General features: G+C 42.4%; 1 protein-coding gene and 1 non-coding gene across 2 annotated transcripts; both read right to left on the reverse strand.

The window, feature by feature from the left end:
* Nucleotides 1-11488: 11488 nt before the first annotated feature.
* Nucleotides 11489-121498, reverse strand: TMEM150C (transmembrane protein 150C). The gene is made up of 8 exons (XM_068975613.1): nt 121468-121498; nt 30606-30702; nt 29490-29543; nt 29329-29361; nt 28794-28861; nt 18271-18398; nt 15342-15519; nt 11489-11809 (listed from the first exon to the last, which is right to left on the reverse strand). The coding sequence occupies exons 2-8, from the start codon at nt 30683-30685 to the stop codon at nt 11601-11603; spliced, it is 750 nt and encodes a 249-aa protein (XP_068831714.1). The 5' UTR covers nt 30686-30702; nt 121468-121498; the 3' UTR covers nt 11489-11600.
* LOC138082477 (U4 spliceosomal RNA) lies at nt 36298-36438 on the reverse strand. The gene has a single exon (XR_011145106.1). It is a non-coding gene; the product is annotated as a U4 spliceosomal RNA (small nuclear RNA).
* Nucleotides 121499-129413: the final 7915 nt, after the last annotated feature.

Consider the following 129413-nt stretch of genomic DNA (forward strand, 5'->3'; position numbering starts at 1 on the left):
CTATGGTTTTTCCAGTAGTCACGTATGGATTTGAGAGTTGGACTCTAAAGAAAGCTGATTGCCAAAGGATTGATGCTTTTGAACTGGGGTGTTGGAGAAGACTCTTGAGAGTCCCTTGGACTGCAAGAAGATCCAACCAGTCCATCCTAAAGGAAATCAGTCCTGAATATTCATTGAAAGAACTGATGCTGAAGCTGAAACTCCAGTACTTCGGCCACCCAATGTGAAGAACTGACTCATTTGAAACACCCTGATGCTGGAAAAGATTGGGGGCAGGAGGAGAAGGGGACGACAGAGGGATGCGATGGCTGGATGGCATCACCGACTCAACGGACATGAGTTTGAGTAAACTCTGGGAGTTGGCATTGGACAGGGAGGCCTGGCGTGCTGCAGTTCATGGGGTTGCGAAGAGTCGGACGCAACTGAGCGACTGAACTGAACTGAAACCGAAGGTTAGATCAAGTCATCAGGGTGGGGCCCTGGGCTTCCCTAGCGGCTCATTCAGTAAAGAATCTGCCTGCAATACAGGAGACATTGGTTCGATCCCTGGGTCAGGAAAATCCTCTAGAGAAGGGAATGGCTATACACTCCAATATTCTTGCCTGGAGAAACCCGTAGACAGAGTAGTCTGGTGGGTTACAGTCCATGGAGTTGAAAAGAGTCAGACACAAATGGGCGACTAAGACACACACACACACAGGGGGGCCCTAATCCAATGGGATTTATGTCCTTACAAGAGGAGGAAGAGACCCCAGAGAGCCCTCACCGAAAACTGAATTGGCCAGAACCTTGATCTTGGACTTGCCAGCCTCCAGACTGTGAAAAAATAAACTTCAACAAGCAGCCTATGCTTTTTTTTTTTTTAACTGCTGCTTGAACTAACACATAGCTCAAAGCGAACAGCCACAACTCTCAACAAATGGGGTCCATTTTTCTGCTCTTACCTGTACCAGAAATACAGGCTGTTACTGTCAAGGCCACCCTTGAGCCTGGGAGCAGGGCTGGGACCAAAGAGAGTTAAAACACCACCATCCTCTCTGTTTTTACTGAGATTCAGCTGTTTTTGCCATACACCTTTCCCTCTGGGCTGCTGCAAGGTTTTACTTACTTTCCAGGATTTTGAAAAAGTTGATTCTGACAGGTTTTGCCAGTTTATTTGCGCTTCCTTGGAGGGAAGGACTTGTTTTGTAATTAATTAATGTGTTTCTTTGGCTGCACTGGGTGTTAGTTGCAGCATGTGAATTCTTAGTTGAGGCACGTGAATTCTTAGTTGCAGCATGAGGGATCTAGATCTCTGAGGAGGGATCGAACCTGGGACCCCTGCACTGCATGCTTGGAATCTTAGCCACTGGACCACCAGGGAAATCCCTTGGAGGGAAAGACTTTTGAGGTTCCTTGTGTGTTCATTGCTCAGTCATGTCTGACTCTTTGTGACCCCATGGACTGTAGTCCACTAGGCTCCTCTGTCCATGGGATTCTCCAGGCAAGAATACTGGAGTGGGTTGCCATGCCCTTCTCTGGGGTATCTTCCTGACCCAGGGATCGAACCTGGGTCTTCCCACATTGCAGGCAGATTCTTTACCATCTGAACCATCATGGAAGCCCCATACTGTCATACCAAAAATAACACTTTGACCCCAACATGATGTAAACATACAACCTTCTGGTCTGGAGTCAGACACACTATTTTGTTGCTCCAGGAAGCCTTCCCTTACCCTTTCATTCTCACTGCTGTTGCTCCACCGTGCTCTTCAACAATATGACGTCGACACTCCTCCCACCAAGAAGGTGGCGACCTTTGTTCCCTCCTTGAGTCTGGGTGGGCGCTTATGACAGCTCCAACCGAAAGAGGCCCACAGAGGTGACACTCGGACTTTCCAGGCTAGACTGTGAGAAGGATACAGCCTCTATAGACTTTTTTCAGGAGCTAGGGGTTGGAGACTTGCCTTGGGGAACCAGCTACCATGCTGTGAGAGCCCAAATTAGCCCAGGTGGAGAGGCCCCTGGGGAGAGGAAAGGAGGCCCCAAGCTGGGACTGCCCTGGTGGCCCAGTGGCTAAGACTCCAAGCTCTCACTACAGGGGGTCTGGGTTCAATCCCTGGTCAGGGAACTAGATCCCATATGCTGCAACTAAGAATTCACATACCACAGCTAAAGATCCTTCATGTCAAATAAAGTGAAAGTGTTAGTCACTCTTTGTGATCCCATGAACTATAGCCCACCAGACTCCTCTGTCCATGGGATTCTCCAGGCAAGAATACTGGAGTGGGTTGCCATTCCCTTCTCCAGGGGATGTTCCCGACCCAGGGATCAAAGCTGGGTCTCCCGAATTGTAAGCAGATTCTTTACCTTCTGAGCCAACAGGGAAGCCCAAATAAATAAATAAATAATAATAAATAAACTAAGACCCAGTTCAGCCAAGTAAATATTTTCAAAAAAAGGTCCCAAGCGGACAGCCAGCCTCAATCTGCAGACATATGAATAAACCAGCCTTCAGAGGCTTTGAGCCTTCAGCCCTCAAGGCTTCCAGCTGAGACCTCAGACCTCATGGAGCAGAAATGAGCTGTCCCTGCTGTGCGCTGTCTGAATTCCTGACCCGCAGAATCGGTGAGCATAATACACAGTTGTTTTTATGCCACTACATTTTGCGGTAATTTGCTAGGCAGCCACAGGAACTGGAAAGTCGCCAAGTGAGTCATACGGTGTCAAGCAGTGGACAGACGACTTGTCCCTTTCAGTGCAATGGATTTAAAGGGCCCGTGTTCAAAAGTGTAGGGGGTTGGGGAGGTTGGGGGGAGGGGATGACCAGCAGGATTGTATCACAGGCTCCCTTTTCCTCCCTCCAAACAGCGGCCTCTTGTCTTCCTCCGTTTTCGCAGTGTCCCCACCTCCCCAATCATCCAGGCTTGAAACCTCAGAATGTCTTTGTTTTTTCCTTTCCCTTCACCCTCCTGGGGCTTTCCTGGTGCCTCAGATGGTAAATAATCTGCCTGCGTGAGACCCGGGTTTAATCCCTGGGTCAGGAAGATCCCCTGGAGAAGAGAATGGCAACCCACTCCAGTATTCTTGCCTGGAGACTCCCATGGACAGAAAAGCCTGGTGGGGCCACAAAGAGTCAGACACAACTGAGCGACTAACACTTCACCCTTCTGGAGTAACAAATCACACCCACTGTCTTTTTCACAGCACCTAACAAATTTGTTCTTTCCATTCCTAACAGCCTGTGCTTGAAATTCCAGGAGTTCATTGTTACCTACAGAATACAATGCAATGAGATGGAAATAGACACCCAGTAATAATAGGCATCGTGCTCTCAGGTTTCATACTAGAAAAGGGTAGGGTTTAAAGCTTTCCAGGGGCAAGTGATGATAATACTAATAGACAGTATGTGGAAGTTTGCTGTATTTTGAGAAAGCGCCTCCAGGGCTATTTGAGAAGCAAATCAGTGGGTAGTCTCGGGAGTACTTCTTTTTTTTTTTTTTTGATTTAAGTTAAAGACAAAAATTTATTTATTTTTTGTTGTTGTTGCACCCTGTGACTTGTGGGATTTTAGCTCCTTGGCCAGGGATGGAAACTGGACCCCATGCAGTAGAAGCTTGGAGCCGTAACTAGACTCCTGGGGAAATCTCTGGAGCGCTTCTAATCCCTGGATCCACTTGGTTCCTAGGTTTAATCCAGGCGCTTTTCCGCCAGCCTCTCTGAATGATCCTTGGCCACACATCTAAACTTGGTTTACAGACACCTAGAGGTGTTAGGTGTTGACTGTTAAATAAATCTCTTAGTTCTAACTTATACCCTTTTCTTTATCTTGACCCAAACAGTATCTGTAAGGAGAGTTTTTGACAAGCTAAATTTAAAAAATCTGAGTATGGGACTTCCCTGGCAGTCCAGTGGTTAAGACTCCATGCTTCCAATGAAGGGGTTTCGGGTTCAATCCCTGTCAAGGGAATTAAAATCCCACATTCCATACGGTGTGTGTGGTGGGGGGGAATAAAATTTTTTTTTTTAATCTGAGTATGATTTGCAGGCTCATCTCAGCTTCCTGTCTTAAAGCCATGAAATAGAAGCAATTTTCTTCAGGTAAATACCCAGTTATCCAAAAATAATGATTTTATTTTTGAAGCTCCAAAAGAGAAAATCAGGTTCTGACACAGAGCTTGCATGAAGATTACTTCAGGTCCTAATTAGAACCTGGGTATTTAATGTGTCCTACTTGCTGCAGACATCATAAGAAATAACCCTTTTTATAATCTAGAATTTCCTCCTTAAGACACAGGAAAGCTGTTTGCTAAGAGAAGTGGAGGAACAATTGCATCCTCTGAAATCTGACCCTGTTACCATTGTTTCCTAAGTGTCTTGAGCACTGAGTAGCTCGTATTTACAAGACTAATTATTAAAAAAAAAAAAAAGAAAAAGAAGAATGAAAATAAAACTAAAAGAGGGGGCAGGGTTGTCGCTAACAGCCACTTACTTAAAAAATACTTGCTAAGCACTTAACTGTGTGCCAGGCACTGTTCTAGGAACCAGGTATGTGGCAGGCAAAAATCCCTGCTCTCATGGGGCTTGCCTTTTAGGGGTAGAGAGGATGCGATAATAAAATAAGTAAAATGTGTTAGTGTTATGCATGTTAAACATTTTCATAATTATAGGACCATGTTTTTTATAAAATGCTGTGGAGCAAAATAAAGCTGAAAAGAGGGACAGTGGACTTGAAGGGGGTGGATTCTAGAGGCCAGAGAGGCCCCGGTGAGAAAGTAACACTTGAGGAGGCGAAGAAGGTGAGAGTTTTAAACATCTGGGGGAAGACTGTCAAGCCAGAGGTTTTAACAAATGCAAAGGTCCTGAGGTCAGAGCATGCCTGGCTCTTAGGGGAACATATGGAGTCAGAGGGACTAGATCAGAGAGAATGAAAAGTAGAGAGGCAAGGACTTCCCTGGTGGTCTAGCAGTTAAGACTTCACGCTCCCAATGCAGGGGGCCTGGGTTCCATCCCTGGTCAGGGAATTGGATCCCACATGCCATAACTAATCCCTCATGTGGCAATAAAGATCCCAGGTGCTGCAACTAAGACCTGGCTTGCAGTCACATAATTTTTTTTTTTTTTAAGGTGATGAGGCAGGTCCTATTGGCCTTTGTAGGACATTTCAGTGAATTGGGCTTTTAGTCTAAGTAAAAGAGAAGCCGTTGGAGGAGTAAGTGGAGTGTGATGATCTAAGATCATTTTGAATGCTGTGTTGAGGACGGTCTGAAGGGAGCAAATGAAAAGGCAGAGAAACTAGTTTTTATAGGCTATTATAAAAATCCAGGAGAGATGGAAGTGGTTTGGACCAGATGGTATCTACTATAATTTGAAGATAAAGCAGAATGAATTTGCTGACAGATGTGGGTGTGAGAGAAGGAAGAGATAGGAATGACTTCAAGGTTTCAGTCTGGCAACACAAAGATGAGTTGTCTTTAACTTATACGGGAACATGTCTGAAGGATGACTTTAAAGGGATCAGATCAGGACTGTTAAACTTGAGGTGCCCTTGAGGGGAGATGCCACAAAGGTAGTTGAATATATAGGCCTGGCATTTAGGATAAAGGTCTGGGCTGGAGAAGCTGCGAGAGGTGAGTAGATGGCAACAGTCCAAACTGGAAGACTGGACGAAGTCACCAAGAGCAGGAGCATAGACGAGAAGGAACAGTTCCAAGGCCCGAGCCACGGAACCTGTGTTAGGATGCTCATCCGATGTTAGGATGTCTGGGAGAAGGTGGCCCAGGAAAGGGGTCTGAGGAGTGGACAGGAGCAGGAAGGAGACTAAGAGTGTGATGTTCTGGAAGCCACATGAAGAAAGTGTGGGTGATCCAGTTGTGAAGCTGTGTAAACTATTGAAAGAACGAACTGTGTCTACAACATGACAAGGAGAACTTGAGGGAAGCAGGCCCAGTGAAGTGGTACAAGCAACAGCGTGATTGGCGTGGGTTCAGTAAAGAACTGGTCCCACTGTGTAGCACAGGGAACTATATTCAGTATCCTGTGATAAACTGTAATGGAAAAGAATATGAAAAAAATATATATATGGATAACTGAGGTCACTTTGCTGTACAGCAGAAATTAACACAACACTGTAAATCAACTGTATTTCAATAAAAAAAAAGTGGGAGAGGGGCTGGGAACAGCAAATATGGACCTTTTGTTGTTTCTTTGTTTGCTTTAAAATTTATTTATTTATGACTGAGCGGGGTCTTCATTGCTGTCTGGGGGCTTTCTCTAGTTGCAGCAGTCCGGGGCTCCTCTTGTTTCGGTGCACCGGCTTCTCACTGTGGCTTCTCTTGTTGCAGAGCGTGGCTCTAGGGCACATAGGCTCAGTAGTTGTGGTTATGGGCTCAGTTGCTCTGCAGCATGTGGGATTTTCCCAGACCAGGGATTGAACTCATATTCCCTGCATTGGCAGGTGGATTCTTAACCACTGGACCACCAGGGAAGTCCCTGTTTACTTTTTAAGATAGGAGAAATAAAACAATATTTATGCTCATGAGAAGATCTTTGCTTTTCCAGCGACGGACCTAACCTTCTCACTCACCTTCCCTTCCTTGCGCTTCAGATATGGATGTTTAGTGTTTCTTGGAACCCTCACTTTGAGGAATGTTAATAGGGAATCTGAACAGATAGAGAACTAGTTATCGTTGCCATGATAACTAGCAAATTGCAAATTTCAGGATATGCAAGTTTTGCTTTTCTATACCATGTGAAAATCAACTTGTTTCATATGTGGAATTCTCTTTCTCCAAACTTCCCACTACTTTGGAGGACATGACACATTTTAAATGTGGCTGAGAGTCCTTAGACTTGGTGGAATTGCACTTCTGTCATTTAGCTGCTGTTTGGATGGTTCTTCACACTTGTAATAGGTGTTTAACTAACCCCACAGTTGGCCTCCTTCCTCCATTTCTGTATCATGATGAGTCTCATTTTTTTGGCTGCACTGGGTCTTAGTTGCAGCATGCAAGATCTTCCATCTTGGTGGTGGCATGTGGGATCTTTAGTTGTGGCATGCAAACTCTTAGTTGCAGCGTGTGGCATCTCATTCCCTGACCAGGGATCAAACCTGGGCCCCCTGCACCGGGAGCGCGGAGTCTTAGCCACTAGAAACCTAGGGAAGTCTCTGTGATGAGTTCTTTAACAATTCTTCTCCCATTTCAAAGGAAGGACAGTAACTCAAAAAGTCTTTAAAACTTAATGTGAATCAATTAGATTTCAATAAAAGTAAATCAATAACATCCCACCTCCAACCCCCCTGCTGCTGCTGCTGCTAAGTCGCTTCAGTCGTGTCCAGCTCTGTGCTACCCCATAGATGACAGCCCACCAGGCTCCCCCGTCCCTGGGATTCTCCAGGCAAGAACACCGGAGTGGGTTGCCATTTCCTTCTCCAGTGCATTAAAGTGAAAAGTGAAAGTGAAGTCACTCAGTTGTGTCCGGCTCTTAGTGATCCCATGGACTGCAGCCCACCAGGCTCCTCCATCCATGGGATTTTCCAGGCAAGAGTACTGGAGTGGGGTGCCACTGCCTTCTCCCCAACCCCCCTAAAAACCCTAAATATGAATCTTGTGGCAGTAAGTACAAGGTTGTTCACAGAGGCTTCTCCTACTCTGGGCACATGGCCAGAGGGCCACTCTTGGCTATGGGGATTTGCTCTCACCAGTGAAATGTAAGCTACGTGATGTTTGTCCCTTCATAGTGGTTTTAAGACCAGTGAGCAGTCTCCCACATCTTCTTGGCTGTCAGCAGCTATGGAGGCAATGTCAAGTTGAAGACTTAGAAGTTCCCTGGCAGTCCCATGGTTAAGCCGCCACGATTCCACAGCAGGAGGGCTTGAGTTCGATCCCTGGTCAAGAAACTAAGATCCCACATGGTCCGTAGTTGTGGCTAGGGGAAAAGAAAGAGGAAGCCTGTATCAGCCAGTATTTGAGTCATAATGATGAGCAGAGCCTCCCTGCTCATCCAGGATAGACACCTAGTACGAGAAATAAACTTTAGTTTAGTTAGTTTTATTTTGGGAAGGCAAAAACCTAATTCATCCTGACACAGTGCCTAAGGACAAAAATAAGCAGTGATGTACCAGTCTCCACGATAACTAGCAAATTGCAAATTTCAGGATATGCAAGTTTTGCTTTTCCGTACCATGTGCAAGGAAAATCCAATAAATAACACGAGTAACACAACTTGACCTCACTGTCAGTTCTCCACTGAATCAAAAACTATTGAACCTTGAATGTTGTTTTTTAAAATATTTCTCTCCTAACCAAGAAGGGTACTTTTCAAGAGACTTAGCTGGATTACCAGAAACACAGAGTAGTGTATTTCCTATTGTGTTCTCTGGGTCATCTGCATTAGCTCCTCTAAGAATGCTCACTCCAAATGCAGGCTCCCTGCTCTTGTCCTAGATGAATACTGTGGCCTTAACTCCTAGGAGGTTCTGTCATCTGGGTCTTTAAGGGTCTGTGTGCTCTGATACAAAATTTTATCTTGGGATTTTGCAAGTGATAGGGGGAGCTTTTGTTTTTCATAATGAGCCCCTTTGGCCACACTTGAGTTGATGCTCCTGAGATCACTATGGGTGGGGGCCTCTAGATGGCCTCAGGGTGAAGCTGGTCACCAGGAAGACCAAGTGGCCAGATCTCCTGCTGGACCTCCAGGCAGAGGTTGGGGAGGGGGCTGAAGGGGAAGGTCCATACCCACTTCAGCAGTTGAGATTCAGAGAGTTTCTGTGTTGGTGAGCACATTGAACCCTGGGAGGATGGCGTGCCCCTGAGTCCCTCGCTTTCCTTGTCCTTTGCATCTCTTCCACTTGGCTGTTCTGAAGCTATAGCTTTTTTTTAAAAAAAATTGGTTTCTTTATCTTTGGTAGCACTGGGTCTTTGTTGCTGCACCTGGGAGACTGGGATCCACTCTGCAGTTGTGATGCATGGGCTTCTCATTGCAGTGGCTTCTCGCGTCGCAGAGCACAGACTCTAGGCACACAGGCTTCAGTCCTTGCAGCACGCAGGCTCAGTAGTTGTGGCGTACAGGCTTAGTTGCTCTGAGGCATGTGGAATCTTCCTGGATGAGGGATCGAACTTGTGTCCCCTACATTCATAGGCGGATTCCTATCCACAGTGCCACCAGGAAAACCCAAGTGATATCTATTGTGATAAACCAGCAAATTGAAGTAAACTGTCTTCCCAAGTTCTGTGAGCTGTTCTCAGGAAACCACTGAAGGGAGGGGTAGGGAGTTGTGGGAGCCCTCCAATTTTATGACCAGGTTGAACCTAAGGTAATCTGGGGACCTGACGCTTGTGACCAGCATAGGAAGTGAGGGCAATTTTATGGGGCTGAGCCTTTAAGCTGGTGGAGTCTGACAATAACTTTGGGTAGTGTCAGAACTGAACTGAATTGTAAGACACCCAGTTGGTGTCTGGAGAATTAGAGACTTGGTTGTTAGTGTTGCCAAACACCCTAGAAATATGCTATCGGTGTAACACTGAAGTTCATTTTCAACATAATGTCTCATTGGGTTTACCTATGCTTCAGTATTAGAGAAGAAATGTTCTTTGAAGAGGCCAAAAAAAAAAAAAAATCACAATTCTGCATAAAAGAATTTTATTTAGCGATCAGATCTCAATGAATAATGCCAGTCATTGCTTGATTCTGTTAAAATGTGCTATTAGATATACTCTTAAAAAGTGTACAGTGCATCACCAAAAGCTATTTAACTTGGATTGTGTAGAGTAAAAGAAAACTTCATACATCTTTGTTCTTTGATAAAATTTTTAAAATATAAAAATGAAAAAAAACCTTCCAAAGCAGTATTCAAAAATAACAAATGTCACCTTGGACTATTTACAGTCAGACGCCTTTCTAATAGGAGAACACTCTTTTTCTCACATTTTACTTGGCTGTTAGAGGCATTCTCCCTGCACCGCCTCATGATTTCTTCCATTCCTATCTTGCAGGAAACGGTTATCTTCTCTCTCATTCATCTTTGAGTCTTTCTCTGATACACCCTTTTCCTACTCTAAATTACCAGGAATTCTAGTCAACAGACGTTGGTTGAGCACCTAATGTGTGCCAGGCACTGTGCTAAGAAGTGGGGATAAATACAGAAGTGAAAAGTCATTGAACCCCCTCCTCAAGAAGCTCAGAGTTTGTGTTTAATTAAAAAACATTGTTCACATTATAGTCCTTGAAATCTCAAGTCCCTGCGAAGTGAATTTGGGGATTTCTTGAAACAAAGTGCACTCACAGCGTCTGTCAGCTTGGCCCACTCCAAGACATTTTGAATTTAGAATTCTGCTCATTTTTATGAAACACAGCCTCTATAAAGCCCAGGCCTACAGTTTGAGTTCTAAACTCTTTGCAGGTGGAAACTGCATGCTGGGTTGTAGGGGACCAGCTGAACCAATTTGTTTGTTTGGGGGAGGGTACCCTTCTAATTGGCTCCTACAAATTCTGAGTATGAAAAGCCCTTAACCTCCCCCACCCCAATACAAAATTTAAGCGATAGGTACATTTGAGAAACTCCCCTCTTATGTGAACCTCCAACAAGATGCTCTAAAACTCCTATCTTTGACAAATGTCCAGAAGGAGTTCTTTTTCTTACCTTTGTGCTTTTCTGTGAATATTCTTAGCTTCAAACATAAAATTGAGCCTACATGTGACCTTTCCCCCCCGCTTTATCATGGTTGAACCCCAAACAAGTTTATTTCTGGCATTTGGTCTAAACCTTCTTTATCCATGAGACCTCGAAAGACCCATGGTAGTTACTTACGGAAAAAAAAAAAAAAGGCAAATCATGAAGTAGAAAATAAAAACCAAACATAGCGTACTATGGAAGCAAAAACGAAACCACAGCCTGGCTGCCCCCATCTCTCCATGCCTGGCAGACCTTGGTCCTGCAGATATTCACACTGGGAAATATTTCTCAGTCACAGGAAGTCCAACTCATGTGGTGGGCTTCCCTCTCACAGCTTATAGCGTCAAATCTGGTCAGCCAACCGCTGAACGGTGATGAAGGGAGTTTCTTTGGGAAAGTTCCATCCTTGATCCCACATCGTCTGCAGGTTACGAGGGTCACATCTCTATACAGTGCCTGTCCAAGTAAATGATACTCGGTCCATTCAAGAGCCAGATTCACAATTTCTTCATGAGCTGGTTCCAAGCCCTTTGGGTCTGAAGGCAACGTTGGGAGTTGGCGTTGTTCCCACGTCACGTTTGGCCTGCCCTACCCAAGGTAGGGTGATCACGGTGGCTGGAGTACGTGAAGAGGACAATAAGAACGCGGGTGTTGGGAGAGAGGGGAAAAGACGTGATCATGCACAAGCTTCTTGCTCTGTCGTGCGTTATATTTTCAGTGTAACAGCATGTGTTTCGACACACAGGGCTTGTGCTTTTTCGTTAAATAACTCGCCCTGAAAAGCTCATTTGGCAAATGTGGCCACGAATGTGTGTTTCTGCGGGTGTGTGTGTGTGTGTGTGTGTGTGTGTGGTGTGTCACGAGGTTATGTGTCAAGTCCTATGGGTGTGTCCTGGCCCTTCCCTCGCTGCCACACCCACCTCCCCAGCAAGGAAAAGCTGAAGGGTTACACTTGGTCGGTTTGATATTCGGAAGCTTCAGACAGGCTTTCTGAGAAGCTTAGGAAGTTCTCCTGGTATTCGGAGCAGACGATCTCGTAGCGATAATGCCGGAACTCCACAGCAAAGGTGCCAAAGTAAGACAGGAAGCACATGACCAGGCCCCACTGGACCCTGGCGGCGTACATGTGGATGCCTTGCGCCATGAGGATGAAGTCTGGGGAGAAGTGGTCAAGGAAAGTACCTCTGTCGGCCACGTTAAGGCTGGGCTCTTCTCTGGGCAGAGACAGGTAACAGAAAAGAGCCAAAGAACTTGACAGGACCAGCTGAGCTCTATCTACATAAATAATACATCATGCTGCCCTTCCTTTGTGCCAGACATGCTTCTAGGTGCTTTCATGGAGCACCTAGCTTGATCCTCACAACATCCTATTATCTTCAGTTTGTTTAAAGTAGGGAGCACAGACTGATGAACCTATTTTCAGGGCAGCAGAGGAGACGCAGACATAGGGAACAGACGTGGCGGACACAGCGGGGGAAGCGGAAGGAGAGGGTGGGACGAATGGAGAGGATAGCATGGAAACATCTATACCACCATGTGTAAAAGAAACAGCCAGTGGGAATTTGCTGTATGGCTCAAGTTAACTCAAACCGGGGCTCTGTGACAATCTCAAGGGGGTGGGAGGGAGGTTCAAGAGGGAGGAGACATATGTATACCTATGGCTGATTCATGTTGATGTATGGCAGAAACCAACATACTGTTGAAAGCAATTATAATTAATTATTTAATTGTCAATTAAAAATAAGTAGATTAAAAAAAATTAGGGAGTACAGGGGCACGTGTGCATGCTCAGTTGTATCCAACTCTTTGAGACCCCATGGACTGTAGCCTTCTATCGCTCAGTCATGTCTGACTCTTTGCAACTCCATGGACTGTAGCTTGCCAGGCTCCTCCATCCATGGAATTTTCCAGGCAAGAATACTGGAGTGTGTTGCCATTTCCTACCCAAGTCTCCTGCATTGCAGGCAGATTCTTTACCTATTGAGCCATCAAGGAAGCCCTTAATATAAGGAAATGGAGGCCAAATGGGTAACACACATATTAACTGGTGGAACTGGGGTTCAAACACAAGAACTCTGACTCCTTGCCCATGCATTTGACCAGTATTCTCCATGGCGACCTAATAAACTGTGAGACTAGCTAAAGACTTACAATTCCAAAGTAATTATTTGGCCCGAAAAATAATGTTATATTTTTAAAAGACACTGCAAATGACTATGGAACAATGTGTACTTACCAAAGAGTGAACTACATCCATATAAGCTGTGTTTGTCTTTGCAATGCTACTAACAATGTTTCAGTGGCATTCCTTCCTCTCTCTAATTTTTATTATTGTTTTTCAGACAATATTATGTAGGCTGGTTTCATTCCTGGTATTGTATTTAAACTTGTGCCCAAATAAAAATAGGCAACTAAGAAACCAAAGGAACAGATGATATGTCTATGCCTGAATATATATGAAGTATATGCAGACAGACACACACACACACACTTCAGGATACATAAAGGTAGGCGCTTGGAAGAAGAAAGGTTCACAATATTTTTGATTGTAGGAGTTTGCAACCCCAGGTCATGGACTGCTGCTGGTCCATAGCCTGTTAGGAACGGGGCTGCACAACAGAAGGTGAGTGGCAGGCAAGGGAGCGAAGCTTCATCTTTGTTTACAGCTGCTCCCCATTGCTCTCATGACACCTGAGCGCCACCTCCTATCAGATCAGCGGAGGCATTAGATTCTCATGAGAGCGTGAACCCTATTGTGAACTGCCTGTCCAAAGCATCTAGGTTTGGCACTCCTGATGAGAAGCATCCTGAAACCATCAGCCTCCCCTCCACCACTCTAGTCCATGGAAAAACTGTCTTCTATGAAATGTCCCTGGTGCCAAAAAGGTTGGGGACCCATGCTCTAGTGAAAGGCTAAGAGGTCAAGGACTAAATAAAGTTATTTAGAAAGTCAGAAATGTTCCCTTAGAATTAGTTCTACCTTCAGAACTTAGACTTAAAATCTTGGTTAATTTTCAGAGAGTAAAAAAGTATGTAAGAACTACTTCAGCTAAACTTTGCTCTCCTGACTAGACGTGAATCCATTCATCAGGGAATCAAGAAATCGTTCCAAGTCTTCAGAAATAACATGGATCAGAATTGTTTAGTATAAGCTCAAAATTAAAAATAATTCAAAACCCTCACATACTCTTCTGACTGAGGGTTCAAAATATTGCCAAAACAATACTATTATTACTTAATAGGGAAGGGATACATCTTCAGATCTCACACTGGCAGAATTCTGACCTGTTTACTCAAAATAATTTTGACTTGTTCACTCAAATTACTAGTAGTAAACAACTTTTTTGGCTTGAATTTCAAGTCATTTGATGTTCTTTATCTAATGTGACCATAGAACTTCAGAAAACCCCTAAAATGACTGAATGGCAGTTTGGAAAGGAAGAAGAAATAAACACTTCTAAATAATCCACTAACTAAAGTACATCTTTGAACACTAAATGTTTTCATATTTTAAAGCCACTCTAAGTAAAAGAACTGAGCCTGAGTTTAAAACAAACTGACACATTCCATGTGTGATCTTGGGTAACTAACCTCTGTTACTATTCTTGTTAAGTGAGGATTAAAAGCGTAGACATATTTAAAGTTGCTTAGAATAATGTCTAGCACATTATAAGTGCCCAGTAAATACTGGCTATTCATGAAGACTGTAACAGTGTTAGTTTACAGTTTGCCATCTAGGAACCTTATTCCCTTCTCCATGGTTTCCAGAGGACCTATTGGAGTGAACACTTAGGAATGATTGACTGATCTGATTGGTGGGCTTGGAACTGGCCTGCTTCCACTGGGCTCTGCTATAGTAGGTGGGGTCACTGTGCTCCACCCTAGACTAGTCTCTCTGCAATCTATTTGGGGTTCAATTGAATGAAGTGCTGTTCTCTGTCTTTCCCTGATTTCTCTACTTGTTACTGGGTGGATAAGTTGAATTCTAACGTGTGAGATAGGAGACCTGCACAATTCTTTCCAAATTTACTAGGAATAAAGGCTGATTTCTTCACACCTATTTGGCACCCATTTGGCTCCTTGTGACTGTTCTCCATTGGTTCAAACTCCAAGGGAGGAAGGGAAATAGCACATCAAAATCTCAAAATTTTTTGGGATAACAGTGCATGCCGTGCTAATCTAAATCTTGAATTTCTTTTCCAGAAAAGCTTATTTGTTTTTCTGAAAGATAGAAATGTATTTTTGTCTCTCAAAATTCATTTTTACAGTTTAATAAATTAAATGAAATAACAGAGCCATGATAAAGTCACAAATGAAAAAAATATTGTCAAGATGGAAGAAATAAAGCACAATTCTCTCTTGGATTATGCATTCTATCTATTTCACAAAAGGAAGCCTTACGCCATTTGTGATAAGGAGGATGCATGACACCATTCCTACAGACTGAAACAGTTTTGAGCAGGCAGCGCTTGTTCTATTTTTAGTTATCCATCTCCTCTTTGGCATGAAAAGTAGGTCTGAGAGTTTTCAGTTTTTACTTTTACTTTTTGTTTTTGTCTAATATTCTGAGATGATCTGACAGTATATCCTAAGCAACTAAGAATGGCAATGTTCTCATCTTCTACACGGACAAGTCATCTGTGTTTTAATCTCACTGGCAGAGACCCTTTTCACACTCAAAGGATACAGAGGACCACGCAGAGAGTGATAGACGCGGAGAGAATAACTCGTGGAATTCCAACCTTCCGTCCTTCATTCTTGATGTTGACTTTGAGCGTCAATGCCGCCTGAATCCAGCAGGTCAACGTGCCAAAGCCAAAAGTCAAGGAAGTTCCGACATTATGGATTTCTTCATCATTTGTGAGCTAAGGGATGAACAGACAATGACCTGTGGAGGCCCATTCAGAAAACACATACAGGCCAATGGAACACATGAAGGAGAACGAAACAGGTAGAGAGATGTTCTAAGAGTGGGCTAACAGGTTGTAGAGAGAGCCAAATCCTTTCTCTCCACTAGCTCTCTATGTCTATTCTCCATTGGTTTGAACTCTGAGGGAAAGAAGGGAAATGACTGGTACCCTCAAACCTCAAAACATTTGCTTAGATGAGCCAATGAATGAACAGGCAGCGGTAATTTAATTTTTGAATTTCTTTCCCAGAAAAGCTTTGGAGAAAAGTAAAAGGAAAAAAACAGGAAAGTTACCCATAAAAAGAGAAATGTCAAGTTTCTACAGACATAAACCCCAAACTCTGTTCTCTAGATTAAGAAATGAGAACAGAATCTGGCTGTATATTTACTGATTGAGCATGGTCAATTCTAAGCAGGTCAAGATTTCATTGGCCTGGACAACTAACAATGCTGGTTGTTATCTATTCTTATAGAATTGTCCATTTTCTGTAATATAGCCAATTATTGTTAATGGGGTTGAACCCATGCCCCCTGCAGGGGAAGCATGGAGTTCTAACTACTGGACTGCCAGGAAATTCCCTTTTCTCCCCCATTATAATAAGAAAAATGCACTTATGAGCTTTCGCCATATCTGGAGACCCATTAAAAGGCAACAGTGTTTGAAGATTCCTGGTCAAGACCTTCATACAGTTAATAGGTTAAAGGAGACCCATTTGGGTTGTTTCAGTTGGAAGTCAGAGATGTAAACTGCTCAAATCATTGTCCACTGATTAAAAAAATATACAGTCTTGCAGTAGGATTTTTTTCTTCTTTGAAAAAAACCACCAGCCCACAGGTCAAAACACATATTTTTAAAACATTTTAAATAATGATTCCCTAAGTCAAATTTTACTTCTAGAAAACTGGCTTTCCATGCTGTACACAATCTGTTTATTTATTTTAAAAATCTAATTTTAAAAATAGATGGTATATTTAATTACATGGGTCAAATTTTAAAAAATTACGAAAAGAGTACAGGCAGCTACATTATTTGTTTCCCATGTAATCTCTGTAGATACTCCAGAAAATGTTCTATGAAGAACATGTAGTGTCATCATTGATGGTTTTGAATATTTGTGGTTCAATCAAACAACGCCATCAATGGAATTCTTTAGGGAACTTAAGTGAAAGATAAAATGGCTACTCAGTAACTTCCATCCAAGACCCAGTTGAAAGAAATGATAGTTATTGAGCATTTTACAACATGCCAGCCCTTGTAGCACAGAAGCATAAGTGGAAGGAAGATTCCCACCAAAATCTCAATAACAAATGCTCTGTGTCCTAACATTTTGGAGCTCAACAGATAAACTCTCAAATATTCTCCTGATAATTCACTGTCCAAGGCAATAGGTTCTAAGAATGCAGCTTTCTCATTATTGAGGTTGATGAGACCTTGGATAATTAGAGGAACTGGTGAGATTGCATGCCTGTCAGATGACCCATTAAGTAAAAAAAAATACTGTACTAGGGCATGTCCAGGGGAATGAGATACTAATTTAATGGATTATCAGCACTGAGGACTCAGGGCAAGAGTCAGTCTTAGAAAACCCACTACCCTATTTTCAGTGAGAACATTACTAAATGCTCACTGGAGTGCTGAGTGTCTGGAATGCCTTCACCATTTGGATTTCACTCAGTAGGCAAGGGAGAAGTTTAGGATCAGCGTTTAATTGCAAGAAGGAGGTTTCTAGTAGCAGTATTTAGCGGGGGCTGGAGAATGCTGGGGAGGAAATGGAGGCAGGGAAAACAGACAACCACTGTAACAATGCAGTGGTCTCCATGACTTAAAAATGAAGTCAAGAGTTGGGTGATGGTGTTGACAAGGGAAATTATGCTTAAATGACCTTCGGTGTGTGTGTTAGTCACTCAGTCATGTACACCTCTTTGCGATCCCGTGGACTGTAGCCAGCCAGGTGCCTCTGCCCATGGGATTTTCCAGGGAAGAATACTGGAGTGGGTTGCCATTTCCTCCTCCAGGAATCCCTCCTCTAGGGATCAAACTTGAGTCTTCAGCATTGCAGGCAGATTATTTACCACCTGAGCCACCAGGAAAGTCCCTAAATGACCTGGCATTTTTATACTTCTGGGAAGAAGAGTTAGGGTTAGTACATCTTTATACACGTCATATTCTAAAGAAATTCTAAAGAAATTCTGGATTTTCAAACTAACTCCCACGTGAGCCTGCTAATCTGAAATGCAAGCTTTCATCCAATAAGGATGTTCAATGTTTAATTATAGAAAGGCAATGGTCCTATTAGTTTTCTAGAAAGATAGATTAGGTTACAATTTATTATGAAAAAAGTATACAGTACTTTGAAAGCCCTTGTAGAAAATACACAGCTATTTTAGTAGCTGCATTTCCCAGCAGCTGTGCTATATGTCTGAGGTACAGTGAGGACTTTCCCATGTATGGACAAGGGAAGCCTGGCATGCTGCAGTCCATGGGCTTGCAAAGAGTAGGACATGATTGAGCGACTGAACTGACTGAGGTGAGGCTCAATGATCAGACAGGCTGACTGCTGGAGAACCTGTGCATGTCAGGAACCACTGTAGAATGTTTAAAAGTTCATGGAGAATTTTACGGGCCACATAGTGACTATACCTCACTGGCTGTGATAATCATATAGGTGAAGCATGAGATGGAGATGAAAAAGGCCAAATGAAGTACCTGAAAATTACCAAGTAAGGTCATTCCAAAGGAAGCCAGACAGAGAGCCACCAAGCCACTAATATTCAGCCACGGATTTAAAACCTTTGGTTTCAGTTGTATGAAGCGCAGAACAGCTACCACAAGAGCTGGGAATAAAACAAAATGTTATAATTGAAAAACTGAAATCACACAGCCAGACTAGGAAATGGCATTCTAAAGCCACAATGTGCAAAAGTAAACTTCTTGCCATTGTACATTTTTAAATCTCTGAAACGACCATTTTTAAAAGAAAACTTGCAGGCAATGTTTCTGATTATTGAGATGTTTTATTCTAGCTACTCTGGGGAAAGCAGAGAGGAACTGAAGCAGCAGTGTTACATGTTACTTGGGTGAGGCAAGATGATAGACTGGTAATAGTGTTTTTCCCAGAGTTTTCAAAAACAAGGTCAGCACAAGACAGACTGGCGTAGGAGAGCATTGCAGAGGCTTGGCACATGACAAATCAGATGCAGAGAGCCGGCCCATGGCACAAGAATTCACTGATTCAATCACCCTTTAATTGAGAAGAGTGTTAGGACAGACGGGGCAAGAAAAAATGGGGAAGAAGACATGGTTATCAGTCTAGACAAACCTGCTGGTGCCTGTGCCAGAAATCATTCCTGGGTATGGGAAGGAAGATAAAGCAAGTATACAAATCCCTGCGTTACTAGTTTACTCCCCCTCTCCTCTGATTCTACCTGTGGGTGTTCATTGTCAAAGGACAAAGATAGTTCATCCAAATTAGGGCACTGGCAGTAAGAAAATCATGGGATCTGTATTTTAACAGAGCAGATCTGGGGGTTTGGTATGTATTAAAAATCATACTGTGATTATATTAAGAAAGCTCATTCTTCCAAATGATGTTAATTACTCATTTTAAAAGCCCACTCTTTTCAACCAAATTGTCATCAGAGAATCTGAAGAGAGATGAAGGAAGTTACTTAGATTTCAAATCTGGCTTCTAATAGTGACCTTGAAGCTAGTCCATACTCAAGCCATTAATCTAAGAATCCCCTTTTATTAATTGCTTACTGCAGGGATATTTTCATATTTATACAAAAAGTTGGGAGAGCCTAGTTTACAAATGATTTTTAAAAAGCACTTACAATTAATATGTTATAGCTAATATAAGGAAAGGCAGTTACTACTTCCTAAGGCAATTTATTTTGACATTAAGGTCTGGAGAAGGAAATGGCAATCCACTCCAATACTATTGCCTGGAAAATCCCATGGACAGAGGAGCCTGGTAGGCTACAGTCTAGGGGGTCGCAAAGAGTCAGACACGACTGAGCAACTTCACTTCCTAAGGCAATTTATTTTGACATTAAGGTTTAGCAGGGAAGATGACTAGGAATTCGGGAATTATCCTATTTATACAGCAATTCAGTAGGTAGTTATTTGCTAAAAGTCTACCTTGATTACTGGCCAATATTCAGTTCAGTTCAGGTCAGTTCATTTGCTCAATCGTGTCCGACTCTTTGCGACCCCATGAATTGCAGCCAGGCACGCCAGGCCTCCCTGTCCATCACCAACTCCCGGAGTTCACTCAGACTCAAGTAGCCATTAATAAGAAACCATCCACAAATTTGCATTTCTCAAGTCTGCCGAATTTAACAGTTTCAAGCTACGAAGTTAGTTCATCGAATTGACTTTCAGTTCCAAGTACCTTTGGTGAAAGAGTGGTATACAGCTTGGATAATATTTGGATTTTAGAAGCAAAATAGAAATAAACCATAATTTATGAAATCGTTAATTGTTTGGCTCTGATTTAGCTTTTAGTATATTTATATTTAGCCCACGATTCATCATCAGATTAATAGATTATACTTGAGTTGATAATAGTTTTCCAACCTAATGGTTTGAGAGATCCAGTTGGGAGCTACAGTGCAATATTTTCAGAAGTCTATTAACAGTGACAACAGTTACCCTTGTTTAGTCGCAAAGTCGTGTTCGACTCTTTTGTGATCTCATGGACTGTAGCCCACCAGGCTCCTCTGTCCACATTAGGAGATGAAAATTTTTCTATTACTTTGGGGATGGAAATAGGAGGAAGAAGTGGGGAGAGGAGAAATTCACTATAAGCGCCTCAACACAAAGTGATCTTCAGAAAAGGAAGCCATTAGATTTAGACCAGAAATCTCGACACAGGCCATCCAGGAGACACTTGCTGGTTACCTGTGTGTGGATATTAGTCAGGGCATAATGACAAAATCAATCCTAAAGGAAATCAGTCCTGAATATTCATTGGAAGGACTGATGCTGAAGCTGAAACTCCAATACTCTGGCCACCTGATGCGAAGAACTGACTCATCGGAAAAGACCCTGATGCTGGGAAAGATTGAAGGCAGGAGGAGAAGGGGATGACAGAGGATGAGATGGTCGCAAAGAGTCGGACACGACTGAGCGACTGAACTGAACTGAATGACAAAATACCAAGGCAAATATGACAAAATGTATTTGAAATACATTTCAAATGTGCTTTTAAAAATGACTAGTGGGGGGTATGACTCTGGGAACTCTCTGGCTGTCATTCAGTTTGGAGGGCTAGGATGGTGCTGGAACTCTGGCCGAAGCCCTGACTCACTGCTGAGGCAGACACCAAAATGGCTCTTCATGTTGGCCAGCCAGGTAGTTGGTGCCACTGTACCCCCAGGGACACAGTCCCTGCCACTCTTTATGTTACTCATTTCTCGCCAGTGAACTCCGGACGTGTACCATTCCCCTGGCTCCAGTTATTCTAGCCTTCTCTTTTGTAATCTGGATGGTAAATCATTTCATCAAGAATAGATAATGAAATTAAGCAGGAAGCAGAAATCTTTCTGAAGACAGGAATCAACCCAAAACTTCCAGAATTGCATTCCAAACACCACACTTTGCCCTTTTCACCTATTAACTCCATTATAAATCAGCTGAGGGCTTCCCTGGTGGTCCAATGGTTAAGAATACTCCTTGCATGCAAGGAATACCAGTTTGATCCCTGGTCTGGGAAGATCCCACATGCCATGGGGCAACTGAGCCTCTGTTTCATAACTACTGCGCCTACGTACTGCAACTCCTGAAGACCGTGGACCTAGAATTTGTGCTCTGTAACAAAAGAAGCCACTGCGATGAGAATCCCACGCACATGAGAGAGTAGCCCCTGCTCATTGCAACTAGAGAAAAAGCCAGAGCAACAACAAAGACCCAGCACAGCCAACAAATAAATAAATCTTTAAAAAAAAAATCAACTGAGACATGGCATACTTTCCTTTTAAAATAAGATCTAGTTGAAATTTTATGGTTGTGGAAATAATAAAGTTTCTGGTCTGTTAACAATTTTATTAAGAGGTTTAAATGGAGGCAGATTCAGACTCTGTTATGAAGTCCACTTACAACCAAGTAGTGATTTAATTATAGCTTCTTGAAAGGGTCTTCTGGGCAGTAGGGCAATTTCAAAGCTATCTTTATATATGCAAACCAATTTTTACCACATTAACATTCTGCTCAACAGATCTTTTTAAAGTTTCCTTAAACTTTTAAAATTTTACTTACAGTTTTAGAAAAGATTTAAAAAACCCACCCATCTGTGGTTTTTAATACTTAAAACAGTTCTTTGCTATAGAGATGCTCTTTTTAATTTATCTCTCTGTTAAAAAATACAAATATTAGAGAGTAATTGCTTATTTTCTTTGTTAAATTTTTTATTTTGAATCTGATAGGGTTCTTCAAGTTCAAACTCAAAATAGCAGCACTTCACTGCAGTGGTAGACTGGTGCTTGGCCAAATTCTTCTTCATTTTGTTTAGTTTTACTGTTTATGCATCAATAATACCTATTTATTGATAGAATCTGTGCTCTAGGAATGGCAAACCACTTCAGTATTCTTGCCTTGAGAACCCCATGAACAGTATGAAAAGGCAAAATGATAGGATACTGAAAGAGGAACTCCCCATGTCAGTAGGTGCCCAATATGCTACTGGAGATCAGTGGAGAAATAACTCCAGGAAGAATGAAGGGATGGAGCCACAGCAAAAACAATACCCAGCTGTGGATGTGACTGGTGATAAAAGCAAGGTCCAATGCTGTAAAGAGCAATGTTACATAGGAACCTGGAATGTCAGGTCCATGAATCAAGGCAAATTGGAAGTGGTCAAACAGGAGATGGCAAGAATGAACGTCGACATTCTAGGAATCAGCGAACTAAAATGGACTGGAATGGGTGAATTTAACTCAGATGACCATTATATCTACTACTGCGGTCAGGGATCCCTTAGAAGAAATGAAGTAGCCATCATGGTCAACAAAAGAGTCCAAAATGTAGTACTTGGATGCAATCTCAAAAATAACAGGATGATCTCTGTTCATTTCCAAGGCAAACCATTCAATATCACAGTAATCCAAGTCTATGCCCCAACCAGTAATGCTGAAGAAGCTGAACGGTTCTATGAAGACCTACAAGACCTTTTAGAACTAACACCCAAAACAGATGTCTTTTTCATTATAGGGCACTGGAATGCAAAAGTAGGAAGTCAAGAAACACCTGGAGTAACAGGCAAATTTGGCCTTGGAATGTGGAATGAAGCAGGGCAAAGGCTAATAGAATTTTGCCAAGAGAATGCACTGGTCATAGCAAACACCCTCTTCCAACAACACAAGAGAAGACTCTACACATGGACATCACCAGATGGTCAACACCAAAATCAGATTGATTATATTCTTTGCAGCCAAAGATGGAGAAGCTCTATACAGTGAACAAAAACAAGACCAGGAGCTGACTGTGGCTCAGATCATGAACTTATTGCCAAATTCAGACTGAAATTGAAGAAAGTAGGGAAAACGGCTAGACCATTCAGGTATGACCTAAAACAAATCCCTTATGATTATACAGTGGAAGTGAGAAATAGATTTAAGGACCTAGATCTGATAGATAGAGTGCCTGATGAACTATGGACTGAGGTTTGTGACACTGTACAGGAGACAGGGATCAAGACCATCCCCATGGAAAAGAAATGCAAAAAAGCAAAATGGCTGTCTGGGGAGGCCTTACAAATAGTTGTGAAAAGAAGAGAAGTGAAAAGCAAAGGAGAGAAGGAAAGATATAAGCATCTGAATGCAGAGTTCCAAAGAATAGCAAGAAGAGATAAGAAAGCCTTCCTCACTGGTCAATGCAAAGAAATAGAGGCAAACAACAGAATAGGAAAGACTAGAGATCTCTTCAAGAAAATTAGAGATACCAAGGGAACATTTCATGCAAAGATGGGCTCAATAAAGGACAGAAATGGTATGGACCTAACAGAAGCAGAAGATATTAAGAAGAGGTGGCAAGAATACACAGAAAAACTGTACAAAAAAGATCTTCATGACCAAGATAATCACGATGGTGTGATCACTCATCTAGAGCCAGACATCTTGGAATGTGAAGTCAAGTGGGCCTTAGAAAGCGTCACTATGAACAAAGCTAGTGGAGGTGATGGATTTCCAGTGAAGCTATTTCAAATCCTGAAAGATGATGCTGTGAAAGTGCTGCACTCAATATGCCAGCAAAATTGGAAAACTCAGCAATGGCCACAGGACTGGAAAAAGTCAGTTTTCATTCCAATCCCAAAGAAAGGCAATGCTCAAACTGCTGTACAATTGGATTCAGCTTACACGCTAGTAAAGTAATGCTCAAAATTCTCCAAGCCAGGCTTCAGCAATATGTGAACTGTGAACTCCCAGATGTTCAAGCTGGTTTTAGAAAAGGCAGAGGAACCAGAGATCAAATTGCCAACATCCGCTGAATCATGGAAAAAGCAAAAGAGTTCCAGAAAAACATCTATTTCTGCTTTATTGACTATGCCAAAGCCTTTGACTGTGTGGATCACAATAAACTGTGGAAAATTCTGAAGGAGATGGGAATACTAGACCACCTGACCTGCCTCTTGAGAAACCTGTATGCAGGTCAGGAAACAACAGTTAGAACTGGACATGGAACATCAGACTGGTTCCAAATAGGAAAAGGAGTATGTCAAGGCTGTATATTGTCACCCTGCTTATTTAACTTCTATGCAGAGTACATCATGAGAAACGCTGGACTGGAAGAAGCACAAGCTGGAATCAAGATTGCTGGGAGAAATATCAATAACCTCAGATATGCAGATGACACCACCCTTATGGCAGAAAGTGAAGAGGAACTAAAAAGCCTCTTGATGAAAGTGAAAGAGGAGAGTGAAGAAGTTGGCTTAAAGCTCAACATTCAGAAAATGAAGATCATGGCACCTGGTCCCATCACTTCATAGTAAACAGATGGGGAAACAGTGGAAACAGTGTCAGACTTTAATTTTGGGGGCTCCAAAATCACTGCAGATGGTGACTGCAGCCATGAAATTAAAAGACGCTTACTCCTTGGAAGAAAACTTATGACCAACCTAGATAGCATATTCAAAAGCAGACACATTACTTTGCCAACAAAGCTCCGTCTAGTCAAGGCTATGGTTTTTCCTGTGGTCATGTATGGATGCGAGAGTTGGACTGTGAAGAAAGCTGAGCGCCGAAGAATTGATGCTTTTGAACTGTGGTGTTGGAGAAGACTCTTGAGAGTCTCTTGGACTGCAAGGAGATCCAACCAGTCCATTCTGAAGGAGATCAGCCCTGGGATTTCTTTGGAAGGAATGACGCTGAAGCTGAAACTCCAATACTTTGGCCACCTCATGTGAAGAGTTGACTCATTGGAAAAGACTCTGATGCTGGGAGGGATTGGGGGCAGGAGGAGAAGGGGACGACAGACGATGAGATGGCTGGATGGCATCACTGACTCGATGGACGTGAGTGTGAGTGAACTCTGGGAGCTGGTGATGGACAGGGAGGCCTGGCATGCTGCGATTCATGGGGTCGCAAAGAGTCGGACACGACTGAGCAACTGAACTGAACTGAACTGAATTGAATACCTATTTATCACAGCAGTAAAAGATAACAATCAGTATGTTTTGGCTGAAGGAGGGAGAGAGGCTGTTGTTAGGTGACCGAAATCATTCAGCTATTAACTTCATCCTCACAACCTCTCCAGGGAAGAAATATTTCTATTAAGAAGTGTGTCTTACAGCAAAAGAGATGCAGATGTAAAGAACTCTGTGGGAGAAGACGAGGGTGGGATGATTTGAGAGAGTAGCATCGAAACATGTATATTATCATATGTGAAATATATCACCAGGCTAGGTTCGATGCATGAGACAGGGTGCTCAGGGCTGGTGCACTGGGATGACCCTGAGGGATGGGATGGGGAGGCAGGTGGGAGAGGGGTTCAGGATGGGGAACACATGTACACCCATGGCTGATTCATGTCAATGTATGGCAAAAACCAACACAATATTGTAAAGTAATTAAACTGCAATTAAAATAAGTAATTGAAAGAAATGTGTCTTAGATAATAAAAGTACAGATTTAGGACAAAGAATATAAATAATTCTGTAAAGAAAATCACTGAGCATTTATTGGATCTTTGCTTAGTCCATCAAAAAAAACACAAGATTTTTGCTAACTGATTTTAATAAATACCACCCCAACTCATTTGTAGGTTGTAAATTATAATCTATATGGGTGCCAACAAGCAGTGACTTATATGAGGTCTTTGTTGTTTCTTAGGGCTTCTTCCATGCCTCAGTAGTAAAGAATCTGCCTACCCTGCAGGAGACACGGGAGTCACAGGCTGGATCCCTGGGTTAGGAAGACCTGCTGGAGAAAGAAATGGCCACCCACTCCAGTATTCATGCCTAGAAAATCCCATGGACAGAAGAGTCTGGCAGGCTACAGTCCATGGGGTCACAAAAAGTCAGACACAACTGAGTGAGCACACAGGATGCGGGCTGTTTCTTATAGTCAGTTACGTCATCTGAAACGATACTCTGAGATCTAAAAGGGACAGGCCTGGGGAGACAAAACCAGCCACAGTGCAAGGCAAGAATTATTAGGAAAAGGATTCTTTTTCCCTCCCAGATAAGTAAATAATAGATGGTTCACTCTCACTGAACACTAATCTTACTCAGTTTTGTGTCTACCATATGGCACTAAAAGTGATGAAATATAATAAACACCGGACGCTGCAATACCTTAGAGCAAAAGCCAGTAAAAACTTAATTGCTTCTTGATGGAGCAGGGGAGGACTGGAGAATCAGATGCTGACAGATGTCATCTGCAAGAGGGGAACTTGTTTTCATGACTATGTTTTTGGAACTGCTTTTATAACAAGTTTACCATCAGCTTTGTAAAGGGATAAATTTGTGAGCTGGGAAAACCGGCATATTTTAGATGTTGCACTAAGGACTATTGGGACATATCAATTTGTCTTAAGAATACAAAGGGTAATCTGTGGCTTCTAACATGTTCACTGGTTTCTTTAAAGCCCCATGGAGGACAGACATCCTGTGACATTTCCTCGTAAGGGAAGTCTCCAGTGTATTACGATTAAAAGAGGTAATGTTTGCAAAGCACTTAGCATTGTGCCTGGAATATTAAGGGACTGTCATTAATTACTGTTATTGCTGTGCTCCGTGGGGATGATGGTATGAGTTGGTACCAACCTGCCTATGTGGTGTGATTGCTGACGAACTGGGAAAGGTCTCTGACCCTGTGAGCCCAGAGTCACTCTTGGGACTTCGTGTTTTATTAGATGCAAATATCTCCTTAGAGGTCATTTACACCTTAGCATGAGTACATTTATTACATCTTTTCAGAAGGATGGTATGAAGAATAGGAAAAAAGAGTGAGTACTGAGTTCCTGTGCAGGAGATGCGGGTTCGATCCTTGGGTCGCAAAGATCCCTTGGAGAAGGGAATGGCAACCCACTCTAGTATTCTTGCCTGGAAAAAACCATGGACAGAGGAGCCTGGCTGGTTACAGTCCATGGGGTCTCAAAGAACTGGACACAACTGAATGACTAACATGGAGACTGAAGGCAGTGAGGACAAAACCAAGCTGGCTAGCGTTTCCCCTGGGGGCTCAAGGAAACATTCCCCATGTTTCTCTGCCTTCTGAACCAAATGAGATTCTGTTTGTGGTGCAGGTTGGACCAACCATCTCCCTTGATTTTCCAGGGAATTTTATAGGTCTTCCCTTTTCCTATAGCAAAAATTTTAAAGAAACATGTAAGAGCCAGTAGAAAATTTTGGGGTTAGGAAAGTTATAAATCAATGAAATAACAGGCCACCTCTTTGGGGGACAGGTGCTACAAAGGTCAAACACAATATCATCATTAGCTCTCACTTGGAGTGGAAGTTTCAGTATCCAAAAGGACCATGTCCAGAAAACTGCTGTTGAAGGATTTAGCTATCACTGACTGGACCCAACAAAATGCCAATGGTGATAATTGGTTGACCTTTTTTTCTTTTTTTTGGGTGCACTGCACGGCATGTGGGATCTTAACTTTCAGACCCAGGATCAAACCCGTGCCCTCTGCATAGAAAGCATGGAGTCTTTAACCATTGGACCACCAGGGAAGTCCCAGCCTGCTGAAAGACACAGAGGAGTCCTTGGCCTGGAGGAGATGAGCTCCGCAATTTGAACTGTGGTGCTGAAGAAGACTCCTGAGAGTCCCTTGGACTGCAAGGAGATTAAACCAGTCAATCCTAAAGGAAATCAACACTGAATATTCATTGGAAGGACTAATGCAGAAGCTGAAGCTCCAATACTTTGGCTACCTGAGGCAAAGAGCCAACTCCTTGGAAAAGACCCTGATGTAGTCGGTGATGGCATCACCGACTCGATGGACATGAGTTTGAACAAACTCTGGGAGATGGTGAAGGACAGGGAAGCCTGGTGTGCTGCAGTCCATGGGGTCGCAAAGAGTCGGACACAGCTGAGCGACTGAACAAGGCTGATTTGGAGGAAGACAGAGAGTATGGCTGGTTCCCACAGCCCCCGGAGAGAAGCACTCACAGAACAAAGAGGACAGGATATTAAATGAGAGCTTTAGTCTCTGAAGGAAAAGGGAATTAGGGCCGGACATGAGTACAAAAGGTTTCTGTCTGTTTTTTATAAACCTGTGTTCCCATTTGCCAGCTTGATATGTGTATAGGAACAGGGGAGGGCATGATCCTAATGATAATGCCAACCTTTAGACTGAAAGATGATGTCTATACACATCAATATTTATCTCAGACCCTATGCATTTTTCATGCTTGCCAGTGAAAGACTACATAAAGCATTCTTTTTAAAGAAAACATATTGCACAATATTATAGTCTCATGCAGGATTTTATGGCACATGAAATATATTATTTCATGCAGCAAGAGAAATAAAGTCAAGAATTTGCTGTAATGATTGAAGATGGTAAAGGGAAAAGAAAATGGAAGGTAAGCAGGTGAATGTAAAGGGATTTATGAAAAAAAAAATGACCCTCAAAACAAAAAAAAGCCCACTTTAGCATACTGACATGATATGACACTAACTTATCAACTAAGCCCACCATACTTTTGATATGAGTTTTTGGAGACTTTAAAATAAAAAAGAAATATCCCAAAGCACGTAAAGCATTCTTCATGCTCTTCTTACCTAGGAATGCTGCCATGTTGATAACTTGACTAAACACGCAGCTTGCAGGAGGTTCATCACCTGCAATGCTTGAAAAATATGAAATGTTTTATTATTTCTATAGTATAATCTATGACTGTTTGGAAGGGACTGAATGTCTATGTCCCCTCAAAATTCATATGTTGAAATCCTAACCTCCTACGTGATGGTATTAGGAGGTGGGGCCTTTGGGAGGTGATTAAGTGATGAAAGTAGAGCCCCAGTGAATGGGATTAGCGCCCTTATAAAAGGGCCCCAGAGAGCTTTCTAGTCCTCTTTCTGCCATGTGTGGACACAATGAGAAGACAGAGTCTGAAACCTGGCAGAGGGTTCTCATCAGACCCTTGACCATGCTGGCACCCTGATCTTAGACTTCCAGCCTGCAGAGATGTGAGAAATAAGTTTCTGATGTTTATAAGCCACCCAGTCTAGGCTACTTTATCCTAATAGTCAGAACTAATATACTCTGCCAATATTGCCTAAGATACAGCAGATCAGAAGAGAATTATCAAGTTACCTTATATATGGTGCATGCTTCACACCAGGTTTCCTGGATGACAGAAAAAAACCAGAAGCTCAGGTTAACACACAGTTACTTTTGCATAGTTTAACTTTACTAGTGGCAAAGGTTTGCTAAATCTACTGATGAACAAAGAGTTACCCAGAGATAAACCTTACCTTTCAGCTGAATTTAATGGGAAAATTTTGTCATCTTCCACAGCTATGAAGTATCTAGGAAGAAAAAACAATAAACTTTATAAAACAAAGAAATTTAAAAAAAGAATTATCTGATTCCCAATATTACTGGACTAACCACATTAAATCATATTTGCTTGTTCCTTATACTCAATGACTGTTAAACAAGCAAATGTTTGAGTATACGTATGTGTGTGTGCTCAGCTGAGTCCGACTCTTTGTGACTCCATGGACTGTAGTCCGCCACGCTCCTCTGTCCATGAAATTTTCCAGGCAAGAATACTGGAGAGGGTTGCCATTTCCTTCTCCAGGGAATCTCCTCGACCTGGGACTGAACCCTCATTTCTTGAGTCTTCTGCATGGGCAGGCAGATTTTTTACCACTGCATCAGCTGGGAAGCCCGAATCTGTAGCAGGTTAGTGTCAAATTAGAAAATCTTGCAGATAATGAGTCCATACCACCAGTGTTCAATATATGCTCTGCATAATTTATTACTCATACTTATTATTTACTTTGGGTGATAGAATAAAGAAAGGGAAACAGGGACTTCAGGAAGGCTGAGTTAGCAAACATTATTTTACAGTGTTTACAGATACATTTATGAGAAGATGACATAGACAGTTGTCCATCTGTATTTGCAGGGGACTGGTTCCAGGATGAGCAGTGGATACCAGAATCTGTGGATTTTCACACAGTCAGCTCCACATCCTCAAACTCAACCAACCATGGACCACATAGCACTGTAGTATTTATTGAAAAAAAAAATCCACGTATAAGTGGACCCTCACAGTTCAAACTACTGTTGGTCAAGGGTCACCCGTACTCTCTGCACATCCTCTTGTATACTTTCATTTCTAAGTTATTGATGACACTTAATACAATAGTTGTAAAGATAAAGTAAAATGCCATATAAGTAGTTGCCAGTGAGCAGCAAATTCAAGTTTTGCTTTTTGGAACTTTCTGGAATTTTTTTTTTCCTGAATATTTTTTATGAGGAGTTGGTTGACTCTGCAGACACAAAAAACGGGGGCTGTACTATCAAGACTTTACTTTTTTTATCTACATTACACCTGAGTCCTTAAATAAGAGAATACTCACACTATCCACAATCCAGCAGACGTAAACAAGGTAAAAACAAGAGGTAAAAACATCCATACACTGCATTTCTTCCCATCCATGCCTGATGCCTGTACCCCTGAAATAAAACAAACAAGTGTTAATAACTAAGGTAAAACTTGATCTCACTCTTTCAAGATAGAAAGGAAGCTTACTTTAATGAAGAAAACAAAAGCATATTTTATGAAACAAAGATTCACATGAGTATCATTACTGTCAACTACACAGGAGGAAATCCCTTGAGCAAGTAACATGTTTTCTATCATTACCTTAAATATTCCAGAATTTTAGTTGAGAATTGATGGAAAATTTCTCCTAAAGATGTGCATCCTTATACAAGCATCAGTGTATTCAAGAAAGGACCAGAGTCTGGGTTAGGACTTCCAGGAGAAAATCTAGATACCAAAGGCATACAACCTACTTTTAGTGCTGTTAATATTACTTAATATAGTTTTCACTTAAAAAATGTTTATGGATTTATTTGTCTGTGCTAGATCTTAGTTGTGGCATGTATGATCTTTGATCTTCCTTGCAGCATGTGGAATCTTTAGTTGAGTTATGCAAACACTTAGCTGCGGAAGGTGGGGTTGAGTTCCCTGAGCAGGGATTGAACCCTGACCCTCTGCACGGAGAGCGTGGGGTCTTAGCCACTGGATGACCAGGGAAGTCCCTAACATAGTTTTCTAGTAATATGACATTTTGAAACTATCTACATTCATCATCTTTTTATTTATTTATTGGCTGCGTGGCATGTGGGATATTAGTTCCCCAACCAAGGATCAAACCCATGCCCTCTGCATCGGAAGTGCAGAGTCTCAACCACCGGACCACCAGTAAGTCCTAGCACTATTATTAACATTTATGGATTTATAGAGCTATGGACCTGGCATGCACATGTCTACAACTTGGCAGACAAGAGTGTGAGAAATGGTTACTAAACAAATCAGCAGCACAGAAAGAAATGACAAATGCTTTGCAAATCTGGACTTTCCTCATGACATGTTATTGAGCAACCATCTTAGAAAACTCTGAAGATGAATGCTCTAGAAAACAATGTGTTGTGGATAACTTTAAATTTGGTTCAACCAACACAACAAAAAAAATACAGATGTCAGGCATTTTGGATATTGTATTTTAAAGGAAAAATATGTGAACAAAACATTCTCCACAAAAATGAAGTGAAAACCAGAAGCTTCAGATATATCTGTGAGAAGTTATTGATATAGAACAGAAGGAAGTAACTAATTATCAGTTTCCTTCTTTGCCCAAATCTATCAGACAAAATTGATTTGAGACACTGGATGCCAACAATCCTTAAGGCAAAAAAGAAAGCTTGTTCCAAGAAACTAAAATGTCCTAAGTGACCTCCACAGGTGACCTGACAAACAGGATAATGTGATTAAATGCACCTCTAACAGTGGCTATTATTTTTGTTTGGCAAAGAGGGATGTTCACAGGGAGCTAAAAGCTCTGAATGCAGGTCTCTTGTTTGAACTGGTAGAAGGTAATGGAAATTTCCACCACCATCATCTTGCCTGCTTTAGCAACACTGTATAGAAGACATGATGACAACTAAAAGTCTCATGGCCCAGTAGTAAGAGTGGATGGCTCAGACAGTAAGGAATCTGCCTGCAATGTGGGAGACCCAGGTTCAATCCCTGGGCTGGGAAGATCCCCTGGAGAAGGTAATGGCTACCCACTCTAGTATTCTTGCCTGGGAATTCCCAAGGACAGAGGAGACTGGCTGGCTATAGTCCACGGGGTTGCAAACGGTCGGACACAACTGAGCAACTAACACTTTCACAAGGAAATATCGCTGCTCATTATTAATATTTCGGGTTTTATAATTAACCACAAAAAGTTACTTACTGGGTTTGAACCAGTGCTGCCACATTTCTGATACCTTCATGATACCTGCTTTCATCTGCTGAGATTCCCTGGCTCTTCCAAGAGAGGGAAGACAGACATCCCTTCCAGGCTGCTAACCTGCGAGGACTCAGGAAGATCCTAGTTCTCAGAACTGACCTACCTGATTAGGTACGTCTTTCACACTAAGGCACAGACGACTGGCCTAACACTGTGTCAGTGAACAATCATGCTGTTGTCTAAACATCTGTCTGAGTAGGGGTGTTAAATAAATTACAGAATCTAGAAGTTGAAACACATTAGAGCCACTTTCAATCAATTTAATTCAATCGAATCCAATCCAAACCCGTTCATAACTGTTGACAACCTACTTGTGACAGGTACTATAACAGGTGGTGGAAATATGCTAATGAATACAGCTATTTATAGGTAGTAGTCTGTGTAATATATAAAAGCTGTTCTATGAGCCAGTGGTGTATAGCTATCCAGTTAATATAATATGAAAAATGATGAACGTTTTAAGCATTCACAATACAGTTTTCAGTATCCACTCATTAATTTATGTACAGAATATTGTGGGCTCATTATAAAGCTACAAATAATGCTAACAAAAATAACTCCACCAGTACTCAAAATGCAGAGGGAGTACAGAAAATAAGGACGTTAACTGAGCATGTAAACCAATTTTTCTGGATCTACCCCTGAAATAGGGTGCTCCGTCAGGATAAGTATAGCTGAAATGGTTATACCAGAGTAATGGGTAGGAGACCTATTTCTCAACCTTAGCTTTGCCAATAACTGATGCTGTAAGCCTGGGACAGTTACTTAAATCAGTAATACCATATCTCCATCTTGAAGACTGAATTCTGACGCCCCACAGGGTGGTGGAATACCTTGGAAGTTAACCCAAGTTCAGTATCTTATATTTTTACAGTAACAGAATTCTCCAGTATACCCAGAATTATCAGCCATAGAAGAATGCACGCCTATTAACCACTGTTAAAATGGACTGGTGACAAAATCACAATGTCAACCGATTCATGTACAGTGAGAAACTCAACTGCCAAAAGGACAAACACTCGCACTGGATCCCCTTTTAAGAACATCTATATGAGAAAGCAAAACTTGCAAGCGAGAAGAGCGAGGAGAGTTAACTAGACGATTCCAGGGCCATGGCATCAAGCATGGCAGCTTTGCACACTCACTCCAGTGTGGTGGGCAGGAGATGGCATGGCAGGCAGGGGAGCGAAGCCCAGGCCTGGCATCTTGTAGCTGCGTGATCTCTAGCAAGTTTTGACGACTCTCTCTTTTTTTATTTTTTTTTATTTTTTTATTATTTACTTATTTTTTACTTATTTTGTTTTACAGTACTATATTGGTTTTGCCATACATTGACATGAATCAGGCATGGGTGTACATGAGTTCCCAATCCTGAACTCCCCTCCCACCTCCCACCCCATATCATCTCTCTGGATCATCCCCGTGCACCAGCCCCAAGCATCCTGTATCCTGTATCGAACATAGACTGGCGATTCGTTTCTTACATGATAGCATACATGACTCTCTCTTTTTAAAATTTTGGTTATACTCCGAGGCACGCAGGACCTTGGTTTTTCCCAACCAGGGATCAAACTCGTGCCCACTGCATTGGAAAGTGACGTTTTAACCACTGGACCACCAGGGAAGTCCTAAGTTATCTCACCTCTTAAGCCTTAGTTTCATTATGGAGATAACTATTTTGTAGGGTTGTTCAGAGGATTAATGACAAGGCAGGTAAAGTACCTCATACATAATGCATGTTCTGTAAGTGGCATCTCTGTCAACTCTACCTGCCAAGCAGGCCAATACTCCTATAAGGACAAAGTACTCTCCCTCCAGGGCTGGGTTGAGGATGGGTTAATGCTTTCTGCTCTGGGCTCATGTTTTTCTAGAACAATACAGACACCCTTCCTGGTAGTAATAGTTTCTTTCTTCAGAGGACTCTTCAAAAGTTAGTTAACACCTTTTCCTTGCATATATATTGAAGGCCCCCCTTTCTAAGTGTTTACTCTTTGGCTATCTTTAAGTATGTGTTGCTTTTCTTATTTTGTTTTGGAAGCAGTTAAGGTGGCTAATGGCTACTCTCCTGAACTTTACTAGCTTAATTCTCATAGGAAAACCTTATGTTCAAATTAGGAAAAAACCAGACTGTATCCTTTGTCTAACAAGAAATGAAAATTTCCCTTTTTTAACCAAAGAGATGCCTTGGGAGGTGATAAGAATAAGTTTATGGATAATTGTTTTATTTGCTTCTAATGGATCTACTTTGTGCTTCTTCATAATGTTTACTTTGGTTATTTTTTTGTCTGTTTTAGAAAATTCCAAGTTCATGGGCAGTTGTAAGAAAGAATAGAGTGATCCTGTATATCCTTCACTCTTTATCCCCGTCCTGTATAACCACAGTACAATATCAACACCAAGATACTGACACTGATACAATGCTTCACTTTATTCAGATTCCATGAGCTTTACATGCTCTCCTTTCTGTGTGTGTGTATTTTGTTGCTGTTCAGTCACTCAGTTGTGTCTGAATCTTTGTGACCCCATAGACTGCAGCACGCCAGGCTTCCCTGTCCTTCACCATCTCCCAGAGTTTGCCCAAACTCATGTCCATTGAGTCGGTGATGCCATCCAATCATTTCATCTTTTGTCATCCCATTCTCCCCCTGCCTTCATTCCTTCCCAGCATCAGGGTCTTTTCCAGTGAGTTGGCTCTTCACATCAGGTAGCCAAAGTATTGGAGCTTCAGCTACAGCATCAGTCCTTCCAATGAATATTCAGGGTAGATTTCCTTTAAGATTGACTAGTTTGATCTCTTTTCTGTCCAAGGGATGCTCAAGTCTTCTCCAGGACCACAGTTCGAAAGCATCAGTTCTTCGGCACTCAGCCTTCTTTATGGTCCAACTCTCACATCCATACATAACTACTGGAAAAACTATAGCTTTGACTAGATGGACCTTTGTTAGTAAAGTGATGTCTTTGTTTTTAACATACTGCCAAGCTTTGGCATAGCTTTTCTTCCAAGGAGCAAGCGTCTTTTAATTTCATGGCTGCAGTCACCATCTGCAGTGATTTTGGAACCCCCAAAAATAAAGTCTGTCACCGTTTCCACTTTTTCCCAATCTATTTGCCATGAAGTGATAGGACCAGATGCCATGATCTTAATTTTTTGAATGTTGAGTTTCAAGCCAGCTTTTTCACTCTGTGTCTTTAGTCTATGCAGTTTCACATGCGTAGATTCATATGACTACCACTATAGTCAAGGCATGGGGCAGACAGTTTCATCACCTCAAAGACCCGTAGTGCCCCCTTTTATAGCCACACCCACTTCTCTCCTCCACATCCTTCTTAGTGATCTCTGGCACTCAATAATCTGTTCTCCAATTCTATAATTTTATCATTTCAAGAAAATTATACAAATGGGATCATGTGGAATGGAGCCTTTAGGACTGAGTTTGGTTTTTTTTTTTTAAACTCAGCATAATTCCCTGGAGACCATCTAAGGTTTGTGTTGATCAATAGTTTGGTACCTTTTATTATTGGGTAGTATTCCATGGTATGGATGGACTGTGTTTATTCACCCCTACAAGATACCTGGTTTATTTCAAGTTTTTGGCCATTGCAAATCAAGAAGCTATGAACATTAGTTTACAGCTGTTTGTGCGAACATAAGTTTTTATTTGTCTGGAATAAACACCCAAGATTGCAATTGCTGGGTAATTTGATAATACATGTCTAGCCTTTTTTTTTTTTTTCTTTTTAAATTCGGTCTCCATAGAGAGTGTCAGAAATTGCCATTGCAGACTATATTTCAAGTCATCACAGTGGGGTGTTGGGAAAAGCTTTCAATTAGCAATAATCACACCTTGGATAAACCTCATTGCCTACAAAACTGCCACTGTGCAAAGCTAATAAGCATTTAGTTCTTTCTTAAAAATAATATATTTATCTTAATTTTATTTTTGGTTGTGCTGGGTTTTTGTTGCTATGCTCAGACTTTTCTCTAGTTTTAGCAAATGAGGGCTACTCTCTAGTTGTGGTGTGGTGGCTTCTCTTGTTTCAGAGCACAGGATCTAGGCACACGGGCTTCAGTAGTTGCAGAACAGAGGCTCCAGAGCACAAGCTCAGTAGCTGTGGTGCACGGGCTTAGTTGCTCTGCAGCAAATGGGATCTTCCCGGACCAGGGATCGAACCTATGTCCCCTGCATTGGCAGCTGGATTCTTATTCACTGTATTACCAGGGAAGTCCTACATGTTTAGTTTTTAAGGACCTGGTCAAACTGTTTCCAGAGCAGCTGTACCATGTTATATTCTTACCAACAATGTATGATTGATCCAAGGTCTTCACATCATTATCAGTACTGGTGATATCACTATCTGGTGTTATCATTAAATAATTGGTGTTCGCCAGTGCTGTCACTATTTGTTATGTTAGCCATTCTGATAGTTATATATTTGATATTTCATGTAGTTTTAATTTGCATTTCCCTGGTGCTAGTGATGTTGAATATCTTTTCCTGTGCTTGTTTGCCATCTGTATGCCCTCTTCAGTGAAATGTCTATTCTTTTTACCCATTTTCAGTTTGGATTTCTTTTTTTTTAACAGTTGAGGAAAAAAAAACAGTTTGAGAGATCTTCATATATTCTAGATACTAATCTTTTTTGGGAGGATACAGGGTTTGGAAATCTTCAAGCCTGTAGCATCTCTGTTCTCTTAAACAAAGTCTCTTATTAAAGAATTATTTTAAGCTTTTTTATGTATGTATGGTAAAATATACATGACACTAATTTTTTTTTTTACTATTTTAATCATTGTAAGTGTATGATTCAATGGCATCAAGTACCTTCATATCATTATGTAACCATCACCACTATTCATCTCCAGAACTTTTTAAGTACCTTCATATTGTTATGTAACCATCACCACTACTCATCTCCACAATTTTTTCGTCTTCCCACACTGGAACTATATACCTATTAAACAATAACCCTCTCTCCTCCTGCCCCAGCCCCTGTTGCCCACCACTGTACTTTCTATTTCTATGATTTTTACTAGTCTAGCTACCTCATGTGAGTGAAATCATACAATATTCATCCTTTTGTGTCTGGCTTACTTCGTTTAGTATAAAGTCCTTAATGTTCATCCCTGATGTGGTGTCTATCAGAGCTTCATTTCTCTTTAAGGCTGAATAACACACCATTGGATGTTTATACACACACCTATTTTGCTTGCCCATTCATCTATCAATGGACACGTGGGTTGCTTCCACTTTTTGGCTGCTGTGAATGATGCTGCTATATATTACATATAAACAAACTCATGTCCCTGTTTTCAGTTCTTTGGGGTATATACCTAGGAATGAAATTGGTCACATGGTAATTCTATGTTTAATTTTTTGAGGACCCCTCATGACAGCCGCACCATTTTACACCCACACCAGTGATACACAAGAGTTCCAATTTCTCCACATCCTCACCAACTCTGGCTATTTTCTGGTTTCTTGATAGTAGCCAACCGAATGGGTGTGAAGTGAAGTGAATGTTGCTCAGTCATGTCCGACTCTTTGCGACCCCATGGACTAAACAGTTTATGGAATTCTCCAGGCCAGAATACTGGAGTGGGTTGCCATTTCCTTCTCCAAATGGGTGTGAAGTGGTATCTAACTGTGGGTTTGATTTGCATCTCCCTAATGATCAGTTTTCATTCCAATCCCAAAAAAAGGCAATGCCAAAGAATGCTCAAACTATCGCAAATTGCACTCATCTCACGCTAGTAAAGTAATGCGCAAAATTCTCCAAGCCAGGCTTCAGTAATATGTGAACCGTGAACTTCCTGATGTTCAAGCTGGTTTTAGAAAAGGCAGAGGAACCAGAGATCAAATTGCCAATATCCGCTGGATCACTGAAAAAGCAAGAGAGTTCCAGAAAAACATCTATTTCTGCTTTATTGACTATGCCAAAGCCTTTGACTCTGTGGATCACAAGAAACTGTGGGAAATTCTGAAAGAGATGGGAATACCAGACCACCTGACCTGCCTCTTGAGAAACCTATACGCAGGTCAGGAAGCAACAGTTAGAACAGGACATGGAACAAAAGACTGGTTCCAAATAGGAAAAGGAGTATGTCAAGGCTGTATATTGTCACCCTGCTTATTTAACTTATATGCAGAGTAGATCATGAGAAACGCTGGGCTGGAAAAAGCACAAGCTGGAATCAAGACTGCCGGGAGAAATATCAATAACCTCATATATGCAGATGACACCACCCTTATGGCAGAAAGTGAAGAGGAACTAAAAAGCCTCTTGATGAAAGTGAAAGAGGAGAGTGAAAAAGTTGGCTTAAAGCTCAACATTCAGAAAACAAAGATCATGGCATCTGGTTCCATCACTTCATGGCAAATAGATGGGGAAACAGTGGAAACAGTGTCAGACTTTAATTTTTGGGGCTCCAAAATCACTGCAGATGGTGACTGCAGCCATGAAATTAAAAGACGCTTACTCCTTGGAAAGAAAATTATGACCAACCTAGATAGCATATTCAAAAGCAGAGATATTACTTTGCCAACAAAGGTCCGTTTAGTCAAGGCTATGGTTTTTCCAGTAGTCATGTATGGATGTGAGAGTTGGACTGTGAAGAAAGCTGAGTGCCGAAGAAGTGATGCTTTTGAACTGTGGTGTTGGAGAAGACTCTTGAGAGTCCCTTGGACTGCAAGGAGATCCAACCAGTCCATCCTAAAGGAGACGAGTCCTGGGTATTCATTGGAAGGACTGATGCTAAGGCAGAAACTCCAATACTTTGGCCACCTCATGCGAAGAGTTGACTCATTGAAAAAGACCCTGATGCTGGGAGGGATTGGGAGCAGGAGGAGAAAGGAACGACAGAGGATGAGATGGCTGGATGGCATCACGGACTCGATGGACGTGAGTCTGAGTGAACTCCAAGAGTTGGTGATGGACAGGGAGGCCTGGCTTGCTGCGATTCATGGGGTTGCAAAGAGTCAGACACTGAGCAACTGAACTGAACTGAACTGAATGATTAGTGATGTTGAGCATCTTTTCATTTGCTTACCGGTCATTTATATTTCTTCTTTGGGGAAAAGTCTATTCATGTCTTCTGCACATTTAAATTTTTTTTTAAAATTGTTGAGTTGTAGGAGTTCTTTATATATATAAATATTAATCCCTTATCAGATATATGACTTACAAAATTTTCTCCCATTATGTGAGTTGCCTTTTTACTTTATTGATAGTGACCTTTGATGCACAGAAGTTTTAAATTTTCATGAAGTCCAGTTTATCTATTTTGTTATTGTTGTTGCCTGTGGTTTTGGTGTTCCATCCAAGAAACCACTGTCAAATCCAGTGTCATGAGACCTTCTCCTTTGCTTTATTCTAAAAGTTTTATGGTTTTATCTCTGCCTATTCAAATCTTTGCTATATCTTGATTTAATTTCTGTATGTGGTACAAGATAACTTCATCTTTTTTTGCATATAAATATCCAGGACCATGTATTTAAAAGAAAGTCTTTTTCAATTTTGATAAATTCTAACTTACCAAGTTTTCCTTGTGTGGATAATCATTCCAATGTCAAGCCTAAGAACCCTCTGTTTAGTGCTTAATATAGAAGATCTCCTTCTGTAGTTTTTTCTGAAAGATGTATAGTTTTAGATTGAAATCTGTGATCTGGTTATGTCTTTAAAACTATGGATCTTTACTGTTTTATTCAATTGGATTAGACTCCCAAAATCACTTTGACAGGAGTCAGGAAATAGGTGATGAGCTAAATCAGTCTTCTGACCTAGTAATACGTCGTAAAGAAGATTCTTACAATGAAGAACATCTACTCATCCATGATATATCCTAACGTCACTAGGTTCTTTGGCAATTGATGAGTATAGCTTAAGGACAACGATGAGGTGTATGTGTGTAAATAGCGGAAGCTCCCTTACTTCCTTCACCTCCCTACCCACTTTTGAGTTAACATGGAGGCCAGAAGATCAAAGTAAAAAGCTCTTTTAGGACCAGCTTCAGTTTTGTGCTGACTCAGATGGTAAAGAATCTGCCTGCAATGCTGGAGATTTGGGTTCAATTGCTGGGTGGGGAAGATCCCCTGGAGAAGGAAATGGCTACCCACTCTGGTATTCTTGCCTGGAGAATTCCATGGACAGAGGAACCTGGCTACTACAGTTCATGCGATTGCAAAGAGTAGGATGCAACTGAGCAACTAACACTTTCTGGTTTTGTTAATCTACCAATGCCCCATCTCACATATCTTGATCCTTTTCCTTCTTTCTCTTTCCCTGGTTAGAGAACAACTGTGGTAACTGAACCTGGTAACTGAACAACTATGCTGTTGTTCAGTCACTAAGTCCTGTATGATTCTTTGTGACCCCATGGACTGTAGCACACCAGGCTCCTCTGTCCTCCACCATCTCCTGGAGTTTGCTCAAACTCATGCCCATTGAGTTGGTGATTCTATCTAACCATCTCACCCTCTGCTGGCCCCTTCAATCTTTCCCAGCATCAGGATCTTTTCCAATGAGTTGGCTCTTTGCATCAGGTGGCCAAAGTACTGGAGTTTCAGCCTCAGCATCAGTCCTTCCAATAAATATTCAGGATTGTTTTCTTTTAGGATTGATAGGTTTGATCTCCTTGCAGTCCAAGGAACCCTCAAGAATCTTCTCCAGCACCACAATTTGAAAGCATCAATCCTTCCTTGGTGCTCAGTATTTCCTTATGGTCCAGTCCTCACATCCTTGACTACATGGACCTTTGTCAGCAAAGTGACGCCTCTGCTTTTTAATTCACTGTCTTGGTTTGTCACAGCTTTCCTTACAAGGAGCAAGCGTCTTTAAATTTCATGGCTGCAGTCACTGTCTGCAGTGATTTTGGAGCCCAAAAAAAAGAAAATTTGTCACTTTTTCCACTTCTATTTGCCATGAAATGATGGGACCAGATGCCATGGTCTTAGATTTTTTAATGTTGAGTTTCAAGCCAGCCTTTTCTCATGCCTCTTTCACTCTGATCAAGAGGTTCTTTAGTTCCTCTTCACTTTCTGCCGTTAGAGTGGTACTACCTGCATATCTGAGATTGTTGATATTTCTCCCAATAATCTTGATTCCAGTTTGTAACTCATCCAGCCCAGGATTTCACATGATGTATTTTGCACAGAAGTTAAATAAGCAGGGTGACAATATACAGCCTTGTCATACTCCTTTCCCAATTTTGAACCAGTCAGTTGCTCCATGTCCAGTTCTAACTGTTGCTTGATAGTCCATGGGGTGCAAAGAGTCAGACACGACTGAGTGACTAAGCACAAGATACCCACATACAGGTTTCTCAGGAAGCAGGTAAGGTGGTCTGGTATTCCCATCTCTTTTAAGAATTTCCCACAGTTTGTTGTAATCCACACAGTCAAAGGCTTTAGCATAGTCAGTGAAGAAGAAGTAGCCATTTTTCTAGAATGCCCTTGCTTTCTCCATGAGCCAATGAATGTTGGCAATTTGATCTCTGGCTCCTCTGCCTCTTTGAAACCAGCTTGCACATCTGGAAGTTCTGAGTTCACATACTGTGAAGCCTAGCTTAAAGGACTTTGAGCATTTCCTTACTAACATGTGAAATTAGCACAACTGGTAGTTTGAACATTCTTTGGCATTGCCCTTTTTGGGGATTGGAATGAAAACTGACTTTTTCCAGTCTCAGCTGTGGCCACTGCTGAGTTTTCCAAATTTGCTGACATATTGAGTGCAGCACTTTAACAGCATCATCTTTTAGGATTTGAAACAGCTCAGTTGGAATTCCATCACCTCCACTAGCTTTGTTTATAGTAATGCTTCCTAAGGCCCACTTGGCCTCACACTCTAGGATGTCTGGTTCTAGGTGAGTGACCACACCATTGTGGTTATCCAGGTCATTAAGACCTTTCTTGTTTAGTTCTTCTGTGTATTCTTGCCACTTCTTAATCTCTTCTGCTTCTGTTAGGTCCTTACTTTTTCTGTCTTTTATCATGCCCATTCTTGCAAGAAATGTTCCCTTGATAACTCCAGTTTTCTTGAAGAGATATCTGGTCTTTCCTATTCTATATTTTTCTTTTATTTCTGTTCATTGTTCATTTAAGAAGGCCTTCTTATCTTTCCTTGCTATTCTTTGGGAACTCTGCATTCAGATGGATATATCTTTCCTTTTCTCCTTTGCCTTTCTCTTCTCTTCTTTCCTCAGCTATTTGTAAAGCCTCCTCAGACAACTATTTTGCCTTCTTGTGTTTCTTTTTCTTTGGGACGGTTTTGGTCACTGCCTCCTGTACAGTGTTACAAACCTCCTGTCGTATCAGGAGGTAATTACCTATAGTGCCTGTCAGGAGTTCTTCAGGCACTCTGTCTATGAGATCTAACCCCTTGAATCTATTTGTCACCTCCACTCTATAATCACAAGGGCCTGTGTTATACACACCCAAAGAACGGGACTCTGCTGTAAGCCCCATTTTGTCCAAAATAACCTGTCTTTCCTTAGCCCATACCTAGCTGATAATGTGACCAAAAGAACCTGCAATAGAAAAAACACTGATGTACTCTATTCTTTCTGTGCTGGAAGAGGATTCCTGGAGGTGCCAAGAGATGAAAGTTTGATTTCTTTAAAAAAATATTTCTTTATTTGGCTGCACCGGGTCTTAGTTGCGGCACATGGGATCTTTAGCTGTGGCACGTGGGATCTAGTTCCCTGACCAGGGATGGAACCCGGGCCCCTTGCACTGGGAGCCCAGAGTCTTCGCCATTGGACAACCAGGATAGTTCCGGGTTTGGTTTTATAAGCTATTCTGACTTGGTAAGTTCAGATATTGACTGCAAATACCTTTCAAAGAAAAAAAATGAATAGGTCTATTCAATCAACTCTCTTCACCGCCTCAGTGTTACCTGAGAGGTGGTTCCCTTTTTCTCATCTTTCCTGACACCATTAAAATAAACTGGCCCAGTACGTGCAGTCACAGAAGCATCACAGAAAGTTTACTTACATTTCCTAGTAAGGACAAGTTCCACTCTTTCCCTGAGTTGTATCAATATGGTACCTACCAGCTAGGAGGCCACTTTTTTTTTTTTTTTTTTTGCCTTTTTAAAGATAAGAGGGGAAGAAGGAAGGACTACGCCATACTTCTAAGATAGCTTTATCTTTGCATTCTGAATTATGCTTCTATTTAATGTAATATTTACTCCATTGGTATTAACCTTCCAATAATATCTCACAGGAAAAAAACAGGATAATTGCTCCCATGTCCCAAATAGTAAACTATATCTGGAACAATGTCACCCAATACATTTCTGACAAAAGGAAGAAAAGAACCAGAATTGCGTAAACCTTCTCAAAAGGGTTCTGGCATTTAGACTTGGTTTGGAAGATTCTCCTCCAAATGGTGTCATTTATCCAAATGATTTGCAAAGCTGTTATCCAGCCGGTCAAATCCTCCTCGCGTGCCAGTACTGTTAATCCTCTGTACATTTCTACTGGGTGTTTGTTTCTTTCAGTAAATAGCAATTCCTCAACCTAACTTTAACTTTGGAGAAAGAAATGGCAACCCACTCCAGTATTCTTGCCTGGAGAATCCCATGGATGGAGGAGCCTGGTAGGCTACAGTCCACGGGGTTGCAAAGAGTTGGACACGACTGAGTGACTTAACTTTAACTTTGGAAGATTGTCCTCCAAATGGTGTCAATGATTTGCAAAACTGTTATCCAGACGGTCAAATCCTCCTCGCATGCCAGTATTGCTAACCCTCTGTACATTTCTACTGAGTGTTTGTTTCTTTCAGTAAATAGCAATTCCTCAAGTCTGAGGCTTCCCTAGTGGCTCAGACAGCAAAGAATCTGCCTGCAGTGTGGGAGACCTGGGTTTGATCCCTGGGTTGGGAAGATCCCAGGAGAAGGGGATGGCTACCCACTCCAATATTCTTGCCTGGAGAATCCCATGGACAGAGGAGCCTGGTGGGCTGCAGTCAGAGGGGCTGCAAAGCTTCAGACAGAACTGAGCGACTAGCACACGAGTCTGAGCAGTCTCCACTGTCTTTCGTGGCGTCTGTGGTAGGAGGGACTGCACAGCAGGGACTGTCGAACACTTGGAGTCAGAGGCTGAACACTTCAATCTGCTCCCTGATCCCCTGAAGCTCTCCCTCTTCCTCAGAGAGAAAAATGAACTGTCAAAGGCCTGCAGTGGCTCTGCCATTGCCACTTTTATTCCTCCGTAAATCTGATAGCTTTTTTTAAAATCTTCTGGCTGTGCCATGGCATGCAGGATACAGGATCTTAGTTCCCTGTGTGTGTGCTCAGTCATGTCCAACTCTGCACCCCAGTGGACTGCAGCCCGCCAGGCTCCTCTGTCAGTGGGATTTTTCCAGGCAAGAATACTGGAGTGGGTTGCCATTTCCTTCTCCAGAGGATCTTCCCCACCCATGGATCGAATCCACGTCTCCTGAGTTTCCTGAATTGGCAGGCAGATTCTTTACCACAGAGCCACCTGGGAGGCCCTCTTAATTCCCTGACCAGGAATCAAACCCTTTCCCCCTGCATTGGCAGCGCAGAGTCTTAATCACTGGACCTCCGTGGAAGTCCTAAGTCTTCTAGCTTTAATGCTCAAGGAACATCTGGTCACTTGAACATGTACAGTCTCATGGAAGCAAATAAAACGTTACCTTAAGCCCAAATTAGCTTGGCACCCAAGCCTCCAACTATGTAAACGTGATCTGAAGAGGAGGTCTTGATAATGGTCGTATATTCATATTTTTTATCATCAAATTCCAAACAGATGGCTCATACAGTATTATCTACTGAAGCTACTCAAGTCAAAGACTATAATGTACTGTTACCATGATAACCTTTGAAGACAAGCTTTCTGCTCTTTCAAGTGGTGGTAAAATTCCTCCAAGCCACGAATGGGAAAAAGTAAAGCCTACAAGATCATCTTCATTTATGGATTTTATAATTTTACTTAATGAGAAACTACTTATGACAGTGAAATGTCTCAAAAGTTAAGATAATATCTTCTGGAGCTGGAAACAATTTTCTTGTTATGAATTAGAAGGATTTTATAAAACGGAGGTTAGTGGAGAGATGCAGCTATAATTCACGGACTTGGGAGCCAGGTTACCAGAGCTTGGAATCCCAGCTCTGCCACATATTACAGTGGTTGTGTGAATTCAGTTGTTCAGTCCCCTGTGTCTCAGTTTCTTCATCAGTAAAGTGGGTACAGTAATGGTACCCACTTCATTGGGTTTTTATGAGGATTGAAAATACATCTAAAGCTCTGATAGCAGTGCCTAGCATCTGATGTCTTTTCAATGTCTTAACTACATACTACTGCAAGTGATATTCGGGGTCTTCAGTTATCTTTTTTTTTTTTAATTTTGTAATTTATCAGGAAGTAAGCTCTCTGCCAAAGCAATTTTTTCATTCTGCTCTTAGGGCCAGCTGGCATGGAGCAAGAAAGATTAACAAGTCACTACTAATGACCAGGATTGTCACAGTGTCTATGAACCCAGCACATCTTCAATTTTTTTTTAACCTTCAGGGAATCTTGAGTTATTTTTCACATGTGTCATAGACAAATGTGGAGGGTTTGTGTTATTTTGTAATTCATTTACAATTATAAATTGTAATGACAAGGACTATTTGTTTTGTTTTGTCTTTAAAATGTTTACAGAGTCTCAGATATAAGCCAGCATAAACAGACATCTGCAAAACAACAAACTCAATATGCTGGTGGTTAAAATTCTGCTTTCAATATTCTAAATCTGGGAAAGAATGATAGCTTGAGTGACCTGGTGTCACCCTAAGAATACATGACTTCCTCTAATCATAGAGATATAAACAATACTATTCAGGCTATGCAGTCAATTTCCAAAATAATTTCTCTGAGCACTGGAAAGAAACAATATATTAGTTAAAAAGGGAAATCTGTGAAATATTACCATCTCCAAAAGAATAGGATAATTTCAATATAGAACCAATGGTGATTGGTTTTTTCCCCAATGTACTCTTGATTTCAAAAATCAATCACTTTGGGACTACCCAAGTGGTCCAGTGGGTAAGATTCCAAGATCCCAATGCAGGGGGCCCGGGTTTGACAGCTAGGTGGGAGACTAGATCTTGCAAGCTGCGACTAAGACTCTGCATGCCACAGTGAAGATCCCGTAAGCTGCAATGAAGAGCCAGTGCAGCCTAAATAAATATCAATAAAGAAATATTTAAAAAGATAGTCAATCACTTTCATTCAATTGACAGATGACTTATAAGGATCCTTTTATGTCTGTGGCCCAAATGATTCTTTTTCTCAGAAGTAGATGGAACATACTGACCTCACGTCATTCACGGAGTAATCCCAGAAGGAAGTCTCTTCTTCCAGTATTTCAATTCAACAATATCCTCTTAGAGTTTCTATGCCAAGAACCTCCTCAGAGGCCATTTATATCTTCAATAATATTAAAAATATTCCCCATGTGTGGCAGATATAATTGCCAACCCAATAGTCATTTCTCAGCTTTGTCTTAGCTAACAGAATCTAGTTCTACTCAGGACACCAATGTGTTCAACCCAAGGGTCTAAGTCATGACCAGTCTAAGCCCATCATAGGTATCTCATTTTCCTATATTTCCAGACTTCCTTGCACCTAGCCAATGAGATGCAAATGGGAAGGATTTGCATCCCTGATAACAGAAAGTTTATTTTCTGCCCACTCTCCTCATTTCCCATTTGCGATGCTGTTGTGAAAGTATGATACCCAGTGCTATGGCATCCATCATGTAACCATGAGACCACAAATACAATGAGCCAAAGCCAACATACTGAGGATGGCAGAGCAGCAGATGGAAAGAACTGACCCCTTGATAGTATCATTGAGTGTCGAGGTCCAGCCTCAGCAGAGTCCAGGGAAATCCTCAGGATGGACGAGGTCGGTGAATGAAGAAAGACAGAGAAAGCGATAAGGAAAGAATGACACGGGGTGACCAAGCTTCAGTGAGCAAGGCCCATTACTTTATTTTCAGAGAGGGCTTTTATACCCTGAGTTGTACATACAGCAAGGTAAAAAATGTAGAGTCAACTCAACATTCCATCAGTATTAACTTTTATCGATACCAGGTTCCTTCCTGCAAGAGTCTTATTTTTTGTACATTATCTTCTGGCCCAGAGGCCTGTTGATATTTTATGACCTCTTTTTGATAAAGGTTGGTCAGCCAGAGCAATAATTTTCCCTTAAAGTGTTTTTTCTTAAATTCTTAGCCTGCATCACCCTTAAAGTACAGAGTTACATTTTTATGGAGCAAAGATTTAGTGGGTTATAGCAAAGAAAGAACTTATTAACTCAAAGTCTAATGTTGCTAATGCTAAAGCTACTGCTTGTTATTTCTACATCCTGACCATATGCACTCCCAGGAACACAATGGATAAGGGATGTGAGAACTTGGCAGCAAGCACTGGCTCAACAATGTTGCAAGAGTCTGGATAAACCTGCCAAGTAAGCTAGAATACTAACAGAGGGTTTGAATTGAAACACTCTTTTCATGCCCAGGAGATTTATTAGCTAGAGCCCTAAGTTGCTTTTTTTCAGAGAAAGGTGGTCAGGGATAGCCCCCTGTTAATGTCAGAGGAGTTGGTGAAAGTCATGAAAAAACAGACAGATTTTGGTGTTGGGGTAGATGTTTGAGAAGGGGGGCCCCTCGAGGCCTGATCTCGCCTTTGCCCATCAGGCCTCTTCCTCATGACCTTTGTCATGGGCGGGATTCTCCACACTGGCTCCTGGCAATTGAGACACTGCACTAAATTCTAGCTATCACCAGCTTCCAAATTTTTTGTAATGTGAATCAATGAAGTCTTTATTGTTTTATTACTATAGATTGGTATAGCATCAAAATCTATCCTCCCTTCTTTCATTATAGCTAGGCAAATGTCCATTGACAGACAAATGGATAAAGATGTGGTCCATAGATATAATGGAATATTACTCAGCCATAAAAATGCCATTTGTAGGCATACAGATGTACCCAGCAATTACCATACTAAGTGAAGTAAGCCAGACAAAGACAAATATCATATGATATAACATATATGTGGAATCTAAAAAAAGAGATACAAGTGAACTTATTTACAAAACATAAAGAGACTCATAGACATAGAAAACAAACTTATGGTCATCAAAGGAGGATGAGAGAGGGATCAATTAGGAGACTGGGGTTAAAATGTACATGCTACTGTATGTAAAACAGATAAATTACAAGGTCCTACTGTATCACATGAGAAACTATATTCAATATTTTGTAATAAGTGAATCATTTTCAGGTGCTGTACACCTGAAATTAACATGGCATTGTAAATCAACTATATTTCAATAGAAATAAAATAAGATAATTAGATAAAACTGTTAAGGAAACAAGAACAGACACAAGAAAATTGTCTTCCAAAATTTGGTCTGTGCCAAGAAAGTCCCTTGATTCTTTAAAAGAGAAAAAGAAAACAAAAATCATCTGATATGTCTGATGGTGATTGCAGCCATAAAATTAAAAGACCCTTGCTCCTTGGAAGGAAAGTTATGACTAACCTAGACAGCATATTAAAAAGCAGAGACATTACTTTGCCAACAAAGGTCCGTCTAGTCAAGGCTATGGTTTTTCCAGTGGTCATGTATGGATGTGAGAGTTGGACCATAAAGAAAGCTGAGCGCTGAAGAATTGATGCTTTCAAACTGTGGTGTTAGAGGAGACTCTTGAGAGTCCTGTGGACTGGAAGGAGATCCAACCAGTCCATCCTAAAGGAGATCAGTTCTGGGTGTTCATTGGAAGGACTGATGTTGAAATGGAAACTCCCATACTTTGGCTACCTGTTGCGAAGAGCTGGCTCACTGGAAAAGACCCTGATGCTGGGAAAGATTGAGGAGGAGAAGGGGACAACAGAGGATGAGATGGCTGGATGGCATCACCGACTCAGTGGACTTGAGTTTGAGTAGGCTCTGGGAGTTGGTGATGAACAGGGAGGCCTGGTGTGCCTCAGTCCATGGGGTCACAAAGAATCAGACACGACTGAGCAACTGAACTGAACTGAACTGACAGGTGGGAAATGCCAATGGCTTCTCTATCTCAGACATCAGGAGATTAGAGATGAGAAAATGCATGTTGCCTTTCTCCTGAAGTCTACTGTTCCAGAGGCCTGCATAGAACTGCCACTGATTTCAGTGTGGGAGTCAAGGAAGTAGAGAAATAAGGCTCAAGACCCAGGGCTTGGAAAGGATTTGCGAAGAGACTTCTGGTCTGTGAACTGCCAAGAAAGTTAATACATCACAAGCCAGCTGAGTCTCAGAGGGATTTGTATTTGCAAAGGTACTACAGCCAAGCCAATAAAACTTTGACTGCTGTGCTGAGACCTCCAGCTGTCAGTGTGTAGAGAAAATAGCAGAGCCACTAACAAGGGCATGTCTCTAACGCCTGCTTCAGATGTGGCTAAAGGGGAAAGTGAATAGGAAGAGCCTCCCCTCCCTCAAAGACGAGGCCAAAGGACACACAAAGCCACGGACAAGAGGGTCCTCCTGAAGAAGAGAGCCAGGGCCTAATCAGGGAACCCCCTCCTCTGCCAGGGCAGGGGTCTTGCCCACCACCTGCTCCACGGTACCAGCATTGCTATGGGCCAGGGGCTGCTATGTGCATTTCTTTCTCTTCTGTTTCAAATGGGAGTTCCAACTGAGGTTTTCTAACCCCTGTTCCATCATTGTATATCAAGTGTGAGTATGAGTGTACTTGAGTTCACAGGTTGCCAGGCCATTAGAACCATATCCAAACCTGATGGAAGCGACTGTGCATTCCCCAGAGACCATGGAGTTTGAGCGGGTATGTCTACTGTGTGGGCTCTTGTCTGTCTCCCTTGGGATGAAGCAGCTGGGTTCTATGTGTTGGAAAGAGGGTATTCATGATACTTGGTGGCCAGAGGGACTGACTGTGGCAAGGCTTTAGCCATCAACCTAGGTGTCCATCAACAGAGGGATGTATAAAGGAAATGTGGTATATATACACAATGGAATATTATCTCATCCATGAAAGAGAATGAAATGCCATTTGCAGCGATACAGATGGACTCAGAGATGATCCTACTACGTGAAGTAAGTCAGACAGAGAAAGACAAATAGACGATATCACTTATAAGTGGAATTTAAATAAATGATACAAATGAATTTATTTACAAAACAGAGACAGACTCACAGACTTAGAGAATGAACTTATGGCTACCAGGGGGAAGGATGGGAGAGAGGGATAGATTGGGAGTTTGGGATGGATATGTACACACTGCTATATTTAAAATGGATAACCAACCAGGACCTACGCTATAGCACAGGGAATTCTGCTCAATATTATCAACCTAAATGGGAAAAAAATTTGAAAAAGAATAGATACAGGTACATGTATAATTGAATCACTCTGCTGTACACCCGGCACTAATACAACATTGTTAATCAACTATAATATAAAGTTAAAAGTTAAACATTTAAAAAAAAGATACAAATGAAATTATTTACAAAACAGAAAGAGACTCACAGACATAGAAAACAAACTTATGGTTACCAAAGGGGAAATGTTGGCGGAGGCGGGAATAAATTAGGAGTTTGGGAATAACAAATACACAGTACTGTATAGAAAATATTAATAGATAACCAACAAAGACCTATTGTATAACATATAAGTAAGTGTTAGTTGCTCAGTCATGTCCGACTCTTTGCAGCCCCATGGACTGCGGCCCACCAGGCTCCTCTGTCCATGGAATTCTCCAGGCAAGAATACTGGAGTGGGTTGCCATTCCCTTCTCCAGGGGATCTTCCCCACCCAGGTAACGAACCCGGGTCTCCTGCATTGCAGGCAGACTATCGTCTGAGCCATCAGGGCCATAGCTGTAAGGCATAAGGAGCTATATTTAATATCTTGAAATAACCTACAATGGGAAAGAGTCTAACAAAGAACACACACACACACACACACACTATATATATATATATATATATATATATATATATCTATATCTGTATCACTCTGCTGTACAAAGGTAACTAACACAACATTGTAAATCAACTATATTTCAATAAAAATTTTAAAAAGACTAGCTGTCTATGAAAATCCATTCTCCCTTTCTTCCATCGAGTTAGAAGAACTAGGCGTTTGGCTGCCCAGCCTCCTCTGCACTGGGAATTATCCACCGGATGAAACTCCTGCTAACGGAATGTGAATAGAGGAGTGTGTGCCACTTCCTGGCCCAGTGCACACCTTTCAAACACTCATTTCCCATGGGCTGAGCCGGCGATGATCAGAAGTAAGAAGTTATGTTGAGCATGGCTTGTCATGAAAGCCTCCTCTCCCACTGATGTGGGACACCCACCAGGGACTGATACATGAGGAAACAGACCTTCATTTTTAAGGCACATTATTGCTGGGTTTCTTTTCACAGCAGCTGAATCTTTTACTATAGCTAATACATTCAGATACTCTGTTAACCCCAGCCCAAATGTCTTATCTGATACCTGCCATTATTTCCCATAAAAATAATGAAGTGACTGTTCAGAGCTCCTGGAGAAGCACATGGATTCTGAGGTGATGATAATTTAACAGAACTTGCCCTGATGAATCAGATCATACCCAAGAGCTCCAAGTGACCAGGTGTTTTCTCTAAGTACAGGAAATAATTAAGGCCAAGGAACGGCTTCCTCACTTAGCAGTGATTGATGTTATATATAATTTTTTTAAAAGACCTTACACATACTCAAAACATATGTTTTTCCTAAAGAGTTAGTTGTACTTTATAGATCTGAAATCAAATGAATCCTCAGGACATCCTGGGAGGTATAATAAAGTTTGGGTAACATTATTAATTTTATAGATGACAATGAAGTGATTACTTTTAACATTTGTGATTCACCAGTTCTAAAGAATCTTCTCTAGACTTTTCGCCACATGCAATTATTTTATGAGTCTTTTGGTCCCTAAGGCAAAAAACAAACACATAAAGAAAAAAAAAACTATAAAGCAGTCTGATCACAGGCTAACTGAAAATGAAATCCTTGTGGTGGGAAGTCCCTGATTCAGAGCTTTGAAATAGCATCGTAACAAGCCTTTCTAAGCCAAAGTCGCAGCTCCAAGAACCCAAAACAAACGACTCTTCACGATGCTGGCACTCTCTTGCCAGGCTCTGACACTAACGCCTCAGGCCTGGAACAGACGTGAAACAAACCAGAGCATAAAAGAAATCCAGGAAGATAGGTAAGTTCAGGAAGTTCAAGATCTGAGAAGGAAATGCAGGGAGAATCTTATGTGGCTTGCGGTAGGATCCTATGGCTAAGAAATGCTAGGTTACTACTGCACATAATCGTCAAGTCCTAAGCACGGAGCTTGGATCTCTGCATCCAACAAACAAGCTGCTCACAGAATAAGGCCAAAAGTGATGGTCAAAATGGTCCTTCTTCCACTGTCCATTACAGTGGGGACACAGAACTGAGCTGGATTCCTGAGAATGTGTCCCTGATCCAGAGACTCTGGTTTTAAATCTAGGCTCTGCCACTGAGTTGCTGGGTGAGTGAGGGATAGTTGCTCAGTCATGTCCGACTCATTGCAACCCCATGGACTGTAGCCCACCAGGCTCCTCTCTCCGTGGAATTCTCCAAGCAAGAATTCTGGAGTGGGTAGCCTCTTCCTTCTCCAGGGAGTTGTTGGGTGATGCTGTGCAAATCCCTTAACCTATCTAAGCCTTGATTTTCTCATCTATAGAATGGGATCATAATAGTACCTCCTTCCTAGTGCTGCCATGATAATTAAGGAAGTTAATCCACATCAGGCTCTTTGATAAATATATGGCAAGAGCTCAATAACTGGAAGCCCATTTTTATAAATTGCTGTCTTACTGTCGCTAGAGCCCACCCATTTGTGGTTGAGAAAAAGAAAGTAGAAATGCAGATTTATTCCAGCTTAACAGTGACTGCTTAGGAATTCAGTGAGGAGCCTGAAAGAGAAAGGAAGATAGGCTTTTAATGTTCTCTCAGTGGAGCAGGGTATGACCTTGTACAAAAATCCTTCAAACAGTCTCTTAGAAATTATGCTGATGATTTCTTTGGAAGGACAAAAAAAAACAACATAAAATATCTGAGACCAGAGGTTGCTTTGCAGAGTTCAGACAGGCACCAGTAAAGGTCATATATCATCCTGCATCTTTCTCAAGGCCAGAGGAACTAATCAACAACTCAGAACCTGAACTCCCTCGAACACTCAGAACCGCTACATCACCAGAATAAAAATCAGTGAAACCAAGGACTTATAAAATGTCGTTAACTTGCCTGATGCCTAGTCTTCCACAGCCAGCTGGTGTTACACACACACTGTGTGAACGGTGACCTAAGGCAGTTTCTCATTTCATACAGTTCCCTTGCACAAAAAACAACCTGGAATAGACCTCAAAAATCATCAACTTTGGGGCTTCTCGGTGGCTCAGTGGTAAAGAATCCGTCTGCCAATGCAAGAGGTACGGGTTCGATCCCTGGTCCAGGAAGATTCCACATGCCTCTGAGATATTAAGCCTCTTTGCCACAACTATTGAGCCTGAGCTCTAAAGCATGGGAGCCGTGACTAGTGAGCCCACATGCTGCAACTACTGAAACCCGTGAGCCCCAGAGCCTGTCCTCCACGACAAGAGAAGCCACCACAATAAGCCTGCTCGCTACAACGAAGTGTAGCCCCTGCTTGCCCCAGTTAGAGGAAAGCCCGTGCAGCAATGAAGACCCCGTGCAGCCAAAAATAAATAAATAAAATTATCAGTTCAGTTCAGTTCAGTCACTCCATCGTGTCCGACTCTTTGCGACCCCATGGACTGCAGCACGCCAGGCCTCCCTGTCCATCACCAACTCCCGGAGTTTACTCAGACTCATATCCATTGAGTCGGTGATGCCATCCAACCATCTCATCCTCTGTTAATTTTAAGCACTTAGAAGGCTACCCTGGTGGCTCAGACGGTAAAGAATCTGCCTGCAGTGCAAGAGAACTGGGTTCGATCCCCAAGTTGGGAAGATCCCCTGGAGAAAGGAAGGGCAACCCACTTCAGTATTCTTGCCTGGAAAATTCCACAGACAGAGGAGCCTGGCGGCCTACAGTCCACGGGGTCGCAAAGAGTCAGACTCAGCTGAGTGGCTAACACTTTCACATTCAGAAGGCTACAGGGTATACTTAAGGGGCATGATCGCAGAATTCAGAGCAAAACTAGGAAAATCACCAACAAAGGTGGCTCCATAGTGAACAATGACTTTAGCATTTAGAGGAGTAACACATCTGTCCAACCGTACAATCTGTACACAATCCATACAACCTAGAAGCTAAGCGAAGCGAAGTCGCTCAGTCATGTCTGACTCTTTGCAACCCCGTGGACTGTAGCCCACCAGGCTCCTCAATCCATGGAATTTTCTAGGCAAGAATATTGGAGTGGATCCTTCTCCCTGGATCAAACCTGGGTCTCCCGCATTTCAGGCAGATGCTTTACCGCCTGAGCCACCTGAGCCCTCCCTAGAAGGCTGGAAGCATCTGCTAGCCTAGAAGCTAGAAGCATCTGCTAAGAGACTGGTCTGCTTCCCAACTCTCAGAAAGTAATGACTGGCGTGAAACTGGAACTCTAAACTGCTCAAGAGGGACTTCCCTGGTAGTCCAGTGAACTGCACTTCTAGTGCAGGGGACGCAGGCTTGATCCCTGGTCAGGGAACTAGGATTCCACATGCTGGGCAGCCAAAACAAACAAACAAACAAACAAAATTCAAATTACCTAACTTGCACAGTATGCTGGGCCCAACGGCTGGTCGTGCCCCTTGGTGGCTCTCCAAAGGCGCCAATGTCCTTCACCACACCAAGGATGCTTTGGCTTGGGTCCTGGGTTACTTTTCCAGGTCAGTGCTCTCCCAGCTGCCCACTTCCCAGCTCAGATGCCAGCTCCCTTCTGGGGTCCATCTCTACTTCTCTGTGAAGATGGGTCAGATGTATCCTGCATGCTATCCATTTCCTGAGAGTGAGAGGGAGGGGCACGGTGGAGGAGGGGAATCACCCCCTATGACACTCACACCATCCCTCCCAAGTGCTTCCTTTTGCTTTTGTTAAAATCAAACACAAATGGGACCAGACTTGAAAATGCCCTGAGCAAAATCAGTTTAGTTACACAAGCAGAACTTAATTTGGTGTGTTTTGCAGGACAAGCAAGGCTAACGTGACCTGAGTCACTTCACGCTTCTGCCTGTGGGAAACTCAAAAGTGAAACTTCAATCGTTCTCTGAAACTGATAACGAGGTCATCACTAACCAGTTCCCTTTCATTTAAGAAAATTCTAATACTGTAAACAACCACTGTGAAGAATAAACAGCCAATACTATATAAGTTGGGCTTCCCAGGTGGCATGGTGGTAAAGAATCCAACTGCCAATGCAGAAGGTGCAGAGGACACAGGTTCAATCCCTGGGTCGGGAAGATTCCCTGGAGGAGGAAATGCAACCCACCCCAGTATTTTCGCCTGGGAAATCCCACGGACAGGGGAGCCTGGCGGGCTACAATCCATGGGGTCCCAAAGAGTCAGACACCACCGAGCACACACATCACACTGTGTAAGTTGCTTTATAACAATATGCCTCTGAACCTTGTTCCATGTTTTGGTTTGAGGGCTCCTGTCTTGCAAACTCTTTATTTTTGGTATGTGCACAATAAACTTAAACTAATACAACTACTTCAGTGATTCACTGGTTTTACTTCTGCTTTTTTACTAAACTTTTGACAGTTCACAGCATCCAAAGTAGAATCCAGAGAAGATCCCCAATGACTTCGAGGTCGATGAGCAACAGGTGCCGGGACCCAGGGAGCCCACTGTGTCTGCTCCTTTCTCATGGACCCTGCAGTCTCAGGGGTAGGTCTCTCGGATCTGAGCTCTTCTCTCTGCATTCTGAGTTCTCCAACTTGACTGTGCACTATTGCTTTCTGTTTCTGTATGTGTAAGCTTCTTTAGAAGTCTGACTCCGAGGGCAGAAACCTGTGATTCCCCCGGGGTTTAGGCAGCAGTAGGATGCCTGGGCTCCGCATAAATTATTTGTTTCAGGAAACCTAAAGGTAGAAATAAGTTCCACCTGACTGAATCTCCTTCTCCCTTTAAAGACTTCCTCTTTTATATGTACGCCCACTATGGATCAGGATCTTGTGCCTTTCCGGAAAAATGAGTGAACTTTTAGATAATTTAGAATGATAGTGGCCACTATAGGGAAATTTCAATTTAGACAAGTCCACCTTAAGAGACACTCTTGCAAAGAGAAAATTCCAAACTTCTCAGGAACAATGGAATGCATTCTTTGACTGGCATGAAGAAGCGTCTAAAAGACAAGATGACTCCAAAAGTATCTTCTCTAAAAGAATCCTTACAGGATGCCCCAGAAACCTTTTGCAAAAGAAGACTTTGTCCATCTAAGCAGGTTATCTTTGGAGAAGGCAATGGCACCCCACTCCAGTGTTCTTGCAGGGAGAATCCCAGGGACGGGGGAGCCTGGTGGGCTGCCATCTATGGGGTCGCACAGAGTCGGACACGACTGAAGTGACTTAGCAGCAGGTTATCTTAACTTAGTCCACCTCCCAGAAACACATTTTGGATCCAGTTTTTCTTTTGAGTTTTGTATCTGAGATATGGCTAAAAATTTTAAATGAAGGCTAAAAGATCTGTATTCATGTCTGTCTATGTTTATGTGTGTGTCCGTGTGTATTATTTTTGTGTGATATTTTAAAAAGAGTTATATTTAGTTGAGTTAAAGAAAAGTAATGTTTACATAAATTAAATTTTCCTAAACTTCTCAGAATATAGAATCTAACCCAAATGTTTTTCAGGCTAACATGATATGGAATAATCTTTGATAAATGGAAGCTAATTTAACTCCTAGAAGAAAACATAGGCAGAGCACTTTTTGACATAAATCACAGCAATATTTTCTTTTTGGATCCATCTCCTAAAGTAAAGGAAATAAAAGAAAAAAAAAAGAGACCTAATAAAACTTAAAAACTTTTGCATAGTAATGTGAGCTATTGACAAAAGAAAAGGTAACCTACTGAAAGGGAAAAATATTTGCAAGTGATATGACTGAAAGGGGATTAATATTCAACATGTATAAACAGTTCATACAACTCTACATAAAAAAGCAAACAATCTGATTACAAAATGGGCATAGAACTGAGTAGACATTTTTCCAGAGAAGAAATGCAGATGACCAACAGACACATGAAAGGATGCTCAACATCACTAATTAACAGGGAAATTCAAAATCATAATGAGATATCACCTCACACCTGTCAAAATGACTATCGTCAAAAAGAACACAAGTAACAAATGTCGGTGACGATGTAGAGAAAAGGGAACCCAGTGGACTCATTGATGGGAATGTACATTATTGCATCCACTGTGGAAAACAGTATGGCGATTTCTCAAAAAACTAGAAATAGAGCTACCGTATAACACAGCAATTCCACCCCTGGGCTATATATCAGAAAAAACCAAACACACTAGTTCAAAGATACATGCACCCCAATGTTCACAGCAACAGGATTTACAATAGCTGAGATATAGAAGCAAGCAGAGTGTCTGTCCCTCAACAGATGAACGGGTAAAGAAGATGTGGTGTACATATACAATGGAATACTACTCATCTATAAAAAATGAAATATTACCAACTGTAGCAACGTGGATGGACTTAGGGGACATTATGCTAAGTGAAATAAGTCAGAGAAAGACAAATGCTATATTATATCACTTATAAGTGGAATCTAAAAAATACATCAAAAACAGTTGTACTGAACTGTTACAGTGAATATAACCAAAAAAAGGAGTCTCGGAGATAGAACAAATTAGCAGTTACCCGTGCACGGGGGAGGGGCAACATCAGGGTGAAGAAGTGGGAAGTCCAAACAATTAGGTATAAGAGAGGCTATAAGAACGTATGGTACAACTTGGGGAATGCAGTCAACATTTTGTAATAACTGTAAATGGAAAGTAAGTTTTAAAAATTGTATAAAACTAAAAAAAAAATTTAATAAAAGAATAGTTTGGAAAAAATGTAGTTTAAGTTTATTGGTTCAATCAAAACAGACGTGTCTTCAGAGTTGTTGACATTAAATGTAATAAAAACATACAATTTTTCCTACCTGGGTTTGCTCTGTCACATAAGCTCATGCTATCTCTATGTTATAAAATTTGTCAATAAGAAAAATAACTTAAGAGGACGTTTAGTTGTTTGATGTCTAACAACTAAGAATGATTGTTAAAAACAAGTAATTTAAATAAACAAGATAAAAGTTTATACTAAGTTAAACTAAATAATAGCTATTCATTGAATATCTAGATTATTTCCAAATAAGATAATATACTGAGACATTGTTCATTAAACATGTTCATCTACTTTTGGCTTTTAATTTTTACAGACAGACTAAAGATAATTGGGTCTATTAATAAATGTCTTTTACCACAGTAAAAGTTATACTATAAAAAACATATCTTTAAAAAGTACAAGTTTGCATAATTATACATTTATAAATTGGCTAAACTCCTGGTGGTGGTGCTCAGACGCTCAGTCACGTCTGACTCTTCGTGACCCCAAGGACTGTAGCCTGCCAGGGTCTTGTGTTCCTGGGATTACTGGAGCAGGTTGCCATTTCCGCCCCCAGGGGATCTTCCCAAATCATTCCCAAATCAGGGATCGAATTGGTGTCTTTTACTGTTCCCTTCATTCTAAAGGATATCGGTCCTGGGTGTTCTTTGGAAGGAATGATGCTAAAGCTGAAGCTCCAGTTCTTTGGCCACCTCATGCCAAGAGTTGACTCATTGGAAACGACTCTGATGCCGGGAGGGATTAGGGGCAGGAGGAGAAGGGTACAACAGAGGATGAGATGGCTGGATGGGATCACTGACTCGATGGAAGTGAGTCTGAGTGAACTCCTGGAGTTGGTGATGGACAGGGAGGCCTGGTGTGCTGCGATTCATGGGGTCGCAAAGAGCTGGACACGACTGAGCGACTGAACTGACTGACTGACTGTCTCCTGCATTGTCAGGCATGTTCTTTACCACTGAGCCACCTGGGAAGCTAATCCCCCACAGGATGCTAACATGTGATAGACAACTGATTACCTCTTTCCTAGCCTTCACTGGAAGGCAAAAACTACTAAAGGTTAAATTTTATAATTAATATGTAGGACAAAAGTATAAGAAACAATGGATGAAGGGAAACAACTTTCCATAGAAAATATGGGATGAAATTGGGATGTATTTTTAAATTCAGAGTATGCAAGGAATATAAAATGTGTTTTTGTTAAGGAAAAAGAGGGTAAAGGTGTCTAAAATAAAGTAACTACTTGTTCCAGAGTAAGAAAGGAAACGAATAAGACAAAACCTAAAGGAAGATAGAAAGTCACAGGTTTGTAGAAAGGAATTTTATGTTGTGAAGTGAAAGCTGGGTGAAATTGAATGGACTTATTATAAAGGTTTTAAAAATAATCTTTAATAAGTAATGTCCTTATGTAAAACTAAAACTTAATATCCTTTCATCTGCTAAAAGGACAAAATTGTATTAGACCATTGGTCTGCTCCTAATAAGCTTCTGCAAGGTCTTTCTTATCCTTAAAGTAACCTGCCTAGAAAACAAGGATTCTGTGTTTTATCAAAATAATTTCTGGGGCTTCACATTGTCTTCATCACATTTTTGACTAAGAAAACTGAGTTCTCTCTATTAAAAGAGCTAAGGTTTTTTACAACTATATAACTTCCTCGATTATTCTTTGAAATCCTTTGTCACTGTGGTTGAATAGATAACTAGGTATTGTTTACAATGACCTGTAATCCTATTTGTTCAACTGTTTTAAACCTTTTGACATTTTGGACAAACTTCCCCAAATCAAATTCTGAGTTGTCTTTTTGACCTTAAACTAACTTTGGGATTTTCCAGAGGGCCCATGGAAGATCCCAAGAGATACTCTCTCTCTCCTTATAAAAGAAAAATGTTAATTTATTTAGGCTTATTTGATATGTTAAGTTGCATGGGAAACATGGTAAAATAAAAAGTAATGTTGTTTTAGATTACATCTTAGATTACACTTACATGGCTATATAAGTGCTCCAGAAATTACACAAAATTCCTAAAAATCTGATATGTCCTGGTACAATGCTCTCAGTCATAATTCTAGTTATTATTTTATAATACTGTATATCATAAAAATAACAATTTGTTTCTCAATTGTATCATTCAGGTGAACTTTCTCTCACAAGATCCTGAATGATGGTTATTTTTAAGCCTTTTTATGCTCCATTCTTCTCTGAAAACATTTACAATCGCCTACAGCAAAATGAATCTGCAAACAGATTCATGGAAAAGATGCTGGCAAGAACTTTAGAATACAGGTTTCTGATAACTTTAAGATCATACTACTAAACTGAGCAAGAATTTCTGAAGTTTAATGGAAAACTGATAGAATCATAAAGCTTCAAACCCAAGATGAAGCAAAACAAAAATTAATTACAGGAGACTGAATGAACTGATGAAGATGATTATAATTTTTATGACTTCATTTAAAATACTGTTGGTTCTTTAATGTTTTATTTTCCAGATTTAAAGGACCCTTTTTCTCTTTTCTTAAAAAAGCTATTTATACTCATATCTGTTTGATAAAGCATACTTCTGTAAACAAAAGTTAAAACATTTTTTTCTATCTAATCCCTCCAGAATTCAGAAACCTTTATTAAATTTTTTTTTTTATTTTTCATGACAATATATGTGTTTATATAAGTCCAATAAGAATCTTTTCTTCTTGTTGTAGGACATAATTAGACAAGTTCTTAGCTTGGTTTCTTATCCTAAAGAAACTTTAAAAATTTAATCTGAGATTCCTTATTATCAAATAGTGTTAAAGAACTAAGGTTGACTTTAATCAATGAAACTTAGGCTAAAATGTTATATTTGAGAATATGCATAGAATTACTATTGTTACTACATTGATATGAATACTAAGACTAGACCTTTTGTTTTAACAAACAAATTAGTTTCACTGTAAATATCTTTGGCAAAAATGGGTAACTATAAAAATTGTATCTCAGTAGAAAACTCTAGCATACCCATTCTCAGATTCTGGTCCAGTTTGCTGTCTTGGGGGCTGTGTTACTGACTTTAAACTTCAGAGACATCAGCACAGTAAATTTCACATGGACAACCTTCAGGCCTGTTGCTGTGTGGGCCACTCAAGAAAGTTCAACAGAACAGCTGACGACTTCATCAAAGATAGTCAAACTGCTTGATGTATGACACAGGGAACCCAAAGTTAGTACTCTGTAACAACCTGGAGGGATGAGGTGGGGAGGGAAGTAGGAGGGGGGTTCAGGAGGGAGGGGACAAATGTATGTCTATGGGCCGATTCATGTTGATGTATGGCAGAGGCCATCACAATATTGTAATTATCCATCAATTAACATATATATATATAGTCAAACTGCAAACCAGGAAATCCATCCAACTGAGACTGCCACCCTCATTCCATCTGCTAAAGATGCTTTGAACTCAAACCTAGAAATATTCTCAACTAGCTGTTCTCCAAATTTTAAAACTGAATATATAATTTGCTGAAACTATTACCCTTGGTTTTCTTTCTGTTTCCATAGAAACACTTCTTATTAAATTACCTGACAGTTCACATTACACAGACACCCAATTTAGGTGAAGACTCACCTGTAACACTCCCTCCTGAAATAAAACACCCTCACATTCATCCTGTTCTACGTAGTCAAGAGAATATGTGATTGCTCATACATTATGTTGGGCTATGTGAATCACTCAAAAAAGGTAGATTGACTTAGAAAGGTAAAGTCTGAATCTGATTATAACCCATTTGAGTTGTTTCATTGGTGACATCTTGGCCTCTGAAAATCTCTGCTCTGGGGAATTTTTCAGTCCTTGGCTACTAACCTCCTTATAGACATTATATTAACCTTTCTTGTGTGTTGTATACTCTTAAGGGTTTTAAATACCTTTCGGCAGCCACACACATCAGTGATATCCATCAGGATTAGACAACTTGAGGAACACAACGATCTGACATCCCAGGTCTATGATGTTGATGCAACTGTTGGTAACAGCAATTACAGGACCCTCAATCCTGATGACTATTGCATTCAGTGAATATGTGAATCAAAGATTCAGTGAATCTTCAGCCTGGCTACACCAAGAGTGGTAATCAAAAGTTACCAATTTGCTCATACTCTGTGCTATACAAGTTGCTCACATTCTGTGGCATACAAGTTGCTAGACAGGTTGCTCAGACTCTGAGCTTGCTGAGAGAAAGAACAAAGCAGGTAATTGTTAAAATCAAACGCAAACGGAAACTAGACTTGAAAATTCCTTGAGCGGACAAAACCTGTTTAGCTATAAAAGCGAAGATTAATTTACCTCATTTTGCAAGATGAATGACGCTAACTTGATCTGGGTCACTTCTTGCTTATGCCTCTGGAAACCGTAAGTAAAACTAAAACTGTTTCCCTAAATTGATATGAGATCATCATGAACCAATTTCTTTCATTTAAGGAAATGTTAATATTGTCATGAAACACTGTGAAGAATAAACAATCACTGCCTCCACACTGTATAAGCTACTTTATATTAATAACAATATACTTCGGAGCCTCATTCCAAGTCTTGGTTTGTGTGCTCTTGTCTTGCAAACTATATTTTTGTGGTGTGTGCACAATAAACATACTAGTGACTGCTTCAGTGATTCATTGGTTTTACTTCTGTTTTTGCCCCGCCTGAACTTTGGACAGTTCCCTTTACCATACGTAGACCAAGTCTCTTCCCAACTGTGGTTGGCTGCTCAGTTTCTGGGTAAGTACTGTTCTGTCTTTCAGGATGTGAGTAACACTTGCCTGTGTTACTTTTCCTTTTGCTATGGTATCTGCAAAATTCTTTAAAGGTTCTGCAGCGCTTGGGCCCCTTAGAAAAAACAGGTGGAAAAAAATAGTTTTCTTTTAGAAAGAGCTCATCAGCAAATAGACAATCTATTCTCTCTTTATATAACTAATTTCTAGCATATTATTCACATTTTCAAATCAGTTATATGTCCCTTAATATCTTGAATTGTTCCTTGCCTGGTGTAAATTAAGGACAGATTCTTTAACTGAGCAATGTGAACCATTAGAATTCTCTGTATGTCTCAGTATGTCAAAGTTTCTTTGATTCTAAAAGTGATTAGTTTTCCGGGGAGAAACAGCTTGACAGCAAAAAAAAGCAATTTGCCAAAGTAGTCTTTTTTGATAGAAATATCCTCACTTCCATTGTTCTAAATCTATATTTACCAAGTCACATTTTGGCTTAGAATATGGTATTCTGAATGGAGTTACAAGAAAGAATTTTCCTAAGCAAACAATTAATGCCACTTTCACCCCATTGTGCATACATTTCTATTCTGATTTAGAAATGTCTTATGAATTTGTTGATGTGAGTTGCCTTCCAGAGTTTGAGCACTTTCTGGTGAATGATGAAGGAAACCTGCAAAGTTGAGAGCTTAGACCTTGGTCTGATGGCCCTACCTTATCCATCTTTGCTGTTCGCCTTCTCACATGCACTGAGGGAGGGGCCACGTCATGCATTTTATGCTCCTCATATCACTGGATTTGTGGATTATATGCACATGAAAAATAGAAGGTGAAGTCCCCAATAATGCCATGCCCTAAACAGTTAATTGGTGGCACTTAAACATATGTTTTCCCAGGCTCCCCACCCCCATACGTCTAAGTGTGAAATTTTTTTACTTAATATATTGTGGGCAGCTTTATACATCAGTAGACACAGATGTCCTCCTGACCTTGTTCCCCCAAACCTGTGGTCTCCACTCCTCATTATCGGTGGCTCCACCCTTTCTGATTCTCAGGCAAAATCCTCAGGGTCTCCTTCAACGGCGCAATTTCTCACACCCTACACTCTGTGAAGAAAGCTGAGCGCTGAAGAATTGATGCTTTTGAACTGTGGTGTTGGAGAAGGCTCTTGAGAGTCCCTTGGACTGCAAGGAGATCCAACCAGTCCATCCTAAAGGAGATGAAGGACTATTTTATCAGTCCTGGGGGTTCTTTGGAAGGAATGATGCTAAAGCTGAAACTCCAGTACTTTGGCCACCTCATGCAAAGAGTTGACTCACTGGAAAAGACTCTGATGCTGGGAGGGATTGGGGGCAGGAGAAGGGGACGACAGAGGATGAGATGGCTGGATGGCGTCACTGACTCGATGGACATGAGTTTGAGTGAACTCTGGGAGTTGGTGATGGACAGGGAGGCCTGGTGTGCTGCGATTCATGGGGTCACAAAGAATCAGACATGACTGAGCGACTGAACTGAACTGAACTACACTCAGTGTGCCAGGAAATCCTGATCCGAAACCTAGCCACTTCTTTCCACAGTGGTCTGGTCATTTTAAAACATAGATCAGATCACTGTTTAGCTCAACTCCTGCTCAGGGTAAACACCAGCCCCTACCCTGAATGCTCACTCTGCTCTGACTTTGTCCATGTCTTTCTCCTGGCTCCAGACACGCCAGCCTCCAGGTGAACCTTGGATACCTTCAGCATTTCCTGCGCTACTCCCCAGAAATGGACATGATCGCCCTCTTACCCCCATAAATCTTCACCCAAATGGGACCTCCTTGGGGAGAAAGTGAAAGTGAAAAAGTGCAAGTGTTAGTCACTCAGTCCTGTCTGATTGTTTGTGAGAGTAGCCTGGATTGTAGCCCGCCAGGCTCCTCTGTCCATGGGATTCTCCAGGGAAGAATACTGGAGTGGGCTGCTGTTTTGTCCTCCAGGGGATCTTCCTGACCCAGAAATTGAACCTTGGTCTCCGGTATTGCTGGCGGATTTTTTACTGCCTCCCTGAAAACCCATTTTAAATTACCCTCATGCCTCACCTCCAGAATTCCCTGAATCACCTTGCTCTATTTTTCTCAACAGAACCCAGAGTGATAATCTATCTATTTTATTAACAGACTTTCTTCTTTGGCTAAATATAAGCTCCATGAGGGTAGGTATTTTTTTTTTTTTTTTGGCCTGAATTGTTTTTTTTTAAAATAGTAGCATAGTTGATTTACAACGTTGTATTAATTTCTGCAGTACAGCAAAGTGACTCAGATATATGTATGTTCTATGTACATATATGCTCTAATATATTATATATATATATATCCTTTTAAAATATTATTTTCCATTATGGTTTATCCCAGGACATTGAATATAGTTTCCTGTGTGGTACAATAAGACCTTTTACCCATTCATTCCATATGTCATCGTTTGTATCTACTAACCCCAAACATGAGGGTAGGAATTTTTATATTTTATTTCTGGCTTCATCCCCAGTGTCAAGAACAAGGCCTGGCCCATGGTAGGGTGAATACTTGGTAAAGAGTGAATGAAAGGCACTCTGCTAGGAAACGGGAAATACAAAAATTTTTTAAGGCAAACAAAAGCAGAAGCCTTGGCCCAAGAAATTTAAGTGTGAAAACAAATAACTACACTCTAAGGAATAACCTGATCACTGCTACACACAAGTTGAAAACAAAGATCTATACCCATACTACAGAAAAAGTGCTTCATGCTGACGATAGCGATCAAGACCATGGTGGAGAGGGAGGCATTTGAGCTGGGTCTTGATGGGGCATAGGACTGCAATATGCTGGAAGGAAAAAAAGGTTATCAAGCAAGGTAAATTGTCTAAAAAGGACAGAAAATATTTGTGGAGAAGAACATGTGAGGCAGTGGGGCTGAGGAACAGAGAGGTGGAAAGTGTGGTCCCGGAGGGTCTGCAGCCATGCTGTGTGGGCTGGAAGGCACACTTGGGAGGGGACTACATTCTTGGGTAATGGGGAGGCACTGGTGGGTCCTCTATTAGCAATAATACGGTAAGTGAAAGCATTAGTCTTTGAGACCCCAGGACCCTTGCCCACCAGGCTCCTCTGTCCATAGGATTCTCCAGGCAAGAATACTGGGTAGCCATTCTCTTCTCTAAGGGATCTTTCCGACAGTGGTTTAGGAGGATGACGTGTGCTATTTGTCTGCAGTATTCTCCAGAAACTTATGCTTGATAACCTTCCTTTTCTTTCCAACATCTTGTAGTTCTATGCCCCATCAAGACCCAGCTCAAATGCCTCCCTCTCCACCATGGTCTTGATCGCTATAGTCAGCATGAAGCACTTTTACTGTAGTATAGCTATAGATCTTTGTTTTCAACTTGTGTGTAGCAGTGATCAGGTTATTCCTTAGAGTGTAGTTATTTGTTTTCACACTTACATGGGAAAAAGGCTAGAAGGCTGTAGGAAGGGCTGCTATTCCCATTTCTAATCACACTTCTCTGCCTTGGGAGTTGTCTGGTTAAGAATGGTGAGCTAGGGATTTCCCTGGTGGTCCAGTGGTTAAGACTTCGCCTTCCAATGTAGGGGGTGCAGATTGGGTCCCTGGTTGGGGAGCTAAGATCCCATATGCCTTGGGGTCAAAAACTCCAAACATAAAACAGAATATTGTAACTTTTCCAGTAGTCATGTATGGATGTGAGAGTTGGACTGTAAAGAAAGCTGAGCGCCGAAGAATTGATGCTTTTGAACTGTGGTGTTGGAGAAGACTCTTGAGAGTCCCTTGGACTGCAAGGAGATCCAACCAGTCTATCCTAAAGGAGATCAGTCCTGAGCATTCATTGGAAGGACTGATGTTGAAGCTGAAACTCCAATATTTTGGCCACCTCATGCGAAGGGCTGACTCATTTGAAAAGATCCTGATGCTGGGAAAGATTGAGGGCAGGAGGAGAAGGGGCCAACAGAGGATGAAATAGTTGGATGGCATCACTGACTCAATGGACAGGAGTTTGGGTAGGCTCCGGGAGTTGGTGATGGACAGGGAGGCCTGACATGCTGCAGTTCCTGGAGTCACAAAGAGTCGGACAGAACTGAGCAACTGAACTGAACTGAACTGAATATTGTAACAAATTCAATAAAGATTAAAAAAAAATAAGAATTGTGAGGCATACCCTGTCCTTGTTACCAAAGTCCGTAACTGACCAAATGAAACAGTATGGAGAAATCAAACCATCGAATATTCTAGAAATGGTTCTGACATAATGGAAGTAAGCACCAACAAAACACCCCATAATATATTCTGAAAGTTAGTGGGGGTCACAGCACATAAACTTTTACTTCCTGTTGCATTAAATGATGGATTTACAAGGATAAAGAGGTACCTCTGGGTTTATTTGGGGTGCAAAGAAAATCTGACATCTTAGTGCATGAAATCAAAGCGTGTACTGTCCTGAGAGGCATCAGATAGCCAACTGTAGGGTCCTGAGCATTCTATATGATGATGACAGCGTGGCAGGAAGGACTTCCCTGGTGGTCCACGTAAGAAATAAAAAAACTTAAAGTGGTTCATTTTCAAGAACAGCTAGCTTTGAGTGACAGAGTGCTGATGTAATAGCCGATAGCCATACGGCTTACAAAACTGGAAAGTCCGGGCAAAGAAAGGGAAGGAGGGATGCGTAAGATTTTGGTGTGGGTTCATTCTATTGGTGAATTCAAAACATAAGAAGGAGAATAGGTGAGCAGGAAAGGGGACACAGGATGTCAGGCTGGGGGCAGCCCATAAAGAGGGAGGGAACAAACTTATGCAACGTCTGGCAAGGTTTGTTCACCCCATAGAACTCAGCCATTGAGGAACTGGGGGAGGGACCTGTATGCTAGGGATAAGATGCTCTGTGGAACTGCTGTGGGTGTGCCTGCCCATCAGACACCTGACCTTGCAACACCATCATTAAAGCCTCGTTTCTCGCTGCACCTCATGTCTCCAAGTCCATTCTTTGAGTTTGGGCTGGTGAGCGTGTTTCTCACATCCAGAAGCTAAGACTTCAAGCTCCCAATGCAGGGGCCTGGGTTCAATCCCTGGTCAGTGAACTAGATCCCACAGGCAGCAACTAAAGACCCTGCATGCCGTAATGAAAATCGAAGATCCTGCATACAACAGCTCAGACCAGTGCAGCCAAACAAATAAATTTTTTTTTTTTTAAAGAGAGCAAAGAGTGGGTAGGGTCAAAATAACCTACTTTATTGAAACACAACACCTAAAAACATGACCATAATTCAAAATCGGGTCACAGAAACTAAGATTATCTCAGATGTACTATTTTACTCTTTGATCTTTTTTGAACAAAAACAAAATCTGATTTTTTCTTTCTACAAAGACATTCATTGTACATTGAGCCAGGTATTACCCATTTCTAAAAAGAGTGAAGTATATCTTGGGAGCTCTGCTTTTTATCCTCTGACTGTGAAAGAATAACCCATTTCTTTTAAATTGCAAACAAGTTACTTGCAGCTTTCTCTAGTTTCTTCAGAAAAATATATAAGCAATTGTCTCCTTTATTCTTTCTTGTTTATATACCAACCTAAAAAAAAAAGGAGTTTTTTTTTTTTTTAAAGGAGATTTTGTTTTCATTTGCTCAACAAGTATTTACCAAGTGCCTTCCCTGGGTATATTTATGAAGAAGGCAAGGATTCTGTTATCAAGGTGTCTAGAGGAGGAGTGGGACAGCGTCAGATAATTAGACATGCAAATGTCATAGCTTTCATAATACAAACAAGCTCTAGAAGCCCAAAGTCAGGCATGCCTAATCCCCCTGAGGAAGCTAGGGAGAGATGAATAGAGAAGGTGACATTTAAGATGGCCTGGAAGGAATTCACCAGGCAGACAAAGCTGAAAGGGAATCCTGGGCAGAGGAACAAAGCCATGGAAACTCGATTAGAAAATGAACTTGTTTTACCACCAAAGAGGATTTCGGTATGGCTGTGGTACTGGGGGAGCCGAAAGCTCTTGCACTTGTCTCTCCAAGAGAGACACAGATCAGTTCAGTTCAATCGGTCAGTCGTGTCCGATTCTTTGGAACCCCACAGACTGCAGCACGGAAGTCTTCCCTGTCCATCACCAACTCCTAGAGCTTGTTCTGGAGACACAGAGATCTTGAACCAAAGCAGTAGCAGTTGGGGCATCATGAAATGCATGAATTCAAGATACTTTTTAATAAAAATTTTGGCTGTGTTGGGTCTTCATTGTTGTGCGCAGGTTTTCTCTAGTTGCAGTGTGAGGGCTTCTCATTGTGGAGCATGGGATCCAGAGTGTAGGCTGAGTAGCCTCACAGCATATGAGATCTTCCCAGACCAGGGATCGAACCTATGTCCCCTGCACTGGCAGGCAAATTCTTAACCACTGGACCACCAGGGAAGTTCGAGAAATATTCTGAAGGTGGAAGGTGAAAGCAGAAAGAATGCTTGAGGCATTTCATTCTTGGAAACAGCTGAGATAGGGTCTGCAAAATACACCTTTCAATGACTTGGAAACCTTTATTCTACTGAGGGAATTTTTGTAATTGGAATCAAATCAATTTGGGCTTAGAAAAGACATGATTTTTTTTAAGAAGAAAAAAATGATTTCTTTGAAAGGATCCATAGATTTTGTTTTAAAGGAGAAGTATATAAATGAAAATACATTCTGGGGATCCAATCAATACTGAGTTAGCTTAAAACTCAACATTCAGAAAACTAAAATCATGTCATCCGGTCCCATCACTTCATGGCAAAAAGATGGGGAAAGAGTGGAAACAGTGACAGACTTTATTTTCTTGGGCTCCAAAATCACTGCAGATGGTGACTACAGCCATGAAATTAAAAGAAACATCCTCCTTGGAAGAAAGGCTGTGACCAACCTAGACAGCATATTAAAAAGCAAAGACATTACTTTGCCAACAAAGGTCCATCTAGTCAAAGCTATGATTTTCCCAGTGGTCATGTATGGACATGAGAGTTGGACTATAAAGAAAGCTGAACGCTGAAGAATTGATGCTTTTGAACTGTGGTGTTGGAGAAGACTCTTGAGAGTCCCTTGGACTGCAAGGAGATCCAACCAGTCCATTCTAAAGGAGATCAGTCCTGGGTGTTCACTGGAAGGACTGACGCTAAAGCCGAAAACTCCAATACTTTGGCCACCTGATGCAAAGAACTGATTTACTGGAAAAGACTCTGATGCTGGGAAAGATTGAAGGCAGGAGGAGAAGGGGATGACAGAGGATGAGATGGTTGGATGGCATCACTGACTCTGTGGACATGAGTTTGAGCAAGCTCTGGAAGTTGGTGATGGACAGGGAAGCCTGGTGTGCTGCGGTCCATGGGGTCACAGAGAGTTGGACACTACTGAGCGACTGGATTGAATTGAACTGAACTTATACTGAAACTAAGTAATAAAACCAGAAGGGACTGTATTTCAAATTCCACTGCAGTGAGTTTTCTCCAGTTAAAATGGTCACAAACCAGGAAATCTAATTAAAGATGGTGCGGGGTGGTGGGAGGGGGGTGGGTGGATGGTGGAGGGAGCAGATGAGACTGAAGATTTGCAGGAGATAAAGATTTATGAAAACTCAACGATAATCAAGTAAAGAAAGAGGTTAGGATAGCTCTTTAATTAAAGGATAATATTTTGTTTGTTGTTTTTTATTGTTTAACAAAGATAAAGAAATATGCAGGTCTTTCTCTCAGGCAGAAAAAGGCTTAACAGTTTCTAATTATGGTTGTAAATTGAAACCCACGGCTGTGGGCGGACATTAGTCTATTTCTCCACGGCTCCACAGAACAAATCTCTACACTCTGCTTCAGGGAAGACCTACGACTGCTTTATTTTTGTTTAATTTTTAGTTTTTTTTTTATTTCTTAATTGGTGTATAGTTGCTTTACAATGTTATGTTAGTTTCTGCTGTACAGCAAAGTGAGTCAGCCACACATATACGTAAATACCCTCTTCCCTGGATTTCCTTCCCATTTAGGTTGCCACAGAGCATTGCCCTTCAATAGCTTTAACCTCATCTCATTCCTTTCTGCTAGCACCTGAGGGTGGGTCAAGTGACCAACTACGGGGGGTGTGCACATGGACACCTCAGTCGTGAACAGGCCAGGAGGCTGGGGCTCAAGCCATATTAACTGCTGCACTTTGGGCTCTCAAACCATCCTTGCCCAAGGCTTTGTAGAGCAGGTTGTAGAGAAAGGTTGCAAAGCCCATGACTTAGGCAAAGGAAAGAGAAGGTTTACAGGAAAGCAGAGGGATGAATTTTGGGGTTGAGCTGAAGAGACAAAGGCAACAACATTTAAATCCAAAGGAAAGATAAAAATAACAAGAGCAAATTTCTTCTGACAATAATGATCTTGTCTGCTGAGATCAAACGTTTATCACTGAATCTTTGAAATCAGTCTGCCTGGAAAGTATTTCTTAAAGAAACAATAGCAGTATCGGTAATAACAGCACCAACAATGACAATGAGATATTGGCAGCAGTTAACATACTACATGCCTAATATTCTGCCAACCAAGTACTTGACATGCATTCTCTTATTAAGTCCTCACAACAGCTCTGTGAGGTAACTGGCACCATTATTAGTGCCAATTTACAAATGAGAACACAAAGGCTTACAAAAGTATAATATCTTGCTTCAAGTCACAGGGCTATTAAGTGAGGAGTCCAAGCTCTCACCCACTATATTCTACTAAACTCTATTATCCTTTATTACACTCACTAGTATTCGGAGAAGGCAATGGCACCCCACTCCAGTACTCTTGCCTGGAAAATCCCATGGACGGAGGAGCCTGGTAGGTTGCAGTCCAACATGACTGAGTGACTTCACTTTCACTTTTCACTTTCATGCATTGGAGAAGGAAGTGGCAACCCACTCCAGTGTTCTTGCCTGGAGAATCCCAGGGACAGGGGAGCCTGGTGGGCTGCTGTCTATGCGGTCGCACAGAGTCGGACATGACTGAAGCGACTTAGCAGCAGCAGCAGTAATAAAAAACCTCACTAAACTATAACGCATAAAGGATATTCTAATGAATTAAATTTAGATGGCTTTGTTTTAACTTTTACTGATAATCTTTCTAAAATCTGGCCTTCCTCAATAAAGATAATGTCCTCAGCATAATTACGCCTTTCACTGGTGACTGAGGATCTTGTGTTAAGAATCATGATTTGTCTCCCCTGGGACGTCCTCATCTTCCCCTATGTAATTCTTATCCATCTTTCTGGGACCAGTTCCACTGCCAGCCAATCTAAGCAGGGTTTTCCTTCACAATCCAGCTCACAGTGTGGTTTTTCTTGCAAAATATTGCCAATATGGCAGAGTTTTCAGTTCGGAGAGTAAATCTCAGGTATTTCAGAATCACGCAGAGTACATCATGTGAAAGGCTGGGCAGGATGAAGCACAAGCTGGAATCAAGCATGCTGGGAGGAATATCAATAACCTCAGATTTGTAGATGACACCACATGTATGGCAGAAAGCGAAGAGGAACGAAAGAGCCTCTTGATGAATGTGAAAGAGGAGAGTGAAAACGCTGGCTTAAAACTCAACATTCAGAAAACTAAGATCATGGCATCTGGTCCCATCACTTCAAGGCAAATAGACAGGGAAATAATGGAAACAGCAACAGACTTTATTTTTCCTGGGCTCCAAAATCACTGTAGACACTGACTGCAGCCATGAAATTAAAAGACGCTTGCTCTTTGGAAGAAAAGCTATGACCAACCTAGACAGCATATTAAAAAGCAGAGACATCACCTTGCTAACAAAGGTCTGTATAGTCAAAGCTATGGTTTTTCCAGTAGTCATGTATGGATGTGAGAGTTGGACCATAAAGAAGGCTGAGCACTGAAGAATTGATGCTTTCAAACTGTGGTGTTGGAGAAGACTCTTGAGAGTCCCTTGGACAGTAAGGATATCAAACCAGTGAATCCTAAAGGAAATTGGTCCTGAATATTCACTGGAAGGACTGATGCTGAAGCTGAAGCTCCAGTACTTCGGCCACCTGATATGAAGAGCTGACTTACTGGAAAAGACTCTGATGCTGGGAAAAATAGAGGGCAGGAAGAGAAGGAGGTGACAGAGGATGAGATGGTTGGATGGCATCACCGACTCGATGGACATGAGTTTGAGCAAGCTCCGGGAGATGGTGAAAGACAGGGAAGCCTGTCGTGCTGCAGTCCATGGGGTCGGCAAAGAGTCAGACACAATTTATCAACTGAACAATAACAACAGTTTCAGAATCAGACTCATGGATACTGTGGTGACTTTATAAAGTGTCAGCTTGCTAGCTTAAACTAAGTTTTCCCGAATTTCCTTCCTGGTCTGTTCTTGGTGAGAATGGGGCACAAGGCATATTTTCACATGAGATTTGGAGGCAAAAGTGAAAGAGCAGCCATTTTAAAAAAGTTTATCTTGAAGTACTTTTAGAAGCACAGAGGCATTTTATTTTCACTCTCAGAAGGTCAGGGCAGGTGTTTTTTGTTTTTTGTTTTTTGTTTTTTCATTTTTGGCCCCGCTGTGTGGCATATAGGATCTTAGTTCCATGCTAGGAGGTGAACCCATGTCCCTTGTACTATGGGTGGGAAATCTTAACCACTGGACCACCAGGGCAGTCCCTGAGGCAGGTGCTCTTACAGCTCCCACCTGAGGTTGTTTATCTGCTGGCCTTCTCTTCAGTGAGGGGCATCCACTGGCCAAAGCTGCCCCCCTTTCCCGGATTCTCCTTTAGCGCCTCCGACTGCTGGGTTGGGAGTGTGTTCAGCTCCATGGCGGCGGCACTTGCAACACACATGGGACATCCATATCATCAAGGTCTGAGGCGGAACTGTCCTGTTCCAGTCTGTCCTTAGGTTCAAGTTCATGCTCATGAGTTCCACCGTGCACTTGTGGGGTCTGGTTTTCCTTCACTTTCCCCACACACTCCCTTTATAGCTCTCTCTCCCTTCCCAAATGTTGGCCCAAATGGGCTCAAGTTCCAGCATGCAAGTGAAGACAGTAGCTTTGCACAGTTAGTTTAATTAGCTTATACTCGTATGAGCTCAAATCCCTGTAACAATTATCCAAACACACATACACACTCACACACACGCACACCTATATATCTATCTGTGTTTCTGCTCTCTTTGGACTCCACCTGATAGATATGAACGGGTTAAACCCTTGAATCCAATGAGAACATTGCTTTTAAACAGTAAGATCTCACTGTAATGATTTATTCATACCCAGAAGCCAGGTTCAAGGCAAGGAGGGAAGAAAAAGAATGGGTAAGAGGGGAGTGACAGGATGTCATGGAGGGCAGAATGAATGAAAGTAATTTGTGATCAAGTAACATGTCTGCTTCATACCAGGCACCATGCCTCGTGCTTGAAATATGAAAATCAATAGTAACCCTGGACCTTATAATCTGTTGAAGAGGAAGGATTCTTAAAAAGCTAACTAAAATAGAATAAGTGCTATATAATTGGCATGGATAAAGTACTATGGGAAAACAGAGGAGGAAGTAATTAATTTTGTCTAAGAGGATTGGGGAGGGCTCTGCAGATGAGGTAACACTGATGCTGGGCTATGAAGGATGAATAGGGAATTCACTAGGTCAGGGATTTTCAAACCTTAGCAGGCCTCAGAATCTCCTGGAGAGCTTATTTTTTAAAAATATATTTACTTATTTACTTACTTACTGGCTGCACTGGGTCTTAGTTGCAGCATGCAGGATCTTTAGTTGCGGCATGTGAGATCTAGTTCCCTGACCAGGAATTGAACCCAGGCCCCCTGCACTGGGAACACAGAGTCTTAGCCACTGGAACACCAGGGAAGTCCCTGGGGATCTTATTCAAACACAAAACATAGATTTTTGGACCTGACCTCTGAGTGTCTGATTCAGTAGGCCTGGTGTGGGGCCTGAGAATCTGTATTTCTAACAAGCTCCCAGGTGATGCTGGCTGGGAGCCTAGACACTGAAAGCACGGCTCTAGTGTGGAAAAGTGGGTGGGGTGGTGAGCATCCCCAACACAGCAGGGGCAAAGCAGGAGAGGCATAAAAATTCATTGACAATTTTTTCCTTCCCAAGACCCTCCTTCTTTCGTTCTCCCATTTCTCTTACTATTTCTACTTTCTTTGCCCTCTCGGCCCATTCTCTTGGACACGTCAAGTTTTTGGAGTCTCTGAGGGATGAAAGCAGAGTTTTAAGAAGGCAGGAGATGATACAGGCCTGGCGTTCAGGAAAGCAGGCAATCTGGACATACTGATTTGGGAGTTAAGCCTCCTGGTGACGGGGGAGCCATGAAAATACAGGGGAGACGTCACTTAAGGAGAGTGTGGATGAGGGCAGGGGATGAGCGAGCGGGGAGGGAGCGGGAAGAGGGCAGAGCAGAGGGTGAGCTCAGCAGGGCCAAAGACAGAGGACCGGGGCACATCAGGAGGCGAGGACAAAGTGTGAGTCATCAGCCGGACAGGAGGACAATGGAGAGTGTGTTGCAGAAGCCAGGAAAAGGGTTTTTGTTGTTGTTGTTGTATTGGAGTGTAATTGCTTTACAATGTTGTGTTAGTTTCCGGTGTACAGCAAAGTGAATCAGACAAGAGTAGCTGAAGGAAAATCAAAATGCCCAAGGAAACGAACAAGTATAATATGGAAAAGCTGCATCTTAAGAGGCCTTTGGGACATTCAGAAAAGAAATACACAGCTCAGAACAGAGGGTGAAGTTAAAGACAAGAGGTTTGGGAGTCAGGTCCACACAGGTTCAAGTCAAGATTCAAAGTTCAAGCCAAGCCAGCCACTGCAGTAATTCAGACAGTGTAGGATGAGAAGAGTTGACAGAAAATTATCTGGTCTATCGAAAAGAAATGAAAATTTTAATTTGAGGGTTAAAATCCGGGAACAGCATCTCAGAACGTTCCCAGAACTGTTCCACCCCTTACAAGTCAAAACACGGTTATGGAAGTTTTCTGAGACAGAAGGCTGAACATTAGATGACATATTGACAGTTTGCACAATCCAGATCTAAGCATCATTGTGGTCTCTTAAAAGCTCAAGAAGGAATGTTATGTTTTAAGGAGTTGTCTTGTTGATGCTGGGAAAAGGTTGCTGTTTATGGTTGAACTGGTATTCCTGCCAATGGGGGAGGTTTGGTTCTTGTATAATGCAGATATACAAGGTATGGTAGGGGAAAGAGAGGAGGCCAAAAGGCAGACAAAATGTTTCATGTTTAAATTTTTCTTGTCTTGCTATAAAATATGAATTTTATTTTATGGAAAAAAGGTTGCAGAACACTCATGTTTAGAGGCAAGGGAGGAAGGGAAGGTTGCTCAGTGGGTAAAGAATCTGCCTTCAATGCAGGAGACGCATGAGACATGAGTTCGATCCATGGGTGGGGAAAATCCCCTGGAGGAGGGCATGGAAACCCACCCCAGTATTCTTGCCTGGAGAATTCCATGGACAGAGGAGCTTGGCGGGCTACAGTCCACAGTTGAAAAGAGTCAGACATGACTGAAGCAACTGAGCACGCACACACGGAGAAAGAGAGGCTGAGAAAACAGTCACGGAGGTTGAGCATAAGGAAGAAAGAATATATTGTTAGAAAAGATGGCCAACAACATCAAATGTTTTGAGAGCTCAGCCAAGACCAGAAACAAGATGAGATCATTGGATCTGACAGTTCAGAAATCATTGATGACACTGGCATGAATGGCATTCAGAGCATGGCTCAGAAGCTAGAGTGCAATTGGGTTGAGAAAAGAGTGGGGTGGGGAGTACTGTTTCAAGAGGTTTGGCTTTAAGTAGACAGATGGAGCAATAGTTCCAAGAAAAGCCAGAATCAAAGATCTTTTGGGATGGGAACTATGGCAAGATCAGCACAGTGGATTATATAAGCTAAGAATAAGAAGCCAGTGGAGAACATAAAAGAGCAGTATAATTAAGACAATGAGATAACATGCTTGCTTCTTAAGTCAGAAACATTTTAATAAAAATGACAAGAATTAGTGCTGGTGATAATGCATACTGGCATAATCTTTATGAATTTGTCAAATATTGTATGTAGGAAGGTGCAGGTCAGGTTACACTCAGGAATAAATGGGTGACCTTAAATATTTTCATTATAATAACAAACCGTAGAAAGAATAAAAGAAGCAGTCTCTTCATGAATTTAGGGGGAAAAAGACAAATATAAGGAAACTAAGAGGGAGAATTATAATAAAGCTAAAAGCAACAATCAATGCATTATAAAAAAAAAGAGCAAATTAGCACAAAGAAAAATCCAAGAGCTGGTTCTTAAACCACCACTACCTCCCCCGCAGAAAATTAAATAAATCAAATATCTTAAGAATAAAAATATGCAAAACTACTGCTGGAAAATGTCTACAATATGTATTTACATTGACTGATGTTACAAACTAAAGAGTATCACTTCCCACCAGGCTCTGAAACCTATAGCTCTATTAAGTAGTTCAGGCTCTGTCCTCCAACACATCCTGAAAGGAATTCAGGGCAGAGATCAGGTCATTCTGTGTTCTGGGGAAAACTGGCAGAACAGGCCTTTGGAGGGTTTGATATTTTCAGAAGAAAATTTTATGAACCCAAATTCTTTCACCTTCTCACACGTAGAAAAGCACTAAAATCATTAATGGTGACATCTGCTCCTTGCGACTAGCAGGAAGTCTCCGCCAAAATGTGTGCTTGACTGCACATACCCCCTTTGCCAAAGTCATATATATACTGACCTCACACCACCCCCACCTCTGCAGAGTAGGTCCTTGGACCTATTAAAGAGGCTGTCAGTTTACCCGCAATAAAACTGAACTCATAGCTCTCGGTTGTGTGTCTTTTTTCCTACTGTACACTGGGTATATATATGTGTGTATAGTTTTATATACACACACCATATATAAAACAAATAGTAGTTGTTGGGAGGAGTGGGAATTAGGCAGATAGAGGACACAGATGAGAGGGCTTCCCAGGTGGCACTAGTGGTAAAGAACCTGCCTGCCAATGCAGGAGACATAGGAGATTCGGGTTCGATCCCTGGGTCAGAAGGATCCCCAGGAGAAGGAAATGGCAACCCACTCCGGTATTCTTGTCTGGAGAATTTTATGGACAGAGGACCCTGGCAGGTTACAGTCCACAGAGTCACACAGAGTAGGATATGACTGAAGCCACTTAGCACGCATGCATGAACATATAGGAAAGATATACATCACTATATAACTTCATAATTTTTGATACTTGAATCATAGGACTTCAAAAATAATTTAAAAGAAAATTCTAGAAGATAGAGAAGAAAATACCGTAAGCAATTGAAAACTAATACATTTGAAAATCTCAATGAAATGGACTATATTCTGGAAATACACAAATTTCTAAAACTGAATCTAAATGTAGGCAATCCAAATGGGTCAAATTTAGAAAGAACTAGTACAGCCACTATGGAGAACAGTGTGGAGATTCCTTAAAAAACTGGAAATAGAACTGCCTTATGACCCAGCAATCTCACTGCTGGGCATACACACCGAGGAAACCAAAATTGAAAGAGACACGTGTACCCCAGTGTTCATCGCAGCACTGTTTATAATAGCCAGGACATGGAAGCAATGTAGATGTCCATCAGCAGATGAATGGATAAGAAAGCTGTGGTACATATTCACAATGGAGTATTACTCAGCCATTAAAAAGAATACATTTGAATCAGTTCTAATGAGGTGGATGAAACTGGAGTCGATTATACAGAGTGAAGTAAGCCAGAAAGAAAAACACCAATATAGTATACTAACACATATATATGGAATTTAGAAAGATGGTAATGATAACCCTGTATGCGAGACAGCAAAAGAGACACAGATGTATAGAACAGTCTTTTGGACTCTGTGGGAGAGGACGAGGGTGGGATGATTTGGGAGAATGGCATTGAAACATGTATAATATCATATATGAAATGAATCGCCAGTCCAGGTTCGATACATGATACAGGATGCTTGGGGGTGGTGCACTGGGATGACCCCAAGGGATGGTACAGGGAGGGAGGTAGGAGGGGGGTTCAGGATGGGGAACACGTGTACACTTGTGGCAGATTCATGTTGATGTATGGCAAAACCAATAAAATATTGTAAAGTAGTTAGCCTCCAATTAAAATAAATAAATTTATAATAACAAAAAGAAAGAAATTGACACTGGATAGAAATTTAAACTTTTGTTGAATAAACGTATTTCTTTAGCTTTACTAATGTGTCACTTCTGTAGGAAAAAAGTTGTGCTCAGTGGAAAACTGTATCATCTAGAGGATGGCCTTCCGGGTTATCTGATTCTATGAAAGCTATTTTATAATCATAAATTATAGGTAATTAAGAGTAACACAAAATAATTCTTATCAACAGACATGCATATTCTGTTGTGTCTGGTAGAAGCTCAACTGATTCCCCTCTTATCTGTGAAAAAACACTTTGTGTTTTCATTTGTACATTTACACATTCATTTCAATATTGAATATTCATTCAATATTCAGTACATTCATTTCAATATTCAGTATTGATCTGTAAATGTGTCCATTTGAAAAAGTTCACTTTGAACTGGTTATAACATCTGCCTGGCTCCCTCAGTGACTACTGAGTATGAGTGAGTGAGTGACTGAAGTCGCTCAGTCGTGTCCGACTCTTTGCGACCCCATGGACTGTAGCCCACCAAGCTCCTCTGTCCATGGAATTTTCCAGGCAAGAATACTGGAGTGAGTTGCCATTTCCTTCTCCAGCGGATCTTCCTGACCCAGGGATCAAACCCAGGTCTCCTGCATTGCAGGTAGATGCTTTACCGCCTGTGCCATCATGGAAGCCCCCTTTATAACAAGGCAGGGATATAATAAAGTCCATAACACATGTTCATTTTTCTATCTGCGTGAGTCAAATTTTTCCTTTTTTCTGAATATTATCCCTTTAACGGTTGCAAAATTTTAAGAAAAATCCAATTTTAAAGCTGAATATATTATATCAGAACATGAAAACTATGAGAAGCTACTCAAAGCTTTTTGAAAATTGGGTATTTTTGATACCAAAAACATTATCTCCAAGAAAAACTATAGACCAATTTCATTTCTGAATAAAAACAAAAGACATCAACTCTCAGTTTTGAATTGATGACATTTTCTAATTCTTTACCAAAAATTATTAATTCTTCATTTTTCCACATATCCACAGTTTATGCCCTTATACCCCCCCCCAAAAAAAAAAAAAGGAGAAAAAGAAAAGACAATAATCTTTTCTGTCCCTGGATCTTGTGTGTGAGTCTCCTGAGTGGACCAGAAAGATCTCTTTAGCTCCATCTTCCCAATCCATAGATTGGCCATTAAGGAACCACCCCAAAACATGCCAGTAAGTATTCTGATAATCTTCTCAAATGACCACAGTTTAAGAAGTATTCAGCTAAATTTATAGAAACAAAGGAGACTCCAAGTCCAAAGCACACTCAGTTTCTCAATGAATCAGGAAACCACAGAAATGTTTTCTGATTAGATGGCGCAGTGGTAAAGAATCCACTTGCCAATGCAGGAGACACAGATTTGATCCTTGGATCGGGAAGATCCCTTGGAGAAGGCAAGGGCAACCCACTCCAGTATTCTTGCCTGGGAAACTCCATGGACAGAGGAGCCTGGCAGGCTACAGTCCACGGGGTTGCAAACAGTTGGACATGACTGAGCATACTCACAAACACACACAAAGAATGTGAATCAGGAAAAAGGTTTATCAACACAGGTTTTAGCATCAACAAATCTGGTTTGTGGTAGAAGAGGTTACCACCTAGAACTTTCCCTTTGAATTTGGCTCCATATTCAAAACTGAAGTTGGTGCCTTGCTTCAGTCTCCCTTTTTTTTTTAACCCCCAGCTCTTTTATTTATTTTTTTACTGCAATCTGCTTTTAAACCTTGGTCTTGACAACTGTAGTTGTGCCAGGCAATGAAAATTCTCACAGTTGGAGAGATTGCTTTTGTAAGGAATAAAATTCAGAGCGCAAGAAAAGAATAAGCTATAACTAGATATGAATTATTTCAGAAGAGTGGGGATGCCTTAGGAGTTATAGTAACATCCTTTTTCTTTAAAAAAAAAAAGAAAATAATATTATCACTTAAATAGACACTAAAAAGGCACTGTGTGAGATTTGAGGGGATCAGGATATGCCACCCCCAAATCTGCCCCTTTGACATAGAACTATTGTGAAGTAAAGGTTTTGGAGTTCCTGAAATCCTTCATCTGCCTAAGGGATTTCCCAAGGAACTCGATTGTCCTAAATCCTCTCAGAAGCAACTGGAATCTTCTTTATGCACAGTAGAAAAGTCAGGCATTGTCACACCATCTGCTCTCCCAAGGAAGGGCCGATTCAGCCAGAGTCATTTGCTTTTCCCTAAAGTTCCCCTTCTCCCCTCCCCTTGGAAGTTAGGTATATATTCCAAATTCTTCTTTTTTTTAATTGAGGTGTAATTGACATGACATACAACAAAATGCTTTTGTTCAGTTGCTAAGTTGCATCTGATTCCCATGCACTGCAGCATGCCAGGATCCCCTGTCCTTTACTGTCTTCTGCAGTTTGCTCAGATTCATGTCCATTGAGTGACGCTATCTAACAATCTCATCCTCTGCCAGCCCCTTTCTCCTTTTGCCTTCAATCTTTCCCAGCATCAGGGTCTTTTCCAATGAATTGACTTGTCACATCAAGCGGCCAAAGTATTGGAGCTTCAGCTTCAGCATCAGTCACTCCTTCCAATGAATACTCAGGGTTGATTTCCTTCAGGATTAACTGATTGGATCTCCTTGCCATCCAAGGGACTCTCAACAGTCTTCTCCAGCACCACCATTCAAAAGTATCATTTCTCTGGTGCTTAGCCTTCTTTATGGTCCAGTTCTCACATTTGTACATGACTACTAGAAAAATCATAGCTTTGACCATGCAGACCTTTGTCAGCAAAGTGATGTCTCTGCTTCTTAATATGGTGTCTACGTTTGTCACAGCTTTTCTTCCAAGAAGCAAGTGTCTTAATTTCATGGCTGCAATCACCATCTGCAGTGGTTTTTGAGCCCCCCAAAATAAAATCTGTCACTGTTTCCATTGTTTCCCCATCTACTTGTCATGAAGTGATGGGAACGGGATCTTAGTTTTTGGAATGTTGTGTTTTAAGCCAGCTTTTTCACTCTGCTCTTTCACATTCAAGAGGCTCATTAGTTCTTCTTGGCTTTCTGCCATAAGGGTGGTGTCATCTGCATATCTGAGGTTATTGATATTTCTCCTGGCAATCTTAATTCCAGCTTGTGCTTCATCCAGCCTGGCATTTCACATGATGTACTCTGCATATAAGTTAAATAAGCAGGATGACGATATACGTCCCAATTTGGAATCAGTCCATTGTTCCATGTCCATTTCTAACTGTTGCTTCTTGACCCGCATACAGGTTCCTCAGGAGACTGGTAAGGTGGTCTGGTATTCCCTATCTCTAAGAATTTTCCACAGTTTGTTGTAATCCACACAGTCAATGAAGCAGAAGTTTTTCTGGAACTCCCTTGCTTTGTCCATGACCCAGCAAATGTTGGCAATTTGATCTCTGGTTCCTCTGCCTCTTTGAAATCTAGCTTGTACATCCGGAAGCTCTTAGTTCACGTACTGCTAGCTTGAAGGATTTTGAGCATAACCTTACTAGCATGTGAAATGAGCATAACTGTATGGTAGTTTGAATGTTCTTTGGCATTGCCCTTCTCTGGGATTGGAATGAAAACTGACCTTTTCCAGTCCCATGGCCACTGCTGAGTTTTCCGAACTTCCTGACATACTGAGTACAGCACTTAAATAGCATCATCTTTTAGGATTTGAAATAGCTCAGCTGGAATTCCATCACCTCTACTAGCTTTGTTCATATTAATGCTTTCTTGCGCTTCCCTGGTGGCTCAGACAGTAAAGAATCTGGGTGCTGATGCAGAGGACACAGGTCCAATCCCTGTGGTGGGAAGACCCCTAGAGAAGGAGATGGTTACCCATGAGCAACTAAGCAGAGCAGCACGAATGTTTCCCAAGGCCACTTGACTTCACACTCCAGGATGTCTGGCTCATTGGTCCCCAGATCCTAACCACCCTTGTGAGTTATTCATCTCTGCTCACTCCCATGTGTAAGCAGGATGCACATGCTAATAAACTTGTTGGTTTTCTCTTGTTCATTTGTCTTTTGTTAGTCCAATTTATCAGGCCTCAGCTGAAACCTAGTAGGATAGAAGGAAAAAGAATTTTTTCCTTCCCACAGATTCTATACCCATTTCTTAATTTTTTTTAAAGGCAGCTTTAAGAAGAGTAGGAACAGAAGGCTATTTCCTTATCATGATTTTGTAAAGGTCCATAGAACAGCAACCTGGTGGCTCAGATGGTAAAGGGTCTGCCTGCAGTGCAGAAGACCCAGGGATTGACCCAGGTTCGATCTTCCTGGGTCAGGAAGAAGGAAATGGCAACCCACTCCAGTATTCTTGCCTGGAGAATCCCATGGAAAGAAGAGCCTGGCAGGCTAAACCTCATGGGGTCGAAAAGAGTTGGACACGGCTAAGCAACTAACACACAGAAGAGCAATGGCCAAAACCGTTCTTAACCACGAAGCCATAGTAGAGACATTCCCTTTAAAATCAGGAATAAATTAAGGGTGAATCCTATGAATGTTCGGCTTCCCTTGTAGCTCAGTTCTCTGCAACAGGAGATCTGGGTTCAATTCCTGGGTCAGGAATATCCCCTGGCGAAAGAAATGGCAACCCACTCCAGCTGGACGTGACTTTGTGACTAAACCGCCACCTATGAGTGTTCATTTAGCATTGTTCTAGAAACTCTAGGCAATGCAGAGACACATAAACTAGACAGAATAGTTTATGCTAAATTTAATGTTGTAAAGAAGGAAGCAAAAATCAAGTGTTCCCAGGTGCTGGGCTGGTTTACCAATCTCACTCTCCCCTTGTCCTTACAAAAGATTTAACTGAAAAACTATCAGGCTTAACAAGAGGACTCAGCAAAGTGGCTGGATAAAAAGCAAACATCTAAGAAATTAACAGCTTTCCTGTGTACTAGCAATAACAATTACAAGATATAATAGGAAAAAAAAAACCCACTCACAATGAGCAAGATGTAACATACGGAGGGAAAACTTGACTAAAAGATAAAAAGAAGACCCAAATAAAGGGAGAGACAGTAAAAAGTTGTCAATTTCGTGTAAATTACTCCCAGCAGTGCATCTTTAACCGGGGTCTAAGGATTACTGCTTTACAATCCCTCAGATGCTTATTAAAATTCAGATTCCTGGGCTGAGCCCAGACTTAAAAGAAAAACAAGAAGAGTAGTAATTTCAAGTAATTTCAAGAAAATTATCTTCTTACCAAGCCCCAAGTGATTCTAATACACATTAAAGTTTACCAACCCCAGTTTTATGCAGGTTTCATAAAACTTCAAGAAGATTCCAACTTCATCTGGAATGACAGACAAGAAGGGGGTGCCCTGACATATGTTACAGTGTATTACAAACTTAAAAAGTACACATAAAAACATCAAAAATTTCAATAATAAAAATAATGTGGCCTTTTGCAAGAAGCAGCAAACAAATCAGCTGAACAGAGCAGTCCCAAGAGAAATTCCTGCATTAAGTTACAGAAGTATAATTGTTTCTGTGTGTTAAATGATTACATCACCAGAAAACTGCTGCTTTTTTTTTTTCCCACCCACTTTGGAGGTTTTGTTTGGAAAGATCGGATGCGACAAGCAGAAGAAGTGACTTGGTTGGGGAGGCCACAGGTACCTGGGTTGTAAGGAATAATTGTGACTTAAAATGGGTTTTTGGTGATGATCAGTCTGGTGCGAACTGGTTTAACACCACAAGGAAGGATTTGAAGAGACGGATTATATTCACATGTTCTAGAAGGGGGAGGCATGGCAGAGGACTACAAGGGAGAAGGGGGCCGGCAGTCAGTAAGTGGGTTCAGTCAAGCCAGGGAGGGAGCAGAGAGGGGGAAAGAAAGAGGGCACCTTAGGCAGATGACTCTACTGGGGGCTGGGGGAGTGTGCACAAGCAAAAGACATGAGGGGTATCACTGGCACTTTTGAATGTCACTAGGCCAAAAGCGGGGGAGAGGGTTTCCCTGGTGGTTCAATGGTTAAGAATCCGCCTGGCAATGCAGGGGACACGGGTTCAATCCCTGCTCCAGGGAGATTCCACATACTGAGGAACAGGTAAGCCCATGCACCACAACTACTGAAGCCCATGTACCCAGAGCCCATGCTTTGCAACAGGAGAGGCCACTGCGATGAGAAGCCCGCACACCACAACCAGGGACCAGCTCTGCTCGCCGCAACTAGAGAAAGCATGCTTGCAGCAATGAAGACCCCAGCACAGCCAAAAATGAAGAAAATGAATAAAATTTTAAAAAGAAACAAAATGAAATCAGAAGAAAACAAGAATAAAGAAACTTGTGGTAGGCACCAGCCTATTTCTAACCTGGCCACCTGGGCAGGGGTGCGCATAGCCTGCTTGTGGGGATGTTGAGGCAGTAGGAAAATATGAAGTTTTATAAATTTATAATAGCATACAATCGGCCTTGTGACACTGCAACATCACTGACAATACCAGGCAGGCTGGATGACGTTTGCCACCTGGGCTGTGGAGATCTTAAAGTGAGTGGGACAGCTTGACTTGGCCGTGGAAGGCTAACTCTGCTATAGGTGACAGTATATGATAAGAGTGTGGAACCCAGTCCCACAACCAGGCATGTCACTTTGTTAGCAATAGCCAAGAAGAGAATAGGACAACATCTCTGATTCCAGAGAAATCTTCTAGAAGATGCTGGTATGAGAGAACTTTACCTCTTGGCCCATGCCTTGTAGTCTGGCCTGTATCTGAGTTAATGCCATATGTGTGATGAGAAAACAGCTATTTTGAGTTGCTGCTCAGGCATTTTATAGCATATTTTATATTCTGATAGTAGGCATTTGGGGCTTCCTAGGTGGCTCAGTGGTAAAGAATCCACCTGTAAATACAGGGAGATGCGGGTTTGATCCCTGGGTCGGGAAGATCCCCTGGAGAAGGAAATGGTGACCCATTGGCCTCCTGCACTGCAGGCAGATTCTTTTACCATTTGAGCCACCAAGGAAGCCCCAGATAACTAGTGGGAAGCTGTGATATAATTCAGGGAGCTCAGCCCAGCACTCTGTGATGACCTAGAGGGGTGGGATGAGGGGAAGGTGTGAGGGAGGCTCAAGAGAGAGGGGATATATATATATAATATATATATAGTTACAACTGATTCTCATTATTGTACAGCAGAAACCAATACAACGTTGCAAAGCAATTATCCTGCAGTAAAAATAAATAACCATTTAGAGTTGAGCCCCCAGAAAAGTTAGTAACCTTGGCCCCAACCATCTTATCAGTGAAAGGTGCTTGCTACCCTGCTCTCTATCTTCTTTCTGCTCCCCACAACCACCCCACTATGGAGGGCTGCCCTTCCCCTGGCTCATTGCCGCCCTTCACCTCCCCCTCAAAGACCCCCATTTCTGGGGTCTGTAAGTAACAAAGCTTGTAACTTTACTTTCATTGTGTGAGTGTACTGAAACTGAACCTTCAAACAAAAGAACCCAGCCTTTCACCTTCCCAGCGTGGCAGCTCAGATGCTGAGGAAGTCACCTGTCAATTTGGTATGGGTGGCCTGTGCCTCCTTGTGATTTGCATGTTTCTTTTAAAAGTATTTGTTTATTTCTGTTTATTTATTTCACTGCGCTGGGTCTTAGCTGCAGCATGCGGGGTCTTTTAGTTTCGGCATGTGGGATCTAGTTGCCTGACCAGGAATTGAACCCGGACCCCTGCACTGGGAGCATGGAGTCTTAACTGCTGAACCACTAGGAAGTCTCTGATCTGCATGTTCTTACTTTAAGACAGCAGGTGGGAAGAAAGGCACAAACCCTTCCCTGGCTAGTAAGTAGTCAAGAGCCAGTCTGTCATCTATCACCATGTGGGTTAGGGACTCACGGGCTTGTTGCCTAAGGGACAGTATTTTGTCCAGCCTCTGAGCAATCTGAAAAGGCCAAAGAAAGGTGCTGGGTGGCAGTCAGGACTTGACTTTGTTTGAGAATGGCCCCTATACTGGTGCCAAGATTGGGTGCTCCTGAGGCGATGACAAACCTTATCAGGGTAGCAATCAATATGGTCCTTGGGTTGACGGAAGCCAGAAGCACCCAGTGGATAAAGAACTTAGAAACCCTAGTGTAACCACTGCACCCTGGGGTATGATTTCCTTAGGAAAAATTTGGTGGGGGAGCCAACCAGGAAAAATATATAACGTGCTGTGCCTATGAGTCTGGGTCACAATCATACCTGAAGGTGCCACTATTTAGAGCACAACGTACTGTGTTTGACCTCCCTGGTGGCTCAAACTGTAAAGCGTCTGTCTACAATGTGGGAGACCTGGGTTCGATCCCTGGGTTGAGAAGGTCCCCTGGAGAAGGAAACGGCAATCCACTCCAATACTATTGCCTGAAAAATCCCATGGACAGAGGAGCCTGGTAGGCTACAGTCCATGGGGTCGCAAAGAGTCGGACACGACTGAGTGACTTCACTTTCACATGGGGAGGGGAAAGAAGGTCAAGGTTGGAGAAAGAGGCTGTGGATGCAAGCTGGGTGTGGGGAGGGTATAAGAAAAGGCATTAGGGAGTGGGTGGTCCTTTCCCCAGGAAGTCAAAGAACTGGCTGACATGAGAAAAGTGCCTCTTGGAGAAAGTAACAATCTGTATCAATTTAATTGTTGTTTTTTTTTTTTTTCTTTTTTTGGCTGCACAGCACAGCATGTGGAACTTCCCTGATCAGAGATTGAACAGGAGCCCCCTGCAGTGGACGCATGGTCTTAGCACTGGATCACTAGGGAAAGCCAAAGATTCTCTTTTTGGCTGTGCCACTTGGTTTGTGGGATCTTATTTCCCAGACCAGGGAACAAACCCCAAACCTCTGCGTTGGAAGTGCAGAGTCTTACTCGCTGGACCACTAGGGAAGTCTCTCTGTTAATATTAGTAACCTCGATCTCGTCCTTTAGCCATGGGGGCACAGGGTGTACATTTTAATAGAGAGCAAGGAGTACACTAGAATCGAGGGCTAAGCAGACAACAGGCTCAGGAAGGAAAGGAAAATGTCCCATGTCCACTTTGTGCCACAGGAGAGGTGGTCCATGAGTGCCCCTGGGGTGGAGGTTTTAGTGTAAGAGGTGAAGACTTCTCAGACACCGAGGGTGAAGTTGTCTCCAATGCTGTGGTCTTGGGTTGGGGCGATGTCATCTCCAACCATGAGACTCTGGGCCAGGACAATGTTGTTTGGGATGTGGGACTGGGGGGACACTTTCCAAGTGGTTACACATTTGAGTTGCTGAGAACTTCCAGACTGTAAACCAATGGAAATGCCTAGAACAGTAGTAATAAGACCAACAGTCAACAGAGTGGTGTGTGGCTATTTTAGTTTTGGTGAAAGTTTTGGTTCAAATGAGTCCTATATCAGGCGAGCAGGGGCCTGGCCTGTGGAATAAGCTGTGGTTAATGACTCCTAGGAAAGTATGTGCCCTTGATCTGGCCTCTAGCCTGAAGTGGTGAGAGGTAGACTGAAAATTTATAAAAATAAGTTAAGGCTTGGGGCAACATAGAGAACTTGAGAGTTTACTATTGGTTGTACTAGAATTTGAAAAGGGGTTGTTTGAGAGACCAAAAGCTGAGTGCTCAGTCGTGTCAACTCTTTGTGACCCCGTGGGCTGTAGGCCCTCAGGGTCCTCTGTCCTTGGAATATTCCAGGCAAGATTACTAAAGTGGGTTGCCATTTCCCAACCCAGGGATCAAACTCGTGTCTCTTGTGTCTCCTGCACTGGCAGGCAGATTCCTTACCACTCCTTGCCACCTGGCAAGCCCATTTGAGAGACCAAATGTCTCTCAATTAAACTGTTACTTGAAATCTCTCAGGGACATAAACGTTCTATGGGAGACTTCCCTGATGGTCCAGTGGTAAGGAATCTTCCTTGCAATGCAGGGGACTTGAGTTCGATCCCTGGTCAGGGAACTAACATCCCTCGTGCAGCGGGGCAACTAGGCTGGCAAGTTGTAACTGCTGAGCCTGTGCTCCACAAGCAAAGAGTCTGTGTATCCGTACTGAAAAGATCCCACACGATGCAATGAATATCCCATGTGCCACAGCTAGGATCCGACAGCCAAAAAACAGGACCTCTCGGCTAATTTTCCAAGTGTCCCACGTTGCGAATTTTGAAATGTGAAAATGTGCATCTTGGTTACTGCCAGTAACGTCTGTAACTCTGAAGGCAAGGAGTGTCCTGGCAAAGCCTTGTATTGTGGCCTTAGTATACGCAGTGTGTGCGTGTGCTAAGTCACTTCAGTCACATCAGACTCTTTGCTTCCCTATGGACTGTAGCCCACCAGGCTCCTCTGTCCATGGGATTCTCCATTCTCCAGGTGAGAACACTGGAGTGGGTTGCATGCCCTCCTTCAGGGGATCTTCCTCTCTTGCATTGGCAGGTGGGTTCTTTACCACTAGTGCCACCTGGGAAGCCTCTTAGTATATGCAGAGACCTGTGTAATTGTGGTTTATATTCTGGGTTATCAGTGAGGCAAGAGATTTCTAAACTATTTTACCCTGAAGGGGATAATTTTTAGGCTATAGCCCAACAGTTTGTAATAAATATGAGGTGGAGCCATTGTTGGGCTGGGTTTCCAGACAGCGAGATGACCCCCTGGAGTGTGGCTGAGTATGCTGTTGCTTGGGGCCCCTCCTTTATTGGGGACAATCTGGCTCAGAACAGTCTGGAAAGGAGCAGCATCCCACTGAACTCCATCCTGTCTGAAGCGAGAAGTGCCGCCTGTATAGCACGTGAACTCCCACTGCTCTCCCCTCAGTTAATCCAAAGACACCTTCCAGGTAGCCAAGTGGTCTGGGGGTGACCTCCTCCAGTACCCTGGCATCTGGCAAGGGACAGAGGTATAGGGAAACCACCCGGTTCTCTAGGTGGAATACACCAAAGGGCCCAAGTGGGGCTCCGTCTTGTCTTAAGGAGGCCTTGGGAGCAGTGCTAAGCTTGTGGCATGCTTAGGATCCAAGCAGAAGCACTCACAGTGGCTCAGATGGTAAAGAATCTGCCTGCAGTGCAGGTGACCCAGGTTTGATTGCTGGGTTGGGAAGATCCCCTGAGAAGGAAATGGCTACCCACTCCAATATTCTTGCCCAGAGAATCCCATGGACAGAGGAGCCTGGTGGGCTACAGTCCACGGGGTTGCAAAGAGTCGGACATGACTGAGCAACTAACGGACACATACAAAGCAGTAGGGACAGCTGGGTATGGAGGGTCACAGGCTCGAGGTCTGTGAGAGCCTCTGTTTTCAGGAAAGCTCAGTAAGTAGCCATCACTTGTTTTAATGGTGTATAGCAGGAGACCAAGGGGGGCAGTTTCTCGCATCAGAAGCCCTGGGGCAACCAATGGCCATTATATTAAGTGGTCTGGAGGCATGAAAAGAGGCTGCCAAAGCCTCTATAGTGAAGGAGTTCTTGAAGACACCAGTAGGAGTGCCTGTAGATTTCAATTTGTAAGCAAAATTCATAAATGAGAAGTATGTTGTCATCAGAATCCAAAGAGGACGAGATGATGTTTAGCTATTAACATACACTATAATGTGTGTCCTGTGCATGTCCTTGGAGGAGGCTGTGATTTATTTTTCCTCTACTTAGTTCTTTGTTGTCACTGTTGGTTTAATCAGTAAGTACTCTTGGACTAGGATGATGCTCGCTGCCTCTGGTTTTTGCTGGGTTGATAAGGTTTGCAGCTCCTCCCTCCCTCCCTCCCTCGTTTCCTCCCTTCCTTCCTTTTCCCTTGGGCTTGCAGCCACCAAAAGTGGCAGTTTGTCTACCCAACACTTTATTTATTTAGCTTCCTGCCAGCACCGGTCTTCAGTCGTGATAAAGGGGAAGGGAGAAGAGGAAGGACCAGCTTAATTCCAGGCAGAAGCCGCTCTCCGGGACCTCCTTCCCCTCCCGCCCCCAACCAACCACAGGATAATCAGCGCATTTTTTTGTTCCCTCTTTTTTTTTTTTTTTGCTGTTTTGTTAAAATCTTTTTGAGTGTTTTGTATCTCCCAGCAGATATTTTTCCCTCCTCTGTCTTTGGACAAATTCCTGGTGGTCTCCAGTGACTGCAGCTGTGAGGAAGGGGGAGGGAGATGTCCTCTCTTGGGGTGGGAGTTCCCATCTACCTCCCTCCAGAGGGGTTGAGGTCTATAAGCAGGAGATCTGGAGCAGCCTCAACTTCTTTGTTTTGTGCCAATTTAATTCTAAGGAGACTTCTAGCATGTCAATAGCACTTAAGTGGACCCAGAGATCTCAGGCAAACTGAGCAACAGCCTCAGGTATTTTGGGGGAGGTAGGATTAAAGTGCTCCTCCCCTCCCCCTACACACGCCACAGCCCTTTTTTTTCCACTTGGGCCACCTGTCTGCATAAACGGGATCCCTGATACTCTATGGGCTTGGGGGCTGAAAGAGGGATGCTGCAGATGGGACTGCCATCCCCAGCAGGGCGGATCCTTACAGGACCTCATGGCTGACATTCTGTGGAGGGGTCTCCCAACACCAAATGAGAAGGGAGGGGTACTCCTCGTGTCACTCAAAGCCACAAGGGCAGTGTGGACAGGGTCATGAGCCAATACCATGGGACACAGTGACCCCTCGGCTGTGGGTGCTGACTCTCAGCCCTTGGCACCACTTCACGGTGCCTTAACTAAGATACGGTTAGTAGAAATGGCAGCCCACTCCAGTATCCTTGACTGGAAAATCTCATGGAGGAGACTGGCAGACTACAGTCTATGGGGTCGCAAAGAGTCAAACATGACGGAGCACAGCACAGCCCTTCCCTAATTAGTCTGAGCTCCGTCTAGTCAAAGCTATGGTTTTTCCAGTAGTCACATATGGATGTGAGAGTTGGACAATAAAGGAGGCTAAGCGCAGAATTGATGCTTTCCAACTGTGGTATTGGAGAGGACTCTTGAGAGTCCCTTGGACAGCAAGGAGGTCAAACGAGATCCTGGGACGTTCTACTGGGCTCGGGGCACGGTCTGCACTTTAGCGTGGGGATTCTTGGAGTCTAGGTGGTGCCTGAATGCCAAGACACAGAGCCTTCCAAATGCCTGAGCCCAGGTGCCACAGCCCATTCATCAGCCAGAGCCGTCCCGGGGCATCTCCGTGGGGCTTTCCATCCCTGGCTTAGATCATCCCATCCTCCAGGCCAATTGTGTTGCAAGGAGTCATAACATTACTTAAACTGTTGTTGGGGTGTGTTTTTTTTTGTTTATGGAGGATCAGTTTGACAAGAACATGGAATACCACCATGGGGAGGGGTATGAAAGTGAAAGAGCTTGGTCAAACGCAGTAGTCCTAGAAGAGGGCGATGCGGCGGGACATGGAGGGGACCACGCGGGAGGAGCGCCCAGGGAGCGGCTCAACCAGGCAGGTGGCAGCCGAGACAATGAGGCCCCACGGCCAGTGCCTCCACAGGGGCTCGGGGAAAGTGCACACGGCAAAGGCGCCAGCGGACTTCACTGGTGTGTTTAAAGGTCACAAGGTCACAGTCAGGGGAGGGTCAGAGGGGAGCTTGTGGCACCACCAGCCTATCACACTGACTTGGTCATTCAAGCAGGGTGCCCACAGCCTGTCTGTGGGATGTTGAGGCACCAGGAAAACATGAAATTTTAAAAATTTACAATACAGTACACCTCAGACAGGGAAAGGAGTATGTCAAGGCTGTATATTGTCACCCTGCTTATTTAACTTATATGCAGAGTACATCATGAGAAACGCTGGGCTGGAGGAAGCACAAGCTGGAATCAAGATTGCAGGGAGAAATATCAATAACCTCAGATATGCAGATGACACTATCCTTATGGCAGAAAGCAAAGAAAAACTAAAGAGCCTCTTGATGAAAGTGAAAGAGGAGAGTGAAAATGTTGGCTTAAAACTCAACATCCAGAAAACTAAGATCATGGCATCTGGTCCCATCATTTCAAGGCAAATAGATGGGAAGCAATGGAAACAGTGAGAGACTTTATTTTCTTGGGCTCCAAAATCACTGCAGATGATGATAGCCATGAAAGTAAAAGAAACTTGCTCCTTGAAGGAAAAACTATGACCAACCTAGACAGCATATTAAAAAGCAGAGGCATTATTCTGCCAACAAAGGTCCGTCTAGTCAAAGCTACGCTTTTTCCAGTGGTCATGTATGGATGTGAGAGTTGGACTATAAAGAAAGCTGAGAGCCAAAGAATTGATGCTTTTGAACTGTGGTGTTGGAGAAAACTCTGAGAGTCCCTTGGACTGCAAGGAGATCAAACCACTCCATCCTAAAGGAAATCAGTCCTGAATATTCATTGGAAGGACTGATGCTGAAGCTGAAGCTCCAATAATGCTGAAGCTCCAATACTTTGGCCACCTGATGTGAACTGACTCATTGGAAAAGACCCTGATGCTGAGAAAGATTGAAGGCGGGAGGAGAAGGGGATGACAGAGGATGAGATGGTTGGATGGTATCACTGACTCTATGGACATTAATTCGAGCAAGCTCTGGGAGTTGGTGATGGACAGAGAGGCCTGGCATGGTATAATCTATGAGGTTGGTCGCAAAGAGTCAGACATGACTGAGTGACTGAACCGACTGACAAACTGGGGAAATATTTATAAGCAGCACAACCAAAGGATAATGTTCTTCATTTATAATGACTGTATAAATAAGAAAACAGCAAATGCATTAAAATAAAAATGGGCAAAGACATTACAAAAGATTTTATAGAGGTATTTCTCTGGTGGTCCAGTGGTTAAGATTCGTGCTTCCAGTGCAGGGGACACAGATTCGATCTCTGGTTGGGGAACTAAGATTCCACGTGCCACTTGGCCAAAAAAAAATTTTTTTTTTACAGAAAAAGAAATTTACATGTTAAGTACACAGAATTCTGTCAAATTTATGAACAATTCATGAAATGAACTTTAAAAAAATCAGTTTCCATTTGTACCCAATCCAAAAATGTTTTTTTTTTCAATGGTAATACTTGGGTGAAGCTGTAGGTAAATGAGTACTCTACAATGCTGATGAACCAGGCCATCTTACGCATTTTGGAAAACAATTTGGTAATAAGTATCAAGGGATACTTTAATACTTGTTTTATACCTTTATATTTCTACTCAAAAAAAGTGTAGTGAGTTAAATATTGTCCCTCTCAAGTAAGATAAGCCCAAGTCCTACCCCTGGTTACCTCTGAATGTTACCTTATTTAAACACAGGCCCTGGGCAGGAAGAGCTGACTCGTTTGAAGAGACCCTGATGCTGGGAAAGATTGAAGGCAGGAGGAGAAGGGGATGACAGAGGATGAGATGGCTGGATGGCATCATCAACTCAATGGACATGAGTCTGAGTAAACTCCAGGAGTTGGTGATGGACAGGGAGGCCTGGTGCGCTGCAGTTCATGGGGTCGCAAAGAGTCAGACACGACCGAGCAATCGTCGTGCAAATCATCGAGCAAACTGATGAGCCTGCAATCCCTCTCCTGGGCACATATCCAGAGAAAAACATGGCCTGAAAGGATACATACAGCCCAGTGTTCATTACAGCACTGTTTACAATAGCCAGGACGTGGAAGCGACCTAAACGTCCAAGGACAGAGGAAAGGATAAAGAAGATGTGGTACACATATGCAGCTGAATATTGCTCAGCCAGTAAAAAAGGAAGGGGAAGGGTAGTTAGAGAGTTTGGGACGGACAGGTACACATTGCTACACTTAACATGGTTAGCCAACAAGGACCTAGCGTATAGCAAAGAGAGCTCTGCTCAATATTATGTGGCAGCCTGGATGGGAGGGGAGTTTGGGAGAGAATGGATACATGTGTATGTATGGCTGAGTCTCTTTGCTATCCACCTGAAACTATCACAACATTGTTAATCAACTGTATGCCAATATAAAATAAAAAGTTTTAAAAGAAGAAAAAATAAAATACTTAACTAGAAATAAAAAAAATAAAAAAATAAAAATAATAAAATAAAAAAGGCCCTGGGCAGGTATAATTAACAGAGCATCTTATAAACAAATCATCTTGAATACATACTGATGGCCAACAGGCAAATGCAAAATTGTTCAACATGCTAATTATTAGGGAAATGCAAATCAAAATACACAATGAGATTTCACCTTATGCTCATTAGAATGGCCATTATCAAAAAGATAAGAAATAACAAATGTTGGAGTCTTGGAGAAAAAAGAATCCATGTACCTTGTTGATGGGAAGGTAACTGATGCAATCACTATGGAAAACAATTATGGATATTTCTCAAAAAATTGAAAATAAAGCTACCATATGATCCAAAAATTAAGAAAAGAAAGAAATCATCATAGATTTAAGATATGGCTTAAATTCAATGACTGATGTTCTTATAAGAAAAGGAGGGGACACAGAGAGACATATATTGAGAAGGCCATGTGAAGACAGGTAGAGACTGGAGCGATGATACCACGAGGAACGCCAGGAGGTGCCAGAAACTGGAAGAAGCCAGGAATAATTCTCCCTCTAGAGCCTTCAAAGGGAGCATGGCCCTGCCAACACCTTGGTTTTGAATTTCTGGTCTGTAGAACTATGATAAAATAAACTTCTCAGTAGCTGGATTAAGCTACTGTGCGGGCATGCTCAGTCCAACTCTTTGCAACCCTATGGAGTATAGCTCGCCAGCCTCCTCTGTCCGTGGGATTCTCCAAGCAAGAATACTGAAGTGGGTTGTGTGCCCTCCTCCAGGGGATTTTCCCAATGCAGGGATCCAACGCATGCCTCTTACATCAAACCTGTGTTGGCAAGCAAGTGCTTTACCACTAGCGTCACCTGAAAAGTCCTAGTTAAGCTATTGCTGCTGCTCCTACTGCTAAGTCTTCGGTTCATTTCAGTTCAGTTGCTCAGTCATGTCGACTCTTTGCGACCCCATGAATCGCTTTGTATAATTTGTAGCGGTAGCCTTTGGAAATGAGTACACTACGGAAACAATCGGCAGTAAGAACAAATGTTTACACATAAAGATGCTCATCTTTGCATGACTTATGCTTTTGCTGTTCAGCCACTAGGTTAACTCTTTGTGATCCCATGGACTGTAGCCCAATGGGCTTCTTTGTCCTTCACTATCTCCCACAGTTTGTAGCAGTCCAAAATTAGCAAAAACTTAAAGCAATGAAAAAAATAGGAAGATTAAGGAAGTTATGATAAACCATAACATATTGTGCAGCCATTGAAATATGTTTTGAAGAACTTCTAATGCCATAGGAAAATGCTATTGTATTTAAGTGTAAAATTCAGGATACAAAAGCATATGTACAATGTCATCCCCAAATACAACTGTATATAATACCCATACTTATTTTTTGAATAACAGTGATGAACAACATGAGTAAAAAGTCCTAAATAGAAAATAGCACATAAAGTCAACAATAAAGTAAAAGAAAAGCAAATCATGCCCTAGGAGAGTTTATCTCAGGAAATAAATAGTTATTATTATGAAGATAATGCAGTACACTATTGAGTCAAATAAGATTAACCCTACGAGGATGTTGAAAAGGCTGACCACATTCAGTGCTCACTCCTTGCAAAATATCTAGGAAAACTAGGGTTAGAAGGATTTTATAATGGGTATCTCTCATAAGCCAACAGCCCATATTATCTTTTTGGCATGAAAAGGAAGCTTTCCTATTAAAACTAGGATGAATGATAACGATGTTAAAAAAAGAGACAACAGTCCCAGAATGGAGTCTCTTGTACTAAGCCCACATCACTAAACCAAGAGTTAATACCAAAGCTAGCTGCTATTTCAACCTCTCCCAGGATATAACCTTTAACCAGTCAGTCTGGAATTACTTGGTTAGTACTAGCACAGTAAGCTGCTTGACAGACCCCTGTCTTCTCCCCAAAGAAGGGGACATTGCCTGAAACAATCGACCCTGTGCTAGAATAAATTTTGTGTCCTGCCTCCTTCTGCCTATAAAAGTCTTCCATTTTGTACAGCTTCTTGGAACTCCTTTCTATCTCCTAAATGGGATGATGCCCAATTCAAGAATCATTAAATAAAGCCAGTAAGATCTTTAAATTTTACTCGGTTGAATTGTTTTTTTGAAAAAACAACTATCAACACTGTTTGGGCAGGTTTTACCAACTCCTCAAAAAAGAAACAGAAATAAGGGGCTTCATTATAAGAAATGCAGAAATGGAATTATCTGCAACAATAAGGCCAGAGAATTGATTAAAATACTATTTGAATTAATGAGTATTCATATAAAGGGTTGGATAAAAGATGAAAATTCAAACAGTTTTTTATTATACAGTAAAGAAACAGAAACATAATAGGTTTACAATAGCAACAAAACCCATAAACTATCCAGAACTATCTGTAATGAGAAATGTACATGAAAAAAACTCACAAAATTCTGAGAGACAGAAAAGCTTGAATAAACGCTTCTGGAGAGTTAATTAGAATGCTGTGAAGAAAGTCACTCTCACCAATTTAATTTAGAGATATCAAAGAATTCAATAGAAAAAAATTCAAGGGGATTAATTTGGAATTTGACAATGTTTTTAATGTTCATCCAGAATAATTGCTGAAATACACAGCTATATATAAAAACTGTGTCTAAGTCCCCTTTTGCAATCTACTTAATAAGCCTAAAGAAAGTTAGTTTTATTTGAAGATTCACAAAATAATCATTCAATATCTCTACCTGCTCTTTTAGTGTCAAATTAATAGAGAAGATATTACCATTCATTACTTGGGAGGTTCAAAACTGAAGGATATTTTCTTTAAAGATTTTTTTTTTCTCCGTGTGCATTATATCTTTTATACTTTATCCCTTTATCCTGGCTAATTTCCTCTAGGGAAATGCCAACCTCTGCAAAGCTTTGTGGTTATTTTGAAGTATCCAACAAAACATTTTTACTTACATATCAAACTTTATTTTTATACTGGCATAAAGACAGGCTGGTATAATAAAAGACTGGGCTATATTTGAATTATAGCTATGCCTCTTTCACAGTTTGCTTCAATTTACTTGTTTTTGAAAAGTAGATTAATATATCCAACTCAAATATTTGTCAGGAGGATATATTAATGGTAACATAACTATGACCTAGCACAGAGCTTGGCACACACTAGAAAATTAGTAAGTATGATTAACTATGTTTATATACTTTCTAAGCTTGGCTTTCTCTCTCTATTTACCCAGTTTTCAAATGAAACTATTTACCCTTGTTTAATCCAATCTCATCATTAGACCACCGTTGTTCACATAGGTTTCCAGTGCTGGGCTGTGATCTCATAGCAGGAGAAGGCCATGTTTTACTCACAGAGCTCCATCGAGACCAACACTGTCTGCATTTCAGATGCCCATTGATTGAAAGAAAAGAAAAATGAAGGAGGGAGAAAGGACAGAAGATGAAGTTGATTCTCACAATGTATGTAGTATGTTTGCACTCCAGCAATAAAATTTTATTTCAGTATGGTGGTGCATGGCGCTCAGTCACTCAGTCGTGTCCAATTCTTTCTGACCCCATGGACTGTAGCCTACTAGGTTCCTCTGTCCATGGCATTTCCCAGGTGAGAACACCGGAGCGGTTGCCATTTCCTTCTCCAGTGGATCTTCCCAACACATTATATCTTAAGTTTAATAAAAGTCTAATATTTTAGCAGATCTACTAAATTAGTATGGAAAGGTAAACTGACACATACAGACCAGACTAAATCATTGAAGGGCCCCAAATAAACCACAGACCAATCTGTCCATAACAATTATTGAACTCCCACTATGTATTTAAGTGATTTCAGGGTTCTGGCTCTTTATTCTATCACCTGTCCATGGCTGAATAGTGAATAAATGTTGATGTACTGAAACAGCCAAAGTCTCATGTATTATAAAAGTCAAGAACTAGAGACTTATGAGTCCTATAATAGCAATAGCAGTCCTGCCTTGCTCTACAATATTATTTTGTTTTACTGCATATGGCCTGGACTCCAGGGCTTTATTTATGAGCAGTGGGGTGGAATTACAGCTGCCAAGAGGAGAAGGTTACATTTTTTAAAAACTTATACTACATATAAAACAGGTACAATTTTCCTGAATGCCTAACTGGTAACCTTACAATAATTTTAATATTATCAAGTTAACTTCTGAGTCATTATGAGAAGATACTAATTTTCAAAATGGTACCTAAGAAAGCTCTAAATTAAATATAATCAAATGCAAAAATACAGGAGATGCCAATCAATGTTCAGGAGGAGACAGGGTTTAGGGAAAAGGCGGGGAGAGGATCTTAAAGCTACAGGCACATGTCAGGCCTTCCTTGGTGGTCCAGTGGTTAAGACTTCTCACTTCCACTGCAGGGGGCATAAGTTCGATCCCTAGTCAGGGAACTAAGATCCCGAGTGACAAGTGGTATGGCCAAAATAAAAAATAAAAACAAAATAAAAAATTTAAAAGCTATTTAAGTGTAAATAGAAGGGACAGGGAGGGCATTTCAGTGTGGGGACCTTGAAAACAAAAGACCACAAGTGAACGTGAAAGAAAGTGTTAATTGCTCAGTTGTATCTGACTCCTTGCGGCCTCATCGACTGTAGCCCACAAGGCTCCTCTGTCCATGGGATTCTCCAGGCAAGAATACTGGAGTGGGTTGCCATCCCTTCTCCAGGGGATCTTCCCAACCCAGGGATGGAACCCGGGTCTCCTACATTGCAGACAGATTCTTTACTATCTGAACTACCAGGAAAAAGAAGATTAGACCCCAGTGTGTGGGAAGTAAAATTCTACATTAGAGAGGAACCGGAAGTAAAACATGGGTAGATAAAATGGGCTCAGATTATGTATGGCCTTGAAAGGCAACACCAGGAGCTTGGATTTAATCCTACAGTAAGATACTGTCTCAAGAGCGTTCTTGGCCTGGGGAGACCTGACAAGAATGAAATAATGGGGAGATGAGGCAGACAGCACTGTGTAAAGGAGACTCTAGTGGCCAAGAGGCAGAGAAACCAAGGTGGAAACTACTGCAGTGTTTGCACATAAGAAATCAGTATTATTTAACATCATCTTAAAAATCTCTATTGCCTAGGAATTGACCAGTTATTTATACATAGCCCTTCCCTGGTGGCTCAGACGGTAAAGAATCGGCCTGCAGTGTGGGGGACCTGGGTTCAGTCCCTGGGTTGGGAAGATCCCCTGGAGTAGGAAATGGCAACCCACTCCAGTATTCTTGCCTGGAGAATTCCATGGACAGTGGAGCCTGGCGGGCTACAGTCCATGGGGTCACAAAGAGTCGGACACAACTGAGTGACTTTCACTTTCACTCACTTCCCACAAAGCTGACAGTGGAACACAGAGCAGGCAGCAGTGCCAGGCCAGGGCAGCCCCAGGTCAGGCTTTCTCTGAACTTATACTTTGTATCCAGTGGTCATGGGTGTCACTAAAAGGGTCCAGGTGAAAGACACCCTAAGCGGGCTTTAGAAACTGTGCAATGGAATGACCACTAACTCAGTTAAGATAAGGAAAGATCCAGCACTAGTATTTCACAGTGTGTCCAACGTTCGGCAGGCATGCATGCATGCTCAGTCATGTCATGTGACTCCATGGACTGTAGCCCACCCAGCTCCATGGGATTACCCAGGTAAAAATTCTGGCGTGGGTTGTCATTTCTTCTCCAGAGGACCTTTCCAACCCAGGGATCAAACCCGAGTCTCCTGTGTGTCCCGCACTGGCAGGTGGATTCTTTACCACTGAGCCACCTGGGAAGCCCCCGACACTTGGTAAGACATTATCAAATAAGTAGTACCTTTAAGTGAGTACAGAAAGGTGAACTGACCTTTCTAGGGCTCGGGTGGTAGCAGGCATAAGGTTCGCAGTTGTGCAGACACAAAACTGCTCCGTGTCTTCGGTGCCTGTGAAATTGTTTATGAAATGAGCCACCTGCGTTAAACTTATTTTTTTTTTAAAAATCAGACTAAATCATCGAGGAGCCAAAAATAAACCACAAACTGATCTGTCCATAATAAGTACTGAATTCCAACTTTGTACTTCAGTGATTTCAGGGTTCTGGCTCTAAATTCTATTGCCTATCCATGGTTTAATAATGAACAAATGCTGATATACGGAAATAGTCAAAGTCTCATGCTTTATAAAAGTCAAGAATTAGAGACTTATGAGTCCCATAATAGCAATAGTAGCCCTGCCTTGCTCTACAATTTCCACTAATTCAGTTAAGGTAAAGAAAGATCCAGTACTTTCTTTAGTGTAAAATACAAGTATTTCACAGTGTGTCCAACACTTGGTTAAGACTTCAGCAAATAAGTACGTTTATGTGAGCAGCACTTTGCAAAGGCCATTCACATGTTATATCAATAGCTGGTAGGTATATAGCACTTATGGTGTTCAGGCACATTGATTACAACCCTTGGAAGCAGGTAGCATCATCCACTTTCACAGATGCCCAGAGGAGAGTTACTGCTCCTTCCTGGAGCCAGAACTGGGGCCCAGGGACTGTGCTCTTAACACTACACTATACTGCTGCTCATCCTACTTGCTCTTTCAAACAACCTATGAAATAAGTAAGACAAATCTGATTTGTTTGAAAAATATTTATAGAGTTCTTACTCACCAGGCCTCATACCACACACTGAGTTTCCAATGATGGATGAACCATACCACCCCTACTCTGAAGAAGTTTACAGTCTAGTAAGCAAAACTGACAAATAATCCACGTTTTCCTGATGAACAACAGAAAACTCTAAGCTTCCATAAATTAAATATCTTATCCAAGCACACAGCCAGCTAGAGAGTGGTCAGGCCAGGGCTTAAATGCTGACATCACATCTCTGAGTCTAATACTTACTCCAGGTAATGGTGTTACTTCCTTTGCTGGCCTATTGGGCAAAAACAAAAGAAAACAAAACAACAATATCATAACCAGGACAATCTAGTCTAACTCAACTTTTATAAAAAAAAGCCTGATCTTGGTAAGAAGGAAACATTAAACCCAGCTATTGTGATTCTGATGTAAACAGCACAGACCACCTATGCCAATTTACAAATCGTTTCAACAGCTGGAAAACCTAGCATGTCAACATTAATTGTCTTGTCATCAAACATTTTGCCTAAACACATTTCAGATACTTTGGGTGAATCGCTTACCTTGGGCCCCTTTTCTCAAGAAAAATCAAGATAAATTCTTGTGGTCTGCGAAACTAAAGAAGACCCCAAAAGATTCAGTTCCACAGTAATTATAACTATTTTTCATTTTCCCTTCTCTTCTTTTAATGCCCCCTAAAATTCTGAAAGAAATGAGAATTCCAGACCACCTGACCTGCCTCTTGAGAAACCTGTATGCAGGTCAGGAAGCAACAGTTAGAACTGGACATGGAACAACAGACTGGTTCCAAATGGGAAAAGGAGTACGTCAAGGCTGTATATTGTCACCCTGCTTATTTAACTTCTATGCAGAGTACATCATGAGAAATGCTGGGCTGGAAGAAGCACAAGCTGGAATCAAGATTGCTGGGAGAAATATCAACAACCTCAGATATGCAGATGACACCACCCTTATGGCAGAAATGAAGAAGAATTCAAAAGCCTCTTGATGAAAGTGAAAGAGGAGAGCGAAAGAGTTGGCTTAAAGCTCAACATTCAGAAAACGAAGATCACGGCATCTGGCTCCATCACTTCATGGCAAATAGATGGGGAAACAGTGGAAACAGTGTCAGACTTTATTTTGGGGGGCTCCAAAATCACTGCAGATGGTGACTGCAGCCATGAAATTAAAAGACGCTTACTCCTTGGAAGGAAAGTTATGACCAACCTAGATAGCATATTGAAAAGCAGAGACATTACTTTGCCAACAAAGGTCTGTCTAGCCAAGGCTATGGTTTTTCCAGTGGTCATGTATGGATGTAAGAGTTGGACTGTGAAGAAAGCTGAGCACCGAAGAATTGATGCTTTTGAACTGTGATGTTGGAGAAGACTCTTGAGAGTCCCTTGGACTGCAAGGAGGTCCAACCAGTCCATTCTAAAGGAGATCTGTCCTGGGTGTTCTTTGGAAGGAATGATGCTGAAGCTGAAACTCCAATACTTTGGCCACCTCATGCAAAGAGTTGACTCATTGGAAAAGACTCTGATGCTGGGAGGGATTGGAGGCAGGAGGAGAAGGGGACGACCGAGGATGAAATGGCTGGATGGCATCACCGACTAGATGGACGTGAGTTTGAGTGAACTCCGGAAGTTGGTGATGAACAGGGAGGCCTGGCGTGCTGTGATTCATGAGGTCACAAAGAGTCGGACACGATTGAGTGACTGAACTGAACTGAACTGAAAGGAGGACTAGAACCTTTCTTTCATATGTAAGAGAATTGTCCCAAATGACCTAACTGTACCAGCCTGCAAAATCTGTTTCACAAAACTTGGCCCATTACAGCTTTCAGAGTGAACATTACACAATAAGACTTTAAGCCCCTCTTGGCCCAGGAGTAACTGGCAACAGCAAGTACAGCAGGGATTCATTAGCTGCTTTTACACATGGGATGTTTAAACACTGCACTCAAGCCATGCCAGTAGTAGATCTTTTAACTTCTTTGTTTTTTCTCAAAAGGGTCCTGACTGGGATCAATCATACATGTGGTGTAGGCAGCTAGTCACGATCATATGACTTGGAAGGTGATAATAATGGCTTCCCAGGCCCTTAAATAATCCCCCTCCCAGCCTCTCAAAGTAGCCAAATTTAAGGAAGAGAAGTTTGATCACAGGGAGCTACTAGGGTTATTAAGGAGGTTAATAGGTATTTGTCCTTGTGATACTGGAGAAGACCCCTGAAAGTCCCTTGGACAGCAAGGAGATCAAACCAGTCAATCTTAAGGGAGATCATCCCTGAATACTTGTTGGAAGGACCGATGCTGAAGTCCAGTATTTTGGTCATCTGGTGCAAACAGCCAAATCATTGGAAAAGTTCCTGATGCTGGGAAAGATTGAGGGCAGAAGAAGAAGAGGGCATCAGAGGATGAGATGGCTTGATGGCATCACTGATGCAATTGACATGAACTTGGGCAAACTTCGGGAGATGGTGAGGGACAGGGAGGCCTGGTGTGCTGCAATCCATGGGGTTGCAAAGAGTCAGACATGACTGGGCGACTGAAAAACAACAGGTATTTATCAAATGTGTGTTATGAGCCCAAGACAACAGAAGACCAATATCAGTAAGACATAAATGCAGTGCATTTCAATAATTTTAATATCTATTTTTGTTGTTGTTTGTTTAGTTGCTAAAAGTCGTGTCTGACTCTTTTCTGAATCCATGGACTGTAACCCACCGGCCTCCTCTATTCATGGGATTTCCCAGGCAAGAATACTGGAGTGGGTTGCCACTTTCTTCTCCAGGGGATCTTCCCGACTCAGGGATTGAACCCACAACTCCTATGTCTTCTGCACTGTTCACGAAGGGTATAGTAGCATGAAGGGCGTGGAGGGAGTCTTCCAGCCTCATTTCTGAGCAGCCAGGGACCCAGCCCCTCTGATCAACCAGTGGCTCCCCAAGCTGCCCAGCGTCATTGCCCAGGGTCCGTGCTACGGCCTGCAGATACAAAGATGTAGGCACAGTCCCCACCCCCAGGCGGCCCACAGACAATCAGGAAACAAGTGCAGTGACAGATGGGTACAGGGATTAGGGAGCTCTGAAGGAAGGAAGCTGACTCTGCACTGAGGGCAAGGGAGGGCAGGTGAGGAGGAAATGGCCCTGAGCTATGTCTCCAGGGATGCGGGGGGTTCCCATGCAGCTGTGGTGGCCTGTGCAGGTCATCCTACCACTGTGGGCACAGGAAGCAGAGTTCCATGGTGTTCAGAGCAGAATGGGTCAGGCTGTGAGTGGTGAATGAGACGCTGGGAGGAGGGCAGCACCTGGCACTGCGGGGATGGCTACAGTGAGCTGATGCGGCTCCACTGAAGGTTCCTTCAACATTTACAACAGGGAAGTGTGCTCACTGCAAATACTTTAAAAGGTACAAATCAGGAAAAAGAAGATGAAAAGGGTTCCAAATCCCATAGTCTAGAAGTGAAAAACCAATCATTTCAAACATTAAATACCCTGTCATCAATCACTTTGGCTAAACATTTCAGATACTTTGGGGGAATCATTTACACTGGACCACTGTAAGGAGCGCCTGTTAACATTTTGACGTACAATCTTTTATACATATATGTATGTATTAATATGTTATATATTGTATATTTACCTATGCTGTGCTGTGCTTAGTCACTCAGTCATATCTGACTCTTTGTGAGGCCGTCGACTGTAGCCCACCAGGCTCCTCTGTCCATGGGATTCTCCAGGCAGGAATACTGGAGTGGGTTATCATGCCTTCCTCCAGGGGATCTTCCCAACCCTGGGACTGAACCCAGGTCTCCTGCATTACAGACGGATTCTTTACAGTCTGAGCCACCAGGGAAGCCCAAGAATACTGGGGTGGGTAGCCTATCCCTTCACCAAGGGAACTTCCTGACCCAGGAATCAAACCGGGGTCTCCTGCACAGCAGGTGGATTCTTTACCAGCTGAGCTACCCGGGAAGCCCGTATTTACCTATACTAACATACATTTTTCTTTAAAAATGAAATCATTTAAAGTGTGGTGGACTTCCCTGGTGGCTCAGACAGTAGAGGATCTGCCTGCAATTCAGGAGACCTAGGTTTGATCCCTGGGTCAGCAAGATCCCCTGGAGAAGGGAATGGCTACCCACTCCAGTATTCTTGCCTGGGAAATCCCATGGAAGAAGAGCCTGGTGGGTTACAGTCCATGAGGTTGCAAAGAGTTGGATACGACTGGGTGACTAACATACACACACATATACATACAATGAAATATTATTTAGCCTTAAAAAGAAAGAAAGTTCTGGGACTTTCCTAGTGGTCCAGTGGTTGAGACTTCACCTTTCAATGCAGGGGGTGCAGGTTTGATTCCAGGTTAGGGAGCTAAGATTCCACAGGCTTCCATGGACAAAAGAACAAAACATAAAACTGAAGCAATACTGTAATAAATTCAATATAGACTTAAAAAAATGGTCCAAGTCAAAAAAAACCTTAAAAAAGAAAAAAGGGAAAATTCTGACATGCTACAACACAGACAAACCATCACAACATTGTGCTAAGTGAAATAAGCCAATCAGAAAAAGACAAATGCTGTACAACTCCACTTATATGAGTACCTAGAGTAGTCAAATTCATAGAGGCATAAGTAGATGGTGGTGACAGTCGCCTGGGGGAGGAGGGGGAGAAAGTCAGCAGTTGTTTAATGGGTAGAGTTTCAGTTTTGTGAGATGGTAAGATTTTGGAGATTGGCTATACCTATGTGAATATACTGAACACTCCTGAAGTGAAGTGAAGTGAAGTGAAGTGAAGTGAGCTCACTCAATCGTGTCCGACTCTTTGAGATCCCATGGACTGTAGCCCACCAGGCTCTTCCATCCATGGGATTCTCCAGGCAAGGATACTGGAGTGGGTTGCCATTTCCTTCTCCAGGGGAACTTCCTGACCCAGGGATTGAACCCAGGTCTCCTGCATTGTGGGCAGGCGCTCTACCCTCCGAGCCATCAGGGTATACTTAAAAATAATTAGGATGGTAAATTTTATGTTATCTGGTTTTTTTAACCACACAAAAGAAAAATAAATAAAATGTGAAAAAGAAATTCACTCAATAAAGCTATTTTGATACTTTTTTCACTCATTTTTTTGTGATCACCTTTCCATGTGAGATATGTACATATATATATATATATATATATATACATACACACCGCTATACATATTTCAGATAACTCTATAGTATTCTAATGTTGTTCAGTCGCTCAGTTGTATCTGACTCTTTGCAGCCCCATGGACTGCAGCACACCAGGGTTCCCTGTCCTTCACCATCTCCCGGAGCTTGCTCAAGCTCATGTCCATTGAATCGGTGATGCCATCCAACCGTCTCGTCCTCTGTCATTTCCTTCTCCTCCTGCCTTGAATTCTAGTGTAGAGATCTACCTTAATTTACTTAACCCAGGAGAATTACTTTTTAAGATGGATGAAACCTGCAAAGTCTTGCTTGATAGGAAGGAGCCGCGATAGCCAATGGGAAGGAGCCAGTAAAGAGTTTAGAAAGATGCAAGACCACAGAAGAGAGAGGAATATTAATAGAGCAAAAGTTCCAAAGAAACCATGAGGGGACTCCCCCGGGGGTCCAGCGGTTAAGACTCCCTACCCCCAGTGCGAGGGGGCATAGGTTTGTCCCTGGTCAAGGGACTAGATCCTGCAGCCTCAACTAGGAGCCTGTGTGCCACAACTAAGACCTGGCACAGCCAAATAAATTTTTTTAAAAAGACCATGCTTATTAAAAAAACAAAACAAAAATGAAACAACAGCAACAACAAAAAACCCCCACAAAGACAGCATGAAAAGACGGCATTCAGGGTTCAAGTACTGAGCCAACCTGAAACATGGGTCAAAATGGACCACATATCTTGAGGAAAGGAAATGAAGATGAGTACGAAAATATATATTTGGGTTCGATTCCTGGGTTGGGAAGACCCCCTGGAGAAGGAAATGGCAACCCACTCCAGTATTCCTGCCTAGAGAATCCCATGGACAGAAGAGCCTGGCAGGCTACTGTCCATGGGGTCGCAAGAGCCAGACATGACTTAGCGACTAAACCACCACCATGAATATATTTGCACGTGTAGAGAAAAGTCTGGGTAACTGAAGAAGTCAAGAGACGACATCTTAAAGAAGATAAAGAGGTAGAGAAGTAGGGCGTGAAAGAGTTGGAAGGATACATGGCTATGTTCAGAAATAAGACACTGAGGTTAAAATTCCTGAAGGTGAAAAACTACCAGCTGGACAAGGATCTGGGTGGAGGGTTGGGAGTGAGTAGCTGAGGTTCTCAGAGAACTCACTGAGCAGGTCTAGTGATTTTGAGGCCAGATTCACAATTAGATCACCTGGGATGGTGCTGTCCCCTAGGGTTATGACCAGTCAGGAAAGGGAGGTTCGGGAAGACCGGGTATTCAGTTTTTCAGGCAACAAATGAAAGTGACTGGAAGCTGGATGGAGAGTAGCGGTGAGAAACAGTGAAAGGTGATTGACCACATTTAGCCTCAAAGTCGAGGATAACAAGCCTTTTCATTCAGTGACCCCTGGAAGAGGGTGACAGAGCAATCAGCCAAAAGGTCGAGAACTTTACTCACCCAGGGGCAAAGAGGAAAAGCAGGAGGGAGGGAAATCAACAGAGGACAGAAGAGCTGATGCTAAGAGACAGTGAAAATATAAGACATGACGCATGGTGGGGGGTGGGCAGGTGGTTTTGAGAGGTTGTGTTGGCACAAGTTACGGTCCTGCAGAAGCACATAGGGTTATGGACACAGGTGGATGGCCAGGTTTGAGCAAAGGAGGGAAAATGACTATGGAACCCAAATCCAGTCTCAGAAAAGTGGTAAGAACTGTTACTAATGGACTTCCCTGATGGCTAAGATGCTGTAGAGCAGGGGGCCTGTGTTCAAGCCCTGGTCTGAGAACTAGATCCCACATGCCAAAACTAAAGATCTCTAATGCCACAGCTAAGGCCCAGTGCAGCCAAATGTATACATATATATATATATATATATATATATATATATATGAGAAGGAAATGACAACCCACTCCAGTACGCTTGTCTGGAAAAATGCATGGATGGAGGAGCCTGGTAGGCTACACAGTCCATGGGGTTGCAAAGAGTCAGATACGACTGAGCAATAGGTTCTACATATATATATATATATATATATATATATATATATATATAGAGAGAGAGAGAGAGAGAGAGAGAGAGAGAGAGAGAGAGCAAGCTGCTACTAAGTTCATAGAGAAATGTGATGTGACTTCTGGTCCTCAGAGCACAGTCTCCAGAATCCCCAAGTTCCTCACCATGTTTAATTTCTTCTCTCTGCCACGTCAGCCATATACTACACCATTTCCTTGTTTACTTCCGGCTAGCTTGCTCCATTAGCAGATAAAGCTCCCTGAGGGCAGGAATGCTGTCTGCTTTGTTCACTGCATCCTCACCAGCACTTAGGTCATATCTGCACACAGTAATGCCTCCATAAGTCACACTTATTAACAAATAAATGATAAAGGCCAGTTAGGATAAGGATATCCTGTGAGGTTTGCTAAAACAGCAGGTAGGGTTTCTGCCAGGAGGAAGCAATCTTATGGTATTCAGTCCTAAAGGGACAGAAAATGTTGGCCAAACTCTGCTCCCAAACTCTATCTGCTCTTTTTTTCCCCATCTCCTCTTCTCGTGACTACTTCTGATCCTCCAAGACTCAGTTTGGTGTCACCTCCTCCAGGAAGCCCTCACTGATGTCTCCTCTTGGGTGCTCTAAAGGCACCCTATAATTCTTCTATTACTGTGCTTACCCTCCTGTATGATAACTGTTTACCTGTTGGTCTCCCCCACTAGACTTAGCAAGGATAGAAAATCTCATACACTCAGTAGGAACTCCATACACGAGGGCCAAATATACAAATAGAAAGTACTGGCCATGTGAGTTGGTCAATAAAAGCCTGTACTTTTCCTCCTTTGAAGTTCAACTCGGCCACACACAAATTCATACTTTGATACCACTGAACAAGAGGGCCCTTGTTGCCAGGGCATCCAGGTGGGAAAACAGCTCAACTTCCAACACTAAAAGTAAGCTGGAGCCTTTCTGTTTAAGGTAAGATGGAGTTCCACTGTCTTTCATGCGTCTGTTCCCCTCTCTATCTGATTCTGGGCATCCCGGTGATACTATGGGTTGCCTTGCTCATCTGTGATGCTTCCCAAGTGAAACAGTATGATAGAACACCTGGTGAGCCTTGTAAAAATGTCTGCTTTAACAGACCTGGGGTGCAGCCTGCATTTTTACAGATTTTCAGATGATTCTATTGCACAGCCAGAGTTGAGAACCATTACCCTCTGGCTCTTTGCCATTTTCCCCTGGCTTGTGGCGCTGTCCAAGGTAGCAGTTCACCAAGAGCTTCTTCACCCCACTGTCTGCCCAAACCAGCCATGGGCAACGGTCAGTGATCTTTTGACTAACCCAAGGGAAGGGTGCTGCACCTTAGGACTTAACACAAGCCAAATTTATACAGTTAGCTGTGCTGGAGAAGGCCACCATTGGGTGTTCAAACTAAAACTAGGCTATCCAATAACCACACATGACTACTTAAATTTAAATTAACACAAATTTGAAATTGCTCTAATTAAAAGTCCAGCTCCTCGGCTGCACAGTCAAGTGCTCAATAGCTAGTGGCTGCTGTACTGGATAGTTCAGAAACATAACATTTCCATTACTGTAGAAAGTTCTGTTGGAAAATGCTGATTGAAAATATTCCTTTCTTCAGAAAATGATCTATGTGGTTATATTCATCTTCTGCTAATCATGGGCAAAATGAGCCACACAATAGGCAGAGTGTGAACACACTGAATCGCTGGTCATTCCTTTTCAGATGAGTGACAGTGGCCCTTTACCTATTTTCTTTCCTTTTCTCTTTTTTTGGCCACACTATGTGGCCTGTGGGAACTTAGTTCCTGGACTAGGGGTGAAGCCCATGGCCCCTGCAGTGGAAGTGTGCAGGATTAATCACTGGCCCACCAGGGAAGTCCACCCCTTTTCGAGAATAAGAACAAAGAAAGAAGTTCTATGCTCTCTTGAACAAAAGTTTTTCTGGACAGTTCCACCTATGTATTAGGGCAGCAATGGCTTTCCAACTTTTTTGACTGCAACTGACAGTAAAAAATACATATTTTACATCATAATCTTGTATACAGATACACACATATATAACAGAAATTAAAAGTTTTACAAATCAATATTTATCCTTACTACATATTTTGCACTTGGATACTTTATTATTCTATTATTTTCTTTTTCTGTTTTATTAAAAAAAATAAACCTACTTAACTGAAACTCCAGTACTTTGGCCACCTCATGCGAAGAGTTGACTCATTGGAAAAGACTCTGATGCTGGGAAGGATTGGGGGCAGGAGGAGAAGGCGACGACAGAGGATGAGATGGCTGGATGGCATCACTGACTCGATGGACGTGAGTCTGAGTGAACTCTGGGAGTTGGTGACGGACAGGAAGGCCTGGCATGCTGCGATTCATGGGGTTGCAGAGTCAGACACGACTGAGCAACTGAACTGAACTGAACTGTTCTCCTAGCTCTGGTGGCCGGTATTTTGAAAACTACTACCTTAAAACATAAGTGCTCCACACAAAACTGGGACTGAATTTCACACTGCCAGCTGGATAATAATAGCTAACATTTACTGGGCACTTACTATATGCCAGGCACTGTGTTAAATGTTCTATATTCATTGTTCAATTCTCATAATAACTCCATAGAACAGTTGTCCAAGAACTGTGAAAGGACTGAGATTTTACTTGCAGAGGTTAGCAGAAGACACAAGACTCCCCGGGGGGAGACAAAGGACTTTAGCATCCATAGCAATAGCAGTAGCCAAAGCACCAGCATTTCCTTGCACTAATTCCCCAGCTCCAATTCCCAGGGCATTCAAAGAGGGCCATAACACCTGCATATGCAGTGAGTAGCTTTACTGGAGAGGAACTCTGAGCTGCAAGAACTCAAATCCATTATACTGCATATTAGCAAGCCTGCTCTGCACTTCTGAGGGCAACAGTATTCAACCATCAAGACTGTTTACTACATAAACATCCTTGTAAAGACAATATAGACCGAAAGGGCAGTCAGTGCCTCACTTTGTAAGTCCTGTCGAAATGCACGGGACGCAAGAACTGTCTCCCAACAGCAGGTACCATACTTATCCCCACTTTGTACATGAGGAAACAATGATTTTAAAAGGATTAAGTAGCTTATTTAAGGTTACACAAGTCAACTTGACATCTAAGTGTATGCTGATAACACCTTTCGCAGCCATTGACAGTGAAACAGGAAGAGAGGAGATGTCATTCATTCAGTCATGCAGCTGTGAAATTTGCCCCTACAGAAAGTAATTCATTACATATAATTTGTAATAAGCTATTTTTTTCATCTTTTCTTCCAGAATCCCATAGGAAGAGTATCAAATGAACAAGTCTTGGAGTATCAAATGAAAGGGCCAAGGAGTAGAGATTTTCTGCGTTATGGGCCAGATGGATTCTGTTTCAGTTGCTACTTTGTAGAGGAAGTGCAGAAGTAGTCACAGGTAATTCATAAACAATGGGTGTGGCTATTTTCAAAATAGTGCAATTTGCTAACTCCTCAGACAGCTCAGTGGGATACCAAAAATATTTGCATAGTAATTTCTACACACAATGATTTAATTGGAAAAAGATGATAAATAAGCAACAAGCAAGCAAACGAGTCATATGGAATGGAAGCTAGCCTGGCTTCTGTGTTAGAGTCCTCTTAAGTCACCCTGGATAAACAGTGCGTCAAGAACTAATGTAAAATATTCACAGATTAAAAGGAGAATAGAGTCTACACAAGGGCTCCCCTGGTGCCCAGTGGTAAAGAACTCGCCTGCCAATGCAGGAGACATAAAAGTTGCGGGTTCCAGTCCTGTGTCGGGAAGATCCTCTGCAGAAGGGCTTGGCAATCCACTCCAGTATTCTTGCCTGGAGAATCCCAAGGACAGAGAAGCCTGGCAGGCTACAGTCCATAGGGTCACAAAGAGTCAGAATCGCTGAGCAACTGAGTACGCACACATGCAAAATCTACACATCACCTCTCTGTGATGACTGTGGTCATGCCAAGACAAGAAATAAATTCTGTGACTTCCAAAGGCTTTTTCTAGCTCTTAGATGCTCAAGAGGGGAGCAGTTATCATCCAGAACAATCCTCTTTAATTTTCCATGTGATGACATTAGTTAAAAAACCTATGTTATAAATAAGGGGGAAGTAACATTGCTTTGCCGACTAACGTCCATCTAGTCAAGGCTATGGTTTTTCCTGTGGTCATGTATGGATGTGAGAGTTGGACTGTGAAGAAGGCTGAGCACCGAAGAATTGATGCTTTTGAAGTGTAGTGTTGGAGAAGACTCTTGAGAGTCCCTTGGACTGCAAGGAGATCCAACCAGTCCATTCTGAAGGAGATCAGCCCTGGGATTTCTTTGGAAGGAATGATGCTAAAGCTGAAACTCCAGTACTTTGGCCACCTCATGCAAAGACTTGACTCATTGGAAAAGACTCTGATGGAAGGGATTGGGGGCAGGAGGAGAAGGGGACGACAGAGGATGAGATGGCTGGATGGCATCACTGACTCGATGGACGTGAGTCTGAGTGAACTCCGGGAGTTGGTGATGGACAGGGAGGCCTGGTGTGCTGCAGTTCACGGAGTCGCAAAGAGTCGGACACGATTGAGCAACTGAACTGAACTGAACTGAACAGTGAAAAAAAAAACGGTACTCTGGGCCAGGGACCATTCTAAGGATTTCACAAGTAAGGCCCAGTAACTAATAAAGAATACCATTTCTGAATTGCCAAAATTTATGGCTCAGTGAGTGAACACTCACATGGCCTGATCTTAAAAAAAACAAAACAAACAAACAAAAAAAAACAGACACACACACAGTATGCCGCTATTTGATCACAGTGGTATTTTTTTGCCCAAATCAGTTTACTGGAAAATTTTTGTCTTTATTTTTACATGCATACATATACAATCAAAATTTTGTTGGTTCTTCTTTTTCTAATACTTTTAGATGGTAGACTAGGTTGTTTATTTGATATTTTTCTTATTCATACAATGAAAATTTTGGTATACAAAATAGAATTTTTATGGAATTTTCATAGAGTCAATTTTTATGTCACATATAAGCTCAAATTAAAATGGAAAAACACCAATCAAAATGTCACAGAAAAGATAATCAGCTTTCTCAAGAACAATTCTATTAGCTGTTAAAATTATAGGGAGATAAATACGATTCTTGTAAACACTGTGCTGTTGTTGACAAGACCAGCAAATTTTTCAAAATGACATAATTTTAAAGTCTAGGCTATGTGGGAACATAATACCACAAAGAAGAAAAACTGTCATCCATAAGTTAATATTCCTGTTATAAGAGTTGGCACAATTTAGATACTATTGTTTCTATGTAAATATACTTTAAATTTTGGTGAAAAGTAGAACTTACAAATTCCAGGAGACAGATTGCCATTGAAATTCCAGAACAATTACATTTCATAATTCTAAGTATAATTCACAAACAAAACACTCCAAGTTCAGTAAAAAAAAAAAAAATTCATATTTCTATTTGGTTTGCTTTACCATGGTATCAGCACCTCTTAATTAACACCTTTCACTCATGAATCGACAGAATGAAAAATCATTTGAACACTATTTTATTAACCAGCCCAGTTAAAAAAAATACAACACTCATTTTAGCTATGTACAGTCAGTTTTAATTTATGTTTCAAAACTTCCAGTTATTACCATTTAAAATATCTCTTTGGCAGCTAAGTCATCAGGAAGACATCTACTTTGTTAATACATGAAATGCTTGATGAATGCTAAGGCTATGCTATTTTTGGAGACATTTATGTTTACATTTAGTTGAAAGCCATTATAATTCATTATAATTACTTCAGAGTTAAATAACACCAATTAAACTACAGGCTAATTTCCACTACTGCCATAGTTAATCACAATTACTTCTTAAGCTTTGTCTACATTAGCCTAAAAATATTACATGACTTTCAATGTCTTGTCAAAGACACTTCATCTCATTCCTTTGCATTCCAAAGATAGAGCCTGCATCACTGTCCTCGAAGATGGACAGTTCTGAAGCCCTGAAAAAAATCTGCATATCTTATGGGTTTTTAGGATGTTAGACACAGCCTCTGTAGTTTTTAAAAAAGAAAAGTAACCATGATGACAAGCTGTTGCCTTTTCTATTCGACCTGACAAAGTCTATGAACAAGTGATTGCTCATATTTAGTTTGACCTTTAAGAAAAACTGAACTCTCCTTCTAAAGCGAAATTAGTTTTACTTTTCAGATTGTTCTGGAGCCAAGGAAGAGTGCAAGGAGATTCCTAGCCTCAGTTTTAGGACATCTCCTTTTATATGAAATTCTTAAAGCAACATTGTTCTCCTTTTATTATATTGAAAAATAGGTCATGAAGCACTTACAGGCAGAAAGTGGTTTTGAAAAAGAATTAATTTAGAATCAAGTAAAAAAGTCGGGGGTGTATGGGACGGACATATTTAGACCTGTTGTGACTATTTGCTACAAAGTAGTGTGTAGAAGTGAGGAAGTGATCAGGAGGGAAAGAAGACTGAGTCCTCAGCTTCTGGGACGTCTGGGTTTCTTTGGGCCCCAGCCTGCCTGTCCATTAAAGAGCATTCAACTTTAGAGGCCACAGGCTGGCAGCAGTGAGTTCTCTTCCAGCCAAAATGTACAACGACTCCCCTCTCACTCATCAGGCCTCGTCTTACACAGAAAACCACTGCCGTCAGCTTGTTTCCAGGCTTGTGCAATGCTGTACAATGTTGGAGTCTCACAGGTCCGCAGACATGCCTCTGTGCCTCCCTACTGCATTGTAACATGCGAGCCAAAACAGTTGAACTTTATGGACTCTGTCACCAGACACCCAGGTTCAGCGTTCCGCGTGGAGTCCTGTCTTAGACGGGTGTTTCCCAAAGTGAATCTCAAGCCTAGTTTCAGAGGCAGTATTTTACATCACAATCCAGTATATATACATACATTTACCTAATAATAAAATGCACAAGGCTTCCCTGGTGGTGCAGCCGTTAAGAGTCCATCCTACAATGCAGGGACAGGGGTTTGATCCCTGATGGTGGAAGATTCCATATGACAAGCAGCAACTAAGCCTGGGCATCACACCTACTGAGACCACGCTTAAGAGCCTGTGATCCGCAACACAAGAAGCTACTGCAGTGAGAAGACCACGCACCATAACCAAGAGTAGGTCCTGGTAGCCACAACTGGAGAAAGCCCACTGGCAGTAACAAAGACCCAGTACAGCCAAAAATAAATAAATGAGTGAACAATGAGTAGGTTTACACAGTGCTTACTGCACAGAGAGTCAGAATTGGAACCCAGGGGCCTTGATTCTGTAATGCTTTTGACCACTACTCTCCATTGTCTCATGGCCTTGCACTTACATACACGAGGGAACCAAACACTTCACCAAACCCCAGTAACTCCCACTAAGAGGGATGCACAGTGATAATTCCTATTCTAATATATATCCTATCTCATTCCCTGGTGGTTGAGTGGTTAAGAATCCGCCTTCCAACACAGGGGATGTGAGTTCGACTCCTGGTCAGAGAACTAAGATCCCACATACCATGGAACAACTAAGCCCGAGCACAGCAACTACTGAGCCTGTGTCCTCTAGAGCCTTTGAGCCACAAGGGAAGATCCTGTATCCCAAGTCTAAGACCTGACAGCAAGTGAAGTGAATTGAAAGTCACTCAGTCATGTCCGACTCTTTGCAACCTACAGGCCATGGAATTCTCCAGGCCAGAATACTGTCTTGGATAGCCATTCCCTTCTCCAGGGGATCTTCTGAACCCAGGGATTGAACCCAGGTCTCCCAAATTGCAGATGGATTTTTTTTACCAGCTGAGCCACCAGGGAAGCCCAAGGCCTGACCAAATAAATAAATAAATATTTTAAATGTTGATACAAACCTGTTAAATTAGACTCAGAACATGTGGCTTGAAAAATACTATGGTAAGTGCTATATGAAAATGTTTTTGAAAAACCTCAACAATAAAAAAGTTAACTAAGTATATGCATCTCATCTTAGAAACTTAACATGAGGTAGTGCATTGAAAATCTCCGAAAAGGGGGTGGATTATATGGAACAGTTCCTAAATTCACTCGAGCATCTCTGTCCTCTCGTGGAATGGACACTAATTTGGGAAATTTTATCCTATAGTGTTAAGACCTTAAGGGAAGGGACAAATTGGGGGTTAATTTACTTTATATTTTGTGCATTCTTAGTCACACAGTCTCTTCTGACTCTGTGACCCCCTGGACTGTTGCCTGCCAGGCTCCTCTGCCCATGGGATTTTCCAGGCAAGAATACTGGAGTGGGTTGCCATGCTCTCCTCCAGGAGATCTTCCCGATCCAGGGATCAAACCCGCGTCTCCTGCATGGCAGGTGGATTTGCCATCTCTATGCATGAACATTTGTGTCACATTTTAAAATAACTGATTGCTATTCCAGAGAAGGGGAGCACCCAGGACCTCGAGCTCTGGCCTGGGGAGAAGTATTCCAGGTGCCTAGGCTGGGTGAGGCAGCAACTTTCTGCCTCTCTAAATCCCCCTCCCCTTGGACTTCCCTGACAGTGGATGGTAGTTCATCTGACAATGCAGGGGATGGGGGTTCGAAGACTCCACGTGCTTCAAAGCAATTAGGCCCGTGGGCCACAACTATCGAGCCTCAGTTCCGCAGCTACTGAAGCCCCCATGCCTAGAGTTTGTGCTCCCCAACAAGAGAAGCCCACACCCAAGAGTAGACCCCTACTCGCCACAACTAGACAAAAGCCAGCGCAAAACATTGAAGATGCAGCGCAGCCAAAAATAAAGCAATAAATTATTTAACCCCCACCTTGCAATACTGAAAAGAATAGAAAGTGACTCTAAGAATGAATGATTCCATAATGGGTAAATAAGCAAATAATAAAACAAGTTTAAGAACTCAGACACATGGGGCCAAGTATCTAAACAAATCTGAGTGATGCTTATTTTTGTGGCCAGTAGACATATGGAAATTTAAAAAGAAAAACTCCTTTTAGAATAGAGTTGAACTTCAGCTTGACACACCTTCTTTGGGGTAACTGTGAGTATTTTTTCATAACAACAGGATTAGAGTCAAATCTTAATTTCTGGTTCTATTAAGGCTGATCTCTACTTTCTTCTAATTAAGGGTAATTGCCATTAAGTACTATCGCTACAGGAAATGGTGGGGGGCAGAATTTAAAGCTGCAGGGTCCAGTATGCCAGCCACAAATTAATTTAAATGAAATAAACTTTAACATTCAGTTCTTCAATTATAATAGACACATTTCAAGGATTCAACAGCGACATGGGGCTCTTGGCTACCAGGTTGGGCAGACTATAGCACATTTCCATCACTGTGGGAAGTTTTATTGGACAGTACTGATCTAGAGAAAGGCCATTCGCAGATGTTAAAAAGAAAATTATTCATTTCTCCCTTCATAAAGAGTTCCAAGTGCTACCTAATGGCGCTGGCATGACTTAAAATACTGTGAAGTTGACTGTGAAGGCTACTGCCAAAGATTTCATTATTATTTCAAAGTATCATTCCAATTGGCCAAATATCTCTTTGCATCAAGATTTTCCATTTCCACAAGTTATCTTTCAAAATTCATACATGCCAGGAAATGATATGTGGTGATAATAATAACTTGTTAAAGTTCTACTAATTTATGAGCTAGTACTAAGAGCAAATTATGAAGGAAAAAAATAAAACCATAAAGATACATGGCACCATTAGCTCTCAGAATAAAAGTTTATAGTTAAAACAAGTAGGGATGCCCTTAGGATAAAGAAAATATTTATTACACACATGGGTCTGTTTCTAGCCTTTTCATGAGTTTAGACTCAGATTCTGTAACATTTGTTTTTTGCATCACATGTTGAGAACTTTAGCTCATATATCATCTGAGCTTCACAGCACCTAATCAGCACTCTAATGTGGATTCTGAATGTTGTAGATTCTTCTCCTGAAGGGGAAAACAGAGGTCATGCATTATCTTGTCAGTGTCTGTCTTGCTTAGTCAGTTACTGAACTGATCCCAAGCGGCCAGATTACGCTGAAACCGAATGGCTAGGATTGCAGGGGCCAGCTAGCTTTTCGTCCTTCATGTCTCCAGGCTGCCCTGCTAATCTGGCCACTGTACTGCACAGGTACGCATAGGTCACAGGGAAAACAAAGCAGAAAGGCACACAGGAGAATCAAGTCAGGTGCCATCACTCTTGATGATCACACGCAGATAAAGTGAGTACAAGAAAACCCTGCAAGGTCATCATAAGCATGACCGTGGTAGTTCTAGAACAAAGCCTAAATGTAAGGCATTACTATGTTCATGCCAAAAAAAAAAAAAAATTACTCCACAGAGTAACCTATCTCCCCCACAAAGCAACTAGTGAAAGGCATTTGATGAGAAATACATGAGTTAAGCAACTGCTATAAAGACACTTTAAGGTCAATTTAAATAATCCAAACAAATTGCCTTCAGCTAAATGGCAGGTTATAATAAACATGCGTTTCCCAAATACTTTAATATGTTTGTTCAATGTCATAACATCTACCAACTGTCATTATTGTTAACAAAACTTCTTTATCCTTTTATTTACCATGTCTAGTTTATGAACTTCCAATTTGAGGAGTTCTCAAAATATTTATTAAATACTGTATAAATAAAAACCACGATTAAAATTCTTATGCTTATGCCTCGAAGATGAAACTCACATTTCTAGCTCATTAAGAGACGGTAGCTATAGTTAATCTTTGAAACATGGTGTTTCTGGGACACACAGAAGAAAAAGTTTGGGATTTAATGCATGAGAGCTGAAATTGTAAAATTCTTTGATCTGCAAATATCATATTTTGTATGATTAAAAAAACTAACAATTTTTCCTTGAAAACTTTAAGTAGGTCAACTTATTAACTGTTGCCATGGAGTTTATACATTCACATTTGCCTATCCTTTTGATGAACTGCAGCCCAGGATGGAGTTACAGCCCTGCATTATTAAAAAACCTGCCTTTGATTCAAGCACAGAAACAGAGAAGCAGAAATTAATATTACCGTTTAGGCTGTGTTATTGTAATTCATCCAAGAACTTTAAAAAAAACCCACATTATTAGTATATTTGGTTGCCTAACAGGACCTCTCCTGGTCTCCCACAGGAAGTGGGAACCGGTTCACTCCAGGAGAAGGGTTTCCATCCCAACTGGGCTGTGTTCTCACATTTGTAGTCGCAATCCTGGTTCGACCGGGAAAGACAGTCTGGTTGGAAAAAAAACCTGACCAAAAAAAAAAAAAAAAAATCTGGGAAGTGTCGGGAATATAATAAAGTGCTGTGGAGCTAGGGGTGGACGGAGGAGAGGGATGAGTAGAGAAAAGGAATATGGATTTAGAATGGGAAAATAACCCGCTGGTTCTCCGCTGGATTCGTTTAAGGAGGAGAGAATCGTTCCACAAAGGCTCTCTCCATAATCCACAGCTAATCACTCTTTTATTGCAGCGAATGATCAGACAGCCTCGGTCGTCACCCACTCACCGGCGTCTCGCCGGAGAAACCGAAAATCCTCTTTCTTTCTCAGGGCGCACCCGGGGAAGGACGGCGAGGCTGTGGGTTTTCGAGTGGAGGGCTGCGCACAGGGCAAGGCAACTTAGAGCCCCTGCCCGGCTCCCCGCGCCAGCCCGCCGCGGCGAACGGGAAAGTGGAGAACGGCGCGCGGCGCGGAGACCCGGGAGGCCGAACTTGGGGTCGCTTCCCACCCGCGCGCCCCCGGCCACCACCGAAGGCCTGGGCACCCGATGGGGCGGCGGGCGGGGACACCTGTCAAAGGAACCGGACCCGAGCCGCAGCCGGCGGGCGGCGCCGGGGCCCGGGGGACGGCACTGCGGCGGCGGCGGCGGGGACCGGGAGCGCCGGCGGCCACCGCGCCTCGCTCGGGGCGTGCGCCCGCGGGGGATCGGGGGGCGGCCTCGCGCCCAAGGCGCTCCGGGGAGGGGGCTTAGCCGAGCAGGCCCCGCGGCCGGGAGGACCCCGCCGCCCGAGCCCCTCTGCGGCGCCCGCCGCCCCCGGGGTCTCCGCCTCGGGGCTGGGCGCGGAGCCGAGCACGATGACCCCGGGCTGCCCGGCGGCCCCGCGCGCAGGAGGGGGCGCCGCGCCTACCTGCTCCCGGTGCGGCGAGGCCGCGGTCGCCTGGCGGGGCCGTGACCTGCGGCGGCGGCAGCAGCAGTCGCGGCGAGGAGGGCGCTTCCTTCAGGAAGGGGTGGGATCTGCCCGCCCGCCCGCCGCGCCGCGCCGCGGCCCGCCCCCGACTTATTCTGGGGTCCCGGCTGCCAGGCCACCGGGAGAGACTCCCTCCACCTCAGCCCGCCTCTCCCCACCCCCGGGTCTCAGACCTCCACCACCCCGCGGGGCCCCGCGTGGTTACCCGGGGCTGGAGCCGAGCGGCGCCGGTGGGACCGCTTCTTTCGCCTTTGTGGACGCGATCGCCTGGCTCTCGCCGCTCACCCAACAAAAGGAAGGACGGAATCTGGGATCCTCCGCCTGGCGGTTATTTATTCCTGACCTGTTGTAACCTTCTGGCCGGCTCCCTTCGGTCCACACACCTAGAGCTTTTGCACAGAGCAGCTAAAATTCATTTTCGTGCGCATTGGCTGAATGCAGTTCGCAGCCGCTCGGCGCTCTCCCGCGGTTTCCTTTCATCGGGAAGAACAAACACAGGGCCAACTTCTGACCCTGGCGATGAGCGGCACTCCAAGGCCGCCCTCCCAGCGACAGCTTGCTGTCTTCCTCCCAGTCTCATCTCTTTGAAAACTGTCTTCATCGGTATTTGAATAGCTTTCCCCACCCGGGATCGCAGCCTATCAGGGCACCATGTCGGTGACCTCTGGCAGCGGCGTGGATCAACTATTTTTATCACACGCTCACGGGTTAACTTCTCTTCCAAAGGCATCCTTCCGGTGCTCCCACAAGAGAACCCTCTTTATTAACCTGCCGTAGGCTGACCTCCGTTCTTTTGCGGGGGGAGGGGGTCTCCCCAGGCGCTCCCTACCGCACCTGCCTCTTCTCTGCTGCCTCTCAAAGCACATAGTTCAAATCCTCCAATTCAACCTTCCAGAACTGTTCCTTCACCCATGATATACTATTCCCCGACAATACACCATTATCCGTGTATTGATTTGTTTTTGCTGGTTTCTCCTGGCTACTAAACTGTGAGCTTCTTGAGGCCAGGAACCTGGCCTCTTCTCTTTCCCTTCCCTTAAGGCAATGGCACCTCACTCCAGTATTCCTGCCTGGAAAATCCCATGGACGGAGGAGCCTGGGGGGCTGCAGTCCATGGGGTCGCTGAGGGTCTGACACGACTGAGCGACTTCACTTTCACTTTTCACTTTCATGCATTGGAGAAGGAAATGGCAACCCACTCCAGTGTTCTTGCCTGGAGGATCCCAGGGAAGGGGGAGCCTGGTGGGCTGCCGTCTATGGGGTTGCACAGAGTCGGACAGGACTGAAGCGACTTAGCAGCAGCAGCAGCAGCAAGATTAAAACATCTGGTTAAAACAGCCAAACCAAAAACTTGAAGTCCTCTGCTGCATTTTGTAAGGGTTAGTCTGCCCATTTTTCTGAGGAGAGTGATTGTAGCTTTCATCATCTCCTCAGTGATCTCTCTTGAGAGTTCAGAATTGCATGAGGCCAGTTCCTAAATGAACCCCAGCTCTGAAGGGAGGACCTTCCCCCAATTTCATCTCTCCTAATGCCAATCATTTCTCTCTGGGATAACTGAAGGAACCTTCTAGTTACACTTGATTCCAGTCCCTTCTTTGAAAACTTCTGAATTCATCCAAACAGTTAGTGGTCCCTTTCAACATTTTCTGCACATTTGAATCACCAGTGGGAACTGTAAAAAACAGAAACACCTTGATCTACCTCAGACTCCCCCTAAGTCTGAACCTGGGTTGGGGAATGTTGAGCAGAGAAGAGCAAACTCAGCAAGGCTATGTTTTTTAAAAAGAGCCAAAGGCGATTCTGACATGCCCAAGACTAAGTTATTGCCTTTCTTTGAAGCATTCCCTATTTGTAAAATGTCCTGACTTTTCTTTGTCTTTATGGAAGGATTGAGAACCCTTGCACTACGTTAAACTTATTTGAACATTTTCATTTTCACTTAAAGCCAGGCCCACTTGTGCTTAAGAAACAAACTTGAATTTGTGGCATCAGGCTCAGTGCCATTTGTCAGCAGCACTAAATCATTGCCAGTTTCATCTCTAAAACGTCCATTCAAATGTTAACTCAAAGAGTGGAATAAATTACCTTCCAGACTGGGATATTGACAGCTGAAATATTATGTTAAGATGCTGGCTATGAAGGAGAGTTGGTTGTTATAAGCAGATTCCATTAATGTCACGAGAGTTCTAGTGAAGCTTCAAGAGAACCGAAGACAAACAAAATAGAAGTTTATCCATGCTTTGATCTTTCTTTTATTGGTCTTGGTATCTCACTTGTGAAAAATTCATCCACAATGTACTCAATATAATCTAGATATATTAAATCATCTACGGGTATACGAGTAAAAATCTATCCTGGAGCTGGTCCTCTTTTTAAAAAATGTATTTAAAGATCCATTCTTGGGACTTCCCTGGTGGTCCAGTGGTTAAGAATCTGCCTTCCAATTCAGAGGACGTGAGTTTGATCCCTGGTTGGGGAACTAAAATCCCACGTTGCCTCATGGCAATTAAGCCCATGTTCCATGCAAGAGAAGGTCACATGCCACAACAAAGACCCAGTGCAGGTAGGGAAAAAAAAAAAAAAAATCCAGCTTGTATTCCTTTTTTTTTAAAGTTTCTTTAGTTGTTAATTAGTTAATTTTATTTTTATTTATGTATTTTGGTTGTGCTGGGTCTTTGTTGCTACGAGCGTGCTTTTTCTGGTTGCAGTGAGCAGGAGCTACGCTGTTGCCTCACACAGGCTTCTCATTGTGGTGGCTTCTATTGCAGAGCGCAGGCTCTAGGCTCACGGACTTCAATAGCTGCAGTCTGAGGGCTCAGGAGTTATGGCACACAGGCTTTAGTTGCCCGCAGCACGTGGAATCTTCCCAGACCAGGGACCAAACTTGTGCCTCCTGCATTGGTAGGCAGATTCATATCCACTGTACCACCAGGGTAGTCCCATCCTATATTCTAACACAATCTGTTGACAACAGAGCAAACAGGGCTTAAGACCCAGGAATTAGAGGCTGGCATAAACTTGGTGAGTAAGATGGTGATTGGTACTCAGGGACAGGATCATATCCCAGGGCCACCACATGGCACCTGTGATTCTGACCCCGTGGTGCTCTACCAGTCCTCTGACCTGACTCACAGCACAGGCATCCTGCATCTGAGTAGGGTGGTGACTTTCCAGATATAAGAGAACTTGTTATCTAACTGAAACCACTACAGAACATTTAGGGGGGAAAAAAATTCTATATTCTCATTTCCTTTCTCTCATCAGCCAATTTATTGTTGTTTAAGATTCAGATCATTTTCTTCATTCAGTTGGCAAAACAGACTTGAGAAGCACAACTCATAAATAACACTCCCAGGATTCTGGGAATCCTGCTGCTGGTTCAATTGCAGTGAATCTCGTTATAATAATAATCTCTGTATAACAAAATCATTGCCAAGCCTTATTTGGCCGCTGATCATTCAGGTCATCTTTGGTGAAAAACACCACCATACAAAGTTCATCGAAATGGTATTTGATCTTTACCAACATCTATTTTGGCCACCAGATAGGAAGACTTGACTCATTGGAAAAGACCCTGATGCTGGGAAAGATTGAGAGCAAGAGGAGAACGGGGCAACAGAGGATGAGATGGTTGGATGGCATCGTTGACTCAATGGATATGAGTTTGGGCAAACTCCAGGAGCTAGTGAAGGACAGGTAAGCATCAGTCCATGGGTCACAAAGAGTCGGACACGACTGAGAGACTGAACAACAATAACAACCTATTAAAGAAAATCTCATGGGGTAATTGGAAAGCCAATGAGAAAACATTGGGTGACAGGATGTTAATTGCAAGCTATTATTTCCACTTTGACAGTGGCCCCAAATAATAGTTGCCAACCATTCTCACATTCCAGACAAGGTGCAGAACCACCAAGTAGGGCTTAGAAGGAGTGTTCCCTTAAGTTCTCACTCACCTTGAAGGTATAAAAGGGTTGAGGTGGAAGCTGCTGAAGAAGGGTTTCTGTGGAAGAAGTTGTTAAGTGTCCCAAGCAGTCCTCCTGTGCAGCTGCTAGCAGGAGGACAAAGAGGGCTCTTCTCTCACCTTGAGTCTGATGAGAGGGACTGAGAACTTGAGGTGTGATGCCTGCAATTTGGGGAACGCCATGGACCACTGTCTGGCTCATGCCTGAGAAATCTAAAGGGCCAGCGTTGGCAAAAGTGGCCTGAACACAGGGTAGGGACTCTGGTAGGGGAAGTAATTTACACCCACGGAAGATAAGTCTAAGATAGTGAGACAGACAGTGTAGGCTTGACTTTGATCAAGAGGACTGCTTGGAAGGGCAAAGGGACCTCAGCAGAAAGAAGCTAGAGGTTTGCCTCTGGAAGTTCACAGCCCAGGTGAAAGAATCTCAGGCAGCCAGTCAGAAGCGAAATGAACTTGCCCGTGCCAAGGATATGAGGGGTGAGAGGCTGCCCAGTAGGGTGGTGGTGGTGAGGCTGGTTCTCACAAACGCATAAAAGCATGAATGAGAGACAGTGTCACCTCTGTGTCCAGAGGAAGCTCTGCCCACCTGGAGCCAGCTTTCTGCCTCCTTAGCTCTCTCTCTTCCCCGCTTTCCTCCTGGAGGAGTCAGACAGCCTCCCTCAGGTGCAGGAAGGGGAGAAACCAGGCTTGAGAAATAGAGATAGAGCCTACCATTACTCCCCTTGGGCACAAAAATGTGGAGTTTTTATCATTACTCTATACCAGACATATTAATTACTGTTATAAGACTATTTTTTAAAACAACATATGCAATCTGTTTTAGCAGCTAATGACTTTTTAAAAAAATATATGTATTCATTTGGCTGCCTCGGATCTTAGTTGTAGCACACGGGACTCCCTAGTTGTGCCACATGGATCCCAGAACTTAGTTCCCCGACCAGGGATAGAACCTGCATTCTCTGCGTTGGAAGGCAAATTCTTAACCACTGGACCACCAGGGAAGTCCTGGTATAAGCCTATTTTTGGCTATAAGTAATGAGAGACCTTTTGTTTTGTGTGTTTTCTTAATTGAAGTATGGTTGGTTTCCAGCAGCAGCATGATTGTTTTCCCTGATAGCTCAGTTAGTAAAGGATCCGCCTGCAGGAGACCCTGGTTCAATTCCTGGGTCGGGAAGGTCTGTTGGAGAAGGGATAGGCTACCCAATCCAGTATTCTTGGGCTTTCCTTGTGGCTCAGCTGGTAAAGAATCTGCTTGCAATGTGGGAGACCTGGGTTCGATCCCCGGGTTGGGAAGACCCCTGGAGAAGGGAACGGCTACCCACTCCAGTATTCAGGTCTGGAGAATTCCATGGACTGTATAGGGGGTCACAAAGAGATGGACACGACTGAGCGACTTTCACTCACTCACTCATGGTTGATTTACAATGTTTCAGGTATACAGCAGAATAATTCAGTTATACATATTTATGAATATTTTCCAGATTCTTTTCCATTGTAGGTTGTTATAAGTTAATGAATATGGTTCCCTGTGCTATGCAGTAATCCTTGTTGGTTATCTATGTTATATTTAGCAGTGTGTATATGTTTATCCCAAACTCCTAATTTATCCCTCTCCTCCATCTTTCCCCTTTGGTGACCATGAGATTGTTCTCTATGTTTGTGAGTCTCTTTGTGTTTTATAAGTAAGTCTTTTTATATCATTTTTTAAACGTTCTACATATGAGTGATATCATATGATTATTTGTCTTTTTCAGAGGCTTTTTTCTTAAATTTATTTTTTAATTGAGAGTGACCCCAAAGTTACCAGACCTACACATTAATTTATACAAGGGGCAGGAAAACAACTAGCCCCAGACAGAGCAGGTTTCAGCAGGCATGATAGAAGGGTATCAGGCTGTTTTCTGATTATACCATGAGTCCCGCTGGGTCAATATATCAGCTATATATTCAAATATAATGTGTTCCCTATTATGTCTTAAAACCTCTGGGAATGTCTCAAGTGGGCATCTTATCTGAATTACAAATAACTGATATGTGTCAAGAAATTCCCTTCATGTATAATAAATTATAGTTAAGCTTTCCAACAAGAAAGAATTAAGGATACTGGATTAAAAGATCCAGATGGATCTAAATGTTGGTTTAACCTTCGCTGTGGTTTCCTCTTCGAGGGACCTGGGGTTCGATAAAAGGTCCCTTTTAGTCAGGAAAGTCTGGGTTTTGAAAAGGCTATGGCCACATACAGCATGCCCTAGATCAGGGACCAATTAACTCTTCGGGAGATTTTCTTATTGGTCCAGTGGTTAAGAAAACCCCCCTCTCCCCCAGTGCAGGGGACGAGGTCAACTCTTGGTTGGGGAACTGAAATCCCACATGCTGTGGGGGAACTAAGATTTGTGCGCCACAACTAGAGAGAAGCCTGTACACGACAACTAAGACCCAATGCAGCAAAATAAATATTTTTTTAAAAATTAATTCTTTGGGTCCTGTTCCACCAGTCCAGCAGCCCTCAGGCCAGCATATCTTGTGCTAGAGGACTGCAACGCTTTGGAGTAAGGAGGGAGAAACATTTCTGAAACGCAGACAAGTGAAGGGAGATCAACGTGTGGCTGAGGATGATGTGATTACCTTGGCGACGGTTTCCATACCACGCGCTTGGCAGCCGTGATCTGGGAATCCCCGAGCACTTTCCTGTATTCTCTTGAGTGCGAGGTATTATCATCTTGGTCTCCTCCACCAGTGGAAAGGCAGAGTTGCAAAAAGTTCTGTGGCTGGTGTTCAGAGGAAGAACCTCAAATAAACACCAGATTTTGCGTCCTGAAATTCACCCCATTTCCCCCATTTGAACTATGAGACTGTCCTTCACTATGAGAGAATCAGCCAAAAGAGTGTGAACAATTTTTATTTCAATTCATCCTCTCTCTTTAGACTGTTTGCCGACACACATTGTGTTTGTGAAAGGCATCCATTATTTATTTGATTAAAAAAATGAACCAAAAAACCCTTCCTCAGTCACAGAGCTAAATATTCATCATACGATGGTACGATATTCTTTTTGTCACGAGTGACTGGTTTTGATCACTTGTATTCAGTCTTTTAGATTTCCAACTAGGAGATGTTGCTTCAGCCCCCGTGATCTGTTTCTGCCTTGGCTGTTGCCCCGGCTTCCACCCTGAGACCTCGCTTTGCCCAGTAACTAAAGAGTTAACGCAGATGGAGGAGAGGGCTTCCATGTGGTGTCTGGACACTTGGGGTCCACCCTGCCCTCATCATTAAGTATTTAAAATTTCATCCCTGGGATGGAGGCTCAACTTCTCTCCACCAAAAAACATCTTTTTATTTTCTATAATTCTTCTCCTTGTCATTTTCTCTTAAAAAGGAAATTCCTCACTTTATTTCCAAGCCTAGCTCTACCATTGGTTATTCTTTATTCTACTTCCAAGACTTTCTTAAGGGTATCTAACCGCGCCCTCTCAAATGGCTCGTTCTCTTCATCTATCAATGTGGACATACTTCACATTATATATGCACAATGTTTTAAACATTTATTATTTACTGTTAATTGAAACGTGGAACAACAGACTGCTTCCAAATAGGAAAAGGAGTACGTCAAGGCTGTATATTGTCATCCTGCTTATTTAACTTCTATGCAGAGTACATCATGAGAAATGCTGAGCTGGAAGAAGCACAAGCTGAAATCAAGATTGCCGGGAGAAATATCAATAACCTCAGATATGCAGATGACACCACCCTTATGACAGAAAGTGAAGAGGAACTAAAAAGCCTCTTGATGAAAGTGAAAGAGGAGAGTGAAAAAGTTGGCTTAAAGCTCAACATTTGGAAAACGAAGATCATGGCACCTGGTCCCATCACTTCATGGCAAATAGATGGGGAAACAGTGTCAGACTTTATTTTGGGGGGC

The sequence above is a fragment of the Capricornis sumatraensis genome, chromosome 7 (genome assembly GCF_032405125.1).
Source record: "Capricornis sumatraensis isolate serow.1 chromosome 7, serow.2, whole genome shotgun sequence".
Classification (NCBI taxonomy): domain Eukaryota; kingdom Metazoa; phylum Chordata; class Mammalia; order Artiodactyla; family Bovidae; genus Capricornis; species Capricornis sumatraensis.

Bases quoted from the DNA above. Each gene is read 5' to 3' on its own strand.
- TMEM150C (XM_068975613.1), bottom strand. From the start codon at position 30,685: ATGGATGGGAAGAAATGCAGTGTATGGATGTTTTTACCTCTTGTTTTT. The intron at 29,544-30,605 runs GTGAGTATTCTC...TTTTCTTCCTAG, and splicing joins TCTGCTGGATTGTGGATAGT to ATACTTCATAGCTGTGGAAG. The intron at 15,520-18,270 runs GTACTTCATTTG...TTCATCCCTTAG, and splicing joins CCTTACTTGGTAATTTTCAG to CTCACAAATGATGAAGAAAT.